This window comes from Oncorhynchus clarkii, chromosome 28, assembly GCF_045791955.1.
Source record: "Oncorhynchus clarkii lewisi isolate Uvic-CL-2024 chromosome 28, UVic_Ocla_1.0, whole genome shotgun sequence".
Lineage (NCBI taxonomy): Eukaryota > Metazoa > Chordata > Actinopteri > Salmoniformes > Salmonidae > Oncorhynchus > Oncorhynchus clarkii.
The window spans coordinates 20,823,917-20,964,314 of NC_092174.1; the positions used below are offsets into that span (position 1 = coordinate 20,823,917).

Here is a 140,398-nt window from a genome sequence, read left to right on the forward strand (position 1 = left end):
ATTTCTTTAGTGGGCAGCTTGATGAATGCCAGCCAATATTTAGGTCACCCAGAAAATATACATCGCTGTTGATATCACATACCTTAACAAGCATTTCACACATTATCCTTACACTTACTGTTAGCACTCGGTGGTCTATAGCAGCTTCCCACAAGCTTGAGCTTTAGGTGAGGCAGGTGAACCTGTATTACTTCAACAGCATTTGACAGGAGATCCTCTCTAAGCTTCACAGGAATATGACCCTGAACATAAATGGCACCACCTCCACCATTGGCATTCCTGTCTCTTCTGAAGATGATGAAACCATGTATTGCTACCACTGTATCATCAAAGGTATTATCTAAGTGAGTTTCAGAGATACTCAGTATATGAAAGTTATCGATTTCATGAACCTTGTTTCTTAGGCTACATATGTTAATGTGGGCTATTTTCTGGGATTATTTATTGTTTTTATTCCTTTACTGGGAGGCTTATCAGACATGACAGTGATATTTATGTTTGAGGCATCACTACAGACCCTGGTTCAATTACAGGCTTTGTAAATTGTACATTTTGTAAATAAGAATTTGTTCTTAACAGACTTGCCTAATTAAATAAAGGTTCAATTTAAAAAATGCTGTTTTACAAGATGTTATGAATGCAGCATTAGACCAAGGCTCTACCTCTTCAAGAAAGTGTGGCTATGTCTGATGCCACCAACTGGATTATGGATTATTGTAGATGGTAAATAGAATTTTCCTGTTAGACCTTGTTATGATATTCAGAAAGTATCAGAATTGTCCAACTAAGTGGTAAGACCTTAGTGGTGAAAGGGTAAGCTTCAACTTCGTGACACTTCAACCACAACCTTTAAAAAGTTCACAACCATCATCATTCCACTGATATATCCCTCATGGGGTTTTAATCAATTTCTTGTCAGTCAGGTAGAAGCATCAATGAGTGTTTGTTCACCTCTGTGTCTAGTTATTTGGTTATGATTGCCTGCTGAAACATGAATTCACATCTATTACAGAATATTTTCTTGAAGGCAGGGGTCCTGCTGCCTGCTGACAGCCCAGGTTGCACTTAGTTCTTCAGATGTATCATGCGTTTGCCCAGGCACCCTCCTGCCTCACCTCCCCTTGTCAATGTGTGCTGAGCTGGGAGAATCATAGTGAGATGGCCACAAGCAGTGTCTGGAACGCCCACTAGGGGCTGCACTAGTAGAGGAACAGCACAGAGAGATCAATACAGCACAATGAGAGAAAGCAAGGCGAGAGAGAGACAGAGGCAGAGAAAGAGAGCAAGAGCGAGAAGTACACATTGCCCAGCTTCCCCACTGCAGCCGTGAGAGGCAGAGAGAAAGGAGAGCTCACAACTGAGCAGCCGTCGTAACAACGAGGCTGACAGATTGATGCTTGGCTGAGAGATCGATATAGTCGCCAAAAGACACTGGGAGAGTGAGAAAGAAACCTCTTCGAGATCAGTGTAGAGTAAGCGAAAGGGACCTGCACCAGAGGGAAGATAGAGATAAACCCGAGGCAAATTTAAATTGTTCATCTGGCTGATTTCTCCAACTGGGTAAGTTACACTGCATGTTTAAATTATGGTGAAATGTATGGCAGGTGTAGCTCCTTTCCTGGCGGGGGTTTGGTTGAGGGTGGCAAGGTAACAAAATAATAGGGGGCTTTATATCAATAAAAACATAACGATGAGAGCAGATGGGCCACAACAATATAAGGCTAATGACCCCCAAGCAGGGACTAAACAGTGGACAAAATCAGGAAACTAAAACACTCTGTTTTTAGACTTAGATCAAGCACTAGAGCAATTTCACATCTTAAATTCAATGATATTGATTCAATTTCACAGGCTAAATTTCAAACAATAAAACATTTGTTTTTCTGAAATCCAAAAGAACCTGCATATCACAAAAAATCTGTATTGTTCATTAAACTTTTTTTTAAAAACCTAGTTTGCTGCTCTGTACCTAGTTAACCTATACTATACTATATTGACATATTTTTATACAAATAATTAATCTATTCTCTATTATTACAAAACCTTATCTAACAATGTTCAATTGATCCCTTATGTGTAACATCTATTGACTACTCTAGATGTATAGCTTTTATCTGTGTGCCGTGGATACAATATGAGACATACTCATAACTAAGTTAATGCCAACCAAAGTTTTATGTCTCATTTGTGTTTCTAAGCTGTTTTGGGGGAACACCATGAGGTTAATATCACTACGTGTCTCTAATTATTACAAGTATTTCCTTTTTAGTATTCCCTTTATTAAAGTGTCACATGTCACACTTATTCCAAATTACGCTGGATTCTGAGGCTTCTGAATGGATCACTTAGCAAGAAAAGCAGGGATTGTCATTTACAGATGTAGGATCTTAATTTGATCCGCCTGTTGCAGAAAAACGTGTAGTGTATTTGAGGTTTAAAAAGGCTTCTCAAGTTTGTAATTTCCACTTTTTCTTTCAGACTTGATTTTCCCTTACAAAAAATGTATCAACCCCTACCAAAAATATTCATTCATTTATCATCCACATAATAATTCACATATCCTGTTGCTGCAGGATTATTTTCCTGCTCTAGCAAACTGGCTCAAAATAAGATGCTATATGTCAAATATTTACATGATTTTTCTTCAGAAAATATCAAAGGAACTCAATGTTTCATCTGCTGTTTACATGTGTGAAAAGTTTTAGTGCCTCATGTCAAAAACTCCTGTCTTTTAAATTCTGTTTAACACCAGATCTGTTAACCACCTAGTCACTGAGTCTGGATCACATTGTTGTCTGAACCTAAATCACTGCTATCATTGTATTTTTGTTTATTTCCCCCATTCAAATCTTAGCCAAGTTTTATTGCTGTTTAATTAAAAAACAAAACAATACTGTGTACACATCCAATTATTTTGTAATGCTGTGATAGTCAGATAAGGATGTCATGGTCTGGTGTATCTCGATCTCCAGAAATAATGTTTATCTCATGCTGTTCTTTAAAAAAAATATACACGGCTATATATCAGCTGTTCCACTCGACAGCATCACCCATCGAAGGTTATTATCATAGATTTCAGGTGTCTAATTTGTCGAAGTCAGCTGAGCATATTCTCCAAGAGGCAGAGAGTTGGGGGTTTGATGTTAGATATTGTATTGATATTATAATCTGGTGAGGGGGTGTCCTAGGACCTACCCTATCAGATGATTTACAGTGTACAGAAAATACCTCTGTTGGTGCTTTCACTGTTGTGACTGTGAGATATAATTTGGTACATTTTAGGCACCACCTCTGTGTGGTGCCGAGAGAGTCTGCAGGTATAGAGTAATCTTTCTCTGTTGAGAGATATAATTTGGTTATTTTAGGCACTACCTTCGTTCTGTGTACAAATTGTATGTAGACCGGCTGTTAGTCTGTAGGTAGAAAGTAATCAGTCTTCGGATTCATCATACCTTACAGCCTCTCAATTCCCTTCTCCCCTGTGGCCCTGCGTCATTAGCCTGAGCCATGCTTTCAAAGGTTTTCCAAAGTCTCAAAATGTACATGCCATTCTCTCTATTTCACCCACGGTTACATCTAGCTTGCTAACCATACAGTGTTCAATGAATGTGAATATGTGTAAAATGGCTGGAAAATCACAAGGCATGATATGTCTGTGCCATATGTTAAGAGAATTGATAGAAGAACGTAGTCACCAATTCCTTGTGGACTTTTCTTTCTTTCGTGAATCATACTTAGAAATAGACTCATTCATTAGGTTAGGTAACAACAATTCACATCATGCTCTTTCTCTTTCCCCCTTCAGCTTATTATACTACTCTAGAGCTCAGGACCGTTTCTTTTTGCACTCTATGTGTGAATAATTAATATTTACCGGAGTGCCTATGGGTGGCCAAACAACACGATTATGTTAGTCTATGTGGTAATTAAAAATGTACATAATATTTCAATCCTGGGGATTTAGTTCTCTGTTGCGCCCAGCAGTGATCGTGTTAGGGAAGTTTCCCCCATTACTCCTCATTATTCAGCATTCAAATGGAGATATTTCAATCATTTGCATCATCAATCAGATAATATATTCAAACAAACAGAGCTGCCAAAACATACCAATAGCCAGATCCACCAACATCTGTATCATTGTGTTTGTATTAGGCTCCTGTAACAAATAGACTGACATTGTGATTAACAGCTTTTTGAACAACAGAGCAACTGAGGACTGATAGTCTCTGGTTCCATCTATCATGAAATCCCATATTAAGACTTTTTTTTAAAACAATATTCTAAAACTTAAAATCAAAGGTCTTTAGTTAATGACAGTGGATGCATGCAATGCACAATGATGATACAGCATAGAGACGCTATGTGGATGCCCTGGGATATACACCTTCCACACACAGTCTTGGTCATTCCGTTGTGGTCATCATGGTCCATTCTGTCATATTCTCAATCTGTTTGATAAATGGTCTATAGACCCTGCACTGATTCGTCTCAACCCCTCGCTGAGAAAGCCACACAAGCATTTCCATTTCACAATATCCGAGTAGAGAAAACAGAAAACACAGAAACAGAAACACACAGACTCAGGCTGATGCAAATCTTCCTACCTACACAACCCTCTGTTTCCCTGGCGAGAGATAGAGTTAGAGCCCTTTTGAAATGTACAATGTCACTTATTATCATGCAGCTGTGGTAGCATGGCTTTCTCTCCTCGCCAGTGGGGGGAGTTAAAGTGCATTGGCTTGTAGCGGTAGCCAGGCTTCTGGCCTGTGGAGAAAAGCTCTGGAGACCGTCCTCCGGCGCAACAACGCACTAGTGTTGAATTTAGACCATGACCGTCTTCATTAATGCGTTTATGATGAATATATGAATTATGCAGATCTTATCAACGCTGTTTCTGTTTGGCTGGTTGCATACTGTAGGAACGTTCTGGGTGTGTGTGTGTCCTCTATTTGAAAAGTCTGCATGCTTATTGAGCACAGAAACAATACCAGACTCAGATAAATGTTAAGTGACAGTGGGCGAGCAACAAGTCAGCAGTTTGGTGGTCGGAAGTCTGATCGGGCAAGATAGATTCTGACTGCCCACAGTTTGCTTTGAATAGCAGTGCTGAGCAGAGAAAATCTGCAATCGATGGAGGGCTAAGAAAGTCCACTTATATACTACTCACTGACAAAGAACATTTGTCTTATCAGCTCTGTTTGATCATGCCTGAGCTAACCGGGCGATTGATTATGCCATAAACCCGGAGGAAATGGGGAGAAAAAAACATAATAAATCAAATATGATTTACAGTAGCTGGACAGAAGTTTTTGATTAGCTTTAATGCTCCTCAGATTCACAGTGTATTACTGCTTGTGTAGATAGAAAGCCCAGAGAACACTAGAACGGAACAGCAATCAAAGGTTAGGAGGGATGATGATGAAGACCATCCATTTCCAGCTAAAAACTATTTGAAAGATAGGCCCACATCCGTTTTTCTTCTTTTTGCTATTTTGTTAGAAAACTTCTAAGATCAGACGATAGGAAAGTATCATATTTAGACCCATACTCTTTATATTTGTTGAAGCATTTTTTTAATTTTGATCTTCACACCATTCATGGGATTAGGTCATCAGCCCCAGTTTGGCATCATTTCTGTGTAGCCTACAATATGATGCTTCAAATAAATCATTTTGAGGAGAAGATACAGTATCTCTTTTACAAGCATTTGTCTAAGCAATTTCATTTTTATCCACCTTTCCTCCTCCAAAAGTAAGGGAACGAGGAGGGCCATGCTAATGACTTCTCATTAGTGGGATGGGAGATTGAAACTGAAACTGGATTTCTTCCATTATCCACAGCGTCCATTATGCTGGTGTTATACTTTCTTCCTTCTTGATCCCTGGTCTGTTCTGGAAGATCACCTGCAAACGTTTACAACTCTTAGTTATACTTCTTCTCTGAATCAAACCTGTTTTTAAATACCAAGTGTGAAGAGCAACAGAGCAACAGAAACAGGATGTTTGTTGTAGACCTCTGGTCCATGCAGCATCTCCAAGGAGGAGGCAAGCTTAAAGTTCAGTCTCGGCACTCCCCAGCATGCAATGCAGGATGTTCTTAGATGCAAAGATATCTACCCAAGAGATACCTTAGCTGAAGGGTAAATATGTTTGGGGTGTTTAGATTCTCTTTCTCTTGTTATCTGTATTGCAGTATCAGATGTTGCTTCCTAATAGCGTGTAGACAGATACCCAGCATGGAAGCACAGCTGTATCACTTCATTGCTTATCTAAATCTATATGTGCTTTAGGCCTATATAATGTGGAAACCAATCAGGATTGCACTGCCACTGACCCTCCCAAGTTAATTGATATGTGATTAAGGACTAAAGTAACTATTTGTTCCAGCAATTAGAGAGGGTGTCATTAACCTAATATGTTCTTATAGGTCACACATTTCCCATTCTAAGCACATTGAAGCACACAGTCACACATGTACGCATGTACGCACACACACACATACACACAAACAAACAACAATTGTTCCATTTATCACACTCGCCATTGTACAAAAGTATGCAGGGCACTTAAATATGCTTGCATAATTTGAGTTGTTTCTATTTTTAGCCCCAAAAAGCTAAAATAGACGTATCCTAATGAATCAGATGTAGAGGAATAAGCAATTAGCAGAATACACCAGGGTACACTGTCTTTGTTGTCTGCAGTATTTTGTTATATACTTATTTTGGAAATGTGTTTTATTTCAGCTAGTGGCTGTCATTTACCCTTTGAAACCGCCTCTGTGTGCTATATGCTTAGTTTGCTTACACTAGTGAATCCTGTCAGGGGGCTTTCATTGTCGATGTCAAATCCTTATTGCCAAAGGACACTGTGTACAACAAATGTCCATGTGGTTCACTGTGCCTGCATCAGAATGGACAATGACAAGCCAATGGGGAATAGAGTTATCACTGTCCCGTGGGCAGTATTCATGTTTCTACTTTCTACAGTGTCGTTTCTTCTGTGTCTACAGTGTTGTTTCTTCTGTGTCTACAGTGTTGTTTCTTCTGTGTCTACAGTGTTGTTTCTACTGTGTCTACACTGTTGTTTCTACTGTGTCTACACAGGTGTTACGACTGTGTCTACATTGTTGTTTCTACAGTTTCTACTGTTTACACTGTTGTTTCTACAGTTTCTATTGTGTCTACAGTGTTGTTTCTACAGTTTCTACTGTGTCTACAGTGTTGTTTCTACAGTTTCTACTGTGTCTACACTGTTGTTTCTACGGTTTCTACTGTGTCTACAGTGTTGTTTCTACAGTTTCTACTGTGTCTACAGTGTTCTTTCTACAGTTTCTACTGTCTACACTGTTGTTTCTACGATTTCTACTGTGTCTACAGTGTTGTTTCTACAGTTTCTATTGTGTCTACACTGTTGTTTCCACGGTTTCTACTGTGTCTACAGTGTTGTTTCTACAGTTTCTACTGTGTCTACACTGTTGTTTCTACGGTTTCTACTGTGTCTACAGTGTTGTTTCTACAGTTTCTACTGTGTCTACAGTGTTCTTTCTACAGTTTCTACTGTCTACACTGTTGTTTCTACGATTTCTACTGTGTCTACAGTGTTGTTTCTACAGTTTCTATTGTGTCTACACTGTTGTTTCCACGGTTTCTACTGTGTCTACAGTGTTGTTTCTACGGTTTCTACTGTGTCTACAGTGTTGTTTCTACGGTTTGTACTGTGTCTACAGTGTTGTTTCTACAGTTTCTACTGTGTCTACAGTGTTGTTTCTACAGTTTCTACTGTGTCTACAGTAGACTACTGGAACAATTAAAAGCTGCTGTATTAATAATTTTGGGCTTCAGCGGCATCAGAATGGCTTGATACAAAGGACTTCCTGATGGCTCCTGGGCAGTGGTAGTAATTACATCTGTGGCGCTGATTAAATTTAACCAGTAATTAAACAAACATCATTGAGAGCCCAACAATTACGCTTTTCTCTTGGCTGCCTCACTCCCATCATCCTGCCTTTATGCCTGCCTGACTTTCTGGCTTTCCAGCCCCCCTGCAGCTGTTGGCCAGTTAGATAATTTTAATTCCAGTTAGACAGTGGTCGGACACATTGATATTCCATGCTTTGTTGACAACCTTTTCCTTCCTCTTGCTAGTTGAGACACAGATCAAAAAAGCAAACCTCATCTAAGAGGATAGATGAGGTTTGCTTGTGTTGGTGGTCTTTCAGTTGCTAGTTCTCCCCATCTGTGCAGGCAGATGGAGGACCGCTCTCATATAGCTATGTCTGCTGCCAACTCTTCTCCATCCTGCTCTATAGTTTAAAGGAAAGGAAGACTACTTCTCAGCATCACAGCTTCACCAGTATCTGTGTTTTGAGAGCCTGGCCATTATCTATCAACCCTGTTTGTTTCACTTGCTCGGTCAGTGGTGTGGTGATTGTTCTGCTGAGGATGGTGAAAATTGATGTGCACTCATCACAAAAGAGAGCTTCTGAGGCTGAAGCTTTAACATTGAGATACAAACAAATGTTGGTTGGCATAATATTTGAATAGATGGTAGTGGTGGAGGGATGCCAATGCTTGCTTAAAAACTTGAAAAGTGTTTACCGTGGGTATTCAGAGCTGGAGAGGGGAAATCCATATTTTTGTTCTCTTGGTGACCACGGGTGAAAATACAGTTGGCTTTATTGTCTGAAAACACATTCTGTGTTGCATGATATTCAATACTTCTTGCTGAAAGCCGGAGGTTTTTGTAGAAAACCTACAGCAGTAATGAATGAGGCATTCTAGATAACTGACCTTTGACTAGTTTGTCTAGAATAACTGTCTACTGAACAACATGCATGTCTTTTGTATTCCGTTGCTTCCCCAACTTCAAACTGGCTAAATTAACTTAAAAAGCATATCATACTGAAGTGGTTCTTATGATCTATGAAATCTAACAAATACACCTCACAGTAGTTTGTTACTGTGAATGTGAGCAAGGACATCCTCTCCTACACCATAACAGAGAACACGCTGTTGTACTTCTCTATAAAGCAGATTCAATGGATGGATGTGGTTTAATAAGTCACACCTCCCACTTCCAGTCTGATCATCAGCATTTAAAAGCAGTCACACCTCCTCAAGTCAGTCTGCATTCATATTTCTCATTACATGAGCCAGTCCACCCAGAGAGATCACACAATGAGCTATTCTTCACCTCAGCCCAGCATTCAGTCAGTGGTGCATTTTAAAGGGCTTTCATAGAGGAGAGGAGGACATTGGGACTGGCATGGAGCTTTGTTCCAATTATGCTATTTGGACAAATGTCAGACCAGCCTCAGAGAAAGAGATCATCTTTCACAGATCCAGTAAGACCAGCTTCAGTGTATAGAAGATTTAGCAGTCCACTGTGAAAATACTTAGACATAGATGTTGAATATATGGATTAAGTTAAACATTTATTTTGTGAAGTCCTTGGGAGCTAGTGAAATAAAATAGCATTTCCACTGATTTCACTCAATATCCGCTTGACCTCAATGTGCGTTGACTTTGTAGACTGAAGCGAGACAGTTAGTGCAAAGAAAAAAACTACGACCTTTACAATATTTCCTTAGACATCATGACACACACCAGGCATTTAAACGCCCCAACTTCTCAAATCTCTCTCAAAACTTCTCAAATCTCAAATCCTTGTTCTCAATTAGTGTCTCTTTATGTGTTGAGGTAGCACAGCTCAAAGAACATGATGCAGGCCTGATGAAGTAGTTCTGTTGTTGAATAATTGACCAAGCTGTTCCCTCAAATTTAGACATATTAATCAATGAGGTACAAATCATGTTTTATTTTATGGGTGATTGTTCATATGATGTGTAGGCATACTTATTATTTGTGGAATAGGCTTATGGAATTATTGAAAGTGTTGGTAACCAGACATTGAAATCAGCATGCTGAAATAGAGAAGTCTGTCTACGGCGATAAGACAGCAACCATTTCAGAGTAGGCTGCAATTCTCTTCTCAATAGCTTGGGATGTCTTAAAATGAGGATCCCTTTGAAGTGTGATAATTCTAATTGGAATTGGCATAGCGAATGAAAAATAAAGGCATGCTAAGACATCTAAAACAAAACTGTTGTATGGGAAGAAAAATATATATTAAACAATAAGACAAGAAAGGTTAATTGGCTATTTTCTTTTCCAATTATCAGCATGAGCAGTGTAAAAAATACATCAAAACAATAGCTGGTCTATACTATTTGTTTAATATTGCATATTGCATGGTGCTGCATGCAATACTCACTCTGTTTACCTACCATAGTCGCTCTAGCCAGCAATACTAACCATGTCCAACTGCTTGTCCATTAATCGGTGAATGTTCCAGAGAGGATGTGGAAGCAAGGAGCCATGAAACGAATTAGATAAATGTTTTCGGAGAATATTTAAAAAGGAATGCATGAACCTTATTGAGGCATTCATGCTTGAAATTGGGTAAAATCACATATTGGGAGGTACATGTAAGATCCCATTCGCTCCTATTGTTAATGCTGGAACATTTACCTTTGTCCTCTCTTGTAAGACATGTATGAGGAAGAGTCTGGGTCTGCATCCCAAATGGCACCACATTCCCTACAGTATGTAATGCACTACTGCTGACCAGGGCCCATGGAGCTCTGGACAAAGTAGTGCACTATATAGGGAAAAGGATGCCCTTTGGAACTTAACCTGGGATGACAACCCCCCCACCCCACCCCCACCCCCACCCCCGCTGCATTCTAAAGCTCTTCAAAGGTCAGTGATTTTCCCATCCTGTCTATAATTTTCAATATACCTGTATGTCAGAGCAATAATATAATATAGAATCCTATTGGAGTGAGGAGACAATAGTGTAAGAATATAATGGGATGGGAGGAAAATAGCTTTAGTGTTTCTATCTACTCCCTCCCCTCACAGCAGGATGGCTATGTGGTGTAGCAGTGCTTTAGAGGGACTGTACATCTCATGTCTGTTGGGTTTCTCTTGTAAATATGTCATAAAGATATACAGTGGGGCAAAAAAGTATTTAGTCAGCCACCAATTGTGCAAGTTCTCCCACTTAAAAAGATGAGACAGGCCTGTAATTTTCATCATAGGTACACTTCAACTATGACAGACAAAATTAGAAAAAAAATCCAGAAAATCACATTGTAGGATTTTTAATGAACTTATTTGCAAATTATAGTGGAAAATAAGTATTTGGTCACCTACAAACAAGCACGATTTCTGGCTCTCACAGACCTGTAACTTCCACCATAATTTGCAAATAAATTCATTAAAAATCCTACATTGTGATTTTCTGGATTTTTTTTCTAATTTTGTCTGTCATAGTTGAAGTGTACCTATGATGAAAATTACAGGCCTCTCTTATATTTTTAAGTGGGAGAACTTGCACAATTGGTAGCTGACTAAATACTTTTTTGCCCCACTGTATAACAAACATATTTCACACCTTAATATTTTATCTTTATACTTATTATTAATTTAGAATTGTCTACAGGTCATATAACTCCCTTTACCGTTCTGTCCTCACGAGATTGCCCTTTTAATCTGGATGGATCGTTGTGTCAACTTTCGCGCTTTTAAATCATTCAATGTGACAATTTAACAGTGTCAACTCAAATGATAGTAGCGCAGCATACCCATGGCGCAATTTATCCAGAGGAATTGTAACAATAGATGCCTTAAGCTGGAATTTGCCAGTAATTCCCGGGTTAGCTCTTTTTAGTTGGAGTAAGAGATGTAAGAGACTTAACCCAGCATGTTAATGAAATGTTGTCACTACGTTGTTATTACACAGGTAACTAAGCAAATTCATGTAAAATATTATAAACACAATACCTGCATGAAAATAGGTGTAATATTAATCAATAATATCGATGTGTTATTGTGTTCCAGATAACACTATTGTCTCAGACAGTGATCAAGTAAAAGCTCAGAACGCACCTCAACGAAGTGAAGCAGCACTCTTCACAGTACCATAATTAACATTTTACAGAAGCTCTTATCCAAAGCAAGTGACTTGCTCAAGGGCACATCAACAGATTTTCACCTAGTCAGCTCGGGATCCAAACCAGCAACCTTTCGGTTACTGACCCAACCTCTTAATCACTAGGCCACCTGCTGCCCTAATAACACATCATTCCTACACTTCATCACAACCATGACTTAATGCAATTTCAATTTGCATTTTTCAAGTCTTGATAGGCGTAGATACACGTCTATCTTCAAATCACTGCGTTTGTCGCAGCTCTCACACATCCAAAATGTTTAACATCACAAGTTTAACAGAAATCCGTGTCCACTTTGAATACTAATTCCCTTGTTCTTTTGTGTGAGGCTGCTGTTAGTCACCGCCTGTTTGACACCACCGCTCCTCTCGCTGACCGGCTGGACCTACAAGTGCCAAGAGTCAGTCGCTCTTCCAGACTGAGGCGTGCCTTAACATCCCGGTGCCCTGGGCTGACAACACAGCCGCTCACAAGCCAATCCATGTTTTTGTCCACCTTGGCCGAGACTAGGTGCTCCCATTTATCCCTTTGTGTTGTTAATACTCTACCAACTAAGCAGGATGTTTTTTGAACACTTACACTTCTCTAGTTTCTAGTTACTTCATTAATTTTGGGGCCACTGACTGCTCCAGCACAAAGTTGGCCCATGCCAGGCATATTGCAAAAACAAAAAAAATAAGTCCTTGTTCACTGTGCCATATCTGTCAAATACTGTATGTATGTGCCAGTATGGTGGATGGGGGTGTTAGCATCCCCATGCTAATACCAGTGTTCTACTTCTCCTCTAGCTCGGAGGTGTTTCCAAAGCATGGACTGATTTGACAGGGATCAATAAGTACCTCTGGCAGCTGGGATTAAAGACAACACCAGTGTGCAACACAGAATGTGACTGTTTAGCCGATGATTAACCAGGTCTAAATATGAGGCATATAAAAAGATAGGATCTGTATATCCCCATAGTGGTCAGTCAATTCCCCAGAGGATAATTGAGATTGGAAAATATGTCTATGTTTTAGGTCACTGCGATGGAACACAGACAGTAGACTGTTGATGGGCCAAGAGGTAGTGGTGTTACTTGCAGCCACTGTGAAGGGTCGTTAAGGTTTTATCAGTTACTCTCTGGTCTCACTGTGACAAGATAAGTGATTGTCCAAGAATCCCCTGTTTAGAGTGACACCAGATGCTGAGCTGAGGTAGTGAATGAGTGCCTGCATACGGTCGCAACTGTCTCTACAATAAAAGCTTCCCTGTTTCATTCAACATTTTCCATGCCGCATTCACAATAGTAAAATGCATTGTCATGTTCAAGCACTTGACAAGTGCCATTAACAGTTCAAATTCAACCATACCGCGAGAAATGTTCATGCATATGGTATACATTGCATCCCTATGGTTATAAAACCTTCAGTGCATCTGTCACTGGAAGGGGAGAGAGGTATGATTAAGTACTAAAACAACCTGAGTGTCTTGACCACTCAGCCCCTCCCCTGGCAGAAAGCAGGTGGCGGAATGGATTAGTATTCAGTGCAACACAACATGCTCTGCCTTTTGGGAATAGAAATGTGCTCCTATACTCCCGTGGAGTACGTTATAAGGCTCGTCAGCATGTAGCCTGTAGCTTGCCTCCCCTGTTTGGGGAATCATTTCTGATTGTTTCTATCATTTCTGATTGTTTTTATTAAGGGCTACATAAACAGCACTCTGAGGCCAAGACATTTATGGTAATGAAGTGAATTTTACATAAAAAGTTTTAAAACTTTGCAGTTACAAGCACACAGTAAGTGACCGACCAATGGAGAAAAGCCCTCATAAAAAGTTTTTGGGGTGTGATTATGAATGGCAACTACATTCACTAGGTTTTGCATAAAAATTAAGAATTGAGAAAACCAGAAATAATGATATGATAAATTACAATGGAATGTGAATTAATTGAATAAATATGCATTGTCTCTTTAAAATCCATTAAACCATTGTGTTCATTTATTAATGACGTCCATCTCATTTAATCCACCATGTCATTTAAATGAAGTCCAATTTCACATCCTAAATCCCTTACAATGCCTCTAAGTGCATTTCTTGCGCTGTAGCTAGTTGGCATTTCAACATTTCTGGCATGAATTAATACCATAATGACATTTGTACAGAATTGCAAGATTATGAATGTGTTGAATAATACCATTTTAGACCCTGTGCAAATCGTAAAACGTAGCCTACATTTGTATGGGATTTAATTGGTAGTTGCTGTCACTGGGTAATCAAAACAGAACAAAATATATTTTTTCATTAGCTGGGACATCAGTAGATTATTGGGGCTGAAAAGTGACAGTCAGAAACAAAGCTATAGATATTGAGACTTGTTTAAGTAGTTGCCATTTCTGCCTGGATGTTTTGACTTTGTGACTCCCCCCCCACTCCCACCCCATGTCAATGTGGTTGCCATGGGAACCGGTCAGGCCGAGATGAAGGGCACATGGGGTGGAGAGGGCCTCTCGAGGCTGCTGGACTCACCGGCTGTGACTCCAGCTCTGTAAATTAAATGTGGTCAACATTGTTCACACTGGTGTGTGGTGGACACACAACACACTCAGGTAATTGCCACACAGCCATGGCTTTGAATTCGATTGTGGGGGATAGCCAGAACTCCTGCTGTTGTACCCTTGAGCAAGGCAATAAACCTATGAACCTGTGGTGGTCCCTCAGAAAGAATACTTCATCCGGTAATATAACCTCAACCTGCATTTGAATGAGTCTGCGGTATGGTGCAGCCAAATCATGTAGCAAATCATACACTGCCAAGTGATCTGTCCAATTGGCTGGTTCATAGGGCCTGGGGCAGCTGCACTAATTGAGTGGCGAGCATTTTTCTGGCTATGGAACAGTACAGTGGACTTATGGTGCCTGGGCCCAGATCATATCACCTGCTCTAGTACCAGTTCGGCGGTCAGTGGAGTGTTGACTGGGCATTGTATAGACTGGGTTCAGACCATGTAACCTGCTCTAGCACCAGGTCTGGGGTCAGTGGAGTGTTGCTTGGCCTTTATGTAGGCTGGGCCCAGACCTTTAGAAGAGGGCTAACACACACACACTACACTGCTTATCCTGTTTGTGCTGTTGGGTGTTACAGACCCAAAATCAATAGACATTACCATCTGCTCTGGTACCAGGTCTGGGGTCAATGGAGCTTTACCTGGGCTGGCTACAAGAGTAGCGCTAGAGCCAGAGAGCACAGGGCTTTTTAGCCTCTGTTAGGGCCAACCACCATAATTCAGTATGGGCAAAAAGCACCAAGTGTATCATATTATATAGATACATCTTACCTTGTGGTTCAGCTGTTTCCTTGGTCAGCCACTGAGAAATTGTGACCACCCACGTAAATGTGTGAAGTGGTGGGCTGGCTACATGGCCACTTTGCAGCAGCGGCCTGCCATAACGGAGGTTGACACCAATAGAAATAATGAATGTCCTCCATTTGGATTCTGCTGTGTCGGTTTATGACTTTTCGGTAGATGATGTCAGGGCTCTTAATGATAAATGGTGGCACTCAAAGTATATTTCTGCTCAACAGGTAAATCATTCCACCTGAGGTACCCTATTTTCTGGGCTGCCTGGGGATTCAATCTGGCGGTGTGGTGCTGTGATTTGACAGGCTAAGGATTGATCTGATTTTAGGAAATGGCTATTGTCTAACCAATATTAAAATTAAGCATCTTTTAAAGACTTTAACGCTACCATACTGAATTCTCTTTACCTCAGGATGTCCATGTTGCAGTGTGGGTCTCTAACTGTTACTGTTTTATGAGGTATGTCTTTTTAAAATGAGTTTACCAACATAAGTTTGAGACTGTCGGAAGCCCTGAAGCCTAAAACAAAACAATAAAAGTACTCTTGGAATTATCTCGTCTGAATTATTAATAAAGATTAACTAGTCAGTGGCCACACGTCATAGAACCACCCCTTCACACCAGACTAGAAAACATGCAGCTGACGCTTCATGTGAAATGGTTTAAACTACAACTATGCCAAAGAGATCCATGGTAAGCCCGGACGTCTCTAATGGTAAAGAAGTCAGAGAACGCCAGGACAGAGTCCCCACGTTGGAATGGCTACAATTCTATAGACCATTAGACCATACAGCATAGTTTTGGCTACACGGCTGGAAATGGTTAAACTCTGAGACTATCGATCACTGCAGAATAAGAGCAAATTCTAGACTACACAAATTACTAGTCCATTCTAACCACCTACAACAGCGAAAGACATTGTGGCTTCTGGGGAAAATTAACCAGAGACTGTCTTTCCCGCTCTTTCTCAGTCCCCACCCCACCCATATCAGGCTTAGCCCACTAGGGACTTTTCTATCATTGTTAGTAACCAATATCTACTGTTAAAAAATCCACACTCTCATTTAGGAGGTTAATATCACAATACATCTTTTCACAAATAGTTTCATGTTTAATCACATACATTTTCCAATATTTAGATGTAAACAGCTGGGAAATGTACACTTTAACCTCTTGAGTGTAGGGGGCAGTATTTTGATGTTTGGATGAAAAACCCAAATGAAACTGCCTGCCAGAATCTAGAATATGCATATAATTGTCAGATTAGGATAGAAAACACAAAAGTTTCCAAAACTGTCAAAATATTGTCTGTGAGTATAACAGAACTGATATTGCAGCCGAAAACCTGAGGAAAATCCAACCAGGAAGTGTTGTTTTTCCTGAAAGCTCTCTGTTCCATAGCCTGCCTTCGCTCCATTTAAAGGAATATCAACCAGATTAATTTTCCTATGGCTTCCCCATGGTGTGAACAGTCTTTAGACATAGTTTCAGGCTTCTATTTAGAAAAATTAGCGAGAAAGATCACATCGCGTCATTGTATGGCTGGGTGCCAGCAGCATTTTGCATGCACAACAGCTTGGAGCAGACATTTCTCTCTCTCTCCTATTGAAGAAGCTACAGTCCCGGTTGAAATATTATCGATTATATATTGTAAAAACAACCTGAGGATTGATTATAAAAAATGTTTGACATGTTTCTACGAACATTACAGATACTATTTGGAATTTTCATCTGAGATGTCGTGACCGCTGGAGCCTGTGGATTTCTGAACATAACGCGCCCACCAAATGGAGGTATTTTGGATATAAAAAATAATCTTTATGGAACAAAAGGAACATTTATTGTGTAACTGTGAGTCTCATGAGTGCAAACATCCAAAGATCATCAAAGGTAAGCGATTCCTTTTATTGCTTTTCTGACTTTCGTGACCAATCTACTTGGCTGCTAGCTGTTTGGTGGACACAGTGTGTCAAATGCCAAAAAAGGCGTTGGAGTGGCAGCATGTGGCAGACGCTGTGAATGCTGCTGCTTCAGAAGGTCGGACCCTCTCAGAAATAAAAAAGAAGTGGTCCAACATAAGTGGAGGCCAAAAGGCGCATAGCCTGACACAGACAAAGTGTTTGTGACATGGGCGGGGGAAAGGGGACACCGGAGCTCAACCCCCAAGATGAGCGACTTGCCGGTATTATAGGGGAATCCATCCTGAGTGGAGTAGTGACGGAGGTGGAGGGGAACACGTACATGCAAGACACACTGGATGATCCAGGTATGTAATTAGTATTCCCTCGTTTGAAAAGAGTAAACCAAATGCATTCAAGTTGTGTTTAAACATTTATTTACACAAACAATTGTGACATGTTCTATTGTTTTTAGTCGCTGCGTGTTCCTGCGGGGTCGGTGGTTCTGCAGCTGAGCAGGAGCTGACTGCGCCCAGCCCCAGTGTCTCCACTGCACCTCGTGCGTCACAACTCTCCAGCGGCCTTGGCCTTACAAATGCAGACCAGCAAATGCAAAGAGACACCATCAACACTATTTTACGAGGTTGCCAAGGAGTTGAAGTGGGACAGGCATGGCTTGGTTTCTGCGGGTGCTTCTCTGTAAAGCTGGGCCCACTACATCACAGAGATCCAAGAGAACAGCTCTTGTTAATCGGAACCGGCTCATAAGCAACTCATAATTATTGGCCAGTAAATCTTGCTGGTCTCTGAAAATGTGCTTTCTCCGAATTCTTCCATTCGCCAAATCTTCCAACAGTGCCAAAGCAGCTATTGTGAGTCATTACGCATTTTAATTGAATGCCTTTTAATACCCACCCATTTGATTGTCAAAGTCACCCAATTGCGTAACACCTTCAGGTGTGGTAATTACCCTGATTGTAACTGACAATGACAGTGCCATTATCACATTGATAGTTCTGCGCAACGAACATGTGATAACAATACATGAAACTGTACACTTGTATATGCCCGACTGAGGCATCGGAAATGGCATCAGTTTAAGCTTAATTTGTCCTACTGTTGACCTTATTATTTATGAGAATACATTTCATAACATGCAAGTATTGATTAATCATTACAGATTCAATTAAATATGATTCCCAATTAAAGTGTGCAACTAATTTGAGGGGTTCTTTTGCAAAAACAGATATCTCCATTTGTATTTATTATCCTAATGTGTGTTTGTTTTGTGTGCACTCCAGGGAACTCTTCATGTATAATACGTGAGAGGTAATATTTGGATTTATTTTACACAATGGTATCACTTTCAAAGCGTTTCTCGAGTTCCATCCTTCTGCTATCGGAGTCGCAGCTTCTCATTTCTCGAGTTTATGTGCGTATGTACAGTATGAGTCAATGTGTCCGTAGAGGACCACACATTCTCCCATCAAGTTTGTTTTATAAATCCCAAAGTATGCTTAGAATGTGGAGTACGCCTTCTTTTGTGACTACGCAACGTTTATAAATGAGAACCCAGGTCATCTGATGCAGCACTCCATCACTCTTCTTCTTGGCAAATAGCCCTTACATAGCCTGGAGGCGTGTTGGGTCATTGTCCTGTTGAGAAACAAATGATAGTCCCACTAAGCGCAAACCAGATGGGATGGCATATCACTGCAGAATGCTGTGGTAGCCATGCTGGTTAAGTGTGCCTTGAATTCTAAATAAATCACTGACAGTGTCACCAACAAAGCACCCCCACACCATCACACCACCTCCTCCATGCTTCACGGTGGGAACCACACATGCGGAGATCATCTGTTCACCTGCTCTGCATCTCACAAAGACACGGCGGTTGGAACAAAAAAAATCTGATTTGGACTCATCAGACCAAGGGACAGATTTTCACCAGTCTAATGTCCATTGCTTGTGTTTCTTGGCAAAGGACGTCTCTTCTTCTTATTGGTGTCCTTTAGTAGTGGTTTCTTTGCAGCAATTCAACCATAAAGGCCTAATTCACACAGTCTCCTCTGAACAGTTGATGATGAGATGTGTCTGTTACTTGAACTGTGTGAAGCATATATTTGGGCTGCAATCTGAGGTGCAGTTAACTCTAATGAACCTATCCTCTGCAGCAGAGGTAACCCTGGGTCTTCCTTTACTGTGGCGGTCCTCTTGAGAGACAGTTTCATCATAGCGCTTGATGGTCTTTGCGACTGCGATTGAAGAAACTTTAAAAATTATTGAAATGTTGCTGATTGACTAACGTTCATGTCTTAAAGTAAGGATGACCAGCCTTTTCTCTTTGCTTATTTGAGCGGTTCTTGCCATAATATGGACTTGGTCTCTTACCAAATATGGCTATCTTCTGTATACCACATCTACCTTGTCACAACACAACTGACAGGTTCAAATGCATTAAGAAGGAAAGCAAATCCCCAAATTAACTTTTAACAAGGCACACCTGTTAATTGAAATGCCTTCCAGGTGATTACCTCATGAAGCTGATTGAGAGAATGCCCAGAGTGTGTAAAGCTGTCATCAAGGCAAAGGGTGGCTACTTTGAAAAATCTTGATATGTTTAACACTTGTTTGGTTACTACATGATTCTATATGTGTTATTCACATAGACAGGGATGTAGTGGAGCGGGTCGAGAGCTTCAAGTTCCTATGTGTCCACATTAGTGGTGGTCAGTGCCGTTTAACATGAAGGAGGACGATTTGTTTTCCATGAGCATGGCCTTATTTCTATTACAGCATATTGGTTGACTCTCATTCATATTTCATTCATCGAGTTCAATGTAACAGCGATAGGTTTAGGCTACTATATGATACTCAAATTTTCCCTGTCATTAGTCCAACATTTCAAAACGAGAGTTTCTATTGTACAAATGCAGGTATGTTTATCCCCATTTTATTCCGCTTGCTTCCATTTAAGAAACGTTTCTCAACAGAATCGGCGGAATGAATACACCTCTGATCATGCATAAACACAGTTCACTTTCATAGCAGCCACGTTGTATTCCTTCACACATCTATGCGCTCACCTTCTCTCACTTTTCCCCTTCGCTTGTGGACTTCCATGCACAACACATCAGCTGTATGTGACCAGGCAAAAAAACCTTTCCAAGCCAAACTGCTACACACAGTTGTCACCATATAAGCTAAAGTAACATCAAAGTCAGCACAGGAATAGTTCCAGTCTTGTGTTGGAAAGTCATAGCCAGCTAGCTAATATAGCACCCCTCTGTTTGAGCAGGGTATTTCAGTAGGCTAAACTAGCTAGTTGCATTTATTATCTATGTAAGTGAAACTGAAAGTGAAAAAATGACACTCTCTCTCTATTTCTCTCTTGCTTCTCCTTCATTTTGGAAGAAATTAATTTGTTCAAAACTGTTCAACTACTGTCTTTTTCTCTCTTTGAGTTTACTACTCACCGCATCTTATGCACTGCAGTGCTAGCTAGCTGTAGCTTTTGCTTTCAGTACTATATTTATTCTCTGATCCTTTGACATGTCAGTTCATGCTGCAAGTGCTCTGATAGTTTGGAGGACGTCCCCTGGAAGTTGTCATAATTACTGTGTAAGTCCATGGAAGGGGGTGAGAACCCTGAGCCTCCTAGGTTTTGTATTGAAGTCAATGTACCCAGAGGAGGACGGAAGCTAGCTGTCCTCCGGCTACACCATGGTGCTACCCTACAGATTGCTGTTGAGGCTACTGTAGACCTTCTTTGCAAAATTGTGTGTTTTAATCAATTATTTGGTGACGTCATTATATTTTGTAAAGTTTTATCTTAAAAGGATAACTTTTTTAATGTTTTTACATTTTTATTTTTATGAAATTCACTGAGGATTCTCTACTGGTCCACATCACTAAGGATCTATCATGATCCAAACACACCAACACAGTTGTGAAGGCAACTGAAGGCAACTCCTTTTCCCTCCCAGGAGGCTGAAAAGATTTGCCATGGGCCCTCAGATCTTCAAAAGGTTTTACAGCTGCACAATAGGTATGGCAACTGCTTGGCATCTGACTGCAAAGCTCTAGAGAGGATAGTGCGGACGGTGCCAGTACCAATTTTTTTGCATAGAATATAGCTCAGTATTTGAATGATTTGTTCTATACAGTCATTATTGCTCATCTTTATCAAGCGTGTCAATAATTTCGGACCAAACTGTATGTACACTTTTTACCAAGTGCTTCAAACAAGATACTAGGTCAGTACTTAATTCGGCTGGAGCTGCCGGATGTAAATAGAAACGTATTTTGACTTGTTGAAACAAAGTTTAGGGGTAGATTTTCGGATTCCTATCTTGGCACGTTGAACGAGTGAATTACTCAAATCGATGGCGCCAACTTTTTGGGTTATAAAGAAGGATTTTATCGAACAAAATGACACTACATGTTATAGCTGGGACCCTTTGGATGACAAATCAGAGGAAGATTTTCAAAAGTAAGTGAATACTTAATCACTATTTGTGAATTTATGAAACCTCTGCCAGGGTGAAAAATATTTTGATGGGTGGCGTTGTCCTCAAACAATCGCATGTCATGCTTTCGCTGTAAAGCCTACTGTAAATTGGACAGTGCAGTTATATTAACAAGAATGTAAGCGTTCAACCAATATAAGACACTTGTATGTACCTAAATGTTTAATATATATAATTGATATGATTATTTTTTCACGGGACGCCTAGCCCTAAGAAGATTTATTAAAAGCATTGTTTGTGGGTGTCCCTAGCATTTCCAAAAAACAAGGAGCTGTGACTGGATCAGTGGTTCACCAATCTGGACCTTGATGGTCCTGGCAACAGTAACAAGGGGTGATGTGTAATGAAACAAGGGTGCCTGTACCCTGGGTAAAAAATATTATCGGGGAGGGGAGAACATTTCTTTGCAACCATCAGGTGATGTCCCTGGGACAAACAGAGAACTAGACAAAGACCTCCAGGGGACCATGACACAATGTCCCAAGAACGTTCTGGGGACATTCAGGGGACCCTCACACAACATCCCAAGGAAGTCCCAAGAAAGTCGTTACCTTTCTTGTCTGTGTAGATAGGCCTAGTCTTTGCCATTGCATTTAGCCTACTTCCACCCAATTCTTAATTCACAATTGAATCCTACAGACGAAGAACCATATATGTGACAATTTTTCCATTTTAAGATAATCAGTTATTTTTATATTATTAATTGTGTGTACCACATTAGGTGTTTTATGGTTGACAAATAATTCACCATACCCATATCTTCCAACAACAATTTATATTTATTTGTTATTTCAAAAAATATTTTTTTTATTGCCGTTTTAATTTTTAGAATGTGGAAGAACAGTATATCTCCAGTGATGATTTCAGTTTGTGGAAGAACAGTGTGACATTTTGCATGACTCTTGTAAGATGTCCTGTTTTAACACCTGATATGATGTTTTAAGTACTTTCAAGTACAGACGCCCTTCATGTAAATAACTTAAATGCAATATGCAGTTCATTCATTTGTATGGAGGTTCATTTAAAGGTGGTCTATCAACTTTAGCAATGATGACTTTTCTTAAAAGTTGAGTCATGAAATCTTAGTCTCATTTAAAATGAAGCCCTCAATGTGAACATACCATAGAACTACAAAACACTCCCAATCTATACAGAGAATGAGTTTGTATTGCACCATTGTGTAACACAGCACTTTTAGAGTTAACGTTAATGTACGTATCATTACTGTCAAAGTTAAACTATGCAAGTGTTCAATATAGCTATTGTAATAATAGGCGTTTTGTCTTATTTCTAACCTGTTCTAAGCCGGAGAGAATCAACGCTTGTTGTTTCTCGTATGGGGCAGTGTAGAAACTGTTGAACAGATGCCGCTTGCGCTCATCAGTCACTTTCCACACTCCTTTCTGCACGTCGTGGAACACGCTCTTCCCTGCAGGATACAGTGTAACTAGCTACTGTAGCCATGTCGAATCATCCGGTGGACGGAGAAAAAGTAGCTAGCTATGTTTCTTCTATAATCTAGCAATAACATTTGTAACGATAATGAATGAGTTAGTAGCCAACGAACTTTAGCTAATATGTTTTCTCTATAGTTACAAATTAGACAACCCACAACATACATGTTAGTTACTGTACTCTATAGCTAGCTAGCTTGATTGTTTGATATACGGTTCTTCCACATACCTTTTTTGGACAGCTTTTCCCAGTTTTTTTCTTGACCCTTACGATTTGTATAGGGTTTTCCCGCATCCCGTAAGATCTTCCTTTGCCTGTCTTTCCATTCTTTTAGTTTTGTTTTACGTTTCTTTCCCACATTTCTGCGATTTTCATCAGCAACAGAAAGGTTGTGCGCTTGTCCGTCCATTCTGAGTGGTGCACATAAACGGTTATTCCACGAGAGCCTATCTTTAAATTTAAAATTATTGTTAATTAGCGCGTGGAAAGCTTGTGAAACCGGTTCACTATAGAAAAAGGGTGTCCAATAATGATTGTTCATGTATATCTCATTTTTTTTGTAAATGTCACATATATGGTTCTTCGTCTGTAGGATTCAATTGGAAGATTACAGCATTTTATAATAATAATATACAATTATATTATAATAATAATAATATACAATTATATTAGACCGCACAACGGTCTAAGGCACAGCGTCATCTGGGTTAGGAGAGGGTTTGGCCGAGGGGGCTTTACTTGGCTCATTGTGCTCTAGTGACTCACACGATTGTGGCAGGCTGGTTGCCTGCAGGCTGACTCCGGTTGTCAGTTGAACGTTGTTTCCTCTGACACATTGGCGCAGCTGGATTCCAGGTTAAGCGGGTGGGTGTTAAGAAGTGTGGTTTGGCGGGTCATGTTTCGGGAGACCCATCACTTGACATTCGCCTCTCTCAAACCTGTTGGGGAGTTGCAGCGATGAGACAATATCGTAATTGGATATCATGAAATTGGGGAGAAAAAAAAGGGCAAAATACAAAAAATGTGTGATCCACACATGGTGGTGTCTTCATCTCAATGTATTTTTTTGTGTGGGGGGGACTTTTCAAATATATTCCATTCTCCTTTCTCTTGTTTATATTATGGCTATATTCCCACTTTATGTAATTAAGCTTTCACCTGTGTGATTTTCCATGTTTATGAAGCTTGTTGGTGCTTGCTTCTGTGCGCAAATAATTTGACGGCTGCAGTTTGGGATTATTTATTACCTTTATCTTCTCTGGCTGCTCCCAACAAATTACACTCCACTCCTTGCTCCACACTCATGGAGTCATATGAAAATGTCAGCAGTCAGATGTCAATAGCGCGCTGAACGATGAGTTGACAAACAGGAGATCCACATTTGATGCGATGTATGCAACCCTTTACATGATCTGGCATTCAATAGCAGCCCTGATTTAGGCTATCAAAGAACTGTCAATTTAATAATCATATCAATTGACGGAATCAGTGAATGGATCGCTGCAGCAGAGGTCTGACAAGCACAACAGGTGCTGCATAGCAAATGAGCCCTAATTACACTAAATAACAATTAAGTTGTTAGAACAATATAATAAATCTTGATCAACCAACTTAGTATCAAATTTGAACTACTCAGTAATTATTTTTTACTAAGTAATTCAAACGAGATGCTAAGAAAATATATATATATATTTTTTATGAAGTCGTTTGGATGAGATCATTTCAAGAGTTTACGTTTTTTTGGGGGGGGGGGGCTTGGGCTTCAGGGTTTCCGTAGGAGACTTCCTTGCTGGTAAAGTACACTTCATGCAATACAGTGCCACTTAAGAGAAGTCCAAACAAACAAACAAACAAAAATACAGCCTATTCATTGCTATAAAAGCTCAGTTTTAATTATGTATGGCTACAACAGCAATCCTTTCTTTTTGGCTCTAGCCAGCACTCTTTGCCAAGCAGCTGAATCTTTTGCACAGTCATGGAAGTGTTGCAGAAGCAGAAGCCAACATTAGAAGCCTCTTTCAACCGTGTCCAAAGCCAACTACCTTCCTGAATACAGAAGTTAGCTGTTTCTAGCCTTTCTCTCCCCCTCGCCATGGACTGTGGAGTCTGTGGAGAGAGAGTGAGGGAGAGAAAGATAGAGAACATTGGAGAGAGAGAGAGGGTCTTGGCTGCAGGACAGGTGCTGGTTTTCATCTCTTTTGGCTGGACGAACACTCAGGAGTATGTGTTAGGTGCAGTTGGGTCCGCTCTATTACTCTGCCTGCACCTCCTGGCAGACAGAGATGTAAGAGGCTCCCAGGAGAGAGAGTCCAGCCCCAGTCTGGCTACAGTCATCTCCTCAGCTTTCTGGATCGGGGGCTGTTCCCCAAATAGCACCCTGTTCCCTGTATAGTGCACGATTTTTGACCAGGGCCCATCAGGCTGTGGTCAAAAGTAGTGAACTATGTAGGAAATAGGTTGCCATTTGGGATGCAGACTGGCGCTGGCTCTGGGTCTGTCCCTGGCAATTGCTGGTTGCTGGTCACAGCTTTGATTCTCTCCCACAGCTCCCATATTCCTTTTAGTATCCCATAACATTGTCATCGTGTCTCTCTCTCCCAAGATACAGTACGTCAATGCTCTGACAAAAAGGTAATTCACTTTGCGCTGTGGGAGGGTTTCATGGGGTTCTATTCCTCATATTATTAGTGGAGCCAATGAACTTGAATAAAGACAATGTGTTTTTACACAGGCAGGTGTTAAAGAGTCAGAAAGCATTGCAGCATTTCAATACATAAGCCTACCACTATGGGAGTAGAGATGTTGATGTGGTTGGTGAGAGGCTGTATGTGGTGAATGACACATTACACACAGGGCTGTGAAATCTGCTCTGTCAGTTGTGAGGGAGGGAATAACAGCTAGAGGAGGACAGGGTCATTTTGGTTGTAAGCCATGAATGAAAGCTTGTCTCAGCAAGGGAGCTTTACTGCCCTGGGTTATAACTGAACTGAATACTGTTTACAATGCACTTATTAAATCAATTAGGGATAGCTATTAATACCCCTAACTGGCACTGAAATGAATCAAACCCCTCAGGTTTAGGAATATCATGGAACTCATTTATCAAGCCTGTATGTGTGTGTTGTGTGTCTGTGTGTGTTCACACAAAGTACACTATTTATCAATAGCCATGTTGCAGCCCAATGATCATACAATTCTGCACCAGTGTTTGAATACATTTTCCCATAGTGGAATTATGGCAGATGGGCACTATAATTATGCGTCTCCTTCCATTGTTTTAATGGCATAGTAATAAATTGTTACTGTTTTGTTGCCATGAACTTGGTTACATAAACTATCCTAAAACATTATTTTGCCGTGATTAATTTAATCCAAAATGGCAGACTTGAACAAAAGCTTCAAACTATTCCTCTGCAGATGAGTCAGAATTACTTTAACAATGTTTAGCATTACTTATTGGAGCTGTAAATAGAGAGGCAATATAATGAGAGTTGAGAGGGTGAAATTAAGCAAAACAACATCAGGCTCTCTGTTTGCAAGAGTTATGTTTGACATTTTTGAGAAAAATGTTAACTTTCATATGCATCCCGCTGGTATACACTGTCTGCTCATTGATGATGTAACACAAATTAATTAGAGAAGTAAGAAAGCACTCCACCAACCCAATCCACATTCCCCACTACAACAAAACACTGCAATATTTAATATATTTGTATCAACATCATTTTGAAGGCTCAGGTTGCTGCTGGCAAGGTTCATATTTTTTACAGTAAGATTTCCCTTGTTAGATCTTAGGAGAGTTCAATCTCTTTCCTCCCGCTCCTGCATGTTTCAGCGACATTTCCCCTCCCCTTCGAGCAGTTGTGATTCATTACAAGGTCACCATAAACAAAAAGGTACAGTTGTTCTAATGCTCACTATATTATTGGCCAGCTTTATTCCTACAGTAGCCTTTCATTCATCACCTGCCCGGTGCCTGCCGCATACGTAAGCCTCTCTAATTAATATAATGGACTCTGGTTTTAATGCTGGAGAAATTATGCAGTCGTTTATATGCTGATTTGCCATTTTTCAGCCTTTGCCGGAAGCAACCACAAAATCTGAGGGTCAGTTCACCAAGTATATTGCATCAGGGCATGTTTCACACTGAGTCAAACAATGCTGAGCTATTGACATAGGGCTCCTGAGTGGCATAGCATTCTAAGGCACTGCATCTCAGTGCTAGATGCGTCACTACAGACCCTGGTTCAATCCCGGGTATCACAACCGGCTGTGATCGGGACTACCATAGGGCGGTGCAAAATTGGCCCAGTGTCGTCCAGGTTAGGGAAGGTTTTGGCCAGGGTATGCCATCATTGTAAAATAAGAATTTGTTCTTAACTGACTTGACTAGTAAAAAAACACATTGAAGGTTGTGTATAGCTTAAAGAACACGAGTCAATTGCCTCGGCTCAAATGACTATCTCCCCCTGTATTATTAGGCTAAACCTGTAATCATATCAGGAACAGGCAGGGAGAAATAAACATCACCGGACAGTAGTGTAGATGAGAGTTTATGCATACGTAGGGAATGAGAATAATCTAAATTATATTTGTGCTCTTGTGAATGACATTATCCAACCTCTGAAGTTACGAGGAGATACATATTAATTTTGTGTTCTATCTTCTGGTTCATGGTTTTCCCTACAGTGCAGTGCATTTGTACTCAGACTCCTTACTTAGAGGATTATGAAGGAGACATGTTGTACTAGGACACATGTTCATTTGAACCAAAGAGTTCAGCCTGTCTCTCTGGAATGGAAATTAAGTGCATACTCACAGGTAGATTGCTATACCCAAGGTCAACCCTATACAACTATGACAAAGACCAAGGGTCCCTAATAAGGAGCTCTGACAAACTCTGCGTTCTGTTTCAACAAGATGGACCATTTATCTGCTTGTATGGATTAGATGTCCAATACCACATCTGTCCTTTATTACAGGGAGTCCCAGACTAATGTTTGCAAGTCCTTAATTTGTAGATTTGTTTCAATACAGTCTGGCTTAAGGTAACTAACAGGAGTGAATACAGAATACAGAGTTTGAAGCTCTGCGTGATACTAAATAACAAATTACCTTGTATTAAACATCTGACTGTTAACAGCATGGTTGTGTTTGCAATTGGTTGTATAATGGTTAATTTCTGTATTATCAAATGAGGAGAGACAAACTTATCACACAAGTCAGAGTTATACTTGAACTAAATCTTTATTCACTTATTAACAAGGGAGCAGGTCAATAAAACACACACATACAAAGTGAATCGATTGCGTGCTCTGCGATAATGATGGCTGCTCGACGACCCACCAGTAGGTGATTCATTGAGGACCCCGACACAAAGAATACAACACCTTTTTATAGCAAAGATACACCCTCCTGAATGTTCATGACAAACAACAGATGTATGGAATGGGTCACAAGGTTAGGATTCGTATGAAAGATACTAATAATTCACAGCAGACAATATCTGCTGTAAAAACTGTTACCATTGTGTAGAAACCAGGGTCTGGCCCCCAAAACAAAGTTCCTCTCATAATTATCCATACTGGAGCCATCTTCACCGTGGTACCGCAGCAATCGCCCTTACATGAATGGAATGTGACTTGTTAGGTTTATCACCTAAGGCATTTTAAATCTACTGTCAGCATTAAACTCCCAGAGGCCCACTCTCAGCTCACACAGACACAATAGAGCTCTAAGAATCCCAGATTATGTTGCATAAAACAACCATTTGATGCAGTTACAGTATTATAACAATCTTGCAATTTTCCTCTCACAGTTGTAACGGTTTACATGAATTTCTTGCTTTCCTGTCGTGTAGCATTGTAGAGGGTGAACTCCCCCCTCCAGTGTTCTTTCAGCTAAGTCTTGTCAAATATATATTTGGCAAAACACTGGAACCTTCTCATATTTTTTAAACCTCTCAAGATATTAGCTGTATGGAGAGTTGTCAAGACGTTACATACATTTTCAAAAAAGTATCAATGCATGCTTGGATGGAGTACCATTGGGATAACATCAACAAAAAGTACATTTAACTTCATCCAGGGGCTGAGCATTTGTAAGAACACCCTGTTGTTGGTGTCATTGGGATATGGAGGCCATTACTTTATCATAGCCTTTCCACTTCACCCTACCGCCACTTCTAATATGCAAGCAGTATATCACGCTGCTATTGCACATCAATAGAGACAGGACTCTGGGTGACTGTACATGTGAATGGTTTGATAAAATCCACTTTATAGCCACACAGTAAATCACCAAGCCTATCTCCCACAATATGGTGTATGCTGAGGTTGTGAACTTTGCATTTTATTCTCGAAAACTGGCTGAGAACAAATCTCACAAAGCATGTCAAATATTACATTTTTGGTAAAACAACAAACACGACAGGAGTTGGCTATTAATGGCAAAGCAAAAACTGATCTGCTACCAGGCCAGTAGCAAGTTTTATAGGATGTGATTAATGAATGATATCCTCTCATCGTTCATTTTTTGTGGAAGACTGGTTTTAATCAGATTTTCCTAAATATCAAATGAAACATTGGTTATGGAGTCTCGCATCTATAGCAACTGAAACGACTTTTCCTTTTTTTTTGAGAAGCTGCAGAAACAACCAGCATGCATACCAAGGATAATGAGACCAGAAAATATTCTTAAATATTGTGCACGGTGTTACAGAAAATCTCTTGCCTACGGTGCTATCACAACTCGACATTAATAAGGACGACATTCATAACTCACGCTCTACACCTCCCATCCCATAAAGAATTTCCACAAGACCTTTTACATAACCTTGACATTTTACGATCGTTCAGTAGAGATATTCAGTGACAACCTCTGACGCCACTAAAGCATGGGTGACATGCAAACGAGGGAAAAGCTAAGAACATGATAAGACAAAGCAGTACCTAGCAACCTTCAAATACCACCTTAGGACAAGTTTTCTGTTTTCATTATCATAAGCCATTCCCCTGGTGGGTATAGGGAGGAGTATTGACCTGTTAAGAATATGGGTACATTCCACATTACACCCAATTCCCTACATAGTGCACTACTTTTGACCAGGGCCCATAGGGAATAGAGTGACATTTGGGACACATCCCTGTTAAAGTATGGCCCCTCCCACAGTGAGGAAGTTGGATCAATGAGCAGAGAGCTCCTGGGGCCCTCCCATCCAGTTGGCAGCAGGACAGCAGGAGTGAGATGAATGGGACACAAGCTCCCGATCAATAATTCTGAACAACCGAACGAAGAGAGAAAGTTAGAAGGTATACGGGGGTAAGGCAAATGCAAGCATCTGTGTTTGTTGGAAGAAATGAATCCAAAGGCTTGTTGTAATGGCTGACACTATGTAATGTCAGATATTAAGCATCTCACCACCTCCTCCCCCTTTCCTCAATCATTCCATCCCAGATAATGTTGAATTAATGTGTTAAATGTCCAAACCATTGTCCATGCTCATGGTACTCGTGGCTCTCTAATGGGACTGAAAAGTTCTTTGTCATTAAAATCCCATCATTCAAGATGACATTGTCTAAGGATGTTGTAAATATCACTTTATGTATTTCACAAAATCCAAGGACTAAATGACCATTCACCCATGCGGCATGAACCAGTGTGATTCTAGCACTTTCTGAATTTGCCTGGGCAGCGGAATTGCACCAGAGCCACTATTCACCAATGAGGAATTAGCAATTTATAATGAGACATATTTAGTACATAAATTAGTAAGAATATAAAATTCTAATTTGGCATTTAAAATAATATGTAAAACCTTGCTATAGCCTATGTTGTTGCAGACAGATTCTGATATGGACAGGCAGCTACAGTGCCTGTCTTTGCAATAGTTTTACATGTTTTTCTGAGAAAGGGTGACAGCAGGAGGGAATGTCAAACAGGATCATTTCAGAAACAAAGATGTCCGTCCATTTGCTTCCAAACAGAGCTGCAAAGGTCATGTCAATAACTCTCAGCTTGCACCCCAAATGGCACCCTATTCCCTATATAGTGAACTACTTTTGAACATTCCTTTGGGCCCTGGTCAGAAGTAGTGCACTATAAAGGGAATAGGGTACGATTTGGGAGACAATTTCACTTTCTACCTCCGGCCATTAATCCCTGCGTCATACGTCTGTCATCATGGGGGGCTAATGAGATATACATAGATCATGTCATCCTTACGCTGCAGGGCACTCCTGCTCTTTAAAAACACTCCATGGATTTCAGTGGTTCATGTGGGTCACGTATTTCGTCCAGATCAGAGACCATGTTTTTGTTTTCATTTTCTCTATGTAAGTGTACGCAATAGATTTGAACATGCCACAATAGGAATTTTGCCCATAATTAATCAAATGTTCATGTAATGTCATCATGAGAAATAGCGTATAGTGGAGTATGTTTATCATTAACTGTACAGTATAAGTATATAAGTATCTGTTCCTCAGTTGAGATATAGCTAGTTGAGATATAGCTAGTTGAGATATAGCTAGTTGAGATATAGCTAGTTGAGATATAGCTAGTTGAGATATAGCGACCTCTGCTATTGTCGCTGGGAGATATTTACTACTCTGTGACACGTCGCTGCTATTTTCTCCCAAACCTTCAATCAGGAGGGTAGGGTACACCAAAATAAACAACCACATTAATCAATCATCCTGTCAGCCAATCTGTAGATCAATAAAACTCTCATCAAACGTTGCTAGCAGAGCAATTCATCAAGACCTCAGACTGATTTCTCTTGGAAATAGACTTGGGGCGATGCAAAATTATGTATAAATAGCAGGTAGATGCTTCCTGATCACTTGTCTCAGCTGACCACTGGATGTGGTTAGATGTTTGTTGATCAGAGGGCCTATGTACTCTTTGGGAATATGCTGAGTAAACCTTAAAACCTCATGGTAGTTTAACCTTCACGTGATTTAATGTAGTAGTCCCTGTTTATGGGTTAATACATGTTTACCTTTGATCTTTTACAGTAGTTGTATATCCCAATACTGTAACCTACAAACAAAGTGAACAAAAAGTCATCCATTATCAAACGTATTGCATTCAGTTTTTTTGTGTAGTGAAGTTGATGTGCCAAACTGTCCTCGCCTGTGAAGGAAACTTATGTTAGACGCATCTATTATGCATGATGAACCTGAATGATACTCAAGAGACAACTTGAATATTTTGTCAAAAAGATGACGCGCTCGTCATGCTAAAATGAATATGGTAACAGCCTGTCAAAGTAAATATAATTTGTACCTTGGGAGTCGGTGATGTGTAGAAAATTTCTAATTTATATCCAGCATCCATCTGGTTATACAGTGTTTTTGAAAATATATTGTATCTGTCTCCATCACAGCTAATGCTACTGTATACTCAAATGATTGAATAGCAGTCATCCTCGAGATCTCAATAGGCTTTGAGATGTTTTTATTAATGGCAGTCTATCTGTGTTGGATGCTGAAATATAGCATTACAGAAGTAAGGACTAGGCTGATATGTGTACCACAGACAGCGGAGTTCTTTATCCTCTCATGAAAGGACCTGATATGGAGCAGTGCATTATCTCCCATCCTTTTGTTGACTCCTGAGAGTGTTCTTAAAATCTTGTTTTAGAATACAAAAAAATACCAACTAAAAGCAAAGTAACACAGTGAAGGTAATTGTACTATTACAGGACATAAAGGTCTGTGTTGATACATTGACTATCCTGTTCTAAAAGTGGGTTTATTGGATTTATTTGGTCCAGAGGCTTTAGACAACATTTTCCAGATGTACTATGGCCAACGTTAAAGCCAAATAATATTTGATAGTTTAAATAGGTTCACTGGCTCCCTCCGTTTGATTTCTATAGACGAAGTTCTCTTTTAGTCCTCATTCAGATGTATCTTCCAAGGGTCCTGTTGTTTTGTGGAATATAATATTGATTTACTTTCTTTTGATTTATTTAAGAAATATCTTCTAAGAAATCACTGATTGTATTATTCATATATCTTATGTGATTTGGGCATCAATACGGAGGCTAAGTGAAGGCCTGTTAGTCTGTTTAACACAGGGCTTGCCTGGCCGCAGCTCAGTAATCACTCATTAAATTGCACTAGGACTAAAGGGCAGTTCCAAAGGCAGCAAACACAATCAAAGTTACACCAGCTTAAATATAGCCTTTTCTAGCATGTCATTGAATAGAACGTAATGGTATTACTATGCCTTTCACTAACCAAAGCTGTATTTCGCTCACCTCCCAGTGTGTGTCCTCTGTAGAACAATAGTACGTGGGGGTAGCTATCCAGGGTGCTGAAGCAGTATGCTGGACAGATGCTTTGAATGTGATGTGTGCTCTTTGCCACCTCTACTGCACTAGCTGTAAGGACATTTAGCCTATAACACAGAGTAGCTGAAGTGCGGTGTCAACAAGAGTAAGATCAGGGTATAAAGAAGCACTGATATGAAATGTATTCTGCTGCTGGCCTATAGCCCTGTAGCCACTCCCTACTATACGGTATGTCAGTCACGCCTAATGGAACATGTCTTAAAGAATAAGTGTCATAAGCGGGCTGTGCATGGCAAAACAATAGTACCCTGTCTGGGATGCAATGGATGGTGGAAGTGTAAATACTGTGAACTATCCATGAAATCAATGGGCCACTGGCGGCTCTGTCTGTTCTGTCTGCTGTGGCTCTACAAAGTAGACTTGGCCACATAAAGGATGTTTATTAGCCTGACCATGCTACACTGGGGCCCTCTGTCATCTTCTGATAATAGGTCTGGTGCCACCAATGGAAGTTATATCTCAGCTGGCTAAGATACACTCAGTAAGAGGAGAGGGGAGGTAGTTAGTGCCTGTCTCGGGGGGGCTTCCGTTCTGTTTCGACAACACGCCCAGTGTTCTCAATTGGGGGTTCGCTTGTTTTTCACAAATCATTTCAAAGGACACACATCTCCCAGGGTAATTATTTGGCTGACAAGTATGTTGTTGTATGACATGAATACCACATTGTGAAGTTTATAGTTTGGGTTTAGAACCACAATGTTAGAGATAGTAAGAGATGAAACAATTGTATGATGTTATCTTATTAACAAGATGTATATTTTATCATGCAATGTGACTCTAAACTCATAATCCCATGCAGATGTATGATATAAATACGTTACTCAATATAGGTCAATGTGAGCCTTCAGACAAATTGCAAGGGAAAATGATATGAATAGTGCTGTTTTTAGCTATATAATGGACAAGAGACTTTGGCCTGCAGACAAGAGACTGGATGTCTGTTTCTTTTTTGTTTTAATTGGGAACCACTTTGCAAGAAAACGCCTAGAGATTTTCTAGTGTGTGCAGATGCATTTTGTGTAAAACTAAATCTCAAGTTATTTTAGTTTCTGCACACAAAAAAATACATATAGTCATTGTTGGTATAATTGAATCCAAAAGTACAATAAAATGAGTTTAAACCTCTTTTCCTCGTTCTTTACTTTACAAACCAGGTCAAGGAAAGGAACATTTTGCAAGCTCGTCATAAAACCTGCCTCCATATCTCTGAGGATCAGCCCTTTGAGTGAGCTCGCTGGAAGTTTTGGGACCGTCATGTCATGAAGGACAAAAAGAGAAAGAAGCTATTTTAATTAAAGCTGGCAGATTTACTTGTCGAGGTGGGTTTAAAACATCACCGGGCCGGGCTGATCGAGGCCGAGTGCCGGCCATAAAAATGACTTATGCCAGCTACTCCAGTAAAGGATCCCCCTGAGCGATTGGTGGTAAAATTAGTGGAGGCATTTGGAGGCTGTTCTGTAATGAGGAAAAATAGCACTCAGTTCATCTCCTGACAAATAGCAGAGATGCCAGGCAAGCAGATGCCGGGTTCTTTTTTTCACCCAACTTCACCCAACTTCACCCAGTGACCTGGGTATTGGATTGTGGGTGGCACATCGAAATAGAGCAGAGGACAAAATGAGTGTTCCGCTTAGCAGGCTTTGTCACCGCATGGCGTTCAGCTTTCATGATCTGTGATGTGGGGCCCACTTGCACTGCTTGCATCTCTAAAGTGTATTTGTTATAACGATCCATTGTTCGAACATGTTTAAGAAGTGAATAATGGTCCCACCCATAGTTGTAGGAACATTGACACCCAGGGCATATTTAGGGCTGAATTAAAACAAAAACTTCACTGCAATGTGGATTTACCTTAGTGCATGTCTGATTGAATTCCAGCCCTAGTCTCATACAATAACACCCTTTAAGTCATGGCTTTTCACATGTGATTTTATTGTTAGATAAAATAGTGCAACAATGTTATTGATTCTTTCTCTTATTATTCTGACAGTCTGTTGGATATCAAATTGAATATCAAACACATTCATCTTATATTTGAGGAAGTATTATTTCCTAGTGTTATCATTTCAGACATCTGTTCCAATAAATGAAGGCGCAACGGTAGTTTACCAGTAAACTAACAGACTTTTGGTAACTTTAAAGGAATATATGGAATTTTATCAGGTGACATCTAGTGGCCCTTTTGGGTACTTCATATTATCACAGGTGTCTGTAATTCGCTCTGGCCCTGTGAGGTCTTATCACATGTAAAATATATGTAAAATATATATATTTTAAATCTAATAAAACGATTTTAAATTAAAAAATGGATGACAAAGCTGGAAAACATTATCGTAAATATAAACCATCAAATAATGAATATCATTGATGTTTAATGTGAGGGTTTCAGTAAGAAATACACTTAATAAATATATATATATATTTTATATTTATATATTTTATATTTAATATACTTAACTTTTTTTTTACTATGCCAATATGTCTTTGTTGTCATACTATTTGCAGTTGTAAACACAGTCAATAGTTGGTCTATCTACTAGAAAAGCATGGACAATATGGACACAGATATAAAAAAATGAATACTATATGAATAAATGTTCTAAAATGAATTCAAGCATATATTACCAAAGTTACAATAGATTACCATAGATTACCTGTTAATTACCAAAATTACTAAAAATACCAGTAACTGTGCCCTAGATTTCTTAAATACATGTGGGTGGTTTCTCAGGGGCCCTTTCTTTTGCTGTTCTCTGCCTTTCCCTGGTACTCAGCAGCAGCATGGCTTCTTCAAATGCAAGCTTCACGATTAACGTCATGTCTCCTTCAGCCCACCCACTCCAATAAACTGGGCTTCATTAATATGCTGTTCTTCGCAAGCGTGGAGCAAACGCCATGTGATACTGAGAGAGGCGCGTGGCATGCCGACAAACAAGCAGGGGGTTTAGAGAAGCACAGGTTTAATGTGCCACTGGCAGTCCTCAAACACACAAGTGTACTTGTGTGAAGTGCAACCCATGCAGCCGCTGTTGATTGCCTCGCTGCCAGATTCCATGAAAATAATCTGACAAGAACCCTCAAAAACGGGCCTGTTCTTTGCTTCACTATTGTCAAGCTTTGAGGTGAAATCAAGGCAATGCTTTTATATTGGTGTCCCTATGAAAGACTGATACATTTATTCCTGGGTGAAAAAAAAAATGTATAATCGTATTATCTTTTCTCCAGCTGAGAGACAAGCTGCTGTGAGGTGTGATCATTTACCACCTGTATAAAGGGTCTGCTTTTAAAAGGTTCTGTTTTTGTGTGAGAAAACATGCTTATTTTGGGAATAAACAAAGTACAGGAACTAGAAGCAAACTGACTTGCTAATAAGCACCATGCCATCCAGAGTGCTTCAAACAACGACGGCACTGAAAGATGGTAGTGTACTTTTTCAATCTGAGTAGCTAGCGCTATCTATGGAAACCAAGAACCACCACTCAAATTTGACGGGAAGCCCAAGAAAATGCCTGCTGTAGAATGACTATTTTTCTTAATCTGTGTTTTGAGCCATCACTTCAGCTGTTGTGTGCTCTATTGCTCTCTCATTTGAGCTCTGTTCTTTATTTTTGTAGTTGTGCCTTTGAACTCCAGAAAAGCAGTCGGAGTGGATTGAAATGGGGTTTATTGATTTAAACATCTATTTGTTCCCAGGTTAGGATAACAATTTCTAGCATTGGTGTGGGGGAATTCGCTGATATTTATGCATGCTTTGACATCCTGTTCACTTCATCCGTCTTCACTCTAAAAGTGCTTGTTTGAATGTGTTGCTGTGTATTGTGCAATCTGTTTTCGTGGTGAATAAATATTTAATTCAAGCTGAGAACTGACCTTGTAAAAGAGCAGGGAGGGAAATATATCATCACACTTATGGCTGCGTCCTAATTGGCACCATATTCCCTATATAGTGCACTACTTTTGACCAGAACCCTATGTGGCCTTTGCTGCTGAATATGACCAGAGTGAATGTAATGAATTCTGTCATGTGCTTTGTGCATGAGAGCACTGTGTTTAAAGGGAAGAAAATGTGATCACAGAGCTTTATGACCTCAAGAGCAGGTTAAAAGGCTCAGGAGGATTGGCAGCACAGAGACGGCTCAGTGCAGACTGAGTCAAGGCCGGCTCTCTATATGCTGCAAAACCCTTGTGTTTGGGTTGTTTCCATTTCTTTCTAAGGCTTCCCTGTCTTTCATGTTGTCACTAAGGGCTGATAATTTCTAGTTTGCATTTTAGTTTGCTCTAAGTAGCTGTATCAAACTGAGCCCATGCTTCAAGGATTTTTGATGGTATCAGGTTAGTTTCAGGTGGCGATAGTGTCATTTACCATGATGAATGACATCACCTAGTCAACTTGCTTGAAACTGGCATTATGGGATTATTTATTGGCTCTGTTGTCATCGGCTACATTTGAGAGGAAGTAAATATGATTAACTGTCGGTGAATGCATGGATTCACTTCTGACTATATGACTTATGGCCCATAACGAGATATTTTGTCTCGGTTGTGGCTGGCCACCATTTTGTATAATTAGCATAAGAGATGTTTAACTCCCACTATCGTGGATACCTCACTCTCAGCAGTGGCACATTTGGTGGTATAACTTTGAAAGGATGTTGGTCCTCTTGTAACACACATTTATGGTTCAGTGACTCCAAGAAGGATTGTTTTGTTTTTTAATCCAATCTGTGCACAGAATATTGAGCAATTCAATGTAATACCCCATGACCATGGCACACAGAACTCATTTCAAAGGAGTTAGTGTAGTCGTACATTATCATAGAATTAGGAATTCTACTTTAAATACTAATTTAATAGGATCTCTATTTATATTCTATTCTCCATTGTGACATTATTTGAAACCCTCTCCTAATAAAAGCGTTCGTTCGAGGCAGACAATGTTTCTGACAGAATCATACAATGGAAAGTCCAACACAGACATCACACAGAGCACATTGCACGCATAGATTTGACCTGCCAGCAATTCCTGCCATTGCTATTACCAATGGTATCTTTAATACTGTTATCAGTAGGTTAACACTTTAATCCAGAACTTTGAGAAAGCATGCAGATTACATGCATTTAATCTTTCAGAATTACAAAATGGAAAACTAGAGGATCAAACCATTTACCGTACAGCATAAACACCATTCAATATTGACATTTCTCTACACCTTTGTTTTTATCAACAATGTCTACATCCACAGACAGACCATCAGGCAGACAGACAGACAGGCCATTTACCATTGAACACAGAAGCTTCAGTTGGAGCTGAGACACAGCACAGAGAATGGAGGGAGAACAGGTCTACGTCTCAAATGGCACACTATTCCCTCTATGTTGCACTACTTTTGACCAGGGGTGTTAGTGGAGAGTAGTGGCTAGCCAGCTAAGCTAACCATCACCAGCCCGGAGCAAGGGGGACGTGATGGGACAGCAAGGTGCGCTGCTGAGGCAATGGACCTGACTGTCTCTCTACTCTGACCGGCTCTCTCCTCTGCTCATCTGATAATCAGACCATCAATGCTTCTTCCGATCGCACTGCCATCAGACAGTGGTTGTTGCAAATGTGCATTGATTTGGGGGGATTCTGAAGGTGTATCGTATGTCTTGAATGCCACAGAGCCTGCTGCGATAGAAAGGAACCCTGTGCTTTCTGCCTGGGCCCTGTCTGCAGCCAGACTGCAAGAGTACATCCCAAATGGCACAATGTTATTTATATAGTACACTACTTTTGACCAGGTCAAAAGTAGTGCACTATGTAGGGAATAGGGTACCATTTGGGACACACTTGACACACTTGAGACATTGATCTGCCATGCAACAATGTACAGTATGTACATTGGCTCAGGCCAACTAAGTGCTTGTTTTCATCACTCAACATCACTAGTCCAAACAAATCAGTAGGAAAGGTTAGGGAGGTGATTTCAGTACATCTGGTCAATGACCAATGACCAATGAGCCACTTTAGTATCAAACATGCAAAGTGATTGCAGCAATGCATCATACAAACTTGAGATATGACTAGTTTGATTGATAATATTAAATTGGTATCTTGTGCTAACAGGGCTTGAAGAAGTCGAGTGCCACTCTGGCTGTGTGTGAGAGGGAGAGATCAGATGTGCTGTGTGTGAGAGGGAGGGATCAGGTGTGTTGTGTGTGAGAGAGGGATCAGATGTGCTGTGTGTGAGAGGGAGGGATCAGATGTGTTGTGTGTGAGGGAGAGATCACATGTGTTGTGTGTGAGAGGGAGAGATCAGATGTGCTGTGTGTGAGAGGGAGGGATCAGATGTGTTGTGTGTGAGGGAGAGATCACATGTGTTGTGTGTGAGAGGAATAGATCAAATGTTAAAGGTGCAGAGGGTGCAAGTGTTCTCGGATCAATCCAAGCATGGTCAGCAACAGGAAGGTTAGTCATTGGACAAAAAAGGAATTGGCTCCCTGCAATCATTGATATACGATTGTGAATCAAGTCTGAGACCTGCAATTGTTATTTTTAAAGAGGATTTGTTATTGAATGAATGCATTACGTTGGAATGTGTTGTTTTTCCTTTTGTAAGATTGTTCAATGCTGGTAGAGAAGTGATCTAAATGTGATTTATTTGAAGTTGTTCTACACGTCTTTCTTTTGGTCTTGGATCCTGTGTAGTGTCTATTTTGATGACTTGTCTTTTTCTTCATGTATTGTTATATTTCAGGACCTGGGATCTTAATTTGAGGCAGTTTGCTACAACATGAAAATAATCCAGGAAATATTCATTATTATTTAGATTATAATTAATGGACAATTAATAGACATTTTTTGTACGGATTGTCTGATTTTCAAATCAAGTCTGACATTTGAAAGTGGAAATGACAAACTTCAGAAACCTCAAAAACGTTATTCCGCAACAAGGTGATCAAACTAAGATCCTACATTTGTGTGGGCTCCCGAGTGGCGCAGCGGTCTAAGGCACTGCGCCTCAGTGCTAGAGGTGTCACTACACCTGGTTCGATCCTGGTCTGTTTCACAACCAGCCGTGATCATGACTCACATAGGGTGGCATGCATTTAGGGGAGGGTTTGGCTGGGGAAGGCCGTCATTGCAAATAAGAATTTGTTCTCAACTTACATTGAAGGTATAATAATAATGCGTTCTTTATAGCTTAAAGAACACTAGTCAATTCCCTTGGCTCAAATTATTACATTTCCCTGTATTATGTACCTGCAGACACTGCATACAAACAGATGTGTAGACGTGAATAATGCTGTGGTATTCTTTGTTCCCACCCCTCTCTCTCTGGGTAGCTTTGAATAATGGAACACCTTCAATGACTGAGAATCTGTCAGCTTCACAGAAACTTGGAAAAGGACTGTACACCAACTGAATATGGTTTTAGATGAGATTTAATGTAATTTACCTGCCTAATGAGACACAGAGGCATTTGTCATTTCAACCGGAGCTCGCTGCTGGTCATGGTTTGCTGCATTGTGTACCTACATCTCCTGCTTGATTGGTGGCTTATTTTTAGTTGTCTGGGAAAGTCGGGGCGGCCTTTAATGAATGAGACCTTTTTCCAATTGTTACATAGGAGAAACCCACAGTTGCCGAGATGGCAATGTTCAATGGTAAGACTCAGCCAAAGAGGCATAGACCTTTGTGTTAGATTCAGTAACTACCCTACATACAGGACAGACATTAACATACTGTATCTTTCCTTACAAGTACTGTACCTTACAGAGGCCTCCACAAAGAGTGGCCATGACCATGCCCACTGAATCCAGGATACATCAGATAACCACCCTAAATACTGTACAGCACAGACATACTCTATCATAATATACAATATTAAAGAGGCATCCATCTAGAGTGTCAATGGCCATGTAGGTGCCCACTGAACTTGAAAAGTGATCATAAATATTCCCTGTGAAAATACTCAGATTGGACACATTGAGTACCTGTTATTTCCTTGTAAGATCCCCATTGATGCAGTCCATGGCCCTGATGAGAGGTACTTCATCAGCTCCAAATTCACAGGAACTGTCACAGTCTTGAATTCTCCATCTCCATTTCAAAGCAGTTAAAAGCGCAGAGAGCATCATGAAGAACAAGGAACACACCAGGCAGGTCCGAGATACTGTTGTGAAGAAGTTTAAAGCCGGATTTGGATACAAAAAGATTTCCCAAGCTTTAAACATCCCAAGGAGCACTGTGCAAGCGATAATATTGAAATGGAAGGAGTATCAGACCACTGCAAATCTACCAAGACCTGGCCGTCCCTCTAAACTTTCAGCTCACACAAGGAGAAGACTGATCACAGATGCAGCCAAGAGGCCCATGATCACTCTGGATGAACTGCAGAGATCTACAGCTGAGGTGGGAGACTCTGTCCATAGGACAACAATCAGTCGTATATTGCACAAATCTGGCCTTTATGGAAGAGTGGCAAGAAGAAAGCCATTTCTTAAAGATATCCATAAAAAGTGTTGTTTAAGTTTGCCACAAGCCATCTGGGAGACACACCAAACATGTGGAAGAAGGTGCTCTGGTCAGATGAAACCAAAATTGAACTTTTTGGCAACAATGCAAAACGTTATGTTTGGCGTAAAAGCAACACAGCTTAACACACCATCCCCACTGTCAAACATGGTGGTGGCAGCATCATGGTTTGGGCCTGCTTTTCTTCAGCAGGGACAGGGAAGATGGTTAAAATTGATGGGAAGATGGATGGAGCCAAATACAGGACCATTCTGGAAGAAAACCTGATGGAGTCTGCAAAAGACCTGAGACTGGGATGGAGATTTGTCTTCCAACAAGACAATGATCCAAAACATAAAGCAAAATCTACAATGGAATGGTTCAAAAATAAACATATCCAGGTGTTAGAATGGCCAAGTCAAAGTCCAGACCTGAATCCAATCGGGAATCTGTGGAAAGAACTGAAAACTGCTGTTCACAAATGCTCTCCATCCAACCTCACTGAGCTCGAGCTGTTTTGCAAGGAGGAATGGGAAAACATTTCAGTCTCTCGATGTGCAAAACTGGTAGAGACATACCCCAAGCGACTTACAGCTGTAATCGCAGCAAAAGGTGGCGCTACAAAGTATTAACTTAAGGGGGCTGAATAATTTTGCACGCCCAATTTTTCAGTTTTTGATTTGTTAAAAAAGTTTGAAATATCCAATAAATGTCGTTCCACTTCATGATTGTGTCCCACTTGTTGTTGATTCTTCACAAAAAAATACAGTTTTATATCTTTATGTTTGAAGCCTGAAATGTGGCAAAAGGTCGCAAAGTTCAAGGGGGCCGAATACTTTCGCAAGGCACTGTATACTCCCCTACTGACCCCCTATGGACCTTGGTCAAAAGTATTGCACTAAATAGTGAATAAGGTGCCATTTGAGACTGAAGCAAAGTAGAAAATCAAATCAAATATTGCACAGTTTAGCAGTTGTTATGACTCAGTTGTTATGACTCAGTTGTTTTGACTCAGTTGTTTTGACTCAGGTGTTATGGCTCAGTTGTTTTGACTCAGGTGTTATGGCTCAGTTGTTATGGCTCAGTTGTTATGGCTCAGTTGTTTTGACTCAGTTGTTTTGACTCAGTTGTTATGACTCAGTTGTTTTGACTCAGTTGTTTTGACTCAGTTGTTATGACTCAGTTGTTATGACTCAGTTGTTATGACTCAGTTGTTATGGCGGGTGCAGCTAAATATTTATGTTCCTAGTTCCTATCAATCAATGCAGTAAAACAACAAAACACAGCACACTACAGGAAATATGTCTATATGCTATCCATTTTTATTTTTAATCCCAGGCCCCCGTTCCCGCAGGAGGCCTTTTGCCTTTTGGTAGGCCGTCATTGTAAATAAGAATTTGTTCTTAACTGACGTGCCTAGTTAAATAAAGGTTAAATAAAATAAAATAAATATATTTTTGTTATCAAAGAAAGTGTAGAGCCAATTGGCCAATAGCATTTAATTGCCTGGTTTTATGTGGGCTGCTGAGGAGTAATAGCCACTGAGCACTTCTGTCTACATGATAGATGCTGTTAGTGGATGTCTGGGTTGGTTGTGTTGTAGAGGGTGTCGAGCCAGGAGCACTGGGTTGAGGAAGTCCATGTAGTGGAGTAATAAGAAACTATGGTTCACACAAACCCAAAGGAGTTCCAATTGGAAAGCACTCGTGCTTGGGCCAAAGTACAGAACTGGTTAGCTCTTTCTGTGATCAGTCTCACATTTCAGTCCTATCAAAGCAATGAGTTGTCACAACGTGCATGCCGTACCGTTAGGGGAAAGATGTCTACACAGTATATGCTGTTTATTTTAGTTGAATTAAAGAAGTCTACACAGTATATGCTGTCAATTTTAGTTGAATTAATGACATCTACACGGTATGTGCTGTCCATTTTAGTTTAATTAAAGCACATTTTCTTATTTTCCTTTAATTTTATTTGAGTGAATATGACATTTCCGAACCATTTAGAACAACACACAACACAGTACAGACCATATTTGCACTTCAATTCAACTGTTGTTGTTTTCTTCAATAGTTATTAAATGGCTTGCAGAGGTCAATAGTCTGAATAGTAAGTCCTCTGCCATTGAATAGACAGCAAACACGAACAGTTACCATGGAATGTCTATTGTTGCCAGGAAAAATGTGAACTTGTGAAAGAGAACTGGGGAAACTGCTGAGCGTTCTCAATTCAAATGGAATCTTAATATCTTCACATAGAGGAATACTGTAGACTAGACTACCCCCACTGTAGAATTATAGAAATATTTGTGTTTTCCCATTTCTGGCACTGAAAATATATTTCATTTCTCATTGTGATGACACCATAGATTATTAAAGGATGTTGTGAATGTGTGATAGTATCAAATATGATTTATGTGAAAATAAATTCCTATCATAGAAAAAGTAAACATCTAATTATACTGTATATGCCCAACTGAAATGCATAGTCATGATATTTGTTGTGGAATGCAGACCTGGGTTCAAATACATGTTTTTGAGTATCTGATATTAGAAACACTTTTCTGTGTATTTGAGTATTTACAAATACAGAAAATGTTCCACCATAATTTGCAAATAAATTCATAAAAAATCCTACAATGTGATTTTCTGGATTTTCTGGATTTTTTTTTTTTTCTCATCTTTTTAAGTGGGAGAACTTGCACAATTGGTGGCTGACTAAATACTTTTTTGCCCCACTGTATACTGAGATCATGTGACAGATCATGTGACACTTAGATTGCACACATGTGGACTTTATTTAACAAATGATGTGACTTCTGAAGGTAATTGGTTGCTTACAGATCTTATTTAGGGGCTTCATAGCAAAGCAGCACACACCACTTTTCCATTTTTTTTTTTTTTTTTTTTTTGTGTTTTTAGAACAAGAAAAAAAAATTCACTTAACCAATTCGGACTATTTTGTGTATTCATTATATGAAATCCAAATAAAAATCCATTTAAATTACAGGTTGTAATGCAACAAGATAGGAAAAACGCCAAGGGGGTGAATACTTTTGCAAGGCAGTGTATGATCCCTTATTGATGTCACTTGTTAAATCTACTTCAATCAGTGTAGATGAAGGGAAGGAGACAGGTTAAAGAAGGATTTTTAAGTGTTGAGACAATTGAGACATGGATTGTGAATGTGTGCCATTCGGAGGGTGAATGGGCAAGGCAAAATATTTAAGTACCTTTGAACTGGGTATGGTAGTATGTGCCAGGTGCACCAGTTTAAGTGTGTCAATAACTGCAACGCTGCAAGGTTTTTTCACGCTCAACAGATTTCCATGTGTATCAATAATGATCCACCACCCAAAGGACATCCAGCCAACTTGACACACCTGTGGGAAGATTTGGAGTCAGCATGGGCCATTATCCTTGTGGAACACTTTTGTCACCTTGTAGAGTCCATGCCCGACAAATTGAGGCTGTTCTGAGGGCAAAAGGGGGTGCATCTCAATATGAGGAAGACGTTCCTAATGGTTTGTACACTGAGTGTATGTGATTGAAATGTTTGAAATAGTATTTGAACGCAGTTCTGATGGAAAGTAACATTTTTATTCATATTTAATCATCCGTAGAAGTTCAATTATGAATAGTTCACATTGACTTAAATGATTGGATTTCAACCATGTCAGAATTCAGCCGTGAGACTAATAATTCTCCACGTCATTGCATTTTGTTGGTCTCCTCCTCGTGATAAAGTCAATTCAAAGTCTCTGTCCATGAAATCAAATGACCTGCCATTGCTGCATGACAACGAGGAAGCTGTCATTATCTAAGAACATGTCACACTGGGCAGAGCATTTATCAGAATGTGTTTACTTCTCTTGGTTAAGTTTCACATTAAACCAATGTGTTTCTGTTCAGTCCATCAGCTGCCATATCCTTAATGCATGCATACATGCCCCCCCCCCCCAGAAAATACTTTTCCTGTTAGTGTTATACAAGTCGGTTAAACCACTTATTTCATCTGTCATATTATATTCTTTCTTTTTCCCTCTATGCTCTCAGTATAATTTAGATTGACACTGTAGGTGATAAAGACTAATCTAAAACACTTATTTATAAACTTTCATGTAGGTATATTGACTTTCAATTACGATTGTTTTGGCAGGTATGCATATGGGCATATGAGCATTGGAGCATAGCTGACTGAGAGTACAAAGTTGCTTAGAGACAAAACACTATTCATATGCAAACTGAAGACACAAACGGAAGAGGTTTTAACCAACATTGTATAATTATGTTAATTTATATGCATATCAAAACCTTTCACATTCCTTGCAAGGTCTCCTGCCAATTGACTTGACCTGCGATGGTATGGTTTAGGTCTTGCCAGTTTTTGTATGCCTTCATTGTAACGTGCCATTATGACGATCCCCATGTCATTTAAAATGAATGCAATCCAACAAAACAGGAAACAAAAAACACATGAAAATGTTATCAGTGGTTTTGACTTCAGGACTTCAGGCGAAGTGACAATGCATGCGTTAAACACTAGTAGTATCAAATAGGCCACGGTTGTATGTATCTAATGATAGTCCAAAATAGCTGGTTTTCTCTGGTGAACTTATGTCCAGACTTCAACATGTTAAACGTGTAATTGGAGTTGATGGTGAGGGATTTTGACCCTGTCTGTATCCCAAATAGTACACTATTCAATATCTATTGTAATACTTAGGGAAGTAGTGCAGTTGATTGGGATGTAACCTCTGGCTTTGTGAATTGTTTCATGGTTGTAGGCGACTCCCTCTGCTGGTGACACTATATAGTTGCCCTGAGTTCCTGTAAGTTTCTAGTTTCTAGCCCAGGAGATATTAAAATAACTGCATGATGCAATATGGAAAGTGGCCATTAAAGTAACGATTTACAATGCAGCATGTTCAAGTAGCTATTGAGTAAGTAGATATTTCTTAATATAATTGATGACCATTTCTAAGTATTGCTATGATAGTAGTTTAAAATGATTATCTAAACGTTCAGCCAAAATGTCGGGTTCTGCAGAGAGTTTCCATGGTGATTGGAGTGAGTGGCCACCATGTACCATAGTTGAGGAGACGGTATTTCACACTGTATGGATAACATCCTCCAGTAAAAATGACTTTTGATGACTTTTGACCTTAGCAGTAAACGACTCCCAGATGGAGTAATCCATTGCCTTTAAAAATCAACTCTGCCAACAAAATTGGTTGGGCGATAACAAAGTAGTATCCTCCCCATGTAAACTCCTAAAAATAGAATAATGTATTCCTCATTTCCACTCTCAACGTTGCAGATGATGGATGTCCGCGTCTCCAGCAGAGCCATATGCTCACAGGGTCCATCTGTGGGACCTTTTACATACAGTACAAAGGCAGCTTCTTATTCTTATGTTTGTGTTCTGTGCTATCCTATTTGAGCACTCATTGTATGCAGTCAGTGCAGGAAGGCAAAACATATATTAAAATGCAAATACTTTCTCCTAGTTGTCTTGAATTAGAGGCTTAATGAATACTGATTTAAAAAGAGGATTTCATTATTGTGACCTTGCCATCAGTATTGAGAACAGCATCCTCCCATTACAGTATATGGATGCTGTTGGGTCTCACTATGCAGTTGCCATTCCTCAAATTTGTAAAAAGGAAGATATCCAATAGAGGTGCAGGTGTCCATAATTTCTTTAGTTTGAAGCCAACAAACATAATTTAACCATGGTGAAAAAAGACAATTTAAGATACCAGATAAAAACGACTTCTCGGTTCATGTACTGTAGCAATTTCAGCTATATCAGTTGATGCTTTCTGAGTTGCACATTGATGATCCATGAAGCGGAACTCTCATCTGATAACAAAGCAAAAAATAATCAATAAAGAATAGACAGGAAAGGTCATGAGGGTTTTTCTGTGAAATAACTTTCTTTGAAGTAATACATTCATTGACAGCGAATGTGTTATGGTAGAATGCCAGAGTACATCAAGTAAAATCCCTGGTGTTCAAGTGTTCCCCTCTGAGGAGAGAAAGAACACAAGGCTGATTTTAGGACTGATTCACCAACAGTTCCCCTGATACACATCCGTTCTGCGCACTACTTCCACAGACAAAACTGGGCCAATTGATCTCTGTTTAGAGACAGCATGTGTTCAAGGGCAGGCAGCACCATCAATGCGCCCCATGCTCCCCCTCCACACAGCGCCAACAGCCCAACGGCCCAATGCATCCCAATGCATTGATCAGATCCTGGCCTCTTCTACAGGCCAGTCCAATATGTCAATCCACATCTGACATCCAGGCCAGCACAGTCCACTTTTAGTCTAGACACCACCAGAGGGTTGGTTGGCTTCACAGCCAATAACCTTGTCTCGGACGATGATGAAGTGGAATACTGCCTGTGGTGTGGCATCTACACGTCTATATAACCATCTATTGCTGCCTCATCCAAGCAGAGAAATCAACCTCCATGAGCTGCCTTGGTTTATAAACCGTAATCGAAAGGTCAGATATTTGCCAGCTAACACATTGTCAGTTAGAACTCTATGCGCATACCAAAATACTTTTGGTTGTGCCCCGTCGTCCGTCCAGAGAGGCAATGTCGTCTCTGAAGTGATAGGAGTGTCTCAGATGCTTGTGACAGTTGTGACAGAAGCCTTCAGAAGTCTGCCTGTGCCGTTGTCAAGACACTGTCAAGCTGACTGGGAGAACAAAGGCCTGATGTATGTCTCCGTGAGAACTGTGGTGCACAGCAGAACTCATTGTGAGATATTGTCTCAGCTAATCAGCTAATTAGAACATGTGTTTATTTTATGTCTGCAAACTTTTCAACACACTTTAAGAGTCTGTCAAATAAATAACCAATACTTCTATAACTTCATCACGGAAATGGTCAGTCTTAGTTGCATCTCCATCTCAGATGCATACGTTATATATAGGATGCAGAGAGCTTCATTTGCCAAATGAATTGAGTGAGTCCTGTAGTGAATATTCTGAGGCACAGGAGGGAATCACTTTCAACATATTGCTTGTGGACCTTGAACACTCCCCATTAATCCACCTTGTTTCCTCTAAATGATCTCCCCGAATGTGGATCCTCCAAACTTAGGTCAGTTGTTACTGTAAGTGATCTCTGTGACTCACTAATCTCAAAATGAGTTTGGTAAGAAACGTAATGTATGCCTCTGTTTGGTCATTTGAGCCTTGACTATATGAACAAGGCAGAATTAGGTAGAACTGGGAACCAAATCCATGAAGATTGTATGACGGCATCCAATCTGAAATCAACTGACAAATATCTAAGGAAGCCTCTGTAGGTTAAGAAAGCTGGGCAAATAGATGGCTACATTGATTGTGTTACAATTTCCAATGAGCTCACCTAAGCACTCATTCCTAAGGCTACTCAAGTAATGAACCTTCCAATTGCCGACCCAAACATTTTTCACAATGTTAATTGACACGACATCTTACTTGCTACTGAGGGCAGCATATGGTACTGTATAACAGGCAGGGGTACCAAACAAGCAAAAAACAAATGCTTGTTTTTATCTCAGAGGTAGGCAAATTCCTAATCCTATCCCTACTGTAATAAGGGTCAATAGCAATTGATTGAGGAGGGCACTTTCCCTCTCTCTCACGCTCTCTGCCTCTGTGTTTCAACCTGGAGGAAATCCATGACTGGCCTCCTGTCCGTACCTCCCACCCAAACACACTCTGCTCCCCACACCTCTCTGCCTATGAGTGGGCTGCAGTCCAAGGAGAGAGTGAGGGTACTGTAGGTAGTCACTAGATGTAATAGATGCTATCTTTATTGGAATGCTCCTGCCTCACTATACTGATACGGATAGATTGGTAATACTTTATATTAAGGTACCCTTTATAAGCTTTATAAACCCTATATAAAGGCCCTGGGTGTATAAAGGCCCTGTGTATAAAGTGTTAGCCTACCGATAGATCTAAAATCATGTCTATTGTTTCTCACATCTAATGTGGCGGGTTGTTGCAAGGTTCTGTACTGTAATGCTCAAAAAAGGTGTGTAAAATGAATACATTTCATTGTCTCTTGCTTTTTATCCAACAATACTATAAAGCGTTTTCTCAAGTATTGTAGACGGGTTTGGTCTTGAGAATCTGTACCTCCTTGCAACAATCTCTGATAGGCAGGGGATACATATTTAAGGTGCTTATGGTGTGTATAGCATGAGAAATGTTTCCATTGAGGGAATGGGTCTTGTAGCGAATCAGCGGTGGCTTGTATGCCTCTTTACCTTCGCTGCTATGAGAAGTGGAAGTGCAGTAGCAGGTTATGAGTGTCTCCAGAAGGATGTTGTTGTGTTTGCCACGAGCCATAAAGCCATTAAAAACCTCTTAATAAGACATGGCCTGCCTACAGCACATTACTTGAACTGTCAGTTCTTTTATGCTGCCTTTGATGGATACATTTACTCTTTGAAAGCATGGGAAAAACACAACACTGCTCTCAGCTCCCAGCCAGGAGTGCATGATGGGCTTATTTTAAGGCGTTGCTAATGTTGTACATTTTTTGAAGATAAATAACTGACTGAATGGACAGTGCAGATCAAACCTTTTTGCATGCGTTTTAGGGTAAAAGCCATTTGATTTGAATATGTTGCCCATCGCTAGTTCACTACCTGCTGCTTTCTGACTACTCTATAGAACTGTTCTTCATTGAACCCTGCCTCTCAATGAAATGCAAGAGATAAAAACACTTTAAAGATCCTTGAGTCTGGCAGGCAGGCAGAAAGAAAAGTCTATTTTCAAGCTGAAACATGTCTGCTTTTTGTCCATCTCAATAGAAAGAGCAAGTGGCATGTCATTGTGAAGATGCATTTGAATGAGGTAAGTTTTTTGGTCCCCATCACTCCACTAGAAAGACTGTCTTATATTATTGCCTCTAAATCCAGGGCTCTAATTTATAGCGGCCAGTGCCAAGAGACGGATTTATGGATTTTAATCAATTGTCTTATTTGGCATGCAGAAATGTCAGATAGTCATAGATATTCACTGCCAATTTTTTCCAACCCTTGCCCTGCTGGGAACTGGCAAAACCCAGATTAATAACTGTGGAAAGGGCCTGTAGTCCGCTGGGTTCAGGTTAATCCTACCTGAGACTGCTGAGTGAGAGTTGGCATCCTGATTAACTGAGGATTCACTTAATGGCTAGCTTAGCTCTGTAAACACCCTTCAGCAACTATTGTGTTTCCTTCCAAAATCCTGTTTCATCGCTGGTGGAATATACTGATATCTACACTACCATTCAAAAGTTTGGGATCATTTAGAAATGTCCTTGTTTTTGAAAGAAAAGCACATTTTTTGTCCATTAAAATACTATCAAATTGATCAGAAATACAGTGTAGACATTGTTAACGTTGTAAATGACTATTGAAGCTGGAAACTGCATATTCACTCCTGTGTTCCAATGTCATGTTGTGTTAGTTAATCCAAGTTTATCATTTTAAAAGGCTAATTGATCATTAGAAAACCCTTTTGCAATTATGCTAGCACAGCTGAAAACTGTTGTCCTGATTAAAGAAGCAATACAACTGTTCTTCTTTAGAATAGTTGAGAATCTGGAACATCAGCATTTGTGGGTTCGATAACAGGCTCCGAATGGCCAAAAACAAGTAACTTTCTTCTGAAACTCATCAGTCTATTCTTGTTCTGAGAAATGAAGGCTATTCCATGCGAGAAATTGCCAAGAAACTAAAGATCTCGTACAACGCTGTGTACTACTCCCTTCACAGAACAGAGCAAACTGGCTCTAACCAGAATAGAAAGAGGAGTGGGAGGCCCCGGTGCACAATTGAGCAAGAGGACAAGTACATTAGTGTCTAGTTTGATAAACAGGCGCCTCACAAGTCCTCAACTGGCAGATTTATTAAATAGTACCCGCAAAACACCAGTTTCAACGTCAACAATGAAGAGGCAACTCCAGGATGCTGGCCTTCTAGGCAGAGTTGCAAAGAAAAGGCCAAATCTCAGACTGGCCAATAAAAACAAAATATTAAGATGGGCAAAAGAACACAGACACTGGACCAAGGAACTCTGCCAAGAAGGCCAGCATCCCGGAGTCGCCTCTTCACTGTTGACGTTTCCAGCTACAGTACGTAGTCATTTACAACATTAACAATGTCTACACTGTATTTCTGATCAATTTGATGTTATTTTAATGGACAAAAAATGTGCTTTTCTTTCAAAAACAAGGACATTTCTAAGTGACCTTAAACTTTTGAACGGTAGTGTACATATATTAAACTGATAACTAAAAAGTATCTAACAAGACATACTTGGTCTCGCCTAACATTAAAAATGCATGTGGCATTTTTGTATGCAGTGATAGCAAGCTTATAGACTAGTTGCACAAATGTTTAAACCCAGAAAAGTTAACTCCATAGACAATTGAAAGGTTCGACAAGAGAAGCAAGTCAGCCCTTGCTGTCTCTGCCTGGCCGGTTCCACCCTCTCCACTGGGATTCTCTGCCTCAAACCCTATAACGGGGGCTGAGTCACTGGCTTACTGATGCTCTTCTATGCCGTCCCAAGGAGGGGTCCATCACTTGAGTGGGTTGAGTCACTGACGTGATTTTCCTGTCTGGATTGGCGCTCCCCTCGGGTTCGTGCTGTGGGGGAAATCTTTGTGGGCTATGCTCTGCCTTGTCTCAGGGTAGCAAGTTGGTGGTTTGAAGATATCCCTCTAGTGGTGTGGGGGCTTTGCTTTGACAAAGTGGGTGAGGTTATATCCTGTCTGGTTTGCCCTGTCCGGGGCTATTGTCGGACAGGGCCACAGTGTCTCCAGACCCCTCCTGTCTCAGCCTCCAGTATTTATGCTGCAATAGTTTATGTGTCGGGGGGCTAGGATCAGTCTGTTATATCTGGAGTATTTTTACTGTCTTGTCCAGTGTCCTGTGTGAACTTAAGTATGCTCCCTCTAACTCTCTCTTTCTCTCTTTCTCTATTTCTCTCTTCTCTTGGAGGACTTGAGCCTTAGGACCATGCCTCAGGACTACCTGGCCTGATGAATCCTTGCTGTCCCCTGTCCACCTGCTGTCCCCAGTCCACCCCATTCCACCTGCTGCTGCTCCAGTTTAAACTGTTCTGCCTGCAGCTATGGAACCCTGACCTGTTCACCGGATGTGCTACCTTGTCCCGCACCTGCTGTCTCTGACTATGAATGATCATGATCATGATCATGATCAACTGTCATTTACTCCTGAGGTGCTGACCTGTTGTACCCTCTACAACCACTGTGATTATTATTATTTGACCCTGCTGGTCATCTATGAATATTTGAACATCTTGGCCATGTACTGTTATAATCTCCACCTGATACAGCCAGAAGAGGACTGGTCACCCCTCAGAGCCTGGTTCCTCTCTAGGTTTCTTCAGAGGTTCCTGCCTTTCTGGAGAGTTTTTCCTAGCCACTGTGCTTCTACAGTACATCTGCATTGCTTGCTGTTTGGGGTTTTAGGCTGGGTTTCTGTATAGCACTTTGTTACATTGGCTGATGTAAAAAGGGCTTTATAAATCAATTTGATTGATTGATTGACTGTAAAATAAAGAGCTATATTAAGCCTTGCTGGACTAAAAATGATTTGCTTCAGTTCAGTAGACCCTCAACCGTGTTGGTTTTTCTCCAGCTGTAATGCATATAATACAGCACACTGCCACTGTCATCATTTCTATTGTTTTCCTAATTCAGCAAGCAAGTTGGCGAGAGTTATGGATTTTGCAACCAGTGTTGAATTCATTATTCCAGTTAGTAGTTTCTTTAATAAAAGCTGGTATCAAAAGGCTTCGATACTCAGATAGTCTTAAACTGCTAACAATGGCTCTTTCTGCTTGTAATTATCCTTCTAGCCATCCCAAAATATTGCCTAACGACTCACACTGAATTCTTCCGCTGCTCTATGTTCTCTACCTACTTCAGTCTGAGACTGCCATCATTAAAGTTGTTTGTGCTGATGTCAAAATTAGGGATGTGGTACAAAATAAAGTAATCAGCGATTTGATAATTTTTAACCAATCAGTGGAGCAATGCCAATGGCAAATTTTCTAAACGCTGCTTTATCCATGTGTGTTCTGACTCTGTCCCAACCCATTGGTATCTGGGACCATTCAGAACATTTAGAATGCGTCTGCATTCCAGAAATCGTTGGCGAGGTGCTCAGATCCAGACTCATTGCGAAGAAGAAACTAACGTCGTGGCGTGGCGTAGTGTTTGGCCTGAGCAAGGAGTTTGGGTAGCCAGGCAACCAAAAATATCCTTTATTTCTAAAAAAATAAATGTATCTTAAATTGAAAATCTAAATTTAATCGAAAGCGTTCCATAGGGATGCTGGCCCATGTTGACTCCAATGCTTCCCACAGTTTTGTCAAGTTGGCAGGTAGTGGATCTCTACTCCGAATAACTCGTTCCATCTCATCCCACAAATGTCCAATTGGATTGAGATCAGGTGACTGGGCAGGACACTGCAGTAAGCTGAATTCACTGTCACGTTCCTGGACAATCCTAGCTTTGTGACATGGGGCATTATTCTGCCGAAAAAATCAATTCGCAGATGGATACCCTCCTGCCATGAAGAGTTGCACCTGATTGACAATGATGTTCTAGATATCCTGTGGCATTCTAACATAGATCCACTTTCATCAAGGGGCCAAATGTGTGCCATGAAAACACACCCCTCACCATCACCCCACACCACCACCTGTAATGTTGACATGAGGCATGATGGATGCATGTACTCATGTGGTTTTCTCCTTACCCTAGTCCTCCCATCAGTTTGAAACAGCAGGAAAATGAATTAATCAGACCAGGCAATGTTTTTCCCATTCTCCAGTGTCCAGTGTTTTTGTTCTCTAGCCCACTGCAACCGCAGTGTCTTGTTTTTTGCTGAAAGAAGTGCAGCTCTGTAAGATCGTGGGCTGCCATACCCCATTCGTGTCAGCCCACTGTAGCCCATTTGTTGCTCTGCACAATTCGTGTCAGCCTCCTTAGTCCTCTTTCATCAATGATCCCTTTTCGATCAATGGCCTGCCGTTGGCCGGATGTTCTTTGGGTGGTGGACCATTCTTGATACACATGGAAAACAGTTGAGCATGAAAAACCCAGCAGTGTTGCAGTTCTTGATACACTCAAACCCCTGGCACCTACTACCCCGTTCAAAGGCACTTAAATCTTTTGTTTTGCCCATTCACCCTCTGAACGGCACACATACACAATCCACGGCTTCACCAGGTAAGTTGTACATTCAGTGTACTGTATTATACATAGTAATGTGTGTGTATTGAGGCACGAGGCACGAGGCATTATCATTATCTAAAAATATATTTTTTCACTAGCGTGAGAAGTTTTCACATTGTTTGGCTTTTCCTTTTCGTTTTGTTTTGCATTGAAGTTGAACTTGATGTTCTGTAGTCAAGGTTTTCAAACTCCAGTTATGGACTAGAATTCAGAGCGAGAATATGTATGGGTACAATGTTGGAAGCAAAGGTTTCCTTTATATTGTTTGAGAAAACTGCTTAGAAATACATAAAAAAATGGTTTCAAGCACATTTTTCAAAGAAAAGGGAGAAAATAGGTTTCCTGTGGCAGGTGATAAACGAGGACTGTGAGGCAATCCATCTGCTGCATCAACAAATTGGAAATGGGATCTCAAAAAGATTACAAATGACAAGATATCAGCAATGATTCACACAGAGAGACCAGCCACAAGTAGTACTGTAGAGGCTCTCTCCTTCTCCTTACAGTGGTAGTACCGCTGGCAACGTGACAATTTCCCCCCAAAATGTCAGCATCATATCATGTCTAATATCTTTCCAGTCAATAACCTAAAGTGTTTAATGCGTGTTCAGTGTTATGTTTCATTTATAAATAGTTTGAAGTGTAATTCATTTTGCATTCGAAATAATATGCGATTCTGTTTGGTGAAAATTATGATTATACTGTAGCAGAGCTTTCAAAATGATTGGGAACCAATAGGTCCTAATATTCTGAGGACCGAACCCAACATTGGGCAGGTTGGGTTGAATATAGATCCTGCAACCCTTACTCAAGCTGAGGAAATTATTGTTATACTGAAAAACAGTTCTATAAAAATAGTGTAGCGCATAGCAATTTCTATCATATGATCACCATACAGTACAAGCAAGCATGTCCAAGTAATATTGCCATAGTAAAGCCATAATGCATTCCACAGATAATACACCACGGAAAGCCTATTATTTATTTATCTAGCTACCTTTACTTTGACCATGTAGGCCATTGAGAGAATTTGTCTTACAACAACCATCTCAATATTGTACAGTTTTAGTACAGTATGTCTTATGGTTTGATACACTGCAGGACAGCCAGGAGAGGCTCTGACAAGCTCAATAAGGCAAGGAAGCATTTTGAATGATTTAAAATCGCTTTCTCTCACAACCACATAAAACTGAATTACCTGAAACAGGATTATCTGTATCGTTCTCCTCCTCCAGGACTGAGACAGCAGAGAAATACTAAACAGTGTCTGTGTGTGTGCGTGTGTGTGAGTGCATGCCTGTGTGTGTGCGCTCATGTGCCAGGGTGCATGTTTGATACTGTTCTCCTATGGGACTGGGACAGCAGAGAAATATTAAACTCTGTGTGTGTGTGTGTGTGTGTGTGTGTGTGTGTGTGTGTGTGTGTGTGTGTGTGTGTGTGTGTGTGTGTGTGTGTGTGTGTGTGTACGTGTACGTGCCGATGTGTGTGTTTGTGGTACAATAGTACAACGTGGAGGGATTCCCAATGTAGCCATGGGACTTGTAATCTCTTTTCTCTTAGGAACACTGAGATAGGTATCATCAGCACCATGGCATGTTAAGATCTAACCCTGCAGCCATCCTCAGTGTATTTAATAAAACGGCACAGCTGTCGAAGAGGGAGGGAAAATGAAAAAAAAAAGTGCATTTGCAATTCCTTACAGCTGACAACACAACTTGCAAAGGCTGTCACTTTATCTCCCAGTAGGTAAGCAAAGGCCCTGAGGAAGAGACAAGGCGAGGAAAGCAAATGAGGATGGTTTCTCTTTTCATGTTGAGACAAGCATCCTGCTCGCTACTTTGTGTATCCCTGCAGCAGAGTGTTGGTGTGGTGTGTTTGTTCTTTACCCCGACTGACAGAGAGCTCATGGCCAGGGTGTGTGTGTTCGCCTTTAACACCTCTCTCTGTGTGTTGATAGGTGCAGGATTAGACATTGGCACAAGAGGACCACTGCTTACGCTCAAGTTAAGACAACATCAACCATAAAGATATGCTTTATTATTAAGTATTCATGGTTTGGACTTCAGCATTCATATTGTGTTGACATGTATTGCTTTTTAAGTGCATCCCTCAGGTATACAGAAATGGGATTAAAGTGAAAGAGTACTGGTTTGTTATAAAGATACTGTACTAGTATACACATTTTGAGCTTTTGTTGACCAGTTTTCTATAATCTTCAATTAAACCTCCAATTTCCTCAACTGGTTGAAAAAGTGAGTTATCCCTTGGTGCATGCTGCAGAGCATTGTGGGGCTCAAGAGACCAAGAGTAATTGTCTGACTGACTTGGCAACACTTCATTTTTTAAACTCGTGATCACAAAGATACAGCCAGGGCTTAGCAGTGAGTCGGTAATATCGTACTGTGGAGATTCATGTATTCTTTCCACACAACAGTAGATGAGGATTTTTTTATGTGTGGCGGGCGATAGTGGGATCAGAGACTCTAGTCTAGATCCCTCTGGGATATTGCATCTTTAATGTCTTACTGAAATACTTAGAGGAACTGTTGTTATTGTGGTGGAGCAGCAAAGATGAGATGGAGGTGAAGTACCAGCCACTGGAAGCCTTTGATCTCTGATTTCTAACCAATGGGGATTAGTGGCCCCATCATAGTGAAGGCTTCAGGCATGACTACGTACGGTGGTGACAGTAACACACACACACACACACACACACACACACACACACACAGCCCCTTAGGCTGATGGGTTGTCATCCCAGGATAAGGTAGACCTGGTGGTCTAACAGCTGCCTGTTAATTAGTTAGACCTGGAGATATTTCGGGAAGGATTTCATGCCCCTGGTACAGATAGTGGTGATTCATGATCAATCTTTCATTATCAATCTAACCCAATATACCCCAACATAACCCTGGCTTGATCAATAATGGATGATTGGGAATGGATTGGTTTCACTTTCTACACTTTCAACTTTCTACACGGCTTCAAAAGGCCTGTTTCCAAACTTCTATAGGTATATTAAAATATCTTATTAATCATAACCAGTCAAATCTTACTAGGTGAAAGTCAGGATGAAACAAAGCTTTATGAGTCAGCCAATGCTAGCAATGTCCATTATTTTGTTGTTAACATTCTTGTGTTGAAGTGTTTGATATTTATGAAAGTCAACTCAATGTTCAACTTGTCTCTGAGCATATTTACACATCCTATTTTCTCTTCTCCTTGCAGCGTGTTATTTTCTCCACCTATCTGAGTTGACAGGTAACTTATCTTCAGTTGATCTTTACAAGGTGATGCTGAAAACCTCTCACGGACAGATTTCCATTTACCAGAGTGGAAGATAAGAGGCATAAACAGTAGTGGAAGATGCATACTGGAGGCTTGTACTTTGATATCATCCTTAGACCCTCAAAATTCCATGTTGCACCGTCCAAACAAAATCACTGTATCACTGAAACCTTTATTTGTTTATGATTGAATTCAATCCTAACCATGTAAAAGGATTGATGTCTTCCTCTGGTTTGGCATCTAACTCAAACAGGCACAAACAAGAAAACACATCTATCCCGTCTTGATTCCGGTAGTTATTTCATCATTTCTCTGACACCTTGTGGTATTATGTTCTTGTGTTATGTTGCTCCGTCATTTCATCCTGCCTTCATCTCTGACTCTTTCTCGTTGCACAAAGGCAGAGAGAAGACATTTCTTATACTTTCAAGAAAGGCAGAACAATAACTGTCAGTTCTGGCCCACAAAAAACAGTCTCCTCTGAAAGAGGGAGATGAAAGGAGAAAATGACTTACGAGAGAGGGTGACGGAGACAAGACTGTTTCAAAAGGCTGGTTGGGTTGGAACAGAACAGTGCTGTATCCTAAGAGGGAAGAAGAAGCCACAGCACTGACAGATTATTTGATGCTTTGCATAAGTGGGATTCACTGTCAGGTTAGGAAAGAAAAAGCAGATACAAAAACATGGGTTCATTGGAATGAAGTTGGGTCTGAATCATTAGCAGTCGTTGGCTTATAGGGATTCCCAAATGCTTTAATGACAGCAATACTGCTGCAGGACCCAAGGGACAGAACTCAGTCCTCGAGTTAATAAAGAACATGCATCCTCTCGAAAGACACCTTGTGGATCACACATTCAATATTTTGTGTTATTGTGTTATTGTGTTATTTTAAACTTGGACAGAACAAATGTTCCTCACAACAACATTTGCACGAATGGAAAACAATACTGAAACATATATTTTGACATATTTTAAATATATGGTCTGAAACAATAGATCACAAGAGAAGTAGTTCCTTTAAAAGCAGACCGTCACCATGGTGCCCAGCATGCCTGCAGCCTCTGACCTGGTGGGACAAATATGAAATTAAATTCTCCTGAATCATAGCGGCATGAACAAAGTGAGTCTTCAGCAGCATTTAAATGGACTGTGCCTGAGTCCCAAATGGCACCATATTCCCTATATACTATGAGCCCTGCACTAAGTAGGGTGCCATTTGGGATCCAGGCTGTGTTATGCTTTACTGTCCCTCCATTAAACAGGGAACCATTTGGTTGGTCATTATTCATGTTGTACCCCCTGAGCCCTCTGTATCTGCTGCAGCAGCTGGTCCCACAGCCTCTCCTCTGACAGATAGGAACAATGATAGCAGCTCAGAATTATGTTCTTGATCTGTATCTTGTCTACCTTTTATCAAAGCACTAGGTAACATTCTTAGCAGATGGCATGTTTCTTTCATTGCAATATAAGCCAAAATGTGACTTCTTGCTCACTCTGCACTATTGAGGCTACTGAGGACTGACGGGGTACTTATTTTATTCAGAAATATTGCATTTCCCTTGTAATTTGCAGAGAAGAAACTTCTCCAAATATTACTTTGTTAAGCTGTATTTATTTTTTAAACAATGTGATCAGGTAGTAATGGCACGCGTCCTTATGTGAAAAAGGCCTAAGGACTGAGGAGTAATGGAGATCTTCAAACCTTTTAGGTCGCAGGTACTGAAAATGAGCAGTGGCCAATGATCCTGAAAGACAAGGCAATTTGCCAAGTGCTACTGGAGTAATGATAATTGAATCGGAATGTTGCAATACAGAGATTTACAAGGTAGAGAGGGGCAGAGCGCCTGTGGAGGCTGGCTACTGGTACAGTGTGCATGTCGGGATGTTTGCACATTAACCTGTACAAATAGGGGTTACCAATTCACTTCCCAGGGCCTGGCTGAGCCTGTCTGGGCCTCTCTGTGGTGCGGCTAGCTAGAGCCTGCCCGAGCTCTGTAGCAACCCAGCTCACCCAGCTCCATCAGTGATTCAGAACCGTACACACAGACACCTCTTTATTCAGCAGTTCAGGTCTGGACCGATATACTGTGTGAAATAAAGGAGGACAGCTAGAGAGATTTCAAGAGAAAGATGGAGTTAAACAGACGCTATGAGAATAGGGAGCAGCAGAATCGCAGCATCCCTCTGGTGCTCTGCCCCCCCTATGTTTTCCATTATGACACAGGACATTGGGTATTAAGTGACTCTGACAGTTAGTATACTGTAGATTATTCTGGAAAGCCCTAGTACAGTATGTTTAACAGGAAGTTTGACCTACTGACGGATCCAGGTAGTCACTAGTCCCCCAAGGCTCACTTGTCTTTGTAGAGAGAAAGTCCTCTACGGGACCTACAGTATATAAACACAATGTTCAGTACTGGGAGGAATAGAGAAGAGAAGGGAGAAGTGAGGAGTAGGGAGGAGAAGTGAGGAGTAGGGAGGAGAAGTGAGGAGTAGGGGAGAGAAGGGAGGAGTAGGGAGGAGAATAGAGGAGATGCTAAAAGGCTTTAGGCCTCTTTTCCAGATAAGCTGAGTTTATAAAGATATGCAGAGCGTCGCCTCAGAGTTACAACAAGAATGCTCTTCCCCGAGGGCGCCGGGAGACACTGTGATCTAGCATGGCACATGGGAGGTTAGGAACATCAATGGTGCTCTCATATATAATGCAGCAGGTGGTGTAATAGCTTGTGTAACCCCTCTTTAAGAACCACTCAGGGTAATGTCAGCTGAATGAGAAATGAAAGCAGATCGAAAGGAGAGCAAAGTGTTGAATAGAACATTTTTACAAAAACTTCTATTCCCAATAGATGTCAGATGAAATATTAACTCCTCAAGGAATGATTTGCCTTTCTTTGATGTTGATTAGAGGTAGCCTTGTAACATTATTTATTTCTAACAATGACCTTGTCCTGGCGTTGTGCTGTATCCCAGCCTTTGTATTCCTTAAAACCTGAAGGCTTGAAGTGTGCTGTGCCTGAATTTGAGAGCAATCCATCTTTGTGCCTTTTTGTCTAATATAAAACCTTACTGCAGGTCATTCAGAAGGTCACTCATCATTACACACTGAAAGTATGCTACTGCAACATCTCCGCTATCTCCTTAATAGAGCATGAGTAGGGCATCTACAGATTGAATGCTTAGCAGAAAAATAGGATTGTGCGTTATGTTAGGGAAAGGTTAATGTATTTTTTGACCTACTCTAGCAGTAACACTGTGTAGCTTTCAGCATCTTAAACCTACACTGTCTTTTTATCCTGCTGTATGACCCTCATTGATGAGCTCATTAGACAGTAAATACACTCAAGAGTCAGAGTAATAGGCCAATTTCACAAAAAACACAAGAACAGCTCAGGGTTTTGATTATATTTACTGTTGAACAGACACTGATGTAGGTTTCCATTTGCATCATAAACATTCATCCTATATGAACACTTATGAAAACAATGGCGCTACATGTGAAATTTCACTGTTAATACACTGTTACACAGGTACGACAACAAATAACGGAATTCTCAATTTGCAAATGTCCAGACATGCTATTCCACATGAGCTTTTATCATACATGCTCCTTGTCCTGACATTTCAATCAAGCCAGCCAGTCTACTATCTGTTCTCAGTGAGAATTAAGGTGAAAAGTGCTATTGGCCGTCAACAGACAGGAGTTATTGCATGGTTCGGCTTGATGGTAATGTTATGTTAATACCAAGGTGAAAGCAAATGCTGTTGATATAAAGGGAGACTCAGTATATTTGTTATTGGAATGGCTGCTTAAAATGTGTGACAACATTTGTGTTTTCATTAATGCCTGTGATGATACTCAGCTTGTGTTCCTCTACGATATGTGGTGAGGAGTGGTGAGGAGTCCTCTACTGTATAGACTCTCTCTAGTCATCCCTCTTCACTGTATTCACTGCAACTTTATGAGAAAAGTCATCTTTTTAAACCTCTCTCTACATCATTAAGACAAAACCTGATTCTGTGCATAATTGGAGCATTTTTCATATCTTCTCTTGTATCATCTCCAGCCTGCGCCATAAAAAGAAGGCTTTGGATGGAAGGGATATTTAGCTTTATGACTATAGTCTCTGAAAGAACAGAAGTTAAGGGGGAATGTATATGGCGAAGAACAAAATCCAAGGTTTTACCCAAGGTTTTTTGCTTTTGGGTGTACAATGAAATTGAAATGGCTTTCTTTGTGAATTATCTGCCTGCCCACATCATGTTCAGAAATAGACACTTATTGCTTGTCATTGGCATCCCAAAGCTGCAGATGCTTACTGAGTGTCCTGTCAGAGGGTTTTGTCAGAGGGGTATACCCAAATGTGTATATGTAAAGTACAATTCGTAAATGTTTTATATTGAAACAGCCAGTTTTCTAGGGTTCGTGATCATCAACTTTGAACAGAATTGCTTTATGCCTCAGTGAGTTTTTGATCATGCCAGCTAGCAGGGGGTCGGCCCGGGAGAACCAATTCACATTCAATTTCCCAAGAAAATGACCAGTTTCAATAAAACTGACACTATTGTTCACTGGTCATCTGCCTTAGCAGGTACACTACTCATTTTTATACTACTAGTCATTACAGGGTATAGCTTAAAATGGCAATGTGCCATAGTAGCCCCAAACTAATTTCATGACTTGTCAACGTGCTCCCAGCTCCCATAATGCCTCCTCACTTCCACCCATTCAGCGGTAGGCGGCCCAAAGGACGGATTGTGAGCCTCTACGCCGTCAGTTCTCATTACAGTCAAGTCAGGAGGATGACCAATAAGTGCATCCAGGGCAGAAATGTGTGTTAAAACACCTTGCCCTTGAACAATAAATTGAAATAGTCGTTGCTGTTGCCCCCGAGCCTTTGATCCTCATCCTCCTCTTTGTCGCTTCTAATTGAGAGGCGTCCTAATTGAGGCCCGACAACAGGCCTTGATAAAACACATCTGTCTCCAAACACTGTGGCCCCATTGCAATTGCAGAAACCTAAAAGCCAGAGGAAAACGTCCTATGAATATCGAATCTCTATCCAACTTCAACAAATGCAGCCCATAGTCTCAATGCCCCTGATTCCTGAGCTGGAGCGCAGGGCAATGGGGGCATGTTGGTGTATCTCCGTTGCTGTGGCATAGAGGAGCAGGCCTATTATACAAGTCCCTGTGTGTGTGGTTGAGAGTGAGTCAGAGAGCCATTCCGGGCCATTAATTGAATATGTCATTTTGACTTTAGGACTGCATGTACCACGTTTTCACTTTAATCAAAGGGACCCTGCACTACTTAATGAGTGTGAAAATAATGTTCCAGTTGGGTTTGTCCATTTGATTTATTTCTCATCTTTCTGGTTCTCATTTATTTGGTGGATTTGCTGGTTAAATGGCTTGCGTCGTGTCAAACGGGATCTTTTCGCATGAGGAGAGGAACATTTCCCCATTCTCTACAGGTGGGGGGAGGTTTAACAATGTACCCGTTCCCAAGGCCAAAGCCGTATATATAAAGGTATAGCAGGCAAGCCTGTTATGTTACAGTACGTCACACAGCATATTTGAACATGCAGGATCTCCCAATCCCTGGATGACTTACACAGCTCTTTAGTTGTATAATGACTATTTCAGTTCAGCATCAGCACACATGCACCACATCTGTTGTGTGCTCTCACCTTGAGGTTGTAGCGTGGTCATAAGTAACCTTCAAAGATTTGTAGTAAAGACAAAGAACCAAAGATCATACCTGTGGTTGGTTTCAAAGATGTAGTCAAGGGGAATTGCCCTGATTTGTGATACATAACAAGGAAATAACATGAAAGGTTGACTTCCCTTTCACTTCACAACGGGGCATTCGTCAACAACAAAAAATAACAAGACAATTTTCAGTATCTGTCACATCGTGTATGTAGGTGGCAGGGAAGTCAAGCTTAACTCTCTCTACCTGCCTGTTACTCTCGGGGTGAAAACCTGAGGTAAGGCTGACCGAGACCCCAAGACGTTCCATGAACGCCTTCCAGACCCTTGACGTAAATTGGGGACCCCGATCAGACACTATATCCTCAGGCACCCCGTAGGGCACCCCGTAGTGCCGGAAGACGTGTGTAAACAGGGCCGTAGGGAGACCGGGCAAAGGGAGGAGACGACAGGACTTCGGGCAGAAGTCGTTACAGTTTCAGATACAAACTTTTGAAAAGGCTGCATGTATTCAGCCTATGTAGGCTTCTTGGCATGCTGTGTTTGACCTCCTACAGATACATCTTTGAGACATAACCTTACATACTGTCCTGATTTGTGTCCTTGTACAAAGTCATTTTTTCTCCATGAACTGATACTAAGTGTGTGTCGTATAGTGTACGTCTCACATTTTTATTCTGCTGATTGAGCTTTGATAAAATCCCTCCATCTAGTCTAACAGAGATGGAAAAATGTAATCGCAGATAATCACTTTCTGACCATAGGCTTTTCTAGACAGGAATCAGTCCCTCAATGTGATTCATTCTGTAGTTTGTTCCTGTCCTCAAGCCCAGTTGCTGAAGAGAGAGGATTACAGTGGAAAGAAAAATCACTAAAGCCAGGCTCTATTGAATCCATATCAACATGTTCTATGTGCTCAATATTTCAACATCCCTCCCCTGTGAGAAAGAACAAATATTTGGTGTTGTGTGCAGAAATACGTATATTTAAGGATCCGAAAAACATCCCATAAGCATCCAGTTATTTTCCAAGGCAATTATTCTTTCACAATAGATCAAATACTCCTTTCCATTTCTCTCTCTCCTCTATAGATCCTATCAGAAGTCTGCCGGAAGTTACTGTGGTGTCAGGAGAGCCCTAGCTAGGCCCATGGTTCTAACGCCGTGGTGTTTCACCATGGCCCCTGCACGTGGCTGGCTGCTGGGCCTGGCTCTGGCTTTACTCCTTCTGGGGTCCCAGCCTGCTCCATCCCTATCCGGTGAGGAGCAGAAGCTGGTCCGGACCACCAGGGTCAGACGACAGGCCCCTCCAGGTGGCCCCACCAGCCCACTTAACAACCAGACAGTCAAGGAGCAGCCCATGGTCTTCAACCATGTGTACAACATCAATGTTCCCCTGGAGTCTCTGTGCTCTGTGGATCTTGAATCAGCAGCGGCTCCACCCAGTCAGGCCTCCAGGGGAGCAATGTCCAGTGGGGGTGGGGAGGACCCCACAGAGTTCACAGAGCAGACAGTGGACACAGACAGCCAGGTCACCTTCACCCACCGCATCAACATCCCCAAACAGGCCTGTGCCTGTCCTGCAGCCAACAGCATGCAGCAGCTGGCCACCCGCATCGAGATGCTGGAGAGAGAGGTGTCGCTGCTCAGAGTCCAGTGCAGCTCTGGCAACTGTGGCTGTGAGGAGAGTTCAGCCATGGGTAAGTAGGGAATAATAGTACAGCTTGACACTGTTATTAGAGTTACTGTACCCTGGTCATAGGCTACTTTGAGGCCAATGTGGAATGTTAGGTTTTTATTTATTCAGTTACTGAGCATCTTGGTTCAAGTAGATAGCACAAGGATATAAAGCCTGGGGGTTTGCGATTTGTTATTTTATTTGGATCCTCATTAGCTGTTCTAAAAGCAGCGGATACTTTTCCTGGGGTCCACACAACACATAAAACATGACACAATAGACAACATCAATAGACAAGAAGAGCTCAAGGACAGAGCTACATTAATCTAAAAGAAGAGTATAGAAATGATAAAGGTCCTGTAATCACAAAATACTAAGACAGAGAGACCTATAACATATGCCTACATTCAGTCATATACAGTATATCAATTTCATTATTACATACAGTACCAGTCAAAAGTTTAGACACCTACTCATTTCAGGGTTTTTCTTTATTTTTTATTTTTCTACATTGTAGAATAACAGTGAAGACATCAACATTTTGAAATAACACAAACAGTATGGAATCATGTACTAACCAAAAAAGTCTAAATATATTTGAGATTTGAGATTCTTTAAAGTAGCCACCCTTTGCCTTGGTGACAGCTTTGCACACTCTTAGCATTCTCTCAACCAGCTGCATGAGGTAGTCAGCTGGAATGCATTTAAATTAACAGGTGTGCTGTCGTGGTGATTTCCTGTATTGCTAAACATTGAGATGGCAAACCACACACAAGTCAGAGTTATATTATAGTCCATCTTTAATTATATGAGTTTCACCTTAGCCCTTTTTGACTCTCAGATCAATTCAGTGTCTATAAAATAATTATCTGAGAGTGCTTACAAAACAGTTCTTAGTGTCATTTATAGCCAAGACACACCAATCTCAACTCACATGACGAAACCCAGATCTCAGGAACAGTTCACAAAGAACCTTTTACTTGAAAGAGGAGTATCCAATAGCTAGCTAGCATTAGCTATAAATTATCGTTCAGTTTGGTCTCCTAAAAGAAGTTCTTATCTCGTTCATGGTACAACATAGTACCAAACCATTACCTCATCCAATGGCATATATCAATTGTCAATTCTAGATACTCCCATCTCAAATACACCCCCCCCTGGACAAGATCAGAAAAGACAGTGAGCCTCTTAGGTCATGTACTAGATCAAGATAAAGGCAACCTCAGAGGGGACATACAATAGTTCCAGACACTGCCATACTCCTCCCCCCAATGGGAAAAGTAGGGAGTGACTGGTGTACAGACATTGTGGAGCCCTTCACATGGTTTGACAGATACATTGACATATGAAGACAAGCCTGACCTCTCCCCTCTCTGGGCCCCAAGTGACTAAGCCCTAGCAGAGAAGGGATAACTGCAAACTGCCAACAGTATTATTCAAAAGAAGACATCCCAATGACAAATATCTCACATAAGCATTATTATGTAAATTAAACATCCTATTTATCAATGTTACCTAACTAATTCTGATTCAGCCACGACAGTGCCTTGTTAAAAGTTAATTTGGGGAATTTCTTTCCTTCTTAATGCATTTGAGCCTGTCAGTTGTGTTGTGACAAGGTAGGGGAGGTATACAGAAGATAGTCCTATTTGGAAAAAGACCAAGTGGAAAAAGTCCATATTATGGCAAGAATAGCTCAAATATGCAAAGAGAAACGACAGTCCATCATTACATTAAGACATGAAGGTCAGGCAATTCGTGAAATGTCAAGAGCTTTTTAAGTTTCTTCAAGTGCAGTCGCAAGTGCTATGATGAAACTGTCTCTCATGAGGACCGCCACAGGAAAGGAAGACCCAGTGTTACCTCTGCTGCAGAGGATAAGTTCATTAGAGTTAACTGCACCTCAGATTGCAGCCCAAATAAATGCTTCACAGAGTTCAAGTAACAGACACATCAAGTAACAGAATAGTCAACTCTTCAGAGGAGACTGTGTGAATCAGGCCTTCATGGTCGAATTGCTGCAAAGAAATCACTACTAAAGGACACCAATAATAATAAGAGAATTGCTTGGGCCAAGAAACACGATCAATGGACATTAGACCGGTTGAAATCTGCCCTTGGTCTGACGAGTCCAAATGTGAGATTTTTGGTTCTAACCGCTGTGTCTTTGTGAGACGCAGAGTAGGTTAACGGATGATCTCCACATGTGTGATTCTCACCTTGAAAGATGGAGGAGGACGTGTGATGGTGTGGGGGTGCTTTGCTTCTGACACTGTCTGTGATTTATTTAGAATTCAAGGCACACTTAACCAGCATGGCAACCCCAGCAATCTGCAGAGATACACCTTCCCATCTGGTTTGCTCTTAGTGGGAATTTGATTTTCAACAGGACAACAATCCAAAATACACCTCCAGGCTGTGTAAGGGCTATTTTAGCTAGGAGAGTGATGGAGTGCTGCATCAGATGACCTGGCCTCCACAATCACCCAACCTCAACCCAATTGATATGGTTTGGGATGAGTTGGACCATAGAGTGAAGGAAAAGCAGCCAACAAGTACTCAGCTTATGTGGGAACTCCTTCAAGACTGTTGGAAAAGCATTCCAGGTGAAGCTGGTTGAGGGAATTCCAAGAGTGTGCAAAGCTGTCATTAAGGCAAATGGTGGCTACTTTGAAGAATATCACATATAACATTGTTTAACACTTTTTTGGTTACTATATGATTCCATATATGTTATTTCATAGTTATAATGTCATCACAATTATTATACAATGTAGAAAATAGCTAAAATAAAGAAAAACCTTTGAATGAGTAGGTGTGTCCAAACTTTTAACTGGTACTTTACATACATATCAATTGACATAGGCTATACATACAAGTTATTTAGGTCAGATAGCGGAGGGGCGTCCTGCCGTGAAGTGTTGTTTAAAAAGAAAAGTTTGCAAATCCGGCTGTTTGCTTGTGTAATTTGAAATGGGAGTTCCATGTAACCACGACTCTATGAAATTCTGTGTGTTGCCTTAAATTTGTTTTGGACTTGATGACTGTGAAAACACCCCTGGTGGTATGTCAGTTCAGTCACATCATTTCTACATGTACAATATGTCTGCTAATCAGATGTGCAGCCTGGCGTATTTTCCACTCCCTTTGCCTCATTTTTCTCAACAAAACAGTTTTTGAATTCCTTATCTATCCAGGGGTCTTAACAGTTAACAGTCACCCTGCAAACAGTAATGAGTCATTAGCACGTTCCTGGGACGTCACAAAATGGTCACCTAAAGTTGTCAGAACGTTGCCATGGTCCCCTGAAGTTTTTGTCTCGTTCCTTATTGGCCCTGGGATTTTCATAGGATGCTGTGCCGTGGTCCCCTGAACATTCTTAGGACGTTGTGTCATGGTTCCCTGGATGTTTTTGTCTAGATCCCATTTTGTCCCAGGGACATCACCTGGTGGTTAGAAAGATATTTTCCAGGTTGGGGCATATTGAAAAGGCAGTATCAAGTGATTATATCAAATGTTGTTGTTGATAAAAGAGTGTACCACTTACCTTAAAACCCACATACCATTATGGTTTGGGACACCTGGGACCATCAGGTGACAAAATCCTCCAGGGGACCATGACACAATGTGCCAAGAATGCTCAGGAGACCTTCGGGGGACCATGACACAAAGTCCAAAGAACATCGTAAAAACATCTTGGGGGATGTCCCCGGGACAACCGGGAACTGACAAAACAGCAAGAATGTTCAAGGGACCATCACACATCGTCCAAATAAATGTCCTAAAAAGGTCCCCGGGACAAACAGGGAACTATAAAAAGGTCCCCCAGAGAATGTTCCCTTCGCACCATCACGTGGGACCATCACGTGACATCTGAAAGACTAGTAAAATGAAAGTCTTGAGAACGTCCTAATAAGGTCCTGACATGGTCCTGACAGGGAACTAGACAAAGGTCCCCCAGGGAACAATCCCTTGGGACCATCAAGCAACGTTCTTAGAATGTTTAAGAACGTCAATGGGATGACGTCGCACCAAAACCATTAAGGGACCTTATAGAAACATCACCGAAAGTCCTCAGGACTTTGTCTGAAAATCTTATACACTATTTTAGGCACAGCCTTTGAAACACTGGCTTTTCTAGATATAGCCACTATATTATGATCACTACATACAATGGGTGTGAACACAGCTTGAGAACAAAGTTATACAGCGTTTCGAAGGTTCATAGGTTTATTTTACACTGTTACACTGTTAAAGTTTTTCAAAATGTACACTGTTACAACAGACGATGTTAGCATTAGTAAACAATACAGTATATTTAGTGATGTGATTTTGATTCTTTCTTTCTTCCTCTAGGTCGCTTGGACTTCATCCCCCAGTGCAGTGGCCACGGCAGCTTCAACATGGAACTGTGTGGCTGTGTGTGTGAGTACGGCTGGACGGGCAAGAACTGCTCTGAGCCACGCTGCCCAGACGACTGCTCTGGACAGGGAGAGTGTATGGAGGGCGAGTGTGTCTGTGACCGCGACTTCGGAGGGGACAACTGCTCGGAGCCCCGCTGCCCTGCGGACTGCTCCGGTCGAGGGCTGTGCATGGACGGGGAGTGTATATGTGAGGAGAATTTCACTGGAGAGGACTGTACGCTTGGTCGCTGCCTCAATGACTGCTCTGACCAGGGCCTGTGCACCAATGGGACCTGCCAGTGTCGCCCGGGATATGTGGGAGAAGACTGCTCTCTGGCCTACTGCGCCAACAACTGTAGTCAGAAGGGCATCTGTAAGGAGGGCTTCTGTGCCTGCCAAGAGGGCTTCGCTGGAGACGACTGCTCTTTAGGTGAGAGAAAGGGAACAACAGGAAAACACAGTAGCTCCTCTGAGAGGATTATTTACCTTTATACTTTTTGCCATTGTTGTTTCGTAGGTTGGATATATGGGTGGATATTTGGTTATATGAGACAAGCATTAGCCTAATATGCTGACTAGAACGGGCACACGCGTGAGTCCGCTTGCATGTTGATTTTGTCTATCCACACCAGACACGATCAGGACACGCATGTTGAAATATCAAAACGAACTCTGAATCATCTATATTAATTTGGTGACAGGTCGAATATTCACAGAGGTTATGGTAAGAAGTTGTCTCAGTCTGCATTTGGTTCTTTGGGGATATCTAAGCCTGCGTATCTGCCAAATATTTCCAAGAATTATGTTTTTACAGATAATAGCAATATTCTCCATGCAATAGCAGCTGAATCGACAGATCTTGCCCTACAAAACAGTAGTCAAACACCTCTTGCAGCCCCTCTGTGTTTCAAATAGTAGCTATAAAATTGGTGATGGCTTGCTGTGTAACAGCATTCATTTGTCAAAAGTCACATTAACTGAAGCTGAGGCAATATCTGAATCACACTAGCCTGGATTCACAGCTAATTCTCAGGAAAAGGCTGCTGATTCACACTGGCGTAACGCAGTTTCTCCCAACCTTCCCCATATCCCGGTGTGCCAGTACTGATTCCTCCTTTTGCTATAGACATCTGTCATCTCACAAGTGAAACGAAAAAGAGCCCATACTACCTATACTCTCCCTCATTTTCAGCAGAACCTGCTGGAGCTAAAATTGCTTATTTCTTTGCAATTAGAGATAAAATAGCAGAGGCGCGTGTGGGAGAGGTTGCGGAATGCAAAAAGAGGCCATTCAATTACCAGCGCTTATTCACGACTCATAGGTTGGCCTGCATTGTAAGTGTTTCATATTATCAAAGTAGAAAAATCCGGATATGGTTTTGTAGCCCCATTTTCTCTTACTATGAAAATAATGAGACTATGGAATTTAAATTAGGCATTTGGCGATGTGAAAATGTAAAAACAAAGCAGCTGCATTCACATGATGAGTTTACCTATCATAGAATGCTAATTGCCTTAACATCACTATCATTCAAAATTCTAGTCATTATGACTCCACCACTTTGCTAAAATGTCTCACATTGGAAAATGGTTATGCATGACTAAAAGGTTTTCACAGTTGTTTTTAACCCCCCAAAACAAATGTACTGTTGAAGTCGAAAGTTTACATAAACAAGGTTTAATGACTCCAACCTAAGTGGTTCAGCCACTCCACAAATTTCTTGTTAACAAACTATAGTTTTGGCAAGTCGGTCAGGACATCTACTTTGTGCGTGAAAAGTAATTTTTCAAACAATTGTTTACAGACAGATTATTTAACTAATAATTCACTGTATCACAAATCCAGTGGGTCAGAAGTTTACATACACTAAATTGACTGTGCCTTCAAACAGCTTGGAAAATTCCAGAAAATTATGTCATGGCTTTAGAAGCTTCTGGCTAATTTACATAATTTGAGTCAATTGGATGTGTACCTGTGGATGTATTTCAAGGCCTACCTTCAAACTAGTGCCTCTTTGCTTGACATCATAGGAAAATCAAAAGAAATCAGCCAAGACCTCAGAACAAAAATTATAGACCTCCACAAGTCTGGTTCATTCTTGGGAGCCATTTCCAAACACCTGAAGGTACCACGTTCATCTGTACAAACAATAGTACGCAAGTACAAACACCATGGGACCACGCAGCCGTCATACCGCTCAGGAAGGAGACGCGTTCTGTCTCCTAGAGATGAACATACTTTGGTGCAAAAAGTGGAAATCAATCCGAAAACAACAGTAAAGGACCTTGTGAAGATGCTGGAGGAAACAGGTACAAAGTATATCCACAGTAAAACGAGTCCTATATCGACATAACCTGAAAGGCCGCTCAGCAAGGAAGAAGCCACTGCTCCAAAACCACCATAAAAAAGCCAGACTATGGTTTGCAACTGCACATGGGGACAAAGATCCAACTTTTTGTAGAAATTTCCTCTGGTCTAATGAAACAAAAATAGAACTGTTTGGCCATAATGACCATTGTTATCTTTGTAGGAAAAAGGGGGAGGCTTGCAAGCCGAAGAACATCATCCCAACCGTGAAGCACGGGGGTGTCAACATCATGATGTCGGGGTGCTTTGCTGCAGGAGGGACTGGTGCACTTCACAAAATAGATGGTATCATTAGGTAGGAAAATGATGGGGATATATTGAAGCTACATTTCAAGACATCAGTCAGGAAGTTAAAGATTGGTCACAAATGGGTCTTTCAAATGGACAATGACCCTAAGCATACTTCCAAAGTTGTGGCAAAATGGCTTAAGGACAACAAAGTCAAGGTATTGGAGTGGCCATCACAAGCCCTGACCTCAATCATATAGAAAATGTGTGAGATGAACTGAAAAAGCATGTGCGAACAAGGAGGCCTACAAATCCGACTCAGTTATACCAGCTCTGTCAGGAGGAATGGGCCAAAATTCACCCAACTTATTGTGGGAAGCTTGTGGAAGGGTAACTGAAACGTTTGACTCAAGTTAAACAATTCAAAGGCAATCCTACCAAATACTGATTGAGTGTATGTAAACTTCTAACCCACTGGGAATGTGATGAAAGAAATAAAAGCTGAAATAAATCATTCTCTCTACTATTATTCTGAAATGTCTCATTCTTAAAATAAAGTGGTGATCCTAACTGACCTAAGACATGGAATTTTTATTAGGATTAAATGTCAGGAATTGTTAAGAACTGAGTTTAAATGTATTTGGCTAAGGTGTATGTAAACTTCCGACTTCAACTGTTCCTAATGCAAATGGTTTTGCAGTTTGTGCCAGAGAAATACTGTACAGGAGCTCTCACTAGTAGTCAGGTGGTTGCATGTGAGCCTGTCAATCCTGTCACCTCCTCTTGTTAACAGAGTTGTTCACTGACTGACAGACATTTTCAGCCAGAGAGAACACATCAATGACCTTGCCTTTCCAGAATGCCCCACAGAAATAGAACCAACAATTTTGACTTCAAACATTCTTTGACAAAACCTACACTTTCAACTTTCATACAGTAGCTCAGCTGCATTAAATAGACAATTGATTTTTCTACTCAGTCTTCATGACACCTGCATTTTGTATCACCCTTTTCCATTATTGCTCAACTGAACTGAGTGATGGAAGAGAATATGAATTTGGAATCGATACCTCAATCCACCAGAGGTAGAAGTAGCTTTGCTTACCCTCCTCGGGAGACACACGTCTTCACTGTGTCCTCATTAATGTATTCACTCCAAAAAGCATAGCTAACTTCAATGTTGTGTGTCATTTTTAGGATAACCTCATTACAGCAGTTTAAACAATGCAAATATCTTCCATAATGTTGTGTAATTCAATGACCTTTGGCCTATTTAGAATTTCTGATAAACAGTCCCAAAACACTAAACTCTAATTACGCTTTCATAAGTCATTCGCTGCCCTGTAAAAAGAAGATCAGTCAAGCAGCGAGTCTGTTTGCTGTGAGCAATAATAAGTGAAATGGATGGAAACGGAAAACAGTGGTGTGATGTGGTACTCAGCTGTGCTGTGGGGCATTGGCCTCATCATGCCAGAGTCCTGACCCTCCTGACCCTCAGTGTAGCGCAGTGCAGCAGTACAATGGTTCACTCCCCTCCTCCCTCTGCTGACCCATCCAAATCAAATCAAATCAAATTGTATTTGTCACATGCAGTGAATACAACAGGTGTAGACTTTACTGTGAAACGCTTACTTGCGAGCCCTTTCCCAACAATGTAGAGTGAAAAAGTTAGAACATTTTGCTAAATAAAAAAAGGAAATAGTAACACAATAAAATAACAATAACGAGGCTATATACAAGGAGTTCTAATACCTCGTCAATATGCAGGGGTACGAGGTAGTTAAGGTAATTGAGGTAATATATCCATGTAGGTAGGGGTAAAAGTGACTAGGCAATCAGGATAGATAAAAAACAGAGTAGCAGCAGCGTAGGTGAAGAGTGTGAAAGAGTGTGAAACTGTGTGTGTGCGCGCCTGCGTGTGTGTGTGGGGCGTTAATATATATGTGTGTGTGTATGTGTATGTGTTTGGTGTGTGTAAGTATATGTAGTGTTTGTATGTGTGTTTTGGAGTACCAGTGTAGTATGTGTAAGTGGGTGGGTAGAGTCCAGTGAGTGTGCATAGAGCCAGTGCATGGGGGTCAATGCAAATTGTCCCGATAGCCATTTGTTTAACTGTTTAGCAGTCTTATGCCTTGGGGGGTAAAAGCTGTTCTCTGTGATTAATGAGAGGCAGCTATACTGTAGGCTTAGTACTGGGGGGAGGGTCTGGCCTGTCTCAAAGACTGTGTCATAGTATTCATAGCTGATTTTGAAAATGCCTTTGAGAAAGTATGACTAGAATTTATATAAAAATGCCTAATTTTGGAGAATAGTAACCCCAGTTGTAAAATAGTAAATAATGACTACTTCTCAGACAGTACTGTCAAGGGGAGTGAAGCAAGGTTGTCCACTGTCAGCATATCTATTTATTATGGCCATCAAGGTGTTATCTATTCAAATTTTATCCAACAATAATATCAAGAGGTTAGAAATACGGGGCTTAAAAACAAACGTTGTCATTGTACACTGACCACATGTTTTCTTTTTCATTCGCAATTTGGGTCCCTGCACAGCCTCATAGAGGATCTAGATAATTGATCTAACCTCTCTGGATAACAACCTAACTATGATAAGTGTACCATATTACGTATTGAATCGATACTGTGTAGTTTACCAATAAAATGGTCTGATGGTGAAGTGGACATACTCAGTATTAATTTCCAGAAAGAAAGAAACAATCTCACTACTATACATTTCAATAGAAAGTTAGAGCTTGTTGCCATGGAAAAGTAAAAACCTGTCAATTTGTGGAAAAATCACCCTTATTAATTTAGTCATATCCCATTTTACCTATTTACTTATGGCTCGGCCTTAAATTATATGTGCAAAAAATATGAAATACTCTCCAGAATATACAGTGCATTCGGAAAGTTTTCAGACCCCTTGACTTTTTTCACATTTTGTTATCTTACAGCCTTATTATGAAACGTATTAAATCTACACACAATACCTCATAATTACAAAGCAAAAAGAGGTATTTAGAATTCTTTGCATATGTAGAAACAGAAATATCACATTTACAGAAGTATTCAGACCCTTTACTCAGTATTTTGTTGAAGCACCTTTGGCAGCACTGGGAGAGCATCCTGACCAGTTGCATCACCACCTGGTATGGAAACTGCTCGGCATCCGACCATAAGGCACTAAAGACGGTAGTGAGTACGGCCCAATACATCACTGGGGCCAAGCTTCCTGCCATCCAGGACCTGTATACTAGGCAATGTCAAAGGAAAGACCAAAAAAATGTCAAAGACTCCAGTCACCCAAGTCATAAATTATTTTCTCTGCTGACGCATGGCAAGCGGTGCCAAAGTCTAAGTCCAAAAGGCTCCTAAACAGCTTCTACCCCCATAAGACTTCTGAACAATTAATCAAATGGCCACCCAGACTATTTACATTGACACTGTGTTTTTACACTGCTGCTACTCGCTGTTGATTATCTATGCATAGTCACTTTACCCATGCGTACATGTACAAATTACCTCGACTAACCTGTACCCCCGCATATTGACTCGGTACAGCTACATATATATACAGTGCCTTGCGAATGTATTCGGCCCCCTTGAACTTTGCGACCTTTTGCCACATTTCAGGCTTCAAACATAAAGATATAAAACTGTATTTTTTTGTGAAGAATCAACAACAAGTGGGACACAATCATGAAGTGGAACGACATTTATTGGATATTTCAAACTTTTTTAACAAACCAAAAACTGAAAAATTGGGCGTGCTAAATTATTCAGCCCCTTTACTTTCAGTGCAGCAAACTCTCTCCAGAAGTTCAGTGAGGATCTCTGAATGATCCAATGTTGACCTAAATGACTAATGATGATAAATACAATCCACCTGTGTGTAATCAAGTCTCCGTATAAATGCACCTGCACTGTGATAGTCTCAGAGGTCCGTTAAAAGCGCAGAGAGCATCATGAAGAACAAGGAACACACCAGGCAGGTCCGAGATACAGTTGTGAAGAAGTTTAAAGCCGGATTTGGATACAAAAAGATTTCCCAAGCTTTAAACATCCCAAGGAGCACTGTGCAAGCGATAATATTGAAATGGAAGGAGTATCAGACCACTGCAAATATACCAAGACCTGGCCGTCCCTCTAAACTTTCAGCTCATACAAGGAGAAGACTGATCAGAGATGCAGCCAAGAGGCCCATGATCACTCTGGATGAACTGCAGAGATCTACAGCTGAGGTGGGAGACTCTGTCCATAGGACAACAATCAGTATATTGCACAAATCTGGCCTTTATGGAAAAGTGGCAAGAAGAAAGCCATTTCTTAAAGATATCCATAAAAAGTGTCGTTTAAAGTTTGCCACAAGCCACCTGGGAGACACACCAAACATGTGGAAGAAGGTGCTCTGGTCAGATGAAACCAAAATTGAACTTTTTGGCAACAATGCAAAACGTTATGTTTGGCGTAAAAGCAACACAGCTGAACACACCATCCCCACTGTCAAACATGGTGGTGGCAGCATCATGGTTTGGGCCTGCTTTTCTTCAGCAGGGACAGGGAAGATGGTTAAAATTGATGGGAAGATGGATGGAGCCAAATACAGGACCATTCTGGAAGAAAACCTGATGGAGTCTGCAAAAGACCTGAGACTGGGACGAAGATTTGTCTTCCAACAAGACAATGATCCAAAACATAAAGCAAAATCTACAATGGAATGGTTCAAAAATAAACATATCCAGGTGTTAGAATGGCCAAGTCAAAGTCCAGACCTGAATCCAATCGAGAATCTGTGGAAAAAACTGAAAACTGCTGTTCACAAATGCTCTCCATCCAACCTCACTGAGCTCGAGCTGTTTTGCAAGGAGGAATGGGAAAAAATGTCAGTCTCTCGATGTGCAAAACTGATAGAGACATACCCCAAACTACTTACAGTTGTAATCGCAGCAAAAGGTGGCGCTACAAAGTATTAACTTAAGGGGGCTGAATAATTTTGCACGCCCAATTTTTCAGTTTTTGATTTGTTAAAAAAGTTTGAAATATCCAATAAATGTCGTTACACTTCATGATTGTGTCCCACTTGTTGTTGATTCTTCACAAAAAAATACAGTTTTATATCTTTATGTTTGAAGCCTGAAATGTGGCAAAAGGTCACAAAGTTCAAGGGGGCTGAATACTTTCGCAAGGCACTGTATATAGCCTTGTTATTGTTATTTTATTGTGTTACTTAAAAAAAAAAAAACTTTATTTATATATACATATATATTTTCTTAACTCTATTTCTTGAACTGCATTGTTGGTTAAGGGCTTATAAGTAAGCATTTTCCGAAGCATTTCGGTAAGGTTGCCACACCTGTTGTATTCGGTGTGACAAATATAATTTGATTTGATTTAAATCTGTAGAAACTATGAGAATGAAAAGGTTCAGAACTTTTGTGAAACATTACAGCACAGTTGAAAAATATATGGCATTTAGTAATCACTGGATGGTTTTCAGAACTAGATGGAAGGGGCTGAGTGTAGCTGAAGGGTGGGACTAAAAAGAAGAAAAAAAAGTAGTATATATGTATAGTATGTATACGCTGGAAGTAGAAGCCTAAGTATTGTCCATTAGTTTACTCCAATTAATTGAGGGGTAGTAGGGTTAGGAAAATATATAAATACAGATATGGGCGATTGTAAATTACATTCATAGAACCCACAATCTGTCGGCAAAATTAATGCTGATCTACCCCCTAAAAAAAATGTCAAATACAATAGTAAGACTGCATCTCAAATGGCATCCTATTCCCTTTATAGTTCACTACTTTTAACCAGAGCTCTATGGGACTTGGTCAAAAAGCAGTGCATTACAATTGACAATAAGGTGCCATTTGGGATGTACCCAAAGCTCTTCAGAAGAAACGTTGCTCTAAGCATGGAGACTCTCTTCATTCTGTTAGAAGGCTTAGTTAAAGTGCTCACTCCCTATACCCCATATCAATCACCTTACTACTGGTTCACTTTCTTGTGTCTTACTTAAGACTGAATCTGGTCCATGCGATAAATCTTCCTAAGTGATGCCGCAGGACTTCTCCTCCTCACTCCAGGGTCAGTCTCGAGGAGGAGGCAGGCTCGGCTCCATCTGTCGTGTGCGTGTGGAAGTAACTCAAACTCTTCCTTGAGTCCCTCAACGGCTCCCCTAGGAGGGCTTAATGCTCCACCACCACCACCACTGAGCCCAATCTACAGAGGAAAGTCCCACACCACTAGCTGCCTTCAGGACAAGATCTGTTACTCACTCTCTCTGATTGAGCTGTAAACTTATACACTCCTGTTTATGCAGGGCTTCATTTGCATTCTACACTCAAACCCTCTCAGGCTTATGGCATGGCCCAGTTGCCCCCAAGAATATCAATCCCTTCCACGAATCCACTCTCATATACAAGCTTAGTTGTGGTAGTGGCACTACTGGGGTATTGTAAGTTAAAATGTTGCATCTGCATTTTGGGTCACTTTGGGTGATTTCAACACACATTTGTCAGTCAAGTGCACATCAGAATGTGTTGTTTATACAGTACATGTGGGTCAAGTGGGACCTAAGCGAAAATAAGTAAGTCAGTCTTCACCTGCTACAGTAGGTGCAATATAATGCATGGAAGTTCAAGTTTGCAAGGTTTTGATTTCATACTATGCACACAACATTTCATCTACAGTGGCTCCGGATCTGAACCTGCGTGTGCGGGGAGTGACAGAGCGTACTATTGACCTGGAGTGGGAGGGGTCGGTGTTGATGACAGACTACCTAGTCACCTACGTGGCCACCAGCCCAGGTGGGGTCCAGCTGGAGATCAGGGTCCCTGGGAACACCACCACCTGCAGTATTCCAGACCTGGAGCCTGGCATCGAGTACAATATCAACGTCTACGCTGTGCTCAACAACATCATCAGTGTTCCTGCCAATGCTCAGGTGTCAACCTGTGAGTACAACAGGCAGCCATTTTCTATTTCTATTTTATTTGGGACCTCTGCTTAAGTCCTCCACAAGGTCCATTGTTTCTGCTTAGGTTTCCTTTCAGGTGTCAACCTGAGTACTACAACATACAGACATCCACTTTCAACTTATCACACTTCTTCTTTTACAGGAAAGTGGTCTTAGAAGGTTTATTGTACCATCACAGACCGGGGAGCGATTTTTGATTTGAGTTGATTTATTAGTATCCCCATTAGCCAACACCAAGGTCAGAACACTTGAAACTTTTGTACTATGGACGCTATGGAAAAAAAATGCTACTTGCCAGAATTGAATCATGTCACGTAAATTTTACCTACAAACAAAACAACCATTGTTATACTGTATACACTAGGCAACTTGTCCTCACCATTGAAATCTGGGCACTTAGGTTTTCCACAACAACAACGCAAAAACTCACACGTACTTTCACAGACAAGTTTTGAGAAAAGTCCTGGAAGGAGGAGGCCCATCTTTGCCAACAGGATGTGATTAGACTCTTGCCACCTGCTGGGTATAAATGCCAGATTGGCAAATTGCTGCAGGCTCTCAGTTTCCAGTCAATATTTCTCAGACATATGCAGAACTCTCACTCAGGCCCAGAATAGAACATGTTTATACAGTAAACATTCAATTATCTGTCACGGACTGATTGGGCCTTTGCTAAAAAATTACAACTCTCATCAGCAGGCAACACTCCTGGTTCTGATATTATCACTAATTTTGAAATGATCAAGTAAATAGAGACAGGAGTATGTTCATGCAATTATGCTCAAGTTTTTTCTCTCTCTCCCTATAATATAATTATTAAGCTTTGAATAGTTAATTTTTTTCAAAGTTATTTTATGTTTCATATGACTGATCTGGACATGTTGTGTTTTCATTACGTGTTTATACCTCAAAGATGACCTAATGAAGAAACATTTCATATAGGGACCATGTAAACAATTACTGTATTAAACCGTTTGTTCAAAAGTAATGGATGTGCACCTGCTGCCTGGCCTGTTGTAGTCCACTAAGAAAGAAACTCCTCTTCCCCCTGCCCCTACGCATGGAAAGCTCTGTAGTAAAAAGGGAGATTTATTGAGCATACAGAAGATGGAGGCCTATAATACAGCTCTCCTTGCCTCAAAGATCTCTCAAATCCAGACGGTTTAGTCTTCAAATCCATCACAGAGACGGCCGTGGAGGTGCAGTGGCAACCGTTCTACTACTCGTTTGATGGCTGGGAAATAAGCTTCATTCCAAAGGTAAGGTTTCACCAACAGAGAGGAGAGATATTTATTCAATACTGGCCACATCGCTAAACATTTGAATGAATGAATGTTGTTACAGTGTAGACATATTGTTACATACATTTGTTACATTTAACAGATGCCCTTATCCAGAGTGACTTACAGGAACAATTGGCTACCTGCCACCCTATCTCTAGGATCCCCGACCATGCAGATAATCTTTCTGCCTAGGGATTGGTGGAAAACTGGTTTGAATTTGAACAAAACAGAAGTTTGTATAAAACAGTAATCAAAACCATAGAAATGTTGAGATCAACCTTACCTACGGTATTTCTGCAAAAAAAATGTATTCAAGAACAGCTTCCCCATAGAGATGAAAGAATTCAGGTTTGGCGATGTTCTGGGAAGAGCAGTGTGGCACTGTACACAGCAGTGTGCTGAACAACAACAACAATAAACACACAGTACAATAAAACCTGTCATTTTCAACTCAGTCTGCTTACATCTCAGGAGAGTTCCTTTTGAAATAGCAACATTATAGCACTATATTTATTACTACAACATTATATTGCAACATTATATTATATTTTTGATATGATCCATGGTTAGATTTTTACTCTTGGGATGGTAGAAATAGTGGAACATTTGGGGAGGGGATTGATTTTTTACCCTTCAACTTAAAGTACCAAATTAGATGATGGATTGCCCAAGGCTTATTGACGATTAGGTGGATCAGCAAGCAGGAGACATTTTCAAACCCATAGCCATATTAGCCACAGGTTCAAAGTTAGGAGAGCTTTCCCTTTAATTCCCTCTATAAACACCAGGTACTCGTATCCTCAGTCCCTCTCTCTATAATTGACTTTCTCCTTTAGGTGTTCCTAGCTAGGAGGATAGAAGTTTGGCTGGGCTCAAGAACTTAAAGCTGGGGCTTTTAGATGAAAAGCATAAATGCCATGGAAACAAACTCGGGAAAGCTCTTTTGGAGGTGACAGACTATGAATACAAAGCGACATGGGAGTATTTGGGTCACAGTGCACTTTAATCTACATCATTGGGTGTGAGGCTGCCTACTACAGTAGACTCTGCTAGCTTAGCTCCTTCTCCATAAGGGGTCTGAGTTCAAACTCAACGTCGTCACTTAGAAATCACATTAGAAGTCAGAGTCTCAACCCCTCTGGATTTAATCCAAAAGAAAAGATTAACAATAACGTAATGGATGTGAGCATAAAAGTGGCGGCTGGGGACAAACAAGAGTTCACAGTGCCAAAAGCACAAAGAGATGAGAGCTCGCCCACTGAGTCACCCCACACCAACAGCCGCTATCTGACACAAAGTGACCCTGGAATTAATATATTCACAGTTTTTTTTACCCAATATTATCATACCAATGCTTTATTTTTTACCTTTATTTTACCAGGCAAGTCAGTTAAGAACAAATTCTTATTTTCAATGACGGCCTAGGAACAGTGGGTTAACTTCCTGTTCAGGGGCAGACCAACAGATTTGTACCTTGTCAGCTCGGGGATTTGAACTTGCAACCTTCCGGTTACTAGTCCAATGCTCTAACCAGCAGAGAGCCTAGCTGTTCAACCGTTGGGCCAGTAACCAAAAAATCAACACATTACACTGCACCTATCAATCATCATCCTGTCAATCAAACATTGCGCACATCACCCTTTTTACTAAGTCATTTAGCACAGAACTCTTAACAAGACCTGGAGATTAACCACCAAAAGAACAACCAACGCAAGCAGAATTTATCATAAAGCCAATCACAATATCATATTTATAGATGCCATAACTTGGTGCCCGTCAGAGCAGTAAGGGTTGAGTTTTATTCAGATCCTTCCTCTGCATAAACATCTGTCTGGGGGAGTAGCTCACATGGAACCATGCATCACTCCTCCATCAACAGCAGGTGGGATTGTTAACCTGTGTATGTATGAGAGGAACAGGGCCAGATTACCGAACAGGCACGCAGGGCACCTTTTGTGGGGGAGGTTGGGGCTCCCCCTGGAGAATGGGGGCTCTCAGATAGCATATGATAAAAAAATGTGTAGAACTGCAGTAAATTGTATTTAAAACTGTCAGTGCCCCAAATGCAGTAGTCTGTCCCAGGAGAGGAGCCCAAGTGAAGCCTGAAAGTGTGTCCCAAATTGCACCCTGTTCCCTTTCTAGTGCAGACATTTTTACCAGAGCCTTATTGACCCTGGTCAAAAGTAGTGGACTATATAGGGAATAGGGTTCCATTTGGAAACCATACTGTATATAACAAGAGGAGCCCAAGTGAAGCCAGAGGGTTCTGCCTGTCTGTGTTCTCTGACAGGACAATGATGGAGGGATGACAGCCCAGCTGCCCAGCACCATTACTTCATTCCACCAGACAGGTCTGAGACCAGGGGAGGAGTACACCGTCAACCTGGTAGCTCTCAGGGACCAGGGCCGCAGCCAGCCCGTATCCGCCATCGTCACCACATGTATGTATGGTTTCGTCGGTGATTCCATAAACCTCACAAAGCCATCATTATCAAACTTCTATCTATCTACTATTATACATAAACATTTGGTTGTAGAAATATCCTTACTTGTGGGTGTTGGAGTGCTTAGACCTGTGGACGTCTCATTGTATGGCATCCATATTAGGAAGTCCCATAGGCTAAACCCTGTGACACTGAAAATGAGTCTCTTTGCCTCTCATATGTTGTCTCTATATGTTCCGGTATCCCCACCCCATACCCTGTTCTCACCATGTGACAGTCTTTAGGCTAATCCGTGTAGCTGAGACAAAGACCACTCAAGATGGGGGAACTCACACATACAAATCTCACACACACCACATGCATCACACAGCTGAGACTAACTGAAAATGTCACCTTGACGAATGGCTTGGTCTGCCAGCAATTATGCACTTTATGTAAACTTCACCCAGGAATTCCTCAGAGTGACACTTCCAGACAGTAGGAGCAGATTCAATTGAACGTTTCCATAACAATTCAAAATATGTGTCCGCAGTGAAAACTCCATTCATTTTCCAACCCTGGCCCACTGTCAGTTGTAATTAAGTAGGCATTCATAATTCATGAGCATTCACACATTTTTCAACATATCCACCCGCAGATACCTTATTGGATAAATAAAGACACATTTGAAGTCACTCAATTATTTCTGGGTGTAAAGATTTAGCCATCCAAACAATATCAAACTTCTGGTGAGGGAATGAGGGAATTCATTCTTGGCCAAGAATCTTGAAACCCCTTGTGCAATCTTCAATGAAACATCATACGCTCTTTTCTGTCAGGTTTGCTGCAGGAAGAGTTTCGAGGTCAGGTACAGTAGGTGTTCCAGGTGTTAATGTTTGGGTCAGAAGCATGGGAGAGGTTTAGCTTCGTTACAAGGTCTGTTGAAGCAGCAGATGTTCCCTGCTGCAGCCTCAGTGAGAAACAAGTTAATTATATGGAAAGCCAATTAGCACACTCTGAGAGACATGTGACTAATCAGACATGTGACTAATCCCCACTCTGACATTGTTCCCTCCCAGAATGACAATGCTATGAAATAAGTGTTCTGTTCAGTAGATCTACACTGCAGCAAATGTTCCTCCACCTCCAATAATGTTTTTTTTTAATGCTGATATAGCCAACAGCATAATGTGTTTTTTCCCCCAGACGTAATCTAATTATTGTTGGATCCACACAATTGACATGGGGACAATATGATTATTGGGTGTATTTTCAGTGCCTATTTCTATAACGCCCCAAGTCTCTTGTGTTGTTTTACATGGTCAGCAATTAATTAACTGCATTCACTGCCAACACCTTCATTTTACCTTTCTAAATGTGATTCAAATTTCAGAAAGGCACTCACATGGTATATCTGGTATGTCTTCTTGCAGGTGCATAGGAACAAAGCGATAATTTCAAAGAAAAGTGAAAACTGCTCTTCCTAGTATCACTTTATTTTAAGCTTACGTTTCTAAATGTGCAAATTCGTGTTTTTGTATCAATTCTGGTGCTGTTTGGTACACAACTAGACATGACTACCTCATGTCATGTTAGTATGAATTGTACATACAGTACCAATCAAAAGTTTGGACACACCTACTCATTCAAGGGTTTTTTTTTATTTTAACTATTTTCTACCTTGTAGAAAAATTGTGAAAACATCAAAACTATGAAGTAACACATATGGAATCATGTGGTAAACCAAAAAGTGTTTTCAAATCAAAATATATTTCATATTTGACATTCTTCAAAGTAGCCACCCTTTGCCTTGATGACAGCTTTGCACACTCTTGGCATTCTCTCAACCAGCTTCACCTGGAATGCTTTTCAAACAGTCTTGAAGGAGTTCCCACATATGCTGAGCATTTGTTGGGTGCTTTTCCTTCACTCTGCAGTCCAACTCATCCCAAACCATCTCAATTGGGTTGAGGTCGGGTGATTGTGGAGGCCAGGTCATCTGATGGAGCACTTCATCACTCTCCTTCCTGGTCAAATAGCCTTTACACAGCCTGGAGGTGTGTTGGGTTATTGTCATGTTGAAAAACAAATGATAGTCCCACTAAGTGCAAACCAGATGGGATGGGGTATCGCTGCAGAATGCTGTGGTAGACACGCTGGTTAAGTGTGCCTTGAATTCTAAATAAATCACAGACAGTACCACCAGCAAGCACCCCCATACCATCACACCTCCTCCTCCATGCTTCACGGAGGGAACCACACGTGCATAAATCCTCCGTTCACCTACTCTGCGTCTCACAAAGACACAGCGGTTGGAACCAAAAATCTCAAATTTGGACTCATCAGACCAACGACAGATTTCCACCGGTCTAATGTCCATTGATCATGTTTCTTGGCCCAATCAAGTCTCTTATTCTTATTGGTGTTCTTTAGTAGTGATTTCTTTGCAGCAATTTGACCATGAAGGCCTGATTCACGCTGTCTCCTTTGAACAGTTGATGTTGAGATGTGTCTGTTACTTGAACTCTGTGAAGCATTTATTTGGGCTGCAATTTCTGAGACTGGTAACTCTAATGAACTTATCCTCTGCAGCAGTGGTAACTCTGGGTCTTCCTTTCCTGTGATGGTCCCCATGAGAGACAGTTTCATCATAGCACTTGATGGTTTTTGCGACTGCACTTGAAGAAACTTTAAAAGCTCTTGACATTTTCCGTATTGACTGATCTTCATGTCTTAATGTAATGATGGACTGTCGTTTCTCTTTGCTTATTTGAGCTGTTGTTGCCATAATATGGACCTGGTCTTTTACCAAATAGTGCTATCTTCTGTATACCACCCCTACCTTGTCATGATACAACTGATTGGCTCAAACACATTAAGAAGGAAAGAGAAATCACAAATTAACGTTTAACAAGGCATACCTGTTAATTGAAATGCATTCCAGGTGACTACCTCATGAAGCTGGTTGAGAGAATGCCAAGAGTGTGCAATGCTGTCATCAAGGCAAATGGTGGCTACTTTGAAGAATCTCAAATATAAAATATATTTTGATTTGTTTAATACTTTTTGGTTTTCTACATTATTCCATGTGTTAATCCGAAGTGTTCATGTCTTCACTATTATTATACAATGTAGAAAATAGTAAAAATAAAGAAAAACCCTGAAATGATTAGGTGTCCAAACTTCTGACTGGTACTGTATGCTAACTACCCATATGGATCTCTTGATCATGAGCCCTGTCTCCATATTTATCTATGCTATCCCTTACAGTGATTGATGGGCCGACTCAGCTGATAGTGCGTGACGTCTCGGACACAGTGGCCTTCGTGGAGTGGACCAATCCCAAGGCTAAGATCGACCAGATAGTACTGCGTTATGGCCTGGTGGGGGGGGGCGGGCCTAAGACCACCTTCCGTCTGCAGCCCACCCTCAGCCAGTACTCCCTGCAGGTGCTGAGACCAGGCTCGCGTTACGAGGTGTCCATCAGTGGTGTTCGCAAGGGCAATGAGAGTGGAACCATCTCCACAGAATTCAGTACCGGTGAGGATTGTCAAAAACAGCTGGACCATACAACAGCTGCTCATTGTGCATGCCATGTTTGATGGATTAAGTGTATTTCATGTGAACACAAACAGCACTTTATACATAACTCTACATTCTTCAAATATACTGTACTATTTGTTAAGCTCTTTACATTTTCACAATGTCTTCCATTACAAATACATTAAAGAATGCCAAACATGTAGGCCAGCTGGCATGCTTTTTAAATATGTATTCATGGCAGAAACAATACCAGTCATAGCCATCTAAATAAGTGTAGCTTTGAATGTAATATTTTAAAATCTATTATTATCTAGAATTATTTTTTAATTATTTTTTTCTATGGTCATATTATCATGTTTTACTATCTGACTGACTGATGAAACTGCATGTGGAAACCATGTCCAACTTCTGATGATTGGTCTCAGTGGCCCCAACATTGTCAGTTCTGTTGTTCCTCTCAGAGATCGACGCACCCAAGAACCTGCAGGTGCTGTCCAAGGCCTCCACCACCCTGGAGCTAGAATGGGACAACAGCGAGGTGGAAGTAGAGGGGTACCAGGTGGTCTACAGCACCCTGGCAGGGGACCGGTATGATAAGGTCATCGTTCCACGCAACGATGGACCCACCAGCAGAACCACACTCACTGGTGGGGATAACTTTAGTTCATGTTACACCTCTGTTTTTAGGACAAATAATATAATGTGGGGCCTCCGAAGTTGCAGAGTGGTCTAAGTGCTGAGGCACGACTACAGCCTCGGGTTCAATCCCAAGCTGTGTCACAACCGGTCATGACCGAGAGCCCCATGGGGCGGCACATAATTGGCCCAGAGTTGTCTGGGTTAGGGGAGGGTTAGTCCGTGGGCCATTTCCTTGACTCATTGTGCTCTAGCGACCCCTTGTGGCGGGCTGGGTGCCTGCAAGCTGACAACGCTTGGGAGTTGGATGGTGTTTCCTTTGACACGTTGGTGCAGCTGGCTTCCAGATTAAGCGAGCAGTGTGTTAAGAAGCAACATGGCTTGGCCGGTCATGTTTCGGAGGATGCATGACTCTCAACCTAATATTTCCCGAGTCCTTGGGGAGTTGCAGCGATAAGACAAGATCATAACTACCAATTGGATATTACGAAAAAGGGGGTAAAAAATATATATATAAGATAACGTTCATGCTTTAGTGTGATATGATGAGGACGTCTGTTGAATAACTGAGCGAGATTCTAATGTCGTGGATTTTTATTACATTTTTTATCAAAGTACTGATAGGTTTCCAGACATGAGTTTTCAGATGTCTGTCTTATGTAAAGGGGATATCAGAATAAGGGAACGCATTGTCTGTGGGATGACAGCTATCAATGCTTTCCTCTCTCCATTTCTGTAACCTTATAAGCTCACTGATGTAATAGCAGTTTTTACTTTACTGATTAATTATGCAGTTGAAAAAAGGTTAACACAAATCTTAAGAAAACGTATTGATGAACAGGGTATTTGGCAAGCCCTCCATTTTTAACGCAGTTTTTAATAGGCAGGTCTGTAAGGCTCCATCTGCTTGCTAATCCTTTCTCTTTAATATCATCATACTGTATTGTCCGCCAGGGTATTGCATGGAGAGATTCATTCACATCACCAGCTAATGTTTAATCGTTTTCTATTCACATACTAATTAAAATCAATAGTTGGCTCGGTGTCTTGTGTCTCTCATCGTCCATCTGTCATATTCTCATACACACTCTCTTTCTCCCTCGCTCTCTCTCCCTCTCTCTTCCTCCCTTTCTCTCCCTCTCTCTTCGTCCCTCTCTACCCACAGACTTGTTGCCAGGTACAGAGTATGGCATTGGTATTTCGGCCATGCTTGGCAGCAACCGGAGTTCTCCTGCCACAATGAACGCCAGAACTGGTAAGTGAGTTAATCGCCTGGCTCATCTGTGCAAATCAGTGATCTGACACAGAAAATCACAACTACCAGTATCAGTAAACAGAAATTCACCACCCTGTTCTCTTTTGTACCCTACGTGTTTTGTTTGTTTGAATTTCAATGAAGCATGAAAAAACAGCGTCAAAATACCATTTACTGTACATGCATTTATTTATAGGCTATGCAAATGAGTCTAGTTACAGAATGTGTATTTTTGTCTCTTTATTTTATTAGCTGCACTAAATCAAATTCCTAACAACTTCGGTTGATTATACTTGAACTACTCTTTACTGTGTGTTTCAGGTCTAGATGTCCCCATGGACCTGACTGTGACAGCGTCCACAGACAACACCATCACCCTGCTGTGGGGGGTGGTCCAGGGGCCTATCGACCACTACATGGTCACCTACACCTCCTCATCTGGACTGACCATGGAGGTGACTGTCCCCAAGGACGTGACCACCACCACTCTCGATGACCTGGAGCCAGGCACAGAATACACCATCACTGTAGCTGCCCAGAGAGGCAGGCAGCAGAGCACTGCAGCCACCATCGATGCCTTCACAGGTACAGTAACTGTATTGTACAAGGGCCAAGTAAGTGACATAACTGACGTCACATTGTACTATTATTAATAGCAGAGCTAGAAGTAGTCTAACCATATAAACAGCGTTTACACCATGAGTTAACAGGTCATAGGTTATATACCCCTTCTATGGATTATTTTGGTCTCTGGTCCATTTAGCTATTCCATTTAGGACACAACCTGTACTGTATCTGCACATGTACCAGTTCCAGGAACCTGAAAATATATTGTATTATTAGATTAATAAAATATGTAGTCTATGAATAACTATTTATTTTCAAATACACTGGTTAAAGGTCAGCTTATTCAGTGAAGCTCCCACATCACTATACCCGAACAGGCAATTATGAGCTGAAGTGTAGCAATGACTGCTGTACTAGAGAATAGGCTTGCTTTGCATGCAATGTGGAACTACTGTTGCGAAGGTGAATACAAATCAAGCTATTAGGCAGTGTCAATCTTTGATGTAACAATTAATGTAAATAATTCACAGTTAGCTAACGTGCTCATTACATGTGCTTGCTAATCACATCACCATCCTTCATCCATTCATCTATCCAGCAGAGAAAATATATTATTTATTGCTTTTTTTCTTTACTCCATTTATCTTTCCTGCCCCTCTTTTCTTCACACTCCTGTACATCTGTCTACATCAGGCAGCAAGCTGTCTTGGTAGTCTTCATCTTTCCATTGCTTCTTGTTTTGACAACACACGTCTTTCAGTGTCTTTTATTGGTGAATCTTTCAAAAACAGCCAAGCCTCGTTGACGGACGTGTTTTCATCCCATCTCTACTGTAAACATTGACATCCTTCTTTCCCTTTGTGTTCATCATCATTCCATTGTCACTGGTCTCCTACTCTGTGTGTCTGTCATCTTCAGCTCTTCACATCCACATCACGTCTCACTGAGAGGGAGAGAGCCTCCAGAGAGATCTGTCCATTATTGACCAGACATGCCATCCACTGACTGACTGACTGTCCCCTGCTTCTTAATCACCAGCCATCCACTGACTGACTGTCCCCTGCTTCTTAATCACCAGCCATCCACTGACTGACTGACTGTCCCCTGCTTCTTAATCACCAGCTATCCACTGACTGACTGACTGTCCCCTGCTTCTTAATCACCAGCCATCCACTGACTGACTGACTGTCCCCTGCTTCTTAATCACCAGCCATCCACTGACTGACTGTCCCCTGCTTCTTAATCACCAGCCATCCACTGACTGACTGACTGTCCCCTGCTTCTTAATCACCAGCCATCCACTGACTGACTGACTGTCCCCTGCTTCTTAATCACCAGCCATCCACTGACTGACTGACTGTCCCCTGCTTCTTAATCACCAGCCATCCACTGACTGACTGATTGTCCTTTGCCTGCCTGCCTCAGAACCCCAGCACCACCAGCCATATTGACAGCAGATGATCAGATCAAATAAATTCAAATGAAATACAGCCCTTTATGACCATGCAGCTGGTGTCTTTGACCTTTGACTTTCAGGCTTCAGCCCTGTCATTGCTCTCTACTTGTCTGACATCACGTGGGACTCTGTGATGGTGGCATGGAGCGCCCCGGCCCCACCCGCAGACCTCTACATCCTCAGCTACAGCTCTGAGGACGGCACTGACACCTCCAAGGTCACCCTGGATGGATCCAAGACCCGGTCCTCTGTGGAGGGTCTCCTGCCCTCCACACAGTACACAGTCAGCCTTATCACCATACAGGGAGAGGTGACGTCTGAAGCTGTCACAGCCACACTCACCACAGGTAGGCTACTTATTGTATCTCTGCAAGGGAGACTCTTATCTCCCTCACTAACTTCAAGCGCCAGCTGTCAGAGCAGCTCACAGTTCATTGCACCTGTACATAGCCAATCTGTAAATAGCCCATCTGTAAATAGCCCATCCAACTACCTCCTTATTTTGCTCCTTTGCACCCCAGTATCTCTACTTGCACATTCATCTTCCGCACGTCTATCACTCCAGTGTTTAATTGCTATATCGTAATTACCTCGCCACTATGGCCTATTTTATTGCCTTACCTCCCTTATCTTCCCTCATTTGCCTATATTGACTGTATGTTTGTTTATTCCATGTGTAACTCTGTGTTGTTGTATGTGTCGAACTGCTTTGCTTTATCTTGGCCAGGTTGCAGTTCTAAATGAGAACTTGTTCTCAACTATCCTACCTGGTTAAATAAAGGTGAAATAAAATAAAATAAAAAGGGAAATAGGGTTGTATTCATTAGTCACCAAATGGACAAAAACAGACTGAGACAGGGAGAGACTACCTAAACTTGTCCAATGACAAAAAGGTTTTGCTACGGTGTGCCCTATTGCATACAACCCAGAACTATACTGAAGGTTCACATGGTTCAATATGGTTCATTCAGGGACAACAACAACACTAAACTACTGACTAATGCAAAACTGCTGCAACGTCGTATACATTGATTGACCACACTCACCACAGGGTGCATTGATGTCTGATTTGGGCTGACGGTTTGCTGACACAAGACAGTTGCTAACGAAGGACAGCATTTTCCCATACTTAGACTTTCCTGTACAAACTTCTCGTACTTAGGATATCAATCAATCAAATCAAATGTATTTATAAAGCCCTTTTTACATCAGCCGACACACGTCCCATTGTGCATGCTGTACGTGCTTGGAGTTTGTTGTGGTTTGTTCTGTTTGTCAGCAAGTCGTCTAGCTCCAGAAGAGAACACCACCCAGACACTTTTATGGCATGTCTCTTGCTCATTAAGATTATTACACTCCCAGCTGCACTACTGATGAAACACAGAACCACCTTTCATTTCTTTATTAATGCTTCTGTGTCTAATCCTCTCTTAATTACCCCTGCTTGAACGTGGAGGTGTCGGGAATATTCAGCTGTCGCATCAGCAGGCTGTTACTCACAGTCGCAGCTGCCAAGTAAAAGGAAATGTGTATTGTCTGAGGAGGACCGGACAACTCTATAAACACTATGGAGCCACCTGCATACTGCCGTCTGATTACTGCTCTTGTTATTGCGTTGCTATTTTCAGCTTGTTGTTATCAAGCCACGTTATTATATGCAAATGAACCACAGGGTTGGTGGGCATGCTGTGGTGCCTGGCTGTCTTTGAAGGTTGACATATTTCTTTATGTTTTCAAGTGGCACTTCTTATGCTAAGTCTGAATAAAGGGATGACAACATGTTTACTGTACCATATGTTGTAGTGCAACACATAGGATGCATCCAAAACGGTACCCTATTCCCTATTGAGTGCACTACTTTTGACCAAGGCTCATAGAACTCTGTTCAAAAGTAGTGTGCTATATAGGGGATAGGGTGCCATTTGGGACACAGACCCAGGTGAATGCAGGTTAGACTTGTACTATAGAAGCACATCTCATTGCTGCATTCTGTCTTCAGTTTGCCCACATTATGTCACATGAATATTTAGTTTAAATTCAGAGCTATTACAGCAGCCTCCATTGCTGATTGGGAAATAAATAAAATATAGGCATTCGCCACTGTTTTATACTTGCAAAATTTAAATGAAGCTGAAGCCTAACTTACGAATTGTCCTCAATGTTGGTGAATAATATTCGTTATTGTAATGGAAATGGGAGGGTGGGGGTGTTGGTTTATCAAAAACAATTCTGTGTTCAGTCCACAACAGTAGAGAGAACCAATCCCTCTATCCCTCCCTTCCATAATGCATGCCGACCTTATAAGTCTCTTTAATTAAGATTCTATTGACGCACCCGTTCGCACTTGAGCATCAATCTAAGTAACATAATAAAAAAATCCCCATCAAAATCCGTCAGTTTAAGTTAGAGATATCAGGTTTTTGCCTGGGCCGCTTCTCAATCCACCACATCTGCATATGTTGGCCGAGCTACAGCAGTGTTTGTCAGACCATAAGACATTGCGAATATTGGTCTTCTCACTAAAATGTCTGTAGTATCCAAATGGAAAGAGGGAGACTCTCAGGAACATGATGGTGTTCTCTGTTGTGCTTTACGACCCCCACAAGTGTCATGGGACTCGTCTGAAGGTAACACGTACAAACAAATGGAGGTAGTGTTGTGTCAACAAAAATGAGGGGTTAAATGTGTCCAAAAAACAAAACATTTCCTGAGCTTTCTTACTGTATATCTCCTAGATATAGGACATACACTTCAAAACCTTATTCCTTATTATTTATTTTTTGACTGTCTTTTTTCCATTTATGAATGTGTTATTCAAAGTGTTTCTAAGGGCCATAGTAAGTAAAGGCCAAATTCAATATTTTATCAAATAAATTCACTGTAGCACATACAGAGATCGATTTATAACCGATTTATAACGATTTTTCTCTCACAAAACACACAACTATGCATTTTACAGTGATAAGGAAGGTGAAATCTTATAGTCATTTTATAATTTGATTATACTATATTTAGAAAGCATAAAGGTAATTTCAAGCCTACAGTTTTATTGAATCTTGTATCATATTTGTACTGTGTACTTGAGCTTGTGTCCTCAAAAGTGACTACACCTAAACAATTTATAACAATGTTTTCCAGAAAGGTGAGTGTGCAACATGACTAGTTATTGTTTATGGCCCTCTCATGATAAATAATTACTTTTGGTGGTTACATAGATTACATTTTAAATTACATTTAGTTAGATTTAACTGGCTAGTACCCCCCATTCCCCAAGGGCTTAGACTTGTAGAGGTTATCTGTTTGCTCACATGGTCTCTGGTAACCTTTGCTGCCGCAGCAGTAATGGCCCTGGGGACAGAAACAAATCATGAACTAATCCCGTATGGGCAACAGCACTTGATCACAATGCAAATATCCCATCGCTGTTCTCCTGGCTCTGGCCAGCACAGCATGCAATTTACCTACATATTTTATAATGTACCTAATGTGCAGGAAAAACACAGTGCTTCTTACACTATGACAGGAAAATGTGTTGGTTTTATCAATAAAGAAGTGTCTGTATATACGCTTCATTTAACTTCCACTGCCCTCCAAAAGTTGCCGAATTCCTTCTTCAGTTTTCTCCTCAATTCAGCCACCTTGGTTGGAGAGAGAGGTAGTGGCAGTATTCCCTTGAAACCCTTTCCTTTCATATATGGAAAGCATAGACTTCAAAGTGCTGAAATATATTGAACACACAGCTTCGTAAGAAGGTTAAGTTAAATGTCAAGAGTGTCTTGTATGAGTGTATAGTGTGTGTCTTAATAGCCCGTTCCACTCACAGTCCGTCTTCCCGAATTCAGGTTGAAAGTGACTGATTTGATCATTGATAAGCACCTAAATTGGAAAGCAGTGGCTTTACTGTAAGAGCTCAGTTTCTCCTCTTCACATCGCTTTATCGGTTTTGACTGACAGCTGTTATAAACTTGAGCCCAGCATGCGACAAGAAGATGCCCCCATCCCACTAATTGGGCTACTTTTGCACATTTGTTGTTGTCTGAGGAGGGAAATGTTGTAAATTGAGAGGAGTCGATGTGTTCTGAAAGATGAGATGTTGAGCATCATAATAAGAACCACTTTGATGTCATACCACAAAAACACACGACTCCAAATGTGCACTTAACATTTCCATATGACAACTATGTTTGATCCATAGTTGCAAGGATGACATGCGTTATACCCTGTGTTGTCCTGAACAGAATGAGCCTATGTTTGTCATATTGTGATCAAAATTTGCCACGGAAAACGTACTTGAATGTGCTCATGACTCCATTCTACGCCCACCAAAATTACAATTTCTTTGTTTGAAGTGCCTTTTGAAAGCCTAACACTGTACAATTGTATTTTAAAATGTAGCTAGCCACGTTGTCAATAGAAGAAGCTTTGAAATGATGTCCACCTGACCCAGATTGCGATTTAATGGAACGTTTTTGGATTTTTGGAGTAAACAACAACAGTAATTGTGTAATGGTGGGGATGCAGGGCTGTGTTCCAAACCAAAAAAATACAAGTGTGCTTGTTTCAGTTCCTCAATGGCAAAGCTATGAGAGTTTAAAAAATAAAAATAAAAAGTATAGCTGAAAGCTCTTTACTTTAGTCATAAAAGAGCATTGAAATTACTTAGGAACTGTGTACAGTTTGGAGAGGTGTGTGGCCACTTGAAGGCACCAGTTAGACCTCTCACTCAAACCCTTGTAATCGTTTTTTTGTATCTTGCACCTTCTGCAAGATGTAAAGTATCTTCATATTATGTTACTGAATGTATCCAGAGTATTTTCAGATTTCGTTACTAAGAAATGCTGTGAAAAGTACAGGAAATGTAAAATGCACATACAGTAAAAGCAACATTGTAATGTTTGGATTCAGTCTTGTGTCAGGTGGACTGTAATTTCACCATAATCTCCAAAAGTGTTCTCTCAATTGAGAGAGAGTTATTCAATTTGGCCCAATTTCAACAAGTATAACATGTACTATTTATTCTCTGTCATAGGAATGGACCCACCCAAAGAGATGACTGTGTCATATGTCACTGAAGACTCTGTCATCATATCATGGTTGAGACCCTTTGCCCCCTTTGACTATTACAAGATGTCCTACCAATCAGCAAGAGGTAGGCTAAGACATGTTTTATTTGAAAAGTTACTTAAAGTCCCAATGCAGCCATTTTGATGCTAATATAAAATCATTCTGGGTAACAATTAAATAACTTACTGGATTAGTTTTCCATTCAATGGTCAACAAGAAATAAAAATAGCTTTTTTAGCAACAAAAAAAACAATTTCTCAAGCAAAATGTTTGTCAAGACTGTCTGGGAGGGGTCTGTGCGGGGAGGGGAAGGGCGCCAAAGAGGTGCTTTAAACACAGTGTGGATCAATCCACCAGAGCGGAGGGGCTTAATGGGAGGTATATGTAACCTGAAAATGAGTTATTATTGGCAGAAAGGTTTGGAACTTGCTTTGTTATTGGTCTATCGCACACCAGGCAAGCCAAAACTCCATCGTGCAAAACTTGCTGATTAGAAGGTCCTGTGTAGATTGTATTTTCAACCAGCAACTGTTGGGAAATAAAACAGATCACTTTTTCCACCCCTTTACAGTGTTAGTTTCCTCAGTTGAAAATGTGAAATTTGACTGCACTTGGCCTTTAAATAAAATACCACACTGTTATTCCATGGTCTCGTGGAGGAAAGATAGCATGACAGCAGTAACAGTGCGAAATGAGATTAAAATACTTTTTATTTCATTTTCCTCAGGGCGAGTGGACAGCATCGTGATTGACAACGACGTGACCAACTACACCCTGTCCAGCCTCCACCCGGCAACAGAGTATGAGATCAACCTGAACGCCGTGAGGGGAAGCCAGGAAAGCAAGTCCATCACCACCAGTGTCTTCACAGGTCAGTATGGTCCCCATAAGGAGCAAACTTCGATCTCAGTCACAATGCCACTCTTCCCCTGTACATTTTTACTGGTCCAAATGTACATTGTATTATATAATTGTTGTATCCACATTCCACTCCACATATTATTCCATATACTACACCAAATGTTTTGGTACCCCTTACTATCTCAGCCACAATGCCACTATAGAAAGTGACTATGTAAAGGGACTGAACAATTTGTCAAATGTTTTTGCTCCAAAAGTCAATGCACACATTGTGTACACATTGTATTTATGGAATCTTTGTCTCCACATCCTGCACAATTCTACAGAACAACTAATGCAATTCTGTTTTGTTCAATAATTTAGCTTGTATACAAAAATGAAAGCTAGCCTTGTTATTATATGTCTGCGCCTAGGGGTCTGAGATGGGGGAACAAAATGTTCTGGAGTCAGACATTGCCTATTTCACAGATAAATGGAATGTTCTGTCTTTTCAGTGAATTTTATTCCTAGTACCAACTCTGTGGAGCGCTCACATCGCCAGCTGCACACTGAGAAATTGTGTTCCAACACAGACATACAGACAGTAGAATAATGTCTGGCTACATGCCTCTCATTGCTGGCGCAGTGAATGTTACTGTTACCCCCTTGACCTTATAATTGGTAGCCTCTCCTCCTATCTGTCTCTGCATTTCCTCAGTATATCAGCCAGTCAGTCAGTCAGATAGACCTCTCAGCATTGATCTGTGTGAGATGTGAGATATATTTCACTGATAGTGAACCACCAGAGAGAGGTGTGTAGGCTGCAGCAGCTCCTCTGTGTGTGAAGTGAACTCCACTAACCTGGGCTTAACCAGCTCTCCACTGCATGCATAATCATCCAGCTGATCCTGAAGTGCACCACCGCATACTGATGAGCCAGTTAGAGATTTCTGCTCCAAAATCAGCAGGCTCATAACTAGAGAAGAGAGACAGAAGAGAGAGACAGACAGAGAGCGAGAGACAGAGAGAGATGGATAGAGTGAGAGGTAGAAAGAGCACAATTCATGTGTCTCTGCTTGTGCTGCTCTCCACTTTTAAAGCGGAAAAAAGTGCTCTGCATTTGCCAACTCTTCTTATAATGACGCAGGGCTTGTGGTGCTGCTACTGTAATAGCGCCAGAGGATAGCCTGGAGAAATAAAATGCCAGAGTGGCATCATTAAATTAATTTAAGGATCAGACCCTTTTTTTTCAATTTTAGCCTAAAATGACATACCCAAATCTAATGTATTTGTATTGTTGTTGTTTTTTACACTTGAATAGAATACAAATGCTTAGTAAATACATATTTGCTGCTACATAACACCCCAAATACACAGAAAAAAGAAAACTATCTAAATTTTCACTACAAAAAGGTGCTATATGGAGCCAAAAGGGTTCTTTGACTGTTCCCATATGAGAACCCTTTTGGAGAACCTCTTTGAGTTCCAGGTAGAACCCTTTTTGGTTCCATGTAGAACCCTTTCAACAGAGTGTTCTACATGGAAGCCAAAAGAGTTCTACCGGGAACCAAAAAGGCTTTCCTATGGGGACAGCCGCAGGATCCTTTTCCCCCCAAAAAATCTAAGAGTGTACAGTATCACAGTGTAATTAAAAACTAGAAAAAAAGCACACAATACCATTTCGTAGTTATAGAGTTTACTTTTCTAATAATGTATTGTCAGAGGAACACTAGAATTCTGCTAACGCAGACGCTATGATAAATCTCAGGCCATGTTTCACAAAGTGGTGTGAAGGAGCATTATAGGACAAATGGCAGGGCTCATTAAAACAGGGTCATAGCCCGAAGAATATCATTCCACTGTGGTGTGATTCAGCAAGAGCGAGATAAAACATATTATGGAGAGAGGCGCTCTATCTGACAAATGGGGCGCAGAGGGTTCTCACCTTCTATATGAGAGAGAGATGAGAATTTGATAAAAGTGCCTTGAAATCCAGATTGTCAGATGTGAAGCTCTGCCCCGAACTGGGTCGGCGCCCCACTTGCAGGCCAGAAGCACGAACACAGTCAACTTGTTAAGATCCTTCGCACTAAGGGAAAGTTTGCTGCAGTCGCTGGAGAGTCCTGCCTGCCGGGTAGCGACCGATGTCAAGCTCCGAGGCACTAGCTGCAATTCCAAAGGTAATGAGTGTCCACGATTCACTGGACTGGAGTCAACTGTCCAGCTGATGGCTGTGGCTGGGACAGAGACGTACTGTGGCTCAGCAGACTCTGTGTGTATGTTTCTGCATTGTATTGATACTGTAGCTGACCAGCATTCAAACAGTCAGGCCAATGTGTAACACTTTACTTGAAGGGTACCAAGAACTTCATAACACATTTTTACCCCATAGGCTACACTACATTCTTTAATTTATACAATGCTTATATAGGCTTCTGCTTATGGATGTGGTATAAATGGGGTATTAAATGTGTGCTGAAGTCCTTGGATACCCTTCAAGTAAGGTTTTGGTCTGGTTGGGGCACATAATCAGCCATATCATAACTACACAGAGATTGATGAATAGATTATTACATACTTTGATTGATTAATTAAGTAGTTTTGGCTTATTCAGTCTAATCTAATCACATGTTATTTCTTTTAAAATTGTCAGCTTTCATTGGATTCAATTAAATATTTAAAGTAATGAGTGTAATTAAACCCATTCTATCCATGGTGCGAGATGTGAGGCAGTGTGATTATGATTCCTAGATATGATCTTAGCTGTTTCCCATTAATGAGGGTGTGGTCTAGAACTATTCATGTTTGGATGCAAGTTGTTTTCTTCTGTGTTCTCAAGAACGGTTCTTGCAGTACCATGTGGACTATATACTTCTCTGCAGAAGTATACAGTATAGGCCACATGGTGGTCTGTAATTGGAACATACAGTCAATGGAATTTAGTAAAGTGATGGGGTGGAATCTGTGAACCCCTCTGACCCACTTTTTTGTATTCATCTCTCGCTTTATCGCTCTCACTTTCTCTCTTTGATGCAGCGATGGACATGCCAATGGAACTGACAGCCCTCAACATTACCCCACAAGGAGCTTTATTGCAGTGGAACCCTCCTCTGTCCAGCGTTGACAACTACGTGCTCACCCTCACCTGCAACCAGAGTAGGCAGAATTATTCTCTTCTCACAAACTATGTATCTCCGCCACAGGGGTGGAGCGTGTGGAGCACCCTGAGTCTGTAGGTGGACTCCTGCCAGGTCGACTCTGAGAGAAAGTCTAGCTTTGTGTCCCAAATGGCACCCTGTTACCCATAGAGCTCTGGTCAAAAGTAGTGCACTATATTTGGAATAGGCTGCCATTTGGGCTGCGGCCTAGGACAGCTACTTGTAAATCAGCTCAGACATCAACCTGTTAGTCGATGCCGCTTTCATCAATATGGCCACAAATTATGGTTCTTCAGCAACCTCTTGCCAATGTGCTCTATTGACTCTAGTGTGTTCATTAAGTGTGATTTCTCATTTACTAATCCAGACTCATCTAGGCAATAGCATCTTGGCAGAAATGGTTTGTTAACCTGTTACTTTTCATCATCAACACGGAACCTATTTCTAAGGATATAGTAAGCCATTCATTAAACAGGCAATTTATCTAGATTGGTTATACAAAGTTTAGTCGTGCAAGCAAATAAGAAATTGTGAATTTAAGTGAAATTGATTTCAGCAACATGCAATTAAACCTGACCAATAATAACCCCAATCTACCAACCCTGACATTGACTGTGCATATCCTAGGCAACTGTTATATATTCAAATTGTTTAATGTAATCATAAAATCCAGGTTTGTTTACAATCTCATGTAGTCTCCTATTCTAATGTGAGTCTTTGTGTACCTCCTTCTCCTTAAGTGACAGCTGACACCTTCCTGGTGGAGGGTGGGAAACAGGAGCACCAGCTCACTAAGCTCTTGCCTAGCACCACTTACTCTGTAGCCCTCTATGCTACCAAGGGACCCCTGACCAGTGGAACGGTCATCGCCAACTTTGCAACACGTATGTCACGTACTTTACTTGCTTAGCTACTTACTGTTCCACCTACCCATTCAGAACTAGCCCACAAAGACTACCGAGAGCAAGGCAAGCTACTTAAAACTCCTTGAAACATACTTCTATTCAACTAACGAGTTGCCTCTCACATCTCTTAGTTAAAGTGTGTCTAATTAGCAACAGGAATCATTTCTCCTCTCATTGAGGCCCTTGCAGTGTGATCACGGACTGACCACGTCTCTAATGCTGGTATACAGTGTTCATATTAGGACAACCTCAGTCTCATACATAAAAAAAAAATCTCAGTTGCCAGGACTGAGGCAGTCCTAATATGGACACCGTACTGCTAGCTAACAACCTTCACAAGCCAATCATATCATACCTACTCCACTTTAGGGAAGGGAGAAGAGGAGGGGAGGAAGATGGTGTAGATTAGCAGAGTTGGAGCTCTGGGCCCAGTTGCATAAAACATCTTAAGTGTTTCCCTTAAGGGTTTACCTTAAGGAATAATGTTCTCTTAAGGGAAAAGATAAGGGGAAAATGTACTTAAGATGTGTTGTGCAACCGGGCCCTGAACTTTATTTTCAGTGTTTCATGAACAAAACAATTCTGTCAGCAGCAGGGCATTAATATCCCCAAGGGAGCAGCAAGGCCCAGGCTGTACTATAGTGGAACCACATGAACATTTTCAGGCCAAGTGGACTGCTGCCTGTGTAGTGTACACAAACAAATGTCCAGAAAAAAAGAACAACTAGTAGCTTTTTGGGGCGTTTTTTGTCTTGCGGTAAAAGTCTCCCCATGGGGAGGGGCAATTCCACTATATTTATTTAATCAACCAGTTCCCTTTGCAAAACTTTATTTATAGACACTGTTTTTCGACAAATTAATTTGTCTAAAAGTGTCACAGGCCATTGGTTTTGCTACTCAAGGGCCAGCCTTGTTCTCTGATGTTGACACGTAATCACTGAACGGAGTAGCCAAGTTCACCAGACTTCAGAGACTTTTTACATTTTTAATTTGGGTGTTATTTAATTTTCGATGCTGTTATTCTCCGCTTACGCTTTGTTTTCGCTGACTGTTATGCTCTGATAAAAATGTGCCTGTGTTGATGGCCTCTTATGAACATAATGTCATTTGCTGACTCACTTTCTAAAAGACTTGACCAGCGAGAGAGATTTTATTTAGGGAAGTTTTAGAAATTATAATGTGTCTTCAAAATAAGTACTTTGGTTTAGTATACACCTGAACCAGTGCATGGGGATTCACTTATTAATTGTTTCTTGATGGAAAACATGTCCAAAAACACCATCTCTCAGAATAGTGTTCACATGGGGTATAACTAAAGAGAATGAGAGAGAGAGAGAGAGAGAGAGAGAGAGAGAGAGAGAGAGAGAGAGAGAGAGAGAGAGAGAGGAAACAAACGAGAGAGAAGTGTAGGCATTGACATGGCTTGAAAAGATTCAATCAAAATTAAAGGGGATGAAAGGAAAATTAAGATTGACGCCCTCTCAGGCATTGCAGTCATGTTGAGGAGAGTGGAGGAGAATGGCAGTCTGTCAGATAAGACCTCGAAGAGGCAGATATGGTAGTGTGGACACCCACATTGTAATTTCTCTAGTGGGTACTACTGCTGTGTGGAGATGTCATTGCATCTCATGTAGAAAGTCCTTCAGTCCAGAGGCCTGAGGCTATCAGTGGTAAAACACTGTTAATTACTGAACTGTCATAGATCTCCCCTGAAAACACCTGAGGACAACAGGAGGAGAGCGAGATAGGAAAAAGAGTGAAACCGGAAAAAGAGTGTGCAGCAGGTGTTCAAGAGTGTTGGGCCAGTAACCGAAAGGTCGCTGGTACAAATCTCTAAGCCAACTAGGTGAAACATCTGTCGATGAGCCCTTGAGCACAGGTAGGCTGATTAGTTTTGAGCAGTAAAGGATGCTGGGTTAAGGACAATTAGAATGCATTCGCAGCAGGATGACTCCAACTAAGGTCCGCTAGAGGGGTGTTCATCAAATTAGGAGATAGATCATAATTGGGCAACTTTTCCAATTTAAGTACAGTATTTGGATACTAGAAATGGACATACTGTAGCCACTAATGATTTGACTCAATGGAACAGGGACATAGTTATCTGCTATCTGATTTATCCCCTCTAGCCATGGACGCTCCTTTGAACCTGACCGCCAGTGAGGTGAACCACCGCAGTGCCCTCATCTCCTGGCAACCGCCCATCGCAGACATAGACAACTACATGCTTACATACAAATCAGCCGATGGCAGCAGAAAGGTAGGCAGAAAACAGTAGGGCGTATCTACCTTTATCAACAAGAGTTCTCAATCACAGACACACACTGAACTGTGAACTGTAGTATCAAGCCAAAGCGGCTCAAATGGGAAATGAATATGGGCCATACGTGCTATGTGTAGTGTTTTCAAGCTTCCAAAATACTAGCCTTTCCCAGATCTGTCTGTGCTCTTGTTTTCTCCATTGTTGTCATTGTCAAGTCAAACATTGGCATGACAATGAGTGGCAAGGTGTCACGACTTCCACCGAGGTGGATCCCTCTCCTTGACGTCACCGGCTTTCAAGCCATCCCCGATCCACTTTTAATTTTAAATTTGTTTTGTCTTTGTCTTACAAACCTGGTTTCAATCCCACCAATTACTTGTTCATTATTTAACCCTCTGTTCCCCCATGTTTGTTTGTGAGTAAGTGTTTATTGTGTTGTGGTCCGTATTTGTGGCCTTGTACTTATACGACGTGTATTTCTTTGGTAAGAGTTGTCTTTTTCTATGAGTTTCCAATCAAGCTCCCACACGATGCTGTATCAATAAGCCAAAGGTCCTCCCAGGAGATATGATTGATAATACAAGAGCCATAATATGACTGTTACCGGTAGAGTTTTGAAGCTATCAAAACAGTGTAAATATCTCCCAGACAAGTGACCGCTTAGTACAGATCCATTGCACAGCTCTACTCGGCAATAGAGCCATTTAGATCTTTTAATTTGACTCCTGGAAACGTTTTCATTTTAATTACATTCTTTGATGTAGCTGAGTAATATTAATAAAGTAGATTAGGAAGGTTATTCCGTTGCAATATGCCTATTAATGACTCACCAGGAACAATTTCCCCTGATATTCTACAGCAGATATCTCTCTCAACTAATTACATCATTCAGGCAGAGCCCAACAATGGGTCCCAAATAGCACCCTATTCCCTATATAGTGCACAACATATGACCAGAGCCCTATGTGCCCTGGTCAAATAGTGCCCTATATCGGGAATAGGATGCTATTTTGGGACGAAGAGCCCAACACTGTACTGTCTTCACGGTCTTCATCTTAACTAGCTTTTAATTTTTTTTTTTATGTATATACGTATATACACTGCTCCAAAAAATAAAGGGAACACTAAAATAACACATCCTAGATCTGAATGAATGAAATATTCTTATTAAATACTTTTTTCTTTACATAGTTGAATGTGCTGACAATAAAATCACACAAAAATTATCAATGGAAATCAAATGTATTAACCCATGGAGGTCTGGATTTGGAGTCACACTCAAAATTAAAGTGGAAAACCACACTACAGGCTGATCCAACTTTGATGTAATGTCCTTAAAACAAGTCAAAATTAGGCTCAGTAGTGTGAGTGGCCTCCACGTGCCAGTATGACCTCCCTACAAAGCCTGGGCATGCTCCAACTCCTGGACAGTCTGTGGTGCAACATGGCGTTGGTGGATGGGAGCGAGACATGATGTCCCAGATGTGCTCAATTGGATTCAGGTCTGGGGAACGGGCGGGCCAGTCCATAGCATCAATGCCTTCCTTTTGCAGAAACTGCTGACACACTCCAGCCACATGAGGTCTAGCATTGTCTTGCATTAAGAGGAACCCAGGGCCAATCGCACCAGCATATGGTCTCACAAGGGGTCTGAGGATCTCATCTCGGTACCTAATGGCAGTCAGGCTACCTCTGGCGAGCACATGGAGGACTGTGCGGCCCCCCAAAGAAATGCCACCCCACACCATGACTGACCCACCGCCAAACCAGTCATGCTGGAGGATGTTGCAGTCTATATACTCTGTCACGTCTGTCACATGTGCTCAGTGTGAACCTGCTTTCATCTGTGAACAGCACAGGGCGCCAGTGGCGAATTTGCCAATCTTGGTGTTCTCTGGCAAATGCCAAACGTCCTGCACGGTGTTGGGCTGTAAGCACAACCCCCACCTGTGGACGTCGGGCCCTCATACCACCCTCGTGGAGTCTGTTTCTGACCGTTTGAGCAGACACATGCACATTTGTGGCCTGCTGGAGGTCATTTTGCAGGGCTCTGGCAGTGCTCCTCCTGCTCCTCCTTGCACCAAGGCGGAGGTAGCGGTCCTGCTGCTGGGTTGTTGCCCTCCTACGGCCTCTTCCACATCTCCTGATGTACTGGCCTGTCTCCTGGTAGCGCCTCCATGCTCTGGACACTACGCTGACAGACACAGCAAACCTTCTTGCCACAGCTCGCATTGATGTGCCATCCTGGGTGAGCTGCACTACCTGAGCCACTTGTGTGGGTTGTAGACTCTGTCTCATGCTACCACTAGAATGAAAGCACCGCCAGCATTCAAAAGTGACCAAAACATCAGCAAGGAAGCATAGGAACTGAGAAGTGGTTTGTGGTCACCACCTGCAGAACCACTCCTTTATTGGGGGTGTGTTGCTAATTGCCTATAATTTCCACCTGTTGTCTATTCCATTTTCACAACAGCATGTGAAATTTATTGTCAATCAGTGTTGCTTCCTAAGTGGACAGTTTGATTTCACAGAAGTGTGATTGACTTGGAGTTACATTGTGTTGTTTAAGTGTTCCCTTTATTTTTTTGAGCAGTGTATATATATATATATATATATATATATATATATATATATATATATATATATATATATACAGATGAAGTCAGAAGTTTACATACACCTTAGCCAAATACATTTTTCACAATTCCTGACATTTAATGCTAGTAAACATTCCCTGTCTTAGGTCAGTTAGGATCACCACTTTATTTTAAGAATGTGAAATGTCAGAATAATAGTAGAGAGAATAATATATTTCAGATTTTATTTCTTTCATCACATTCCCAGTGGGTCAGAAGTTTACATACACTCAATTAGTATTTGGTAGCATTGCATTTAAATTGTTTAACTTGGGTCAAATGTTTCGGGTAGCCTTCCACAAGCTTCTCACAATAAGCTGGGTGAACTTTGGCCCATTCCTCCTGACAGAGCTGGTGTAACTGAGTCAGGTTTGTAGGCCTCCTTGTTCGCACACACTTTTCAGTTTTGCCCACAAATTTTCTATAGGATTGAGGTCAGGGCTTTGTGATGGCCACTCCAATACCTTGACTTTGTTGTCCTTAAACCATTTTGTCCATTTGGAATACCCATTTGCAACCAAGCTTTAACTTCCTGATTGATATCTTGAGATGTTACTTCAATATATTTACATACTTTTCCTGCCTCATGATGCCATCTATTTTGTGAAGTGCACCAGTCCTTCTTGCAGCAAAGCACCCCCACAACATGATGCTGCCACCCCCGTGCTTCACAGTTGGGATGGTGTACTTCGACTTGCAAGCCTCACCCTTTTTCCTCCAAACATAACGATGGTCATTATGGCAAAAGAGCTCTATTTTTGTTTCAACAGACCAGAGGACATTTCTCCAAAAAGTACTATCTTTGTCCCCATTTGCAGTTGCAAACCATAGTCTGGCTTTTTTTTTGGCAGTTTTGAAGTAGTGGCTTCTTCCTTGCTGGGTTATTTCGATATAGGACTCGTTTTACTGTGGATTTAGATACTTTTGTACCTGCTTCCTCCAGCATCTTCACAAGGTCCTTTGTTGTTGTTCCGGGATTGATTTGCACTTTTGGCACCAAAGTAGGTTCATCTCTAGGAGACAGAACGCGTCTCTTTCCTGAGCGGTATGACGGCTGCGTGGTCCCATGGTGTTTATACTTGCAAACTTTTGTTTGTACAGATGAACGTGGTACCTTCAGGCGTTTGGAAATTGCTCCCAAGGATGAACCAGACTTGTAGAGGTGATAATGTCATGATGTCAATTAGCCTATCAGAAGCTTCTAAAGCCATGACATAATTTTCTGGAATTTTCCAAGCTGTTTGAAGGCACAGTCAACTTAGTGTATGTAAACGTCTGACCTACTGGAATTGTGATACAGTGAATTATAAGTGAAATAATCTGTCTGCAAACAATTGTTTGAAAAATTACTTGTGTCATGCACAAAGTTGATGTCCTAACCGACTTGCCAAAACTATAGTTTGTTAACAAGAATTTTGTGGAGTAGTTGAAAAACGAGTTTTAATGACTAACACTATATTGACCTTGTGTGTTTTTGGTGCTTGTGTTTGTCCAGTGGGTGTCAGTCATGCACAGAGGATTTGGTTTTAGTAACACGCTCTGTTGTTTTACTCTGCTTAGGTTAATTTCAGTCCCCATAAATTCTTCCCAACCTGTTCTCTCTGCTAATATAATCGTCATATTCACCACAGTAATCTGTGTTAGTTTGATTATGAATCATATGTTGACCTTCCAGATTAGAATAAATAATACTCTTAACAAAAAAACTACAGCTGCATAATTCACCCAACATGTTGTCTTAAAATGTGTAACTTTTTCCAAAATGGCTGAATATTTCATTCAGTTCTTCATAGATATTTCATATGGCTCAAAGCCTCATCAGATTCAGCAGTTCAACGCTGCTGTCACGGCCAGCTTCTAGAGAGCTCATATTTTTATTTCATCTGCCAGAAAAAGAGATCTCTGAGAAAAATGGTATGCCATCCACTCTGCGACAGAAGATAAGCTTCATAAAAGTGGATTTGTCAAAAACAATGAAAGGGAACTGAGTTTTAGACTGAAATAGTCATTCTTCTTCCTCTCCCTGGCAGCTCCTTACAGCACCAGTGTCTGATAAGGTCATTTTCCTCTCCTTTTTAGTTCTCCCTTTTATCATTTAGAAAAACACAGGGCAGAGTTGTACAAGAGCCAACAACAGTGAAAAATGAATTCAACATTTATATGGGCCTGACATAAATGTTTTATGTCTGTAAATGTGCCTGGGTGCTTTTGTTGTTTGTTGGTAGGAGTCAGATGGTATCACCGCTATGGGTTACTGTCTGCTGTACACTTTGGATTGGATCCAGCTAAAACTATTTGCTGTACCGTATCCAGTCACAGGCCCATAAATAATGATAAAAACCCTAGGTAAATGCTGTGCTTACACTCCTATTCATAACAACAGGGATTATCAGAACAGGGCCTGCATTCAAAAAGCGCCTCAGAATAGGAGTGCTGATCTAGGATCAGTTACCGTTCCCTTATCTGTGTGTTCTCCCCTCTGTGGTGTGTGTGTGGTGCTACAGGAGCTGATCCTGGATGCAGAAGACACGTGGATCCGTCTGGAGGGCCTAGCAGAGATCACAGAATACACTGTGAGGTTGCAGGCTGCCAGAGGATTAGAGACCAGCGATATCATCTCTACAGCCTTCACAACAGGTAAACACACATGCATGCGCACACACATGCTCTCTCTCTCACACACACACACACACACACACACACACACACACACACACACACACACACACACACACACACACACACACACACACACACACACACACACACACCATTCATCCCCACTCCACACTCTATCCAGATTTCAGGGCCATATTCAATAAGCATCTCAGAGTATGATAGCTGATCTAGAATCAGATCCCCCCTGTCCATATAATCTTATTCATTCTGATCTAAAAAAACGGACCCTATATCAGCAGTCCTACTACGACACACTTTATGAATACAGGCCCAGTCCTCGTCATTCTCCATTATGTTGAGCTTATGTCATGTGTTCTGTTCTTCTCTGCTCCAGGAAACCGTCTGTTTGCCACCCCTCAGAACTGTGCCCAGCATCTGCTGAACGGGGAGTCCGTGAGCGGCGTCTACACCATTTATATCAACAGAGACGCCAATCAGGGAGTGCAGGTCTACTGTGATATGACCACAGATGAAGGAGGCTGGATCGTAAGTGTCTCATAGCAGGAGATATACCTTGCAGACAAAACCCCAACAACACCCAACATTATAGTGCATAGGGTGCCATTTGGGACATGTACTTCGTCAATATGTACAGTTGTGGACAAAAGTTTTGAGAAGGACACAAATATACATTTTCACCAAGTCTGCTGCCTCAGTTTGTATGATGGCAATTTACATATACTCCAGAATGTTATGAAGAGTGATCAGATGAATTGCAATTCATTTGAAAGTCCCTCTTTGCCATGCAAATGAACTGAATCACCAAAAAACATTTCCACTGCATTTCAGCCCTGCCACAAAAGACCAGCTGACATCATGTCAGTGATTCTCTCGTTAACACAGGAGTAAGTGTTGACGAGGACAAGGCTGGAGATCACTCTGCCATGCTGATTGAGTTCGAATAACAGACTGGAAGCGTCAAAAGGAGGGTGGTGTTTGGAATCATTGTTCTTCCTCTGTCAATCATGGTTACCTGCAAGGAAACACGTGCACAAAAAGGGCTTCACAGGCAAGGATATTGCTGCCAGTAAGATTACACCTAAATCAACCATTTATCGGATAATCAAGAACTTCAATAAGAACGGTTGAATTGTTGTGAAGAAGGCTTCAGGGTGCCAAAGTAAGTCCAGCAAGCGCCAGGACCGTCTCCTAAAGTTGATTCAGCTGCTTGATCAGGGCACCACCAGTACAGAGCTTGCTCAGGAATGGCAGCAGGCTGGTGTGAGTGCATCTGCACGCACAGTGAGGCGAAGACTTTTGGAGGATGGCCTGGTGTCAAGATGGGCAGCAAAGAAGCCACTTCTCTCCAGGAAAAACATCAGGGACAGACTGATATTCTGCAAAAGGTACAGCGATTGGACTGCTGAGGGCTGGGGTAAAGTCATTTTCTCTGATGAATCCCCTTTCCGATAGTGCGGGGCATCCGGAAAAAAGCTTGTCCGGAGAAGACAAGGTGAGTGCTACCATCAGTCCTGTGTAATGCCAACAGTAAGGCATCCGGAGACCATTCATGTGTGGGGTTGCTTTTGCCTAAGAACACAGCCATGAATAAAGAATGGTACCAACACATCCTCCGAGAGCAACTTCTCCCAACCATCACGGAACAGTTTGGTGACCAACAATGCCTTTTCCAGCATGATGGTTCACCTTGCCATAAGGCAAAAGTGATAACTAAGTGGCTCGAGGAACATCGATATTTTGGGTCCATGTCCAGGAAACTCCCCAGACCTTAACCCCATTGAGAACTTGTGGTCAATCCTCAAGAGGCGGGTGGACAAACAAAACCCCACAAATTCAGACAAACTCTAAGCATTGATTATGCAAGAATGGGCTGCCATCAGTCAGGATGTGGCCCGGAAGTTAATTGACAGCATGCCAGGGCAGATTGCAGAGGTCTTGAAAAAGAAGGGTCAACACTGCAAATGTTGACTCTTTGCATCAACTTCATGTAATTGTCAATAAAAGTCTTTGCCACTTGTAATTATACTTCCATATTCCATAGTAACATCTGACAAAAAATATCTAAAGACACTGAAACAGCAGACTTTGTGGAATATGATATTATTTGTGTCATTCTCAAAACTTTTGAACATGACTGTAGGTGGAATCAGAGTGGTGCCACCTGGTCTTCACTCTGTATCTGGTCTGTGTTCCAGGTGTTCCAACGTCGTCAGAATGGCCTTACCGACTTCTCCAGGAAGTGGAGTGACTACAGGGTCGGCTTTGGGAACCTAGAGGATGAATTCTGGCTCGGTAAGTTTTCTCAGCAGCTCATTTCAGCCCCATAACACTTATTAGGAGGTATCTCTTGGGGCTACTTACACTATTTAATATAGGAATAGGGGGCCTTTGTGTTTGTGTAGCAGTCTCTGCTTCTGCTTATCTCTCCCACCTCAGAATTAACAGTTGACTTAATTTACACGTGTTTCTAGTCTGTTGTTCCTAGTCTGTTGTTTCTAGTCTCTCTCTCTCCTCTCTTTCTTTCATTACTTTACTTCACAAATACTAGCTCTGTGATTTATTAATGGATATATTCAGCTCTCATTTCTCTCTGAGATTACATGGTAATTGTTTTTCATAAATGCTTTGATTTTGATACAAAACAAAAGGGCTCTCTCCTTTGATGCACTCTGGAATATTCATTATAACATCAGCAAAATTCATTATAACATCCATAATTATATTCATTAGAAAAGCTAGAAATGAACAATGTTTCTTCATGGGCTAGTTTTCATGCTGTTGTTTTTGTAAATAGATAAAAGATGACGTCAACATAAATATTTCATAGCAGAGATCCCAACCTTCAGAACTAGTTTTTGTAATTTTATCAGACAAATCTAATTAAAGTAGAGTACACTTTCATAACCAAAAAAATGATTGTTAATGAATTTAACAACCATTAGAACACGTGTCAAACTCATTCCACGGAGGGCCGAGTGTCTGCGGGTTTTCACTCCTCCCTTGTACTGGATTGATGAACTAAGAGGACTAATTAGTAAAGAACTCCTCTCACTTGGTTGTCTAGGTCTTAACCTGGTTGTCAAGGTCTTAATTGAAAGGAAAAACCAAAAACCTTCAAACACTAGGGCCTCCATGGAATGAGTTTGACGCCCCTACTTTAGAATATTGCAGAATATCGATGACCCTGCAGAAGATTAGTCCCCAGTCTTTGTCATGCCTCTTTCTATGTTAACAATTGACACTGCGTTCCTACCCAAGCTGTACTTCAGTATATCATCTACTAATGACACACAGATCCAATGTGCTGGGAAAACAGTATGAATCCTGACTCATTCCAGTGGATATTCCTTATGACCTGTTTCATTTCTGCTGACTCAGTGCTGTGCTCACTCCTGATGGGGACGGTAGGCGTCAGCTCTGGCTGAGCCAGGCTGCATTCCAGATGGCTCCCTATTCCCTATATAGTGCACTACTTTTGACCAAAGTGTTGCAGTGTACAGTATAGGAAATAGGGTGCCATTTAGGATGCCGCTCCAGTCTACACTGCCAGGCCCATCCCATATCCCCTGTCTGTCATTAACTACACAGTAGGAGGTCACCTCTGGCTCTGGCAAGCACACTCAATGCTCCTCCTTGCCCAGTCTCGTACTAATAGATAACTGTCTGTCCACACTGCAAAAACACCTCCTGCCATGACAGGAGCACTGTAGCCATGTACTGTACCATTCCTGTGACTGACACTGATATGGTAAAGCTATGACCTCAAGAGGAGAATAGTGGTGCTCTCAGAGGACATCATAGTGGGCTTCAGATGATGTAAGCACACAGCACCTGATCTTTTTTTTATCCGACATCAAGCCGCAGAGACTGTGTGTTAGACCTGACATTTGGTTTAACTATCCTGCTATGGACAGAATAGCTCTTTCTACAGGGAAACACTTCACATTAAGGTTGCCTCACGGTGAAGAAACAGGAATTAACGGATGCTACTATCAGTAGTTGAAAAGAGAACATTTTCATTTCAGCTGCGGTGCTATCCATTAGTCTGACTGACTAACCCGACCCTGGCCAAATATATTGTCAATTTGAGGACGTATTATAAAGAAACTGACGCAGTTGTGCAATATGCGATCATTTTCGCTCTTTTTAATTTGCCTCTTAATTTCTGTGGAAGTGTAGGAGTAAGCTGGGTAATAAAATGATAAGAGATATTAATTTATGAAATATAATGAGAACAGAATACAGCCTCCAAATGCATTTTTAATCCTGCTGGCTATTTCTAATCAGGCTGACGCAAAAGCTTTGCTATCAGGTTAATAGCAGATGATCCTGCATTATGCACTGGCAAATTGGACTTCACTCAATGTTTAACAAATCTTATTACACCAATTGCTTTTCCCCTGTCACCAGGGATTTCTTTTGTTTGTAATGCCGATTGTATCTTTTGCTGACATGTCGGAGCCCGAGCCCAGTTTCTCCCTCGTTCAGTCCAATGCTTATCATCAGAGGCTTCAAGTTTTTCATGGAGTAAAAAAGAAAAATGCTATCTGCTATCATGAGGCATGTACAACATCATATGATTTCTAGCTTGAGGTTAAACTTGATTCATCCCTGCCAAGAGGGGAGATTTGTTATCTGGGGAAAGCCAGGTCTAATCTCCCTGGTCCTTATCACAGCCTGGCTGGGCTCTGGGCTGGCAGCAGCAGTGGCAGCAAGGCCAAATGGACCAAAGACTGTTGACTGGAAGATATGGACAAATTTCACTTCACACCACCTCCTCTTATCTCTATGTCATTTCCTGTGTGCATCGGTTCTTACCATGTCAAGGTGCAGGTAGAGGTTTATGTCAGACTTGAGTGAGTTAATTAAGCAATAAGGCCCGAGGAGGTGTGGTATATGGCCAATATACCACGGCTAAGGGCTGTTCTATACGCGACGCAACGTGGAGTGCCTGGACACAGTGCTTAGCTGTGGTATATTGGCCATATATCAGAAACCCCTGAGGTGACTTATTGCTATTATAAACTGGTTACCAACGTAATTAGAGCAGTAAAAATAAATGTTTTGTCATACCCGTGGTATACGGTCTGATATACCACGGCTGTCAGCATATCAGCATTTAGGGCTCGAACCTCCTAGTTTATAATTTGAACGGCCTTTGGTTATCTCTTTTTCTTCTTCAGGTTTGGACAACATACAGAAGCTTGCAGCTCAAGGTCGCTACGAGCTCCGGATCGACATGAAGGATGGCCAGGAGTCTGTCTATGCCAACTATGACAAATTCGCCATCGGTGATGCCAGGAATTTATACAAACTCAGGATAGGAGAGTATAATGGCACAGCTGGTGAGCATTTATTTACTCTATGTGGCACTGATTTAAGATCAACCAACTGATCGGCAGGTAGCCTAGTGGTTAGAGCGTTGGGCCAGTAACTGAAAGGTTGCTGGATCGAATCCCCGAGCTGACAAGGTATAAATCTGTCATTCTCCCCCTGAGTAATGCAGTTAACCCACTGTTCCCTGGGCACTGAAGACATGGATGTTGATTAAGGTAGCCCCCCGCACCTCTCTAATTCAGAGGGTTTGGGTTAAAATGCAGAATACACATTTCATTTGAATGCATTCAGTACAACTGACTAGGTATCCCTATTAAATATACAGTATATTACTTTGAACAGTGAAGAGATGTTTAATACTGAACCGACAAGATGAAGAATCTGTCATTCTGCTCTTGATCGAGGCAGTTAACCAGTCCCCATCCCCGCCACAACAGCAACTCCCTTGGCGCCCATTGTGGCAGCCCCCCAAACCTCTCCAATTTAGAGGTTCAGTTCAGACTGTCAGTGTGCCCATGTCTTGTGCTGCTTCCTTCTATTTCATTTATTTCCATTCCCTGTCACAGGGGATGCACTGATCTATCACCAAGGCCGTCCCTTCTCCACCAAGGACAGAGACAATGACATTGCTGTGACCAACTGTGCTCTGTCCTACAAAGGAGCCTGGTGGTACAAAAACTGCCATCGGGCCAACCTGAATGGAAAATATGGCGAGTCGAGACACAGTCAGGTGCGTGTCCCTGTCCTCCATACTGAAACTGAGGGGTGACGACTGACATTAAACACCACAGTCCCTGTCATTTCAATTAGACACATAAAGAAAGTGAAGGCAGTAAGGCCAGCTCCTTTGTATTATACTTTAAAGCTCCTGCTGCTTTTACACCAGTGTGATTTTGTTAAAAAGTACAAATCTTGAAAAGAGCTTTTGGTGAGGCTACTACAAAAGGCTTGCAACATCACACAAATTCAGCAGTTTCCCAATCTCCTCAACCTTATGATGACATGAAATGAAACCAGAAAGACATAACAAGAGGAACTAGCTACATTGTACTGTAGGTAAGATAAGACTGTCTGCATACTTTAATCCACTAATTGAATGCTGAGCTACAATGACCACAGTGAGTTCAAACCACAAAATATAAGGAACATTTGTTCCAATGTCCAAAATGTTGCTGAACATTTCAATACTATAGGAAATACCATTGTAAGGAAAAAGGTTGGTCTGATAATAAGGAGAAAGCCTTCATTTGTTACGTTCAAATTAGAAGAGAACTGTCCATTTGAGAACCATATCTAAACCTATCTCACTTGGCACATAAGCAATATGTAATTCGAAAGTTACATAACTAATACCATATGTCAGTGTAGGTTTCTAACCAATGTCCTCTCTTGATCTTACAGGGTATCAACTGGCATAACTGGAAGGGTCATGAGTTCTCTATCCCATTCGTAGAGATGAAGATGAGGCCATTTAACTACCGCAGCATCAGTGGCAAGCGAAGGAGGTCCACTCCTCCAGAATAAACCCCTTACCCCTGTACACTCTTACCCCCAATCCAGCTAGCTGTTCCCACTTTTTCATAAGGCTGAAAGACAATAGGATGAGCTATGTCATTTATTAAAACAATTCAATGACAATGGTTATGTTCGCTAGCCCGGAAAACCAGACTGAATTCAGTTCTGTTTCGTGTTTGTTTCACTCCACTAGTGAAACGAGTGAAACATAGTGTGAGTCAATCGGAATTTTGAGGCTACTGTATCTATTTGCTAATATAGGAAGAGATGTAAACCACTGGGTTTTTGTGTTTAGCCAGTTGCCCTGTCCTGGTGAGCTCAGAGTACATGAGAGCTAAGATTATTTCTCCCATTTAAAATAGTCATTTTAACCCAATTCTATATGCCCATAAACATGTAAGATATCTCTATTTTTATAACTGATATGGTAAAAGTCCATTTATTACATGATATGATTTGATGCCTTGTTATTGAGATTTGTATTGAAATAGCAACCCTCCATGAGTTTTATAGACAAAGGCCTGCATGGAGCAATTCATTGGTCATAGACAAAACAATGCCACTCATAATGAGCTAATCAGTATTAGCCATCACCAAGTGACATACTGTACCAGCCTGTAATAGTGGATTCAACATCAGTTATTTATATATTTATGTCCATGTGGCCAATTTACTTTTGAATGTAAAATAAAATCCAAAATCCACACCCTGATTGGAATGGAAGAAACGTTGAGCACCAAACAATGATTGTGCACAACTTGAAAAGTACAAGCTTATCTCCAGTGCCCATTTATCAAGAAAACAACAGTGAGCAAGTTATTTGCACTGAGATTATACATAGTGTGACCACTGTCATTCACTACTGGTCTGTATACTGCCCTGCATAACTCAAATATATAACATTATTGACCAATATTCACATACAGTATTCTCCTTGAGGAAATTCCAACTCCACAAACAAATATAAAGTGGTATAAAGATACTGTATGTGAATTAGCACTCTCAAATGTTTTCCCATTATGTTACTTGCAGTGATGGTGCTAATAATTGTTCAGACATGAAACCAAAGATTTGCTGAAGAGAAACTGTCAACAGAGCTCCCTTTCTTTGTAACCTCATCCTCACTTCAGCAGATTTTTTTGGGGGGGGGGATTCTTGGTTTTAATCTCAGAAACAATTGTCATGGTTACATTCTGAGCACTTGTTCTTTGTCAAAATTAAGCTCATTTATACACAGTTATGGTGTTGGTGTTCAATAGTCGTCCTATATACAGTACATTCTTCCTGTCTCACCGGTATTTACCGTCTAACTGTGTTACGCCACCAGAGCAAGTAACATTTGGCCTGCTATAGCGAACCCCTTTGTCCTCAATGTACATTGGATGGATGAATACACTGTTCTACTCATCCAATCATTTTCATCAAACCATTTAATTTACTATTGTTCTCTGTTTTGGTGTGTTTTTTATTGACCAATTAACTTTATTTTCTCTCACCCAATCTCTACAAACTCTACCAACCACACAGTGTGTTTGTAACATAATAACTGTGTATGTGTTTGGTAATTCACTGTCCTTTAGACTTGATGACTTAAAACTTTGGTGATTGTCCATCCTGTAGACTGCTGGTACTAATATATTGGTATAGGAATCAGGAGCTTTATGAAACGCTGATACTACTTCCCCTATTGTTCTAATCATAGTTGTTAAGACAGACTTGTTTTGAGAAGGGAGGAGGCTATTGCATGCCAACAGTATGAGCAGTACCTCCATGGTAATAAGAAATGTGTAATGAGAATATTCTTGTATTTAAGTGTTGAATTTCTCCTCAGAATTCCACTTGTCAAGTAACTGTTTCAGAGCTGTTAATGCAATGCATCCAAACTCCCTGAGCAAGACATTGTTTTGTTTTTACTAGAATAGGGTGTGTACTTATTTATTAACTACATAGACTAACTGTACTGACTACTGTATGTCTCAGTGCATTTTGTGCAAGGAATGAGAGTGATGAAGCTCTGTAGATAACAGATGGAATGTACTTTATGTAACAAAAGAGGTGTCTCTTTTGGCAAATCCTGGTGTGCCCAAATTCTAACCCGAATGCTTATTGACTCCTCCCCAAAAAATGTCACACTGTTTTTCAGAATTTATAATAGTCAATCAATCAGAATTGTACAGCGGTATTGTCCACAAAACATTTGGTTAGGTGAGGTGTTCTGACAAGATTATTCAGAAGGCCTATTCCAAACTTTAGGACATGTATACTGTAGTTCTTATTTATGTTATGATTCCTTTCTGCAAGTCATAGCCTTTTCCTTCACACCCCTGTTACTCTTGTCAGTATGTCAACCCCCAGAATCTCTGCCAAGAATTCAAGTCTGAGCTAGTAAAGTTGTGTCATTTGGAGTGACTAAATCCCCTTACCTGTTTTGATGTTGTTTCAGGGGAGCAAAAGAGAGAATATCTACAAAATTCTGCTTGAATTTTGAATGAAAGGTAATAGAGCGTTAAGACACTGTTATCCATTGGCTTGTGATGTAATAGGACATCTAGCTATTGAGGGAACCTCAAATACAAATGCCTGTAATCAATGATGGCTGTGAAAATGCTGAGTGCTAAAAAAATAATATAAACAGATCGGGAAATACTGAGGAGGGTAATAAAAGCGAGATAAACTCTTCACAGAAGAAAATGTATAGTCAGTAAGAGATAATATAATCTCAATATGCTGACTATAAAGTTATTTTCCGTGCCTTTGCACTTCAGGACTACTGTAGACAACACATTGCACGTGTGTGACAGGAATAGTATACGCAATGCTGTTACTAACTCCATAAGCTGTGAAAACAGACATGTAGATCAGGTATACCTCTCCCAGGCGTCGTCAGACCTCCACCAGACATCGATGAAGCAGAATAATATGTTAAATAATGTGATTACCACGTCTGGCCCCTTAAACCTGCCACTATTGTTCCTACTATTGCTTCCATGCCATCACTTGAAGGAGGGTGAATGTATAGTTCTGATTATAGAATGGAATAACTCGAATGGGAATAACACAGACCACTGTGATTCTATTTCTATGGTTCTGATGCGTCATACAGCCATGAGTAGAAATGTATTTTGACATAATATGACTGCAGTTCACCACATAATCCACCTCGCAGAATATACTCTAATGCTTTAATCACAGTTCATCACAGTCCATATGTAAATTAACTAAGGGACAATTGCATGGCTGTACAAAAATCATGCAGATTGTGGGTGAATCATCCCATCACTTTAAGATGATTACATTGGCCTAGAATAATAAGTGCTTCGACATGGATATGTCACATGCCACTCATATTAGATAAGTAAATGATCCAACATGAAATAGCCTACATAATTTTTAAAATCAGAATTACACATTTAACCTATTGATATGCTGTAGGACTAATATTGCTGTTCCCCTCTTAGTATGTATTCCAGGTGAATGTTGTTGCTGTTGCTCTACCCAGGAGCTGTGGTTGGAGGATCAGATCAATAGGTGAATTCGGGGGGCATCCCATATGGCACCCTATTCCCTATTTTGTGCACTACTTTTGTCCAGAACCCTATGGCCATGATCAAAAGTAGCTCATTTGGGCAGAGCCCTATGGTCCTGGTCAAATGTAGCTTACTAAACAGGAAATAGGGTGCCATTTGGGACACAACCTGTCTTCGAATGCCATAACCAGAGGCCAAGTTAACATGTGGTCTTCTCTTCTATTTGAACAGATGAGATACTATAAAGTATCTCTCTGTTTTATCTGGTGCACAGCATGCAGATCTTTGTATTTACATCTGAGAGAAGGTTTGAAGATTTTTCTGTGTGAGGAGGGGATTGCAATCAAAAGACTGCATTTATCCAACAAGGTTGAGAACAGACTTCTACAGACTTCTATTAATCATTTGCATAGCAGATGCATAGCAGATGGAAAAGATAATCTAGTGTTTCAGAATTGTCAATCTTCCCCCCATTACTTTACCAATCACAGGTTCACAATGCACTGGAGCAACAACTCACACTGGATCACAACTCAAACCCACAATCTGTTCCTTTGTTGTGTGATTTAATCAGGCATAGTTAATGAGTGGAATCATTTCCCGTCCTTTATTTATTTCATTGTATTTATGACTACTAGACACAGCTATGTAATTAATTTGTCAGTTGATGCAACATTACTGTTTAGCTGAGAAATAGCCACAAGGATTGTTGAAATGTGTACTTTACCTGTTTGGATTAAGATCCCAGTTCTATGCTGTATTATTTGCCATGAAGAATGTGAAGGGAGGTTGGGACTGTGGAAAAGCTCTTTTGATGAGTATCTGGATTGTGTTGGATAATCCTGGATATTACCGATGAGATTAGTTCTAGTTTAATTTAAAACATGTACTGTATAGTTCCTTTTTTAATACATTTTCTACATATTAATAAAATATTCCAATTGTCAATTTTGCTGTTTACATGTGCAGTTCTTGTTTCAGATGTCCTTTTTTGTCTCAACTTCCTTTCACATGCTTTATAAATAAACACAACAATCTAACAATAATTTTCAATCACACCAATAGTTTTTTTAAATAATTCAATACTCTTCTTATCACTTGGCCTATTTTTGACAAAGAATGTCTTCTCATTAACTCACACTTATAGTTTGTTGTGATGATGATGGGGTTCTCTGTGGTGGCTGCAGCAAAGGGTCTGCCATCAAACTAGACGCTAACTGAACCACAGAGTCGGAGCCTAACACAGACACGAGCTGTATCCAAAAATGTCACTCTATTCCCCATATAGTGCACTACTTTTGACCAGGACCCATAGACCTCTGATCAAAAGTAGTGCACTACATAGTGAATAAGGTCATGACCAGGTCAAGGCCACACAATTTGCATAGGATCATGCTTAAACACACAAAACAGTATCCACTTCAGAATTGTATAATGTTGAACACTATACACTACTGTATTTGAGAGCATGCTCATATTTACAGATAAATCGTTTGTAGGCATATAATAATGGCATGTCCTAATTAGTCATTAATTCATTAAAAATGGCTAGCATGCAGAAATGGTCCACTAAATAATGAACAACACAATTACAATTACATGAAGCAGTTATGATTTAAACAGGACAGCATAATACTGTGGGAATGATCAAATATTAGGCCCAAGCCATGGCTATATTCTGTCCTTATCAAAATATACCATGGATAGCGCTGCTTTTGAAAAACAGAATTATTTCTGCCTTAATCAAAAACCAACATGTCACTGACTGCCATATGACAACCAGATTGTCACAAGATATTGCAATATACTGTGATAAAAAAAATGATGAACTTGAACTTTTGCCCTATAACAAACAGTAACATTGAGTAAATGTAATTAACGCCTAGATGTCTGCTGTCTGTTGCGAGCTTGAGCGTAACACCAGAATAGGTGCTCTTATGTGCTGTTATTAACACGTGCACTCCTGCTAAATTGTTCAATTGTCTCACACATACTGTATAAAGATGCCAACCATTAATGGGTCATGAGGCCCCTTCACCCCTCTTCATTTCCCTCCAGTCATCCCTCCAGTCATTTCACAGATCACTGGTTTGAATGTGATGAAAGGCGGCACTGTAAAACCAGCCCCAAGACTGGCTGAGCGGCTTGCACTGGCTTCACAACTGACTGAGCCCTGGAAGCAAATTGGGGCTGACAAGTGAATAGGAGGAGGTGCTGCTCCCCGTTGGACTGGGTAATAGTGCCGTAAACATGTTGGCTTAATTGAGAATTGAGGGAAGGAAATGGAATGATGCACAGCATTGATACTTCTGACTTAGCTAACATTTAGTAAGCCAGTGGGGCTACTCAACATGAATGTTTGCAGGCCATGAAGAAGACTAGGGACAACTCCATTGGAGGCAGACAAATAAGAGGTAAGAATATTTGGCTGCATGGATTGCTGTCTCTCTCTTGCTTTTTCTCTTCTTGTAGGTCATGATTTACTCAGTGATCTAGTAAGTTTGTGTGCAAGGTGATGATATCATTAATTGAACTGATCACATGGAGTTGTAGTCCTAAACCTTTGATTGGACGGTATATAGTAGGAAACATCTTGTGATGTGGGGACATACTGTATTACACTTAGCCAATATGTATGGTTTTTTGCATTAAAAAGGAACTATATCTAGTATTAGAGTTAATGTTAGTCAGAGTCTATAGCTTTTCTTTTCTGTATCTCAATGTACTCTAGTACTTGATTAGAGACGGTGTCATTGCTCAACCAATAAGGCTCAGTCCTGATGATCATCTACTCTGACAGCTGTGCTTTTTGCATGTTGCATGATGTCTGCACAGTGGAGAGAGGAGAGGAAAGATCCAAGTCTAGAAGAAAGATCTAGAGCTTTAGCGGTGGTTTAGACCAGGCAGTTCATGACAGGGTGCTGACCCACATACTTGATACAGTGGGGCAGCTTAGGTCAGCAACCACAGTGAGACCACATTGTTTTCTCTATTCCCCTCTTAAGAAGAAGGTGTAGTCAGCGAGGAGTGTGACCTGACCGTGAGAATGTAGACTAGTTGGTCATGAACTGAACAGGTGTTTTGACCACGGTTGTAAAATTCCATCAAGTTTCTCAAAATAGCCAGATTTTCCAGAAATTTCAGTTGGAGGATTTTTGCCAAAGTTACCAGAATTTTCCAACTCTACCAGCAAATGACTGTAGGCTCATCAATAGCCATGATTACAAAGGCAAACTATGTTAGTATTTCATTATAAGACGGTCTTCATGTGGTCTTCATATGTTGATAAACAGTCCATGGAGAGGACCATGAAAGACTTAATAATTGCATGTGGAATGTACATTTTCTTGTCTGAATTGAGTCTCATTACATGCAGAGTGAAGAGACAACACAGGACAGAGAGCATCTGTGCATAAGACAACATGGCCAGAAGGTAAAGACCTACTCTGCAAAGTACAATATTTTGTTAACTTCCCAGCCATCTGTGTAGAAATCCCTTCCTCCTTCCATCCATGGGTCTATTTGAACCCTTCCCTTTTGTCCAATTTATTAACATGTCACAGCATACACTGTATACTGTATACAATCACAAGACTGCCTCTTAAGGCTGTGGACTGGGCAAGCATTGTTAATGCTTTGCTTCTTCAGCTCCAAAGTAAGATGCGTTTTGTCCTGGAGACCTTAATTCTGATTTATGATTGGATGATCTCTCTCTACCCCTCTGGAGGGAGTCCAAGCAAGTCTTCATTGTTCTGCCTCAGAGCTCTGGGCCCAGTTGCATACAACATGTTAAGTGTTTCCCTTAAGGATTTACTTGAATTAATAATTTCCCCTTACCTAAAGGAATTGTTTAATGGCATTAGAGACCATCAAACATTAGGTAAGGGAATACTTAAGGGGCTTTCTCTCTGCATTGTTGGGAAGGGCCCTTAAGTAAGTATTTTACTGTTATTTGCACCTGTTGTTTACGAAGCATTTGATGAATACAAATGTATTTGATTTGATTTTACGGTAGTTTGAAGGCATGTACAGCAGAAATAATCTCAGGGTACCATGGACACGAACTGATTAACTGACTGAACATCTCCTCAAAGAGATCGCATTTATTTTGGAAGATCGTAAAATATAACTTTTACACTCAAGACAGGAGAAGCTAGAAGATAATGAAATTGTTATTTCAGTAACTTTTTTTATTACTTTCTAGCATGTCAAGGTAACTAGCTAGCCAGCTAGCTTTGTAGCCATGGATTGTGCACCTTCCAATGTTTAGCTAAGTAGCCAGCTATCTATATACCTAGCTAGCTGGTTGATCAGCCTGGTCTCATAGACTAGTTGTAAACTAGTAAAAGTAAAGGTTGATGTTTTCCTTTTGCAACCAGGGCAGAGGAAAGCAACATCCCTCTCCACAAATGTGTTTTACATTGATATCCATACTGAATGAAGCACTTAAGGGACCTCATGGGCACCCATAACCTTTTCACTTAATTTAAGGGGGAAATGTATCTTAAAATGTTTGTGCAACTGACTCAATGTTAAGGAAACGTTAAGTGAAAAGATAAGGCAAAAAAGCAGAATGAAGGCGGAGTCTTCATTGAATAGCAATGGAGAGTGGGCATTCTATTAAACATAGCCATGTAAATATATTCTAAGAATAGCCTAATTGATTTTAATTTAAAAAAAAATATTTAACCTTTATTTAACCAGGTAGGCTAGTTGAGAACAAGTTCTCATTTATATCTGCGACCTGGCCAAGAGAAAACAAAGCAGTTTGACACATACAACAACAGCCTATTTCAGCCACACATGTTGCTGACAGGTGTATAAAATCGAGCACACAGGCATGCAATCTGCATAGACAAACATTGGCAGTAGAATGGCCTTACTTAAGAGCTCACTGACTTTCAACGTGGCACCGTCATGGGATGCTACCTTTCCAACTAGTCAGTTTATCAAATTTCTACCCTGCTAAAGCTGCCCCCGTCAACTGTAAATGCTGTTATTGTGAAGTGGAAACGTCTAGAAGAAACCATGGATTAGCCGTGAAGTGGTAGGCCACACAAGCTCACAGAACGGGTGCTGAAATCATCTGTCCGTGCTTGCAACACTCAATATCTAGTTCTAAACTGGCTATGGGAGCAACGTCAGCACAATAACTGTTTGTAGGGAGCTTCATGAAATGGGTTTTCATGGCCGAGCAGCCGCACACAAGCCTAAGATCACCATGCGCAATCCAAGCATTGTGGTTTTAAAGCTTGCCGCCGTTGGACTCATGGAGCAGTGGAAACGGGTTCTCTGAAGTGATGAATCACACTTCACCATCTGGCAGTACGACGGACAAATCTGTGTTTGGCGGATGCCAGGAGAATGCTACATGCCCCAATGCATAGTGGCAACTGTAAAGTTTGATGGAGGAGGAATAATGGTCTGGGGCTGTTTTTCATGGTTCGGGTTAGGCCACTTAGTTCCAGCGAAGCGAAATCTCAACGCTACAGCATACAATGACATTCTAGACGATTCTGTGCTTCCAACTTTGTGGTAACAGTTTGGGGAAGGCCCTTTCCTGTTTCAGCATGACACTGCCCCTGTGCTCAAAGAGAGGTCCATACAGAAATGGTTTGTTGAGATTGGTGTGAAATATCGTGACTGGCCTGCACAGAGCCCTGACATCAACCCCAAAGAACACCTTTGGTATGAATTGGAACATCAACTACGAGCCAGGCCTAATCGCCCAACATCCCTGATTTATTGAATGAGGAAATCATTTTATAAAGATAAAAGTATTTGGATGTAATGTTGAAAAAGCCAAGCCTGCACACCCAGGAGCTCTCCAGATGTAGGGTTGACCACATGTTAGCAACATGTGACTACCAGTGCAGTTCTATGTGGGGGGGGCTAAGTGCCTTGATCAAAGGCACAACGGCAGGAGGTGGTAGGTCTACATGGGATCAAACACAGCAGATTTCCAGTGTAAATAGTGCTTACCTTGTCATGAAGGCTATAATAATAGTCATGGAATTTGGCTAAAAGTCATGGAGAAGTCATTAAAAATGTAACTGTGTTTAAACCATTTTAACAGCAAATAATCAGAGGTCTCTATAGTATAATGTCATTTGTGAATGTAGTCTAATAGACTGACTTGGAAGACATCCACTCCTGCACTTTTTACAACCCAAGTCAAGCACTGATGATGGAAAGCACTATGTTTCACCTCTATTAGGGGAAGGGGGATACCTAGTCAGTTGAAGGCCTTCAACTGAAATGTGTCTTCCACATTTAACACAACCACTCTGAATCAGAGAGGTGCAGGGGGCTGCCTTAAATCAACATCCATGTCTTTAGCACCCAGGGAACTGCCTTGCACAGGGGTACAACAACAGTTTTTTTCCTAGTCAGCTCAGGGATTTGATCCAGCAACCTTTCAGTTACTGGCCCAATGCTTCAACCACTAGGCTACCTGCCACTTACGGTTCCTTCTTTACTTCATTTTTGCATTGATGATCGAATCATAATCAAAATCATGCTGTGTAGCATGTGCCTCCAGACTCCAGACTAGCTCGGAGCTATAGCACATATTTGTTATGTTTGTCTTATTTCAAGAGAGCTCATTGCTCATTAAGTATTTTAGGCCAGGAAAGAACATGAGGTCAACCCACTGCCTGGTGGGAAACTCTCTACAATGTGTCTGTTCTTTTAGACAAGGGGGGAAATGTGCTTGTTATCATAAGACGCCTGAATTACAAATTTAGAAAACATCTAGTTAGAAATGTTGTGGCAGGTTTCCTTATGGGAACTGTATAGATTATTACCAGCAATTAAATGATTGCTTATTTGAGTTGCATATAATGATTGACTAATGACAGTTACGTGGAAAATGGATGTCAGTGGCATTCATAATACAAAAGAGATCCGACATTAACCAAGCCTCTCAAATTAAGAAAAAATACTGGAGACTGGATTGTGTTTGTTGGACAGAAAATGAACATGAAAGGTGTTTTCTTCTTCATGACAGTGTGGGAAATTACACTGAACCAAAATATAAATGCAACATGTAAAGTGTTGGGCCCATGTTTCATGAGATGAAATATAAAATCCCAGAAAGGTTCCAAACGCACAAAAGGCTTATTTCTCTCAAATGTTGTGCACCAATGTGTTTATATCCCTGTTAGTGAACATTTCTCCTTTGCCAAGATAATCCATCCACCAGACAGGTGTGGCATATCAATAAACTGATTAAACAGCATGATTACACAGGTGCAACTTGTGCTGGGGACAGTAAAAGGCCACTTTAAAGTGTTTAGTTTTGTCTCACAACACAATACCACAGATGTCTCCAGTTTTTGGGAGAGTGCAATTGGCATGCTGACTGCAGGAATGTCCACCAGAGCTGTTGCCAGAGAATTGAATGTTCATTTCTCTACGATAAGCTGCATCCAACGTTGTTTTAGAGAATTTGGCAGTACGTCCAACCGGCCTCACAACCGCAACCGTATTTCTGTCTGTAATAAAGCACTTATGTATTCTGATTGGCTGCGCCTGGCTGCCAAGTGAGTGGGCCTAAGCCCTCCCATTCCCACCCATGGCTGCAGCCCTGCCCAGTCATGTGAAATCCATAGATTTGGGATTAATTCATTTATTTCAATTGACTGATTTCCTTATATGAACTGTAACTCATCAAAATCTTTGAAATTGTTGCATGTTGCGTTTATACTTTTGTTCAGTATACATTGAACTTGCAGCTCATTGTGAATACAATAATGTAGCTAACTATTACTTGAAAAATAACAATTTTACGCACTTCTTTATCAGTTTCTGTGGAATTTCTTCCTCTCTGTGTACAGACCACATAGTGATACTGGGTAACTTATTGAGAAATTGAGAAATGCAACAGACAGAAAAACAGGAAGTCTATTCACAGTGTTCTAAGTAATCTCATGACTACACAAGTTCATGACTCGGTCTTTGTTGCTTTCCTCCTGAAACTGCCAATCAGACACTTCTATTTATACTGTAGATGTTGTCTGATTTACTTCACTGTATGTACCAGGCAGTATACCCTTGTAGTGAACAAATGGGAATAACAATTCAAAACATTGGTAGTCTCTTAATCCATGTTTGGACAGGTACCTTCTTAATTCTGCCTTTTAAAAGACTTGACTAAGGGGATCGAAGACATGAGTCATTTGGGAATAAACAACTGGTTCATACATTGTGTCCAATATATCATGTGGTCAAATGTACCTCGACCTTTGGCCTGGAATTAATTGGCTACTTATTGATGTACTTTCAAAATCAATCATCTCTTCAACATCTACCTGATATTACAGACGTAGTCAAATAAATTTAGTCCAGTGGCATTAACACAGCTGTATATTGGACCAGTCCGTCAGAAAGTGGATTGGAAAGTACCTAAACAAGGCCTTTGTTTCCATCAGAGCAAATAACTACTTTTTTTTACTATGCCATTACTGAAAAGGGGGGAGAGGTACTTCCATATATAGAATAATCCCCATCAACTCCACTTTGTGTGCTCCTCAGATCCTTCCTACTGTTTTCATAGCACTGGGCCGAAACATTTTACAGGAGTGACTCATGGCCTGTTTTGCTTTTGGGACTGGTTAGCAACGGAGTGGCCTAGCCTATTTTTGGCATCCTGTCAGATTCCAATACAGTCCTCCTGGTTTACTTTTCATTAGCACACAAGCTCATAAGCTGTGCGGCGTAATGTTTAATGCAGCTATGCAGTGCAACATCTAGCCTCTCCCTAAATATCCAATAAGATTAGGAGACATATTAGGTTGATATACTAGCACATACAGTTGAAGTTGGAAGTTTACATACACCTTGGCCAAGTACATTTATACTCAGTTTTTTTAATTCCTGACATTTAATCCTAGTAAAAATTCCCTGTCTTACGTCAGTTAGGATCACTACTTTATTTTAAGAATGTGAAATGTCAGAATAATAGCAGAGAGAATGATTTATTTCAGATTTTATTTCTTTCATCACATTCCCAGTGGGTCAGAAGTTTACATAAACTCAATCAGTATTTGGTAACATTGCCATTAAATTGTTTAACTTGGGTCAAACGTGTCAGATAGCCTTCCACAAGCTTCACACAATAAGTTGGGTGAAATTTGTCCCATTCCTCCTGACAGAGCTGGTGTAACTGAGTCAGGTTTGTAGGCCTCCTTGCTCGCACACGCTTTTTCAGTACTGCCCACACATTTTCTATGAGATTGAGGTCAGGGCTTTGTGATGACTCCAATACCTTGACTTTGTTGTCCTTAAGCCATTTTGCCACAACCTTGGAAGTACAGTGGGGCAAAAAATTATTTAGTCAGGCACCAATTGTGCAAGTTCTGTAATTTTCATCATAGGTACACTTCAACTATGACAGACAAAATGAGAAGAAAAAAATCTATAAAATCACATTGTAGGATTTTTAATGAATTTATTTGCAAATTATGGTGGAAAATAAGTATTTGGTCAATAACAAAAGTTTATCTCAATACTTTGTTATATACCCTTTGTTGGCAATGACAGAGGTCAAACGTTTTCTGTAAGTCTTCACAAGGTTTTCACACACTGTTGCTGGTATTTTGGCCCATTCCTCCATGCAGATCTCCTCTAGAGCAGTGATGTTTTGGGGCTGTTGTTGGGCAACATGGACTTTCAACTCCCTCCAAAGATTTTCTATGGGGTTGAGATCTGGAGACTGGCTAGGCCACTCCAGGACCTTGAAATGCTTCTTACGAAGCCACTCCTTTGTTGCCCGGGCGGTGTGTTTGGGATCATTGTCATGCTGAAAGACCCAGCCACGTTTCATCTTCAATGCCCTTGCTGATGGAAGGAGGTTGTCACTCAAAATCTCACGATACATGGCCCCATTCATTCTTTCCTTTACGCGGATCAGTCGTCCTGGTCCCTTTGCAGAAAAACAGCCCCAAAGCATGATGTTTCCACCCCCATGCTTCACAGTAGGTATGGTGTTCTTTGGATGCAACTCAGCATTCTTTGTCCTCCAAACACGACGAGTTGAGTTTTTACCAAAAAGTTATATTTTGGTTTCATCTGACCATATGACATTCTTCCAATCTTCTTCTGGATCATCCAAATGCTCTCTAGCAAACTTCAGACGAGCCTTGACATGTACTGGCTTAAGCAGGGGGACACGTCTGGCACTGCAGGATTTGAGTCCCTGGCGGCGTAGTGTGTTACTTTGGTCCCAGCTCTCTGCAGGTCATTCACTAGGTCCCCCCGTGTGGTTCTGGGATTTTTGCTCACCGTTCTTGTGATCATTTTGACCCCACGGGGTGAGATCTTCCGTGGAGCCCCAGATCGAGGGAGATTATCAGTGGTCTTGTATGTCTTCCATTTCCTAATAATTGCTCCCACAGTTGATTTCTTCAAACCAAGCTGCTTACCTATTGCAGATTCAGTCTTCCCAGCCTGGTGCAGGTCTACAATTTTGTTTCTGGTGTCCTTTGACAGCTCTTTGGTCTTGGCCATAGTGGAGTTTGGAGTGTGACTGTTTGAGGTTGTGGACAGGTGTCTTTTATACTGATAACAAGTTCAAACAGGTGCCATTAATACAGGTAACGAGTGGAGGACAGAGGAGCCTCTTAAAGAAGAAGTTACAGGTCTGTGAGAGCCAGAAATCTTGCTTGTTTGTAGGTGACCAAATACTTATTTTCCACCATAATTTGCAAATAAATTCATTAAAAATCCTAAAATGTGATTTTCTGGATTTTTTTTCTCATTTTGTCTGTCATAGTTTAAGTGTATCTATCATGAAAATTACAAGCCTCTCTCATCTTTTTAAGTGGGAGAACTTGCACAATTGGTGGCTGACTAAATACTTTTTTGCCCCACTGTATGCTTGGGGTCATTGTCCATTTGGAAGACGAATTTGTGACCAATCTTTAACTTCCTGACTGATATCTTGAGACAGATGAACGTGGTACCTTCAGGCGTTTGGAAATTGCTCCCAAGGATGAACCTTGGGAGCAATTTTTCTTCTGAGGTCTTGTCCTTGAAATACATCCACAGGTACACCTCCAACTGACTCAATTTATGTCAATTAGCTTATCAGAAGCTTCTAAAGCCATGACATCATTTTCTGGAATTTTCCAAGCTGTTTAAAGGCACAGTCAACTTAGTGTATGTAAACTTCTGACCCACTGGAATTGTGATACAGTGAATTGAAGTGAATTATAAGTCTGTAAACAATTGTTGTAAAAATTCCTTGTGTCATGCACAAAGTAGATGTCCTAACAGACTTAACAAGAAATGTGTGGAGTGGTTGAAAAATGAGTTTTAATGACTCCAACCTAAGTGTATGTAAACTTCCGACTTCAACTGTAAAGGGGATCATAGTTTTAAGAGTTGAATGTGGTGGTGCTTATCCAACTATCTCTAAATCCTGATGTGTAGCCTGCTTACAGTTATTGTACCTCTTTACTCTCCACACCCTACGATCCAGTCAACACCCCCCAATGTGATGTATGACAGTATAGCCGACAGACAAGGAACTGGGCGTAGATTATGACATTAAATACCACTTAAAATCATGGCTTGGAGAAAACAGAATAAAGCTCACCTTCTAGTATAGAACCGTTGGAATACTATGGTCATGAAACACAGATACTCGTGTGGCCAGCATATTCAAGGATCAGTACGAGGTTGAAAAAATACGATACCCTTTTTGGTGTCAGTCAGAGCACCTATTTGGTTCCGAAGAGCACCTTTCAGTGGGTCATTTCCCTCCTGTTCCTCATCACTTTCTGTGAATTACTGTACAGGAGAGAGAGTCAAAGTGTGTATGTTTTCTGATATGACAGTCTCTTACCAGTAAGTGCCTCCTGTTTGCGATAGCCTTGGATAATACATTTTTTGAACCTTTATTTTACTAGGCAATCAGAACCAATTCTTATTTACGGTGATGGCCTACACCTGCCAAACCCTCCCCAAACTAGGATGATGCTGGGCCAATTGTGTGCGCCCTATGGGACTCCCAATCTCAGTCCGGTTGTGATACAGCCCGGGATCAAACCCAGGTCTGTAGTGACACCTCTAGCACTGGGATGCAGTAGCTTAGTCCGCTGCTCCACTCAGGATCCTGAAAGGAAATGGTTGAGGTCCATTCTCCTCGCAACCAGGGTCACATGACCTCTCACAACTTTCTACAGAACAGTCACACATCCGTGCATCTCTCTGCTTCACCTGATTCCCTGTTCTGTCCACACCCTAAGCATACAGGACACAAACACGCACACACACACTTTCATTTCCTCTTTCCAATTAAAGTTAGTGAGGTGGGGCTGAAAAGGGTGAGGTGTTTTGGTTATTTTTAGATCGCCCTTCATAATTATGTTCTGGTACAGTGTTCAAACACTCTGAAGTCGGCAGCTCTTTTGAAAAACTGTTAAAAAACTGCAGACAAATCAAATGAATTATGACCAGCGAGACTCTCTCTCTCTCTCTCTCTCTCTCTCTCTCTCTCTCTCTAACATCACTGGGAACTTGTGTGTATAAAGTAAACACAAGAATGCAGCGCGTCAGGCAAGGGAGTGTGAGCACAAACAGAGGGCCCTTTCTTACACAGGGTGGGCAGGGCAGGGAGAAGTGACTCTGCCCTGAGAGAGTGACACACACAGGGAGAGAGGAAGAGAGAGAGAGGCAGAAAGAGCGTAATTCAATACAGACCAAGTATGGGGCAAAATTGAGAGCTTAAAGTATATCAACAAAAAGCAGCAGCAGATATTGAAGAGGATATACAAGGAAGAGGAAAGGAGGAAGAGGAGCTTTACTGGCCTGGACTTCTAAAGTGTTTGCCGGTAAGGTTTACATTTCAAAAGACCTTAAAAAAAAAAAAGCTCTTGATCTTATTTGGTTGAGTACCTGTGATTCGGGAGCCAATGAATATACCTATAATACTATGTGTGAACTGGAAATCTGTTGTTTTGGAAAGTCCCTTCCATCACCCCTCCATGGTCTTTATTCATAGATACATATATTATGTACATATCTACCTCAGTTACTTCATACCCCTGCACATTGACTCAGTACTGGTACCTCATGTATAAAGCCAAGTTATCATTAATCATTGTGTATTTATTATTACATGTTATTCCTTTTCTATATATATTTATTTCTCTCAGCATTGTTGGGAAGGACCCATAAGTAAGCATTTCCCTGTTAGTCTACGCCTGTTGTTTACGAAGCATGTGACAAATAAAATTGGATTCGATTTGATCAGTTCAACAGGTACTGTGACATACCAGATGATACTTTTCTGTTCAGTCACTACTCAGTGCCATTCTACAGCATGACTCTTTTAAGTAATGTAAACCTCATCTTAAATATAGTCTTGGGCGTTGAGCCTTGTACAGTTTTGGTGATGGTTCAAACCTAAGGTTCACCATAAGATCTTGTCATGCTCTCTCCCTCCTCCACCACTTACACTATTTCACTCCCACTGACTCAGAGGTTACCTTTCAGCATGAGCTGTAAAGCATTAAGACAATGTCCTGTCTTATACTGTGAGGCGATATGATAATGTTTGCATTTGTATTTTGGATTTATTATGGATCCCCATTAGGTGCTGCTTAGGCACCAGCTACTCTTCCTGGGGTACAGCAATATCAAGGCAGTTATACAATTTGATAATCATTACAATACATTCACAACAGATTTCACAACACAATAAGTGTGTGCCCTCAGGCCACTACTCTAGTACCACATATCTACAACACAAAATCCATGTATGTATAGTGCGTATGTTATCGTGTGTGCATGCATGTGTCTGTGCCTGTGTTTGTCTCTTCACAGTCCCAACTGTTCCCATAAAAAATATTCCATCTTGTGTTTCTTACCATGACACCGCGATGTTGAGTAAAGATGTGAATTGGGTACACTCTTACGCATGACTTTCCGTGTCTCTAAACTATTGACTGTCCCTGCACAAGAATGTTGATTGTCTCACAGTAATAAGAGGATAAAAATGTCAAATCACACATTTCAAGTTTGTGTTGACGAGTCAAAAGGGTTTTGCAGCAAATGATTGCCTTGGGCCATTCCTGTGTGCTCTTGTATTGCCTTCTGTCATTCAGGCTTTTAGGTTGGGCAGAGCAGGGTCTCAAGCTTCCTAAATAGCTGTAGCTTATGCATGCAGTCATAACAGTTTCTGCCCCATCCTGGCTTTGTGTTGCCACTGAAAGTATATTTCTGTTTACCGCTGATCCTAGGCCAAGACAATGTTAGGTAATTATGTTACATGGTTGTTATTTTACATGAATTTTACAGCCTGGCCAGGTTACAACGTAGATAATATGATGTCATGATCGATGAAATGGGGATGTTGGAGTGAAGAATAAGACGTCAATATCGTTTCTTCCCATTAAAAGCATTGAGTTTGAATGAATTATTTTAATTGTCAATGTATGTTTGAAAACTAGTCTCTAAGGTCTTCACAGCCTACATGTGGAGTGCCCTACAAAAGACCTGTGACCATTTTGAACTTTGGTGAGGAAAACGTTCTCACACCTTGCTAGGAAATGCTAATGAGTCATAGTGATACTCTTTTATTTCAGTCAACACGTCTTCCTATGTGTGATCATTTAGTGGGCTGTATGTCTCAACATCAGGCTCAACTTCATCAAACACGAAATGCAAAGGCCTTCATACATGAATAATGGATAGGCTTACATTTAATGGATTTGGTGAACAAATTTGTTTAGAGGAAATGGGACCTTAATGTTGACAAACTGCAAGTAAATACAGCCTTCTTACTTCAACGCTACAAAATAGCAGCAGCGCACTGTTTCCTGTTGAGTGATGCGGAACGGAAGGGAAACTGACTATGGGTAAACCGATTTCACCTATGGGCTGTAAGACATAAAACATAATGCACAGCCTATTTGCAGTTCAGTTGCAGTCAGATACACTTGGCTTAGAATGTGGAGCAGGCAATAGAGGACAGAAGAAAAACCTGGCCAACATTTTAATATCCATAATCCTAGTCACCGTAAACCTATAAACTAGAGACAGCTACCATTTGACCTCCTGGCTAGCCATAAAGGTTACCGTTCATCCAAGTTGCAGTGGAATGCTACAATCAGTTAATGTTAAAGTCAAAACCATCAAAGCTAGGTTCTGTCCATCATTGCCAATCCCCTCAGAGCTCTATTAGCCGGTACATTTAAATTAGTCCAGAACGAGTGCATTTCCCTCTATGGTGCAATCAGGCAGCCAGAGCCATGACTTTCTCCTCCAACTTTAATGAGAGTAAAGCTGAATAATATACTTGAGCAGGAGAGGGAAGAGGGGGAAGAGAGCGAAGAGGCACCAGGGGGACTGGAGTTCATTCTGCTCACCTTCTTCTCTCTATTTCTCTCCGCAGAAAATCTCTCAGAGCCAGAGGAGAATGGATTAAAATAGACAGGAGACTTCAGAGGACCTGAGGTAGAATCCCCAAATCCCAAAAGAGGGACACAAACAAACTACTCTGAGAGGCAGACTCCATAGACCTTCCCATCACAGCAAGGAAAGATCTGAATCATTACAGCAACTGAAGGATTTCAAATGAAAACGTCCATCTCTCATAAAACAATTAATCTTTGGTCTTCAAACTTTCTTAAATAATGCTTTGGTCTTTAAACCCCCAGACAAGGCACTTAAGGAAGGAGGGGAGGATAAAGAGATTCTCCCTGCATCAATGAATTTTCCAGTCTCTTGCTATCCTCCCTTGGCATGTGCTACTATATCAGCAACATCTTCACTATCAAGAGTTCACAAGCACTAGTTCAGGGTCAAATCACCAAAGAAACAATCCCCTTCCTGGTAACAGCAACACCCTTGGCCTTCAATAATCTATCCTTGTTTGCTATTGTGGTTGGCTTCTTCAATAGATGACCCTCAAAAGGAGTTGCTAAGACACTCACTGTCAGTGAACCATGAAGGAAGACATCTTGGATTTTTTCAGTAACTTGTGGAAGGTGGCCACCACCAAGCATGACCAGGGGATCTACAATACAGTCTGCCTGGTGGTGCTGCTAGCCCTGCCTATGGTGGTGCTCTTCACTTCTCTGGTGGTGTGCTGTCACTGCTGCTGCTGTCGCCGGGCCAACTCCACTGGTTGCTGCGGAGACAGCCCAAGTTCAGACACAGCAAAATCAGACAAAAAGAAGAAGAAGAGTCCCAAAAATGAGGACTTGTGGATCTCGGTCAAAACAGGACCTATGACACAAGACAGGGTTGCCCTGACGATGGTGTAGTAGTCGTGACTGATGTTCAGATAAGGTTTAATTATTTTGTATTTATATGAAGCTCTTTTTTACTGCAAGGTACAGGTACATAATGCCAGGCAAGGCCAGCCTTAGCCTTTTAAAGGCCCTAAGCGATATTTGTTTTTAAGTTTTAAAGTTAATTTCCTGCAATTCTACACATTTTGCCATGGGGTGTACAGAAAATGTTGAAGTTTTAAATCACCTTTTCCCAGCTACACATTTTGCCATGGCGCAGAAAGAACTTTAGCAATTTTATAACACATTTCATGCCATTCTACACATTTTGCCATGGGGTAGAGATACATTTTTTGACCGTTTGAAAGCAACTTTCCTGCAATTCGACATATTTTGCCATGATTTAATGATACCGGAGTGACAGTGACGAACAAAATCAACGAGGGCCCAATGGAGGTCAGGGCCCCTAGGCACGTGAACTGCGTGCCCAGTCGGTATTCAGCCATGATTATGCCTGGAGCCGGCACTGGTGTTCAATATGCTCCATAGAAACTCTTGAAAGAGACTAAAAGAGCCAATAATATGTGATTGATTGTATGTGTGCCTGTGCATATGCACGTACGTGTTACTCTCAAACTCAACTCTGTACCTTGAAGCTAGTTCCACAGCATTTTTTGTATTGTTTCCTTCTAATCACAGACTGATTTAGACCTGAGACACCAGGTGTGTGCAATTACCTATCAGGTAGAACAGAAAACCAGCAGGCTCCAGACCTCAAAGGGTAAGAGTTGAATACCCCTGTGTTAGAGTGTGCACTCAACCAGAAGGTTGAGGACTGCTTTTTATTTCAAATGCTGGAGGCCAGCAATCTAGCATTGTGATTCGGTTAGAAATATCATGTTTTTTATAGGTTAGACCATTTCAAGTTCAAAGCACTTGCAGTTATTGCACTTACAATGTGAACAATGTGAACTTATGTAACTACTTTGAAATCTTTTGCTGTATTTGCTATATCCACTAAATGGAGATCTCAATTCCATTCATGAGTTGACTATCAATCGCTGAATTGAATAGAACAAAGTGAAGCACTGAGATCTTTCATTTACATTCCCGTAGAGTATGCTGAAGCTCAGTATTGTTGATGAATGAGTGTTTCTACCCAACAGTTCCATGTGTTACGTTACCTTATGCTCAGATTGCCATGTGTACTGTCCTGCACTGTCCCTATTGGTTCATAAAATCATTATGCGTTATTATTATTATCTCCAGGCTCTCAGACTTTGGGGTGCTAAGTGGATCCTTCTTACATCTTTATCCCTCAGTGCCAATAGCCATCATTTCACATGTAGTGATATTTACTGGCATATCATAGTTGAGGTACTATGCCATCATTCAGTATTTTCTACACCATTGTGTTGATAAAATATAAGTTGTGTGCATATGGGGCATTGTGTGCAAAATGCACACATTTTGGGGCGGCAGGTAGCCTAGAGGTTAGAGTGTTGGGCCAGTAGCCGAAAGGTTGCTAGATCAAATCCCTGACCTGACAAGGTAGAAATATGTTGTTCTGCCCCTGAACAAGGCAGTTAACCCACTGTTCCTAGGCTGTCATTGTAAATAAGAGTTTGTTCTTAACTGACTTACCTAGTTAAATAAAATAAAAATGTATGCAAATAGAAGTTTATAATTGATTTACAAATCCGGTGACAAATCAGTTTCATTTGTTCTTTTTTTATTATCCCTGTTTTAAGATCCTTATTTTGTGCCTAATAGGCTTCTGTATTAGTTATTCACTAAACTTTGATCGAGACAAATTATGCATTAGAACATACAGGTAACTGACAAAATAAAGGAAACACCAACATAAATAGGGCGTTGGGCCACCACAAGCAGCAAGAACAGTTTCAAGGTCCTGTGGCATAGATTCTACAGTCTGGAACTCCATTGGAGGGACACAACACCGTTTTCCCACAATAAATTCCATAATTTGGTGTTTTGTTCATGGTGGTGGAAAACTCTGTCTCAGGCATGATCTGGTGAATGAGGCATGCATGCATGCACACACACACGCACGCACACACGCACGCACACACACACACACACACACACACACACACACACACACACTTTAAACCCCCTAAGCTCCTTTGAGACCCCTCTTTCAAAGTCAATGAGATTTCTTCTTCTAGTCATGCCAAAACAATGGGAAACTGGGCATTTTACATATGACCCTAAGCATGATGGGATGTTAACTGCTTAATTAACTCAGGAACCACACCTGCGTAAAAGTACTTGCTTTCAATATAATTGGTATCACTCATGCAGGGCCATATTCAATCAGATCCGCTTTAGCCGACATCCAGATAGCGGTTGTTTTGACGTGTCAGAGGTGGAACTGTGTTACAGCTGTCAAATCCACAAGTTGCTCCTGGCATTATAGCCTACCTAAAGGGGACATTTCCATTGACTGCACGGAGTCGCATTAAGATAAATCTCCTGCAGCCTTGTTTACAGGTTTGAACACTGTAATGTGAGATGTAATCTACACCTCGATTAGGCTGATAGAAATCCTCATTACTTTAATGATTTTCACTCTCGTTTTGAACTTTTAATGCAAGGGTGATTGATGGGTTACAATGATCAAGAGCAGCTGCTCTCCAATTTGACAGCTCCAACGCAGTTACACCTTCAACCCCGCCAGAACATCAGTTATGAGGGTGGTGGCTACCGCCAGTTAATGCTTGATCTGATTGAGTCTAGGCCTTACTCAAGTGTTTCCTTTATTTTGTCAGTTACCTATATATTCTGTCTGTTTGTCATCACACAAGAAATCGCTGAGGTGATACATTTTCGAGTTATGAGCTCAGGCCACACTGGCGGCTGCATGAATCATTTATCCTGTCATTTGATTTTACAAAACAGCTGGAGAAAAGAGGGACAAAATAAAGTATTTTTGTAGCTTTGTTGATTCTTTGTTGGTGGGTTCATGTGTGGTTCACAATAGATGTGTTTAGAAGATTTCTGTTATCTTGTTTGTTGCATAAATTGACTTAATCCCTAGAGAACTTGGGCAAATGTATCATAATTTAATCTGATATTTGGTAACCAATATAAAACATTAGCATCCACACACTCTGGATGTTTGTTGTTATTTCAAACTGATATGTAGTGATAGTCTGGTTCTGGAGCAGTGACTAGCCAATTCTATGTGTCGAGATAATGATTTGGGGGTTTCCTACTCTCTGTCAGACATGCCGTGTTGCTGAGTCCTACAGCTCTGACAGGCCCAGACATTCAGAGGCAGAGCACAGACATGCAGTGGAAAGTCTATGTGGGCTGATGGCAGTTTGTCTGCCATGACACAACCCACCAACCCCAGCAGTACTCCACTTCTAAACAAACAAGTCTTGTTTGAATACTACACTACCACTTATGGGAAAATGACATCAACCCTTCCCTTAGCCTCACACACACTTCAATGGAGATTCAGCCTATGCTCATGGGTAGGTACTCTGTTGTATGAAAGCCTGTTTGTCAGATGCCACTTTGGAATCTGAGCACCAAACTTGAGCTCATGTTGAACTTATTCTCTGTGAGTGAGGTAAATAGCCACAGACTCAAAACCTGCTGCATGTATACTCAAAAGTGTAGGGATGACAAAATAAGCATATGTTAATTGACAATTGAAGTAACCTTTGAAGCAGGAATAAGCGCATAAAGGAGTCATTCTCAGGGTAAAACTGTTTTACTTATTTTTTTCTACAGGAGATTACATGTGTCTAACTGGATAAAAATGTGTGAAGAATTGTGTGTGAGGCATTTCCTTCCCTTTCCATCCCTATTACATTCATCTCAGCATTAAAGACATGCTACGCTACTTTGCCGACTAAGAAAGTATTTTTTAAACCTCCCACTTTGGGCTGGATGTTTGAATGTGTAGTTCATACATGTATAATCTAAGAGCAGAATACTGTCTTACCTCAATTATTCACAATTCCTAGTTTCAAAGTAACTGGTTTCTTGAACCTGTGCCGCACCATTTCCCCTACATTTCCCTCCACGTGGGCAGCCCCCTAGAAATTAGAGTTCTAGCCAATGAGTTTCAGCCCCCGCATTTGTGTATTTCTAGCAAGAGGCCTGCCCTTCATTATCTAATGAGGTTGCAGGGTGGGCCCAACAGCTCATTGGACACAGCAGAGAGAGAGAGAGAGAGAGAGAGAGAGAGCTATGATGAGGTGCACATATCTGCACATATGTGGCGTACAGTAGTACGCAATTGTCGGGGACCACTTTTGGCTCGTGGGTGTTACTTTCAGACTAGTGGCTAAAAAGTATCAGAGAATCTCTTTAAGAGCTCATTTGCCCCGCAGTGCTGTTATAGGAACCAATCTCCTTTATAGTAATTTACAATCAATGTGGTTCAAATAGCTATTGCATCAATTGGCTCCTGTGAGACATTTCAAAAGCTCAGCAAGAATATTCCACAGTAGGCCCCATCCTCTTCCTTCTTTTTCATTCTCGCTTAACTTTGTGAATATCTTTCTTGCATTGTTATTCACACAGTCCAATGTGTGAAATCATTCCTCAGCAGTGAATTGAAACGACAGCTGAGAAACCAGGGGAAGTTGAGAAACCTCAACTTGTGGTATGATACACAACTCAAGTGTAGGTTATCCTAGACTGTGTCTGTCAAAGAGAAAACCATAGTCATTCAACTCAAAAATGACATAAATAGGGACCATTTTCAAATGTCCTGTCAAGATCAGGTTACCTGTGAGGTTACGTCACAAAGTGATATGAATGGTAAAAAGCAAAAGGAAACTGCAAATCTGCTATTCTGTTTTTCTGGTATATCTAACCTTTTCTGCAAATCTAACCCTGTTTCTGGGAAAGAGATGGTGAAAATCAAATGTTTTCTACTTCGTTCCTCTTCAAGTATGAATTGAATTAGTTGATTAACATCAACTGCATCTTTTTGATAAACACTGTGTTAAGTCATGTTCCATTCAAATAGCACTCTCTGTCACTGCAGGCATAGATGCTACTGTGTCACGCCCTGACCTTAGAGATCCTTATTATTTTCTATG

The 140,398-nt window shown here is 41.0% G+C and overlaps 2 protein-coding genes across 4 annotated transcripts; both read left to right on the plus strand.

The window, feature by feature from the left end:
* Positions 1-1,348: 1,348 nt before the first annotated feature.
* Positions 1,349-120,018, plus strand: LOC139386940 (tenascin-R-like). Of its 3 annotated transcripts, none has more exons than XM_071132838.1 (22): positions 1,349-1,560; positions 65,457-66,064; positions 70,399-70,875; positions 79,736-79,999; positions 81,166-81,281; positions 83,596-83,746; positions 86,999-87,268; positions 87,715-87,918; positions 89,073-89,162; positions 89,484-89,747; positions 91,266-91,532; positions 96,215-96,334; positions 96,977-97,120; positions 100,126-100,245; positions 100,988-101,131; positions 103,282-103,412; positions 108,556-108,688; positions 109,065-109,216; positions 110,887-110,983; positions 113,875-114,036; positions 114,595-114,758; positions 115,430-120,018. In XM_071132838.1, the coding sequence occupies exons 2-22, from the start codon at positions 65,515-65,517 to the stop codon at positions 115,550-115,552; spliced, it is 4,143 nt and encodes a 1,380-aa protein (XP_070988939.1). In that variant the 5' UTR covers positions 1,349-1,560; positions 65,457-65,514; the 3' UTR covers positions 115,553-120,018. The 3 variants fall into 3 exon arrangements, with proteins under 3 accessions (XP_070988939.1, XP_070988941.1, XP_070988942.1); XM_071132840.1 differs by having other exon boundaries at positions 87,733-87,918; XM_071132841.1 differs by lacking the exons at positions 114,595-114,758; positions 115,430-120,018 and having other exon boundaries at positions 113,875-114,579.
* Positions 120,019-131,607: 11,589 nt separating this feature from the next.
* Positions 131,608-136,985, plus strand: LOC139386602 (uncharacterized protein KIAA0040-like). Its single transcript, XM_071132286.1, has 2 exons — positions 131,608-131,906; positions 134,471-136,985. The coding sequence occupies exon 2, from the start codon at positions 135,024-135,026 to the stop codon at positions 135,342-135,344; it is 321 nt and encodes a 106-aa protein (XP_070988387.1). The 5' UTR covers positions 131,608-131,906; positions 134,471-135,023; the 3' UTR covers positions 135,345-136,985.
* Positions 136,986-140,398: the final 3,413 nt, after the last annotated feature.

Excerpts from the sequence above, each read along its gene's own strand:
- LOC139386602 (XM_071132286.1), top strand. The coding sequence starts at position 135,024 with ATGAAGGAAGACATCTTGGATTTTTTCAGTAACTTGTGGAAGGTGGCC.
- LOC139386940 (XM_071132838.1), top strand. The coding sequence starts at position 65,515 with ATGGTTCTAACGCCGTGGTGTTTCACCATGGCCCCTGCACGTGGCTGG. Across the intron at positions 80,000-81,165 it reads CAATGCTCAGGTGTCAACCT|ATCTCTCAAATCCAGACGGT; the intron begins GTGAGTACAACA and ends CTTGCCTCAAAG. Across the intron at positions 89,748-91,265 it reads CACCATCGATGCCTTCACAG|GCTTCAGCCCTGTCATTGCT; the intron begins GTACAGTAACTG and ends TTTGACTTTCAG.